This window comes from Haliotis rufescens, unplaced genomic scaffold (genome assembly GCF_023055435.1).
Source record: "Haliotis rufescens isolate VD_foot unplaced genomic scaffold, xgHalRufe1.0.p SCAF_39, whole genome shotgun sequence".
Lineage (NCBI taxonomy): Eukaryota > Metazoa > Mollusca > Gastropoda > Lepetellida > Haliotidae > Haliotis > Haliotis rufescens.
In genome coordinates, this window is record NW_025964101.1 from 2,144,264 (window position 1) to 2,274,948 (window position 130,685).

General features: G+C 41.2%; 5 protein-coding genes and 1 long non-coding RNA gene across 8 annotated transcripts; 2 read left to right on the top strand and 4 right to left on the bottom strand.

Annotated features, from left to right (window-relative positions):
- Window positions 1-350: 350 nt before the first annotated feature.
- Window positions 351-3,211, bottom strand: LOC124147215. Of its 2 annotated transcripts, none has more exons than XR_007218035.1 (3): window positions 2,857-3,211; window positions 1,901-1,976; window positions 351-688 (listed from the first exon to the last, which is right to left on the bottom strand). It is a non-coding gene; the product is annotated as an uncharacterized LOC124147215 (long non-coding RNA). The 2 variants fall into 2 exon arrangements; XR_007218034.1 differs by having other exon boundaries at window positions 2,678-3,211.
- Window positions 3,212-5,906: 2,695 nt separating this feature from the next.
- LOC124147213 (docking protein 2-like) lies at window positions 5,907-9,006 on the bottom strand. The gene is made up of 2 exons (XM_046517850.2): window positions 8,546-9,006; window positions 5,907-6,965 (listed from the first exon to the last, which is right to left on the bottom strand). Exons 1-2 carry the CDS (start codon window positions 8,859-8,861, stop codon window positions 6,838-6,840), a joined length of 444 nt encoding a protein of 147 aa, XP_046373806.2. The 5' UTR covers window positions 8,862-9,006; the 3' UTR covers window positions 5,907-6,837.
- A 218-nt stretch (window positions 9,007-9,224) lies between these two features.
- LOC125372238 lies at window positions 9,225-14,801 on the bottom strand. The gene is made up of 2 exons (XM_048381518.1): window positions 14,170-14,801; window positions 9,225-10,779 (listed from the first exon to the last, which is right to left on the bottom strand). Exons 1-2 carry the CDS (start codon window positions 14,498-14,500, stop codon window positions 10,478-10,480), a joined length of 633 nt encoding a protein of 210 aa, XP_048237475.1. The 5' UTR covers window positions 14,501-14,801; the 3' UTR covers window positions 9,225-10,477.
- Window positions 14,802-26,077: 11,276 nt separating this feature from the next.
- LOC124147212 (peroxidase-like) lies at window positions 26,078-48,729 on the top strand. Its single transcript, XM_048381510.1, has 15 exons — window positions 26,078-26,093; window positions 26,906-26,958; window positions 27,773-27,914; window positions 28,973-29,102; window positions 29,960-30,162; window positions 31,608-31,790; window positions 32,762-32,834; window positions 35,539-35,645; window positions 37,025-37,126; window positions 39,075-39,188; window positions 42,218-42,378; window positions 43,329-43,873; window positions 45,256-45,425; window positions 47,139-47,232; window positions 48,081-48,729. Exons 2-15 carry the CDS (start codon window positions 26,920-26,922, stop codon window positions 48,394-48,396), a joined length of 2,379 nt encoding a protein of 792 aa, XP_048237467.1. The 5' UTR covers window positions 26,078-26,093; window positions 26,906-26,919; the 3' UTR covers window positions 48,397-48,729.
- A 1,517-nt stretch (window positions 48,730-50,246) lies between these two features.
- On the bottom strand, window positions 50,247-66,122 carry LOC124147211 (stAR-related lipid transfer protein 7, mitochondrial-like). Its single transcript, XM_046517848.2, has 8 exons — window positions 65,588-66,122; window positions 61,726-61,883; window positions 60,828-60,877; window positions 59,426-59,536; window positions 57,653-57,697; window positions 55,300-55,437; window positions 54,693-54,777; window positions 50,247-52,684 (listed from the first exon to the last, which is right to left on the bottom strand). The coding sequence occupies exons 1-8, from the start codon at window positions 66,010-66,012 to the stop codon at window positions 52,539-52,541; spliced, it is 1,158 nt and encodes a 385-aa protein (XP_046373804.1). The 5' UTR covers window positions 66,013-66,122; the 3' UTR covers window positions 50,247-52,538.
- A 212-nt stretch (window positions 66,123-66,334) lies between these two features.
- Window positions 66,335-117,924, top strand: LOC124147210 (cilia- and flagella-associated protein 43-like). 2 transcript variants are annotated; one of them, XM_048381465.1, is made up of 40 exons: window positions 66,335-66,470; window positions 68,883-69,133; window positions 69,557-69,650; window positions 71,878-72,045; window positions 74,398-74,653; window positions 76,188-76,311; window positions 77,858-77,940; window positions 78,997-79,128; window positions 79,549-79,665; window positions 80,855-80,935; window positions 81,400-81,548; window positions 84,104-84,207; window positions 86,028-86,171; window positions 87,829-88,013; window positions 89,169-89,318; window positions 90,135-90,262; window positions 90,926-91,100; window positions 93,071-93,181; window positions 93,865-93,942; window positions 94,377-94,502; window positions 96,755-96,859; window positions 97,535-97,651; window positions 98,393-98,437; window positions 99,092-99,133; window positions 102,328-102,400; window positions 103,368-103,459; window positions 103,925-104,131; window positions 104,843-105,013; window positions 105,329-105,457; window positions 106,514-106,633; window positions 108,196-108,303; window positions 109,761-109,936; window positions 110,381-110,606; window positions 110,924-111,036; window positions 112,002-112,161; window positions 112,561-112,634; window positions 113,013-113,103; window positions 115,727-115,807; window positions 116,098-116,251; window positions 116,923-117,924. In XM_048381465.1, exons 1-40 carry the CDS (start codon window positions 66,442-66,444, stop codon window positions 117,090-117,092), a joined length of 5,139 nt encoding a protein of 1,712 aa, XP_048237422.1. In that variant the 5' UTR covers window positions 66,335-66,441; the 3' UTR covers window positions 117,093-117,924. The 2 variants fall into 2 exon arrangements, with proteins under 2 accessions (XP_048237422.1, XP_048237423.1); XM_048381466.1 differs by lacking the exon at window positions 99,092-99,133.
- Window positions 117,925-130,685: the final 12,761 nt, after the last annotated feature.

Genomic DNA, 130,685 nt, shown 5'->3' on the forward strand with positions numbered 1-130,685 from the left:
ATCACCATTGCAGTAATTAAAGAAGTCCATAAATCCATAAATTGTGTCTACTTTATCATCCGTCAGCTTCTAAATAATGCCTAGCTAGGTATACAGTAACATGTAATACTTATTGATTTTGGCCAGTCAAAACTACCACAACCTTTCCCAAAATTGTGATGTGGCAAAGATGTTAAGTCAGATTTGTTTGATACGATTTCGATTTAACAGGCACGATAATCATAGGAGGCGAAAAGATGCTTGGAGATGTGAGCTCGATGATACGAAGTTCATCCTTACAATGCGCAGGATACGCCCCAAGTGTATTATAGTGATCAATAAACCAAATGGATATCTGAGTATGCTAACGTACCTTTTTTCCGTGGACTGTCTTGTATTCTAGCGCGCCGTTCTTCAAGTATTTTCTTTCGTTTGTTAATCTTGTCCATAATTGATCGGGCTTCACAAGTTTCCATCTGAAACTCTCCTTCTCCAAGCATGCACATCCGACCAGCTTCTATTGAGAATGTGTTGGGTGTTACAATGTATTTCCTTATGTGCTTGTAGGGCAACTCCAGTATGACATCACCGGATACCAGGTGCCGGAGCTGGAGGGTCTCCTCGTGGATGACCAGATGGTAGGACTCCTCATGCTTGGGGGAACCTTGGTCCATTGGCCTTTCACTGAAGAACACTTTGTATGCTGGATCTAAATGGGGGGAAACATATGGTTGTTTTTTTGTTAAACTTTGCAGAATTATGAGAAATAAAGGGTGTCTTTTCAAATGATTTGGGATACATTTAGTTAGCATTTTATTTCATATTTAAAATGTATAACCATTTATACTCCGGTTTTACAAAAAAGGAAACCCTGGACATACTGTAGGTCTAAAACGTTATCTGTTTTTTGTCTGCTTATGTCAGAGACATTTGCTGTATGTTTTCAAGTACTGACCATTGTGCCCCCCCCCCCCCCCCCCCCCCCCCCACCCACCCACCCAGCATACCCCATACCCTTCGTCCAAGATATTGCATATATTTTAATTTTGTTTCAATTTTGACGAGTTTACGCATTTGAATAAAAAGATGTCATGAAATGTTTACTTTCAGAAAATATCTAACACGAGAAACATTTGCGTATGTGTTCCTAGTTTTCATTGGTTGTACAGCTCACACGTTCTGTCTTTGAAGCCCTATGGAGAACTTACGATACGGTCACTTTTATGTGTAAAGATATATCGCCTCCCGCCCCACTGTCGCAGTTGCAGAAGCATATCTATGTTATTATGCAAAACAATATGTAAAGCGCACCGAAAGGCTTGCCCTGGGCCAGTCTGCCAGCCTTCAGAATAAGCGCATTTGATCACGGACAAGAGAAAGGCACGGTCACGTGATATGCAAATTAGCTTGTGACAGTGGTGTCATGCTGAGTCATCCCTGCGCGGGGGTGCGGTAGGTATACTGCTGACAAAACGAATGTTTGGGATTCTGGGATTCAAACAAACAGTCATAGGATCATGTCACGCCCAAGGGAGACAACGCTTCACAAAAACATATCGGCGACTTATGCGAATAAGGCCACCCCTGGAAAAAAAAGCGATGTCACGTGTTCAGATGAGTAAATAAAAAGATAGAAAGAGACTTCCTGTTTGCAAACAACTATAGAAGAATGAACAACAGTGTTCGAGGATCAGTACAAAATGCATATCTGTGTAAACAGTGTTTGTGGTCATGTTCTATTAACAGGAAATTGAATTAACGTTGATATTCATGACAATGCTATCAAATTCTATAGGGACCATGTTATGAAATGGACCAACAATACAAGTGATAGCAGTTCACAGTGCATGGAAATAAGTGTGCATGATTGTGACGAGTGTGTAACGTTTGGTGAACACATAGCTGTGTCACAATGACCCACATGTTTCCCTCTCCATCTTCCGTTTGACTGGTTACAGAGGCTTCCCTTTGGCTCTCCTGCTGTATCACACAGAGGCCTGAAATAAGAGTAATTTATATTATATAATTAGTATAAATCCTTATAACATAATATTATTGTCATATCTTAAATTGGTTAGTCCACATGACGTGGCGAAACCATATATTTCCATGCTGTACTAAAGATGGTGAGTGAGTGAGGGAGTGAGTTGGGTTTACCGCCGCTTTGAACAGTATTCCAGTTATATCAGGGCGTAGAGCTTAATGTGGGAGGAAATCCCGAAGTGATGCAGGTCTTGGATGTTACCACTTTGTTGAATGAAAACCCAAGCACGGGTATGGTGCTTACAAACCTAGAAACCTATTCTGGGCACACCGAGATTCGAACCCACGGCCATAGGTTTCTGGCGTGACCAAGGGACTGAGCTCTGCACAGAGAATTGCGGCGCCTTACTCGACTGGGCCACCCGTGCACTGGTATGATGCGACCGGAGATCGAACCACCGACCTTCCGCTCTCCGGGCAGACTGGTCCTCTGGTTACATTGTATATATCTGCAGAGATACGCTACATCAAAGATGGCATGCCTTCTGTCAACGCGATGTCCTCTAGTTACCTTGAACCATCGCCACTGATAGGCTACATTCAAGATGCATTCCTTCTTTACACATGATGTCCTCTGGTTACATTGTTTATATCTGCAGAGATACGCTACATCAAAGATGGCATGCCTTCTGTCAACACGATATCCTCTAGTTACCTTGAATCAAGGCTACATTCCAGATGCATTCCTTCTTTACAAATGATGTCCTCTGGTTACATTGTATATATCTGCAGAGATACGCTACATCAAAGATGGGCATTCCTTCTGTACACTTGACATCTTTGAACACATCAACATTGATTACACCTTTACACAACTTTAACACAACTACCTACCTTCGTTTAGGTCACCCGTACATTGACAGAGAAGGGACAGGCATTGAGGCATTAAACCAGGATGGCAAAACGTGTTTGTGCACAGATTGGATCAATATGCGGTGATACAAACAACAATGATATATTCGTATGCTATTATTCAGATAAATGATCGCTTTTCACTAGTTTTATTATCATGGTAACGTTATATGGTATTATCATGAAAATGAATCGCAGAATTATCCTTGACTACCACAACATGTTACACACGCGTTGTCAACGGCAACACAACATGTTACGCACACGTTGTCAACGGCAACACAACATGTTACGCACGCGTTGTCAACGGCAACACAACATGGAAACGTCACCATAAACGGCGCTGCTTGCTCTTGCATCTGAGTCAATCGTAAATTATTCATTACGCAGAACAAATGTATGTTGAATACTATCATTGAGTAAAGAGATATTTTGTCATATAAATTCATGATAACCATGAAACAACGTTGCCAGTTGTTTCTTGCTTTTGAACTGTATACACCTTCGAAAAGATTATGTCCCACAGATGTAATGCAAATACTACTAACTTCAGTAATATGATTTCACATGTAAAGCTTTTCAAGAATCAGTGAGTGAGTGAACTTGGTGACTGAATTGTAGGATCCTAGCAAGACCAAGGCACACAGCTCTGTATATAGTAGATATTGTATTCGGTGGTTCATATATTACAGAAACTTTACTTTATTTCAACTTATGAAGGACAGATAGATTTAACAAAATGCAATACAACAACTGAACACATTTATGCCTTGACGTTGTATAAATGCCTGTGCAGGTCACGTGATGTTTTGAAGATATATGTACTGGGTCAGAATTCAGAATGTCTTCAATGGTGGCAGTGATGAGGCGAAGATGAAATGGGGTGCAACGTAGCGTTCAAGATAATTGCAGTAAAATAACGACGCGCATGCACGTGTGTGCGAGTGTGTGTGCGAGAGATAGAGAGAGAGAGAGAGAGAGACGAAGAAGAGAGAGCGAGAGGGAGAGGAGGGGGGGAGGGGGGGGAGAGTGTGTTTTTGTGGACGCTGATGCTAGTCCACTGACATGCCATGCGGCAGTTTCACATGGATACCGCACGCACTCAAACATACTATACTGACCCCGCGCCGACCGGTCCTCGATTTATCTCTTCAATCCCGACGCCAGGCAGGTTAACAACAAGTACCAGCTTTTAACGTCCCACAAGATTTCAAATTTCAAAACCCACCAGCAGTTTCATTCTCCTACACGAACACCATCTCATCCAAGTTGTTCAGCAATATGAACGTGTTGTAGAAAGTTGACATGGCAGCTCATGTTGTAGATTTCACTACTAATGGCTACCAAGACTCCTCATACTGTCACTAACCTGTTGGTCGGACCGGCGGGTAGCCTAGTGGTTAAAGAGTTCGCTCGTCACGCCGAAGACCCGGGTTCGATTCCCGACATGGGTACATTGTGTGAAGCCCATTTCTGTGATATTGCTGCAATATTGCTAAAAGCGGCGTAAATCAATCCTCACTCAATTACACACTAACCTGTTGGTCATATAATCACAGATGACTTCTCAATTGTTGACAATGACAACCTTCGTCAGTTATTCAAAAATGGCCCAAAATATCGCGAACAGTCTGCTTCCAATTGGAATCACAAATTCAAAATAATTATGGATGCTGTCGAAATGAATAGAAAAAAAGAAGCTGACCCTATAACATGTCCTTCGAGGGGGTTAAGCTAATGCGTGATGTCATTTGCTGAATGCACAAGCAGAAAAAGAGTTGGAATAATCTCATTCTGTCACATCCATCTGTTACATAACCATTATATGTAGGAGTAACTACATTCATTATTTGATAGGGGCGGTAGGGTAGCCTAGTGGTTCAAGCGTTCGCTCGTCACGCCGAAGACCCGGGTTCGATTCCCGACATGGGTACAATGTGTGAAGCCCATTTCTGGTGTCCCCCGCCGTGATATTGCTGGAATATTGTTAAAAGCGGCGTAAAAAAATACTCACTCAATCACTCGTTATTTGATAAATGAATTCGGTGTAAGTGATACGTCATGACATACAGGAGGTTAACTGAGGGGTATGTTCAATGAGGAAGAACTCTACCAAATCAGGACTAACAACCATGGCTTGACTCCATACGCTGAAGACATGTCCTGCAACGGTACTACCATGTCCAAGCCTTTAAGATAACCATAATCCAAAATTCAATCCCGGTAAGACTTTCTTTAAAAACATATTTCACATATGGAATGAATACGATGTGGATTCTCAAAAGCACAGTTTGCTTCATTTTTTGCAAACTCTGAAAAGGACCAAGTTCATTTCTGTCAAAGCCACCGTATTGATGCTCTGGTATCATTGCATGATGGTGAGTGAGCCGATTCTATCTCCTTTGTTTCATATTTATGAATAGTTTCAAGGTGACTTGTTCCCTCTTGTTTTGTCTTGTGGGTAGTTTTTCGTCATTCTGAATCTGTATGCATAGATCTCAATATGAAACCGATGACACTTACGACATAGTCGGAATCGTACAATGGTCTCTGCTTTTAGCAAGGATTTGTTATGATCATGAAATAAAATTTCGCGTTTATATAAGAAATATCCCCCGAACTAGATTTATGTATGCGATTGAGTATTGTCAATACAGGTGACATTCGTGTGTCCACTGGGGCACGGGTGGCTCAGTCGTCTAAGGCGCCGCGATTCGCTGTGCAGAGTTGCGTCTCTTGGGCACGCCACGAACTTATGATTGTGGGTTCGAATACCGGTTCGCCACGATTATGTTTCTAGGTTTGTCAGCACCATACCCGTGCTCGTGGGTTTCACCGAAATGGTAAACGTCTAAGACCAGCATCACTTCGGGCTTTCCTCCCACATTAAGCTGACACGCCGTCATATAACTGGAATAATTTTAAAAGCGGCGTTAAACCCGACTCACTCGCTCACTCGTGTGTCCACTGACAAAAATCATCCAATAAATAGACACAAACATATATTTTGATTCTAATGGCTATGATTCCTTGCGGCTTCCAAAGCGTCTGTGTGTGTTTACAAACACAAAATTTGGATTGAAATAAAAAATGGAAGGTCTATAACGGTACGCCTACATTTCCTTAGGAAGCGACCGCCTCCGTTTTCTTGGGATAGAGCGTGCGCCCGAGGAGCGGAAGGTTTGGGGTTTGATCCCCGACCGCGTCATACCAACAGACGATAAAAGATGCTGTTTGTTATCCTGTCTGACGCTCGACATGAACGGGATAAAACTAGCACTGGTCGGCTCGGAGTCCGTATGCTGTGTCTGAGTGTGATATTCATGTTAAACTGCGGCATGATATCTCACTGGGATAACATTATAAAATCGGCATTAGTCGGGACTGGTACAAGCAACCGCATACGCACGCACGCGCGTGTCTCTAAACCCCATCTCATCTCTTAAACACGTTCCTGGAATATTCTTCAGACATCCCAAGGTTTTCTGGCGCAGTGGACCTGTAGTGAACACAAGTAAGCATTTCATTTATTTTATTGATTTTTTTTTGTAATGCAAGCCACAAGTAACCATTTCATTTATTTTATTGATTTATTTTTGTAATGTGAACCATATTGGGCGTAGAAGTAAGGATTATTCTGTAACTGTGCTACGTGTTTCCTTATCATCTGTCCATCAACATGAAAACACGCCAAGGAAGCAGCATCTGTACCCGTGTCCGACACAAGTTCCATTGTCCATCACCCATCTACATGAGTGTAACAGTCACGCCAATGGACCTCAATGGCCGCCCCTTCTCTGACAATGTACGGGTGGCCTGAACGAAGGAATGTCGTTGTGTTAAAAGACGGGTGTAGATGCATCCAATGTTGATGTGTTCCAGCACACGCTCCACCGCCCACCGCCCACCGTCCACCGTCCACCCAGCCTCTTCCTTCATCTGCTCCTCCAAGCGGACAGAAGGTTAATCCACAATGTCGTACAATACCTCGTTCTCGTATCTGGTAGTGTCTGTGTTGACATACAAGTGATCGAGAGCTTTCTCTTGCACGCGCCCCTTGTCTCCTCCATCTCCAGGTTTTTGTTTACATCCTGTTGAACAATAAATAACGAGTTGGAATGCATTATGTTGATATAACAATGAACTAGATTATACTTGTGATCTTTGTATGGCATTCAGAAGATATAATTTTGAAGTAAATGTTTAATAACGGTGTTAGAATATACAGTAGAAAATCACTACTACTGAAATAAAGTTGCCCAACCTTATTAGTTTGTCATTAATGTACTCTCTGTGTGATCTCGATTCATGTTATGATGCAATGCTAACTTGTTTACACATATAATCTACCGCTTTACGTGCATTATAATTGACGCGTGATAAATTAGATCGGTTCTGATATTTTTATCAATGTCAGTAAATGTAACAAATGCTATATTTGGGATAACACTTTCTTAGTAAAGTATAGATTATCGTACTTTTGGGGTTCAGTCCAGTCCGGGATTCGAACCCCCATCGTCAGAGTGGGGCACACAAAGTCAGCATCTAACCCACTCAGCCACCGAGGTACGAAAAGTCCGACAACTGGTCGTCTAGATCACTACTTTGTGTACCCCTCTGACAAGTGTAAATTGGCACGGCTCATTGGCCGAAAGCTATGAACACACAGTGCCATTTAAAAAATTGTCAAATGTAACAAATGTTATATTTGTTATATTTGCAAAATATCAGTTAACACTAACAAACATGGCATATCATCCAAATCACTCGCCTACACTCAGACACACACGAACATGTGAATGTTGGGTATTCGCAGACACGGCCGACTCGTGGGCACAGTGTACAGTGATTTCGTATTAAAATCGGGAGTGAGTTTGTTGACATTTTTTTATATATATTGAGATTGAATGATAATAATTAACATTATCAATATTATTGATACTTAGCGGAATTGTGATGTGTCCTATTTACCTCAACAACAGTTCATTTTGTACAAGAAGGCACATTATTGGTTGGGTCGCTTCCTAAATGAAAGACACATTTTCATTGGTTGCAAGTTTCCTTTATGTTTCTGAGTGTTTTCTTGTGTAGGTTGTTTTGTAAATAAATCTCACGTCAGATCACGTCAGGTAATAATGCAACACACACACATATATTATTACCTACAAATTAAGATTTAAAATACATTTGCCACATACAAATTCGCAAATTATATTTGTTCTGTCTCCTAGTGTACCGTGAATTGTGTCTACGAGTTTGACGCGTCCACGAACTCCCTATGTTGGTTTCGAGTTCACCTGCAGGCGTATTATCTATATGTGAATCACAAGTTAACTAGGGGCGGTCGGGTAGCCTAGCGGTTAAAGCGTTCGCTCGTCACGCCGAAGACCCGGGTTCGATTCCCGACATGGGTACATTGTGTGAAGCCCCTTTCTGGTGTCCCCCGCCGTGATATTGCTGGAATATTGCTAAAAGCGGCGTAAAACAATACTCACTCACTCACAAGTTAACTAAGCAAGGATAAGATATATGGATGAACAACTTCTCATTACAATTGTAATAACGAAGTTGTTCATCCATATATCCTAACCTTACTTAGTACTCCAACTTCTAAATGCCTCTCAAAGACTTTACTCAAGTTAACTAGTTTCAAACAAATCAACCCTCTTACCTTTTGCAGCTTTTATCTTTTCAATTTTCTCCACCATGCTCTTTACGATTGAAGAACCGTCGGCCGTCTCCATGTTAAAAACTCCTTCACCTGATAACGATGTCCGTCCAGCTTCAAAGTAGAAATTGTTGTGAGTCTTTCCATAGTTCCGGATGTGTATGTACGGCCATTCATAGATGACCCGGTTGGATTTGACATCACACAGACACAAGCTTGTGTCCTTCACAGCAATGTTATACACCCCTTTGAGATGACAGCGCTTGTGCGTCTTCTCGTTCCCTTTGATGTTGATTCTGAACAACGACTGATTCTCCATAGTCTGTGTATATACAATAGACACGAGTCTGTCAATGAGCAGATTCAAATTATCATTCAGACGATGTTGACAGGTTGACCCAGATCGGGTAGGTACATGTAACGTGAAAAATCTAACAACTTTTGCAATTTTGCAATGTAATGATCCGATAATAACCTTGTGGCAAGTATGACTTTCCTGTTAGAGCTTACGTGATAATACGGGTATGTTGCTCGACTGGTTTTTTAACCTTCGATTTACTCATTCAAACATGGTGAGGGTATTCAATACCCCTTCTTCCGCAACGTGATGTTATGAATAGATATCTGGATACACCCATCTCTTACATGACGGGTTAGGGTGAACGGGTATGTAAATATGTAAGTGTGTGCTATACAAACGCTCATGTGGACAATACATGTGAACCTGTCAACAACAGTATCGATGTAAAAAATGTAGTCCACCACTGGATCACACATTTCTTTTGAGTGTACATGTATGTTGAAGGAGTGAGTGAGTTGGGTTTAACGCCACATTGAATATATCCAGTTATTTCACGGTGTATCAGCGTAATGCCCCCGGCATTGGTAGGATGATTGACGATGCAACAAGATCCCGAATCCACTGTAAATGATAGGCGCGGTAACAATCATTCGTCACCACTCGCCCCTGTTTGTAACCTGCGAAAATGGCCACGAGAGGGGCACGAGTCGCTATTCGGCTTGTCCCGGAATAACACGAGCTGGTCACGAATGGGTAAAAATATCCCCACTCCACCGATCACGGCTTGTGATGTACATACAACGCTAGCAAGCCAGCGATAGTTACACCAGGAAGTATGACACAAATAGGGCTAACACAGACATTTCGCTATTCGGTAACCTATTTCCCTAAAACGTAATTGTAAATTCGACAGTCAGTAAGTCTCCAGACCAATTTTTAGTCAATTTCCCTTCTACTTGCTCGCTGATTTCTACTCTTAGATAACGTATAAATATGTTTGCACATATACAGCACAGCCTGTTATAATACCAGTTTTGTACATTGGAAAAATTTGCATTATAAACAGATTGGCATTATAAAAAGGTCGGTATTATAAACCGGTTGGCATAATAAACAGGCTGGCATTATAAACCGGTTGGCATTATAAACCGGTTGGCGTTATAAACATGTGGGCATTATAAACAGGTTGGCATTATAAACAGGTTGGCATTATAAACAGGCTGGTATTATAAACATGTTGGTATTATAAACAGGTTGGCATTATAAACAGGTTGGCATTATAATCCGGTTGGCATTATAAACAGGTTGGCATTATAAACAGGTGGGCATTATAAACAGGTGTGCATTATAAACAGGTGGGCATTGTTAACAGGTTGGCATTATAAACAGGCTGGCATTATAAACAGGTGGGCATTATAAACAGGTGGGCATTATAAACAGGTGGGCATTATAAACAGGTGTGCATTATAAACAGGTGGGCATTGTTAACAGGTTGGCATTATAAACAGGCTGGCATTATAAACAGGTGGGCATTATAAACAGGTGGGCATTATAAACAGGTGGGCATTATAAACAGGTGGGCATTGTTAACAGGCTGGCATTATAAACAGGTGGGCATTATAAACAGGTGGGCATTATAAACAGGTCGGTGACTGGGAAGCAGGTTTTCCAGCACGAGTGTCATCTGGCTTGGCTCTGCTGTGTTGCTGTTTCTCTGGAACTGCCGTGATGTATGTCCCTGTGTCTGTACTAAATTCATACGGTTCGCTGTAAACACCGACAGTACCCCCAGGGCAGACAATCTTGTTCTCGTGGAGACCTCCTTGTCTTGTACTGTTGGTGTTCACGTACGTGTGATGACTTCTGGCAGCTCCAACAACTCTCTGTTCCTCATCTCTGATGCCCGCCTTGCCAGCAGATGGACGAATGTTACATCCTGTTAAATACAACCGTGGTTGGTTAACTGGTTTACATTATTGTGCAGAAGCTACTTGAGTAAATAGAATACCTTTTTTACCCATACCACTCCATCATGCTTTTAAACAAACAGTGTAAATGTTACACTGCGAAAGGTATATGTGTCGGATCCATATGTCTTATATTATATACTCCAGTGTGAAAGAGTTTTGAAAAAAAGTTGAGAAAATTGATATGCTCATTGCATCGAACATAACAGTTGATATTTGACTGCAGTGAACATAACACTTGATACTTCCCTGCTGTGAACACTTTGATGGAACTATTGCCATACAAGAGTCACCTCCCCTCAAATTGTCTCCCTTTATCATAAGTGTCTGGCCCGTTCACAAACTGTTGACTTCTATTTTACGTTAGTTCCATGTTGACAAGGCAAAATAATGACAGATAATAATTTATGTAGTTAATATTACTTTATGGCGTTTGTTATTCTCTTGAAAATGTTCCCGTAAACTGTAAATTTCTCACTTAACTCGTCAATCGAGACCGTTCGTTTCACAAAGCGCCATTTGTTTTACTTAACCAGCGTGTATTGGTTCGCTTCCAACAGCGGTTTCGAAGTTTTCAAGACACGAAACTACTTTTTAAGTCGCATATACAAAGAGTGGTGACCCGTCCCTGTGTGTTAGGTAGGGGGAGTTTACGTTTCAAGTTTTTACATTTGTAATAAAAGATTTTAATTTTCCGAAAACTACACAAAAAGTATATAATAAAAAGGATATTCCACGTGTCTCGTGAAATATCATGTTTCTCTCATCTCGTGACGGGGGAAAAGGAGATATGAGAGAAACGTGATATTTCACTCGACACATGAAATATCCTCTATTTATTCATTTTAGTAGATGGTGTTATAAACTTTCACATAACGGAACAGGTATTATTACAGGTAATAATACTCTGGTAGCAAACCCGGGTATTTAAATAAATAAATGCAGCAAAGAGTGTTTGGGTAATCCTGGCACAGTCAGGCTGGTTGGGCTCATCATCAGCTCAGCGAATGGGAACCAGGAAGCGCTGCCAAGTCAAACCCACTCAGAGCTTTTCGGAGAATGTGAAGACTCCCCAACACTGCAGCCTTCTGCATTACCCAGATTGTCAGAAGGGCTGTATTCCTGGTAGCAAACCCGGGTACTCTCCCAATGTCATTCAACAGATTGGGAGGTGCCAAACCTAAGGCACCGAGAACAATTAGGAGTCGGACAACTTGGTATTTGGGATGCAAGCGTGACATTTCGAAAGCGAGGTCCGCATATTTGCCATGTTTTTCCTCAATCTTGTCAATCACATTACTGTCAGAAGGGACAGAAAATTGATTTCATTGGATTTATAAAAAAAAACAAGATCAGGTTTGTTGGCCTGGATACGTCTGAGGCTGTAAATGGGCCTATTCTAAAGAATTTTGTATTTATCATTTTCCATGACGCCCTCTACATATTCCGGGTCGTACCATGGATGGACTTCTGTGTCAAAACCACAAGCAAGGCGAAGACGGTAATAAAATGATCGAGCTACACCATCATGTCATTTGAGATATCCACTGACAATGAGTTGGACAGTCTCATTAAATTCATTACATAATCTACCACATGCATGTACATCAATTAGATAACTATAGGAAGAAGGCCAGGATGCGTGCCACTCTGTGCACAGCGTGAACTGATGCAGAGATGTATTGCGGATGTGGAACATTTGAAAAGCACGTGGTATGAACGTGAAACATAGATACACAATGACACAATATTAATGACTGAAACTTAATATATATCTTTGCAAGATGTTTATCTTCATAATAATTTAAACTTAAGGTGGCCATTTACCATGTGTTTTGAAGTCTCGTTGACGAGGAAAGCCTCAAAAATGCATTTTTTGTGTGTGATAAAGGTATCCAAAAGATAAACTCATCAAACATTCAAATAAGTTTCATGTAATGCTCAAGTCATGTTTAACAGTTTGTCCTTTCATGCTGATGTAGGGTCTTCTCGTAGGGTGCAGGTTGTAGTACCCAGCTCAACAAGTAGTGATATCAGCAGGTCATGTTTGGGATGCTTACTGGGGTCTTTATTCAACAAAATGTCAAGATATCGTCTTACAACACGGAAGTGGGAGCTGTTCATGTTGAAAATAGAAAGAATTAACTAGACAGTTCATTAACCAAATGTTCCCATTTTCTGTCAAAGTGTTTATTGTTTTGTTTTCTGTGTGTAATTGATTTCTTTATCCGAAATATATGTCAGATTTACATAAAGTTTTCAATTGAAAATTGTTTTTTTTGTTAATACTTAATACATGTATGTATTGTTTAGATGCCAATATGACGTGATTCTTCACAAGACTGAGAGGTAAAAAACACTCCAGTCAACTTTCCCTTAATGTCGAGTAATATTCCAGCAGCTCCAGCCTTTGGTACGAACAGTTCCCAATTTGTGGGGTAAAATCAAGAAGATTTCAAAGAGCGTCACACGACTCTTGCTAAAAAGTCGCTTGGTCAAGGTAACAACATTCAAGGCCTCAGTATAGCTTTCAAAAACACGTATACTAGACATTTGGAGGACATTTCCAAATGTGCAAGTATTTGTGATGGGCACCACCAGTGGGGCAGGATACGCTCATCTTCCGCGAACACCTGGTGTCATCACTGTTTGATAGTGATACATAAACACATGCTCAGGATATAGCCGAAATCGTACAATCGACTCTGTCTTTGGCAGTGATTTTACTTATGAATATGGAAAGGGTTTGTCGCTTCTATCTAATAAAAAATTGGTATATATGAATAGTGGAACTAAACATGTAGGCTCATAGATATGTTTTATTGTTAATTTTGCATTTTGGCCCCGTATTTTACATGAATATTACTCTAATATACACTAATAGAATAGATCATTTGTAAATGTACACACCCAAACGGCAAAATAGTGATAAAATATTTCAGGGATCACTGAAAATAAGGGATAAAAGGTGTTCGCAAATAGGATAAACATGCCCTACTCTTCCGATAACTACTACTACTCATAAATGTCTGAAATACTGGAATATTGTATCGAGACTAGATTTTATTCAGCTACAGCTACAAAACAATTTCTTTTTTTATGTTGTGGACTCGAATGTCAAATACATAAAAACAAATAATGGCATATATAAAATGTTTGAATTCTTGAGTTACTGCCCATTTGATATTCTGGGGTTGGGGTAGGGGGATGTGCTGGGATTTAAGTAAAAAGAGTTTTATCATTGTTTTAGATACAAAGAATTCTGGTTTTGTGCTGTAGCTGAACAAAATGTCAAGTCTCAATGCAAAACCCCTGCCCCCCCAGAATATCAAATGATCGGCCCCTTACGAGCTACTCACCAGCCGAACACGATATTGTTTCTGAGAGTGTCGAACTTCCTTTTGGCGTTTTGCATATTCCTTCAACAGCTTTGTAAATTTCAAAATTTTGGTTTGTATCCATAGCAAAAACACCTTTACCAGTTGAAGACCTTCGCCCTGCTTCAAATTCGAATGAATGGCTAGTTGTCCGATATCTTCGGATAGTATTGTACGGCCATTCATAAAGGACGTGGGAAGATGTGAGATCGCACAGGCACAAGCTCGAGTCCTTCACCATGAGGTTATATGCTCCTTTGAGATGGCATCTCTTGGACGTCTCCTCTCCTCCCCTGATGTAGACTCTGAACATTGTATCTAGATCAACCACAAACAAAGTTCTCGAGAATATCACAGATAAAGAGTACCCCTTTCCCTTGTCTCAGTTGTCACGTAGAAAAAATGCCTCGTTTAAAAACACTCGGTTTTAGGACATGCACGCTATGGTAATGCGTCCTCTGTGGACCGAAATGTAACAGATAAATCCGAAAACCTTGCTGTCCACCCAAAACGATCACAATGAAGCATCAAGGCAAGGCCACATCCTTTTAACTGATCTACTTGTGTGACCTGGACATATCACGCTTAAGAGGAAAAATGATCTCACTGTATGTTCACGAATTTGATGCATGACCGGTAATGATGTCTAATATCAGTAGTTCCGGGCATTATATTAAATTCGGTTTATATTCGACCTGATGTTGATGTTTCCAGCTAAGGTGTACTGTACAGTCTGTTACAGTCAAACACCGCTGTGTCGAACTTTGATGTGTCGAACTTGTCTCGATGTAAAAGTTGGGTTCTTTATTCATCATTTTCGGTTGTGTCGAACATCGTATAACTCGAAGTATTTACGTAAATCCCTTCAACTTCGACACAACGGTATTTGACTGTATGTGTAAACTCCCTCGGGATTCTGAGGCATCCCAGGCATCTCTTAAGAGCCGGCTAAAATGGTAGGTGTTCCTCTCATTCACCGGTTGGTCAACTCCAGACTAGGGGGCGGTCGGGTAGTCTAGTGGTTAAAGCGTTCGCTCGTCACGCCGAAGACCCGGGTTCGATTTCCGACATGGGTACAATGTGTGAAGCCCATTTCTGGTGTCCCCCGCCGTGATATTGCTGGAATATTGCTAAAAGCGGTGTAAAACCATACTCACTCACTCCAGACTATGTGTTTCGCGGGCCACCATGATATAACAGGGACAGTATTGACTCGTATATGTGTAGAGAACCCGGGAACGTGTTTATGTCGGCAGGATGCACGTGTGTTAGACATTGGAATCAGACACACAGACACTGTACACGTGTCAGTCAGTAGATGTGTTTGAATAGAAGCGGAACAAACCACCTTCATTATCATATCGACTAACAGCAGAGTCCACTGTGCGACTCAGTCTATATCACAAGCACGTGTTTATGACTCACTATCAAATAGTGATGACACCAGGTGTTCGCCAAAGGTTTGCATATCATGCCCAACCGGTGACACCCGCCACAAACACATCCATACATGGTTTCCCGAACAGAATACGGGAACATATAGTCGGACATTGATTTTGTCAATACTGCGTCAAATTTGGAAATAGTCTCGTCGTGTCTACTACGTGAATATTTTAACCTTGATGGAACAACCTTTTAGCAAGAGTGTTTGACGCTCTTTGAAATCTTCGTAGAAAGCATACTTGATTACCCCAAACGTAGACACCAAAGGCTGGAGCTCCTGGAATATTGCTTGACATAAAGGGAAAGTTGACGATTTGAAAATTGAAATCATCCCTCTTGTCTTGTGGATAGATCTTTATCTGAAGACGCTCCAAAGCCAGCAATTTACACAAACAGTTTTCCTTCAAATTCGTTCATAACATAGGTATTTCAAAACAAGATCCCTCAAGCGATATCGCCTGTGGTTACCTCGCTGTGTATGTGAATCTGTGCTTCTTTAAACATTTCATATTTCATAATTAATGTGTGTAACAGTCGACTTGAATCTTCCTTATATTTTTAGAGTCTTAATGCCGAAGTTCATCTTTTATAAGTGGGCGAGTTGGGTTTAATTTCGCTTTGAATGGCATTCCAGTTTTATAGCGGTGTGTCAGCCTAGTGTAGGAGGAAAGCCCGAAGTAATGCAGGTCGCCAACGTTTACCACTTTGGTGGAATCCACGAGCGCGAGTTTGGTGCTGACAAACCAAGAAGCATAATCGGAGCGAACTGGAATTTGAACCCATGATAATAGGATTCTGGCGTGCGCAAGGGACGCAACTCGGCACATTGAATTGTGGAACTTCATATAAGACGACTGGGCCACCGTCTGTCCCCTCTTTGATCAGATGTGTAAACAAGTATTGTGAAGCGGATATCAGCTAGCTTCAATGCATGTTGAGTCACATCCTGACAGCTATTCTGGTGATAGAGTTGTCGCGCGGAAGGGAATGTGTCGGTGTACGAGTAACCCTTCTCATCTCAACGGCTATATAAAGGAAGTAAGTTGCAACCGTGGCTTTAGAGACTATTGAATTACAGTGCAATCATCCCGTGACGTTCTCCTTAACCTTACCCGCTTTGCACTGTAAATGTATGCCAACGAGATGTTCCTTTGGGAGCTTTGTGAGCGTAAACAACCACTTGAATAAACAAAGTAGATGTTTTTCACTGTGTGTCTCGGTGATGTGTTGTCCTCACACATGTGAATCGCAATATGGCTGCAATATTGCCGATGCGATGTAAAATTTTAACTCACTCACTCAATCACTCACTCCTCTCACATGTAATGAAGTTCTTATTCGCTCGTTACAACGAAGAGATCGGCTTCGAGATTCCCAACAGGGTTAATGTTGAATGAGAATGCTTGGAGTTCCCCGTCGTGGCATCTACTCTGTATTGAATATATTCTGTATTGAATGTATGGTTAATCTGTCTTACAACAGTATATATGAAACAATATGATATAATGATTGTTAATCTGTCTTACAACAGTATATATGAAACAATAAGATATAATGATTGTTAATCTGCTTTACAACAGTATATATGAAACAATAAGATATAATGATTGTTAATCTGTCTTACAACAGTATATATGAAACAATAAGATATAATGATTGTTAATCTGTCTTACAACAGTATATATGAAACAATAAGATATAATGATTGTTAATCTGTCTTACAACAGTATATATGAAACAATATGATATAATGATTGTTAATCTGTCTTACAACAGTATATATGAAACAATAAGATATAATGATTGTTAATCTGCTTTACAACAGTATATATGAAACAATAAGATATAATGATTGTTAATCTGTCTTACAACAGTATATATGAAACAATAAGATATAATGATTGTTAATCTGTCTTACAACAGTATATATGAAACAATAAGATATAATGATTGTTAATCTGTCTTACAACAGTATATATGAAACAATATGATATAATGATTGTTAATCTGTCTTACAACAGTATATATGAAACAATAAGATATAATGATTGTTAATCTGCTTTACAACAGTATATATGAAACAATAAGATATAATGATTGTTAATCTGTCTTACAACAGTATATATGAAACAATAAGATATAATGATTGTTAATCTGTCTTACAACAGTATATATGAAACAATATTATATAATGATTGTTAATCTGTCTTACAACAGTATATATGAAACAATAAGATATAATGATTGTTAATCTGCCTTACAACAGTATATATGAAACAATAAGATATAATGATTGTTAATCTGTCTTACAACAGTATATATGAAACAATAAGATATAATGATTGTTAATCTGTCTTACAACAGTATATATGAAACAATAAGATATAATGATTGTTAATCTGTCTTACAACAGTATTTATGAAGAAATAAGATATAATGATTGTTAATCTGTCTTACAACAGTATATATGAAACAATAAGATATAATGATTGTTAATCTGTCTTACAACAGTATATATGAAACAATAAGATATAATGATTGTTAATCTGTCTTACAACAGTATATATGAAACAATAAGATATAATGATTGTTAATCTGTCTTACAACAGTATATATGAAACAATAAGATATAAATTTGTTTGTGTATGTATAACCTTCACTTTGTGTGAGCTCAGTTGGTAATGACCTTCACAGAGTGAAGGCCACTGTATTGCAGTGGCGGCGACGTTCATACCATGATGGGCTAAACCGTCAGTGTTTACGTCATTTCAAGAATTTCTCGTGTAAAACATATGAATGTACAAAATGTGTCGTTCATACGCTCATGAATCTCAGTTTCGTGGTCATGTGTCCGTATCTCGTGTAAACTTCACATAAAGGAATAATAAACATATCCAATTATCCAGCACAAGCACTTGGATCCAGGGCACGATTCTCCCCTTTACATAATTTTGGAGCTATGGTTCATAAGATAATATAGATCCGAGGTGCATCACAATGTACGGTGGCCCATACCCGCCACTGGTGAGATCATTTTCCCCTGTAAGCCTCTATATTTTATCTCACCAGTGGAAAAAAATATAGAGGCATACATTGAAAAATGATCTCACCAGTGGAAGTTTCTGGCGGCCGCCAGATAAAATATAGAGGCATTCAGTGAAAAATGTTCTCACCAGTGGCGGGTAACAATGAGGCATCTTGTGTTTTATTCGAATACCTTTGGGATTATAGATATTAATATTTCCAAAGAATGTATTTCCTTGACAAACCGTCAGTTGTCAAATATGTCCTTGTCATGTTCACTTTCCCTGTGGTTGTAGATAAAGCCGTGTCAATTTTATGTAATCGATCCTCGTGTTGTTTCCACACTGTTCGTTGAGTCCTTGTTTGTTTATGTATTGATATCTGTTATTTGAGTGTCTTCACATACAGCTAGGGCGGTGTGTTTGTGCAAGGTGTACATTGTACATATGTTCATTGCTCGTTGCGATGCTGGGTGCACGTTGGGCCCAGTCGTCTGAGGCACCGCAATTCGCTGGGCAGAGTTGCATCCCTTGGGCACGCCAGAAACCATGATCCGGGGTTCGAATTATGTTTCTAGGTTTGTCAGCACCATACCCGTGCTCGCGAGTTTCGCCAAGTGGTAAATGTCTGAGACCTGCATCACTTCGGGCTTTCCTCACACATCAAGCTGACACTCCGTGATATATTTGGAATGATGTTCAAAGCGGCGTTAACCCAATCTCACTCACTCATGGCGATGCTATGAACAAAACCCACTATATAATTAGTATGTGTTTATGAATTACTATCAAATAGGTATGATATTAGTATGAGGCTCTTTGAAATCTTCTAGTTCAGCCATGGGCACAATGTGTGAAGCTCATTTCTGGTGTCCCCCGCCGTGATATTGCTGGAATATTGCTAAAGCGGCGTAAAACCATACTCACTCACTCACTCTAATTCAGCTGAGTAAATAAGTGGAAGGGACTTAGCTATTGAACGATATAAGATCATCGCAATACCGAAAGCTTGAGTTAAACGTCTTGACAAGATTCCTTGTTTTGGTTTTGCTTATCCGAGCATTAATTCCGATTCCTATGCAACAAGAAACAGATCATCAGGAAGAAGAGCACAGTGTGTGCCCGTGGGGATTCCTATTCCCTGCCTAATGGTCCAGTAGAGACTGTCGATTACCCGGACATACAGTCGGGTTTTCCTAAAGCTTCATTGCTAGTCCTATTGTTTAGCAAATTGGTTGTTGTACTTCATGTCCGGGTTTAATTGTAATCATGTCAATTTCTACTGTTTTATAAATGTCCTACCCCGACACATTACAGGGATGTTATCATTGAGGAAGTTCAGAATTTTATCATAATTTTTTCTCCGGAAAATTCAGATGACATTTGCTTTTGTTTTTGACAAATTGTCCTGAGCCTCTGAAGATTTTACGACATTTTGTAACAAAGGCCCCATTCATCCTTTAGTTTGTCATGTGGAATTGTGGTGTACAACCTTTAAAACGAAAATATTTTGACAGAATTGAACTTGGTTCTTTGCTGAGATTGCAAAAAGTTAAGCAAATGTAAGATTTGTCGGTACATTTGGTGGACCAAGCAATATACACTCTTCAAATATAAGAAACGCACTGGTAGATTTTTAGTAAATTTATTGTACCTAATAAAGTCGATATATTTAATTTAATATCAAAGATACAAATATGACATTTTGGAGCTCGGTAGTCACATGTTGTCGTTGTACAAAGGGATTGAACACTGTTCATTGTCATGTCACCTAAGGCCACAAGATTGCGCTGAACTCAGTATCTCGTGTGACCGCCCCGGGTAGCAATCACGGTTCTGCATCTCCTCGGCACTGACTGGATAAGTGTTCGAATTCTGTCCTGCGGAATTCTACGCCTTTCTGCCTGTAGCGCGTTGGCCAGTTGTGGGAGTGTCTGTGGCGTGTTCCGACGTTGACGTACACGTCGATCGAATTCATCCCAGAGGTGTTCGATTGGGTTGAGATCTGGATATCTCTACGGCCAGGGCAAGTAGTTGATGTGGCATTATGGAGGTTGTTTACCGTGACACGAGCTGTCTGCGATGGAGCGTTGTCCTGTGAGATCTCGTGGTGTAGGATATCGCCCCCACACCATGACGCTAACGCCACCGAAATTGTCGAATTCAAGTACACAATGTGGAGCAAAACACTCATTTCGACGACGATAAAAACGTTTTCTTCCATCTCGCCGATCAAGAAGAAATCGCGATTCATCGCTAAACCACACTTATCTCCAGTTTCTCGAATTCCCAGGCTGTAAGGTATGACACAAACGCCAGCGTTGCTGTCGATCAAATCACTTATGCGTCCTACAGTCTCCGTAGCGGTGGCATTGCGATGGACAATCGAATGTAGCTGTGCTGTGCAGGGGTGGTAACTCTTGGTCGGCCGGTTCTCGAACGGTCTGCAGTGGAATTTACTGTGTGTATCGATCCCAAAGGCGTCAAATGTTGCTGTGGTGGACGTTGAAGTGGTGTGCAACAGAAGACTGGGATTCCCCTCTTTGGATACGTCCTATGGCGATGTTCCGATCGGCAGCGCTGAGTCTCGGCATTTTCGAACTTGAAAAATGTTAACAATTGAATGACAAATTATTGGCTTATGCTTGCCTTATTATAGCCACTAGCACAAGTTACGAATGACATAACTTTCACGTGCATTTTGCTTTACTGTTTTCCTCCATGACATTTTTGAATAAGTGTGAAAACAATGCCGTTTAAGATATGATAATTGCAAATCGACAACGGCTGCGTTATGACGCACCGTTTGTCGAATATTAGGCCACCAACACTTTTCCAATAACATATATCCGACTTATCTACCGTTTTTTTTTGTGTAGTCGGGTTCAAAGAACAACATACTACCTGTGCGTTTCTTTTTTTGAAGAGTGTATGTATGGAATGTGATGGCGCTTTGGAATCCAGTACAAATGAGGAATGAGCATGTTTTCTGGAGTCTAGTCAAAATTCGATAGTACTGATGCCTGGTTTGTAATCGTCAGTTAACATACTTGCCAAAGAAAGGACACAATAAATCCAACCTTCGTTTCAGATACAGTAAACTACGTTTATAACGAACACGCTTATAACAAACTGACGGATATAACGATTTTTTTGTCCCGACCATTTGCTGTACATATGTTGTATATGCTTAAAACGAACTACGGTTATAACGAACTAAAATTAATGGTCCCTTTGAGTGATATAGATCTCCTCATTTATCAATGCCTTGAAACAATTGAGAAACCATATTCAGTGTCGTATATGGATCTATGTGTAGATATTTAAAATTATGGCAAACCTCTGTACCTAGCTGTATGACAAGAGGAATGGTTCGGCAGATAATCAAGACTGATTATTCTCAGGCTTTGATGTATTGAACTGACATGTGTTCGACAACAACCTGCTCGTTTGAGCAATTATTTCACAACAGGCACTTTCAACTAACTCGTCAACACCGTGACAGTAGCTCAATAACAAAAACACTCGTCAGTTACTGACAATGTTTTTGTTCCTGCTACTCCCCCAAGAAGGGCTTTTCCGTTCATTCGTCAATGCTGTATTTTCGCCAGACTCTCGCCAACAGTAAGATTTTATCAATAACATAATAAGGACATATTTAACAGTTAACTTTTGGTTAAGGAAATATAATCTTGGGAGCGATTAATATGACTAAAGGTAGAAACATCCAATAATCAACCTTAAAATCATATAGAAAAATTGGTTGAACCAAGAATGCATACTGTGTTTTTATGTTTATGAATAATAATGGCGCTCAACTCGAATCCCTGTCTGTGTGGCCTTATGAATAAATTGATATGTTTCTTGTTCATGGAGAGACGTAAAACATGGTGTGCACACTTTGCATAAATCCGCTTGACTACAGTGAACACTCGCTTGTCAGGACCCCGTTTATCCGAGAACCCCGCCTTCCGAAACCTACTCCGGGGAAAGTTTACTTGTGTACCAAGGGACATGACTCGCTTGCCGCGATTGTTAATCCGGATTTCGAATGTCCTCTGAAGTGTACTGAAAATAAAATATGTGAATTGCTGGATTTCCTCGTTGGTAACATCTATGGGACATTTGGGGATAAGGTATGTAGGCAAGAAGTAGACACACCTTGTTGATGATCTGTTTCTTTATATAGTCAAACACCGATGTGTCGAAGTTGAAGGTAACTGCGTAAAAAATCGAGTTATCTAAGGTTCGACATAACCACAAATGGTGATAAAGAAGGATTACGCAGAAGCTTTTACTTCGAGACAACCGTAAGATCGACACATCAAAGTTCGACACAGCCGTGTTTGACCGTACATTTGAATCGGAATCCCTGCTCAGATTGGCAAATTCAAAACAAGGAAATTTGGCCAAGTAGTTTACTTATTAATCAGCTTCGGGTATTTCGATAATCGGATATCGTTCAATGTCCATCAAGTAGCCAATTCCCTTCCACTGATTTACCCTTCTGAACTAGAAATAAAGGAGACTAGTGAGACCGCCTCGTCTGTTTCATATTAGATCTGTGTATAAAGATTCAGAGTGACAAAACACTCTCCGCAAAACTGTATGACAAGAGGGATGACTTCACGTTTCCAAATGTCAACATTCTCTTGATGTCGAGCAAGTTTCCAGCAGCTCCAGCCTTTGGTTGTCTACATTTCACAACTTTTGAAGTACAATTGCATGTGTTTTCATGGCAGGACTCGGCCGCGAGAACGATATGACGTATGTCCGTAGATCCCCAGTATCTGGCCGCTTACCAGTAGTCTATTTCAAGGTGCGGTGAGGTGAGGTGAGTTTAACGTCGCGTCCAAGATTATTGCACTTATTTAGCGACGTGCATGAACGTTTGTGTGTTTGTGTGGCTGCTTGTACTAGTCCGGACTGATGCCGATTTATAGTGCTAGCTCACTGAGATACCATGCCGCAGTTTAACATGAATACCCCGCTCAGACACAGTACACTGACTCAGAGTTGACCAGTCCTTGTTTCAGCCCCTTAATGCCGAGCGCCAGACATGGTAACAACAAGTACCATCTTTTAACGTCTTTTGGTATAACACGGTCGGGGTTCGAACCCCGGACCTTCCGCTGTCCGAGCGGACGCTCTACCACTAGACCACGGAGGCGGTCTCTATTTGAAAATAGCGTCGTCGTGTAATATTTAAATCTGACCACAGTTCGTCTAATCATGGAGTCTGCAAGTGATCTGTTATCACTAGATATGAAGTAGCACTTGCAGAGTCCACCACAATATAGCATGCTATTTTGATACATTTATCTGTCTACAGTACTTACAATTTAAACCAAATGTTCACGATATCCGTTACTTTCTTAACATGACATATTACGCATCTGATGTCGCAAAAGTGACGAAAATACGTATTTGTAAAACAAACCTCATGGTACTAGATATGTCATTATTTATTGTAGATGTACGTTTTTGTAGAATGTATATGTAGCTCTGAAAGTTATGAATGAGAGTAACGGGATATTGTTGTTGAGATGTCATCATTTGGTTTTGTCAGTCAATAGGATGTCAAGTGTATTAGTCCAAGTATTTAAACATGGGTTTATCTTTAAATTACATCTAAAAACAGGGTTGACTTATGGATTTCAACTTCTTTATTGCTTTAATGCAAAAGAAAATGAAGTTGAAACACGTAATTTAAGCCTATTAAATGAAATCAAAATCGCATCAACAAGAAATAATAACGAGTTCGTTGTACATTACAGTCGAGTAAAGTATATTTCCGTGTATATTTTCAAATCTTAACGTATATAATAAGCAACATATACACAATATCTGTGATAATTCCCGTATACGTGGCACAGTACATAAGAGGTCTTGTTCAAAGGACACAAGCGAAGCAAATGTTAAATATGATTATTCTTGGGTTTTATTGAACATAAATTATGTATAAAACGATATAGTCACTGCATCGTTAGAGGGGTGCGTTCATGTATATATTAAACACTGCGGGGAGCACAGCTTCAACAATCCCGTTACCAGTACTCTTATAACCCTTTCTTGAATGAGCGTACACACATCCGGGATGTTTATGGTCAATTTACACAGGAAATCAAGGAACTCTTTGCTGAATTCATCAAAAACCAGTCCGTGTAGTATTTGTGTTGAAGCTACGGAGTGTACTGTGCTGGAAATAAAAACTGAAAAATTGTAAATACTTTCATTGTGAAAATGTTGCACAAAACACCCGAAAAAGCATCTACAGTTTAAAAATGTACAATGGTATATTGTGTGCATGTCCCTTAAAACCCATGCCAGGGAGGGTGACGAATATCCCCCCATGATGTTTTACCGTGTTCTAGGCCCATGAAGATCCGGGGTAGAATAGGTATCCATCAACCCATGCTTGCCGTAAAAGGCGACTATGCTTGTCGTAAGAGGGCGACTAACGTGGTCGGGTGGTCAGGTTCGCTGACTTGGTTGAAACATGTCATCGTATCCCAATTGGGTGGATCGATGCTCATGACATCAATCACTTTATTGTCTGGTCCAGACTCGATTATTTACAGACCGCCGTCATGTAGCTGGAATATTGCTGAGTGCGGCGGTAAACTAACAAACAAACAAACCTTGTTCTAATGAACATGTCAACAGCAACTGACACTACTATATGATGGTTTCAGAGTTGCTCCTCTTACATATTTATACAGTTGTGTTCTTTAGGCATTCTAGAATCCGATGATCGTCAGTTCGAAATTCAGATTCCCCCTGCTTCTCCTTGGTTTGTCAGCTCCATATCTGTGCTCGTTGATCCGTAATGAAGAAATCGTGAGAATTTGTTGATTCTACCGGACTCAATATATTTGATGGATTTCTCTGACTTAAACCATGTCATGGTTGATATATATTTTCTGTATCATTTTGCATAATGACCTATAGTTGCGTCAGTTTTAAGTTAGCGTCTACACCTTGTATAATCAGAGAGTCATTGTTGTGACATGCTAAAACCCTCGAAATGAGTGAGTGAGGTTTTACGCCGTTTTAGCAATATTCCAGCAATATCACGACTGGGAACACAAGAAAATTGACTTCACACATTGTACCCATGTGGGTAAACGAACCCGGGTCTTCGGCGTGACGACCAAACGATTTAACCACAAGGCTACCCCACCAACCCCTTAATAAGAAGACACTATTGATGCAAAAAACTACCAACAAACATTTGAGCCAATTATATAAATATTACAAGGGCGTATACGTACAAGACAAATTAAATTGACTGCGATGTTAGGGCGTAGCCATGAACTAGAAATGAATTGATATGAATGATGTCGTTTCTGATTGGGCATGTTTTAACAGAAAATGAACTATTGTATAAAAAGGCTTGAACACAATCGTTAAACAGTCTGGTTTGGGAAACACCGTCAGGTAAGTCTAAGAAGTGCTGGCTATACCTGTATGATGTCCTATATTTCTTTACATAATGAGACAAGTTGATAATGTTGATATACTGACGGGCAAAAGAAAATATACACCTAACTTTGATGACAGCTAAAAATTAAACAAACAAGAAATGGTTATTCGATAATAATGTATTTGATACGGGTATCACAGTTGTGTTATAAACTGTTTTCAGCCCAGTAACGTTTTGATAAGCATTTCGCCTTGTGTGTTTATGGGACATATCTGGCAAACATTTATATGTTGATCGTAAATATTTTTATATTCCAAAAGGGAATAAACCTCTCGGGTACATTTTCGAAGATATTCAGCTGATACGCGAAAATCACAAAGAGATACCTTTCTTACGAACGTTCTGTATTCCACTGATGTCTTTGGCTTGCTTCAGAATGACTGGGGATTATAACATTTTATTATGCAATACAGTTCATTTAGTTGAACTCCGTAGTCTCGAATGTATTGAAATCTCGAAGTTAAGCATCCGCTACAAATGAACTTCATAATGAGCTTCGACAGTTGATGCCGACCGTTCTATCTGCAGTAGACGTACTCGAGCGCCATGCTTGCTCTGATTGTGAGTGTGGCGACAGTAACCCTGTTCCTAGGAGGGGAGCCATGTAATGCTTCATGACAGCTAATTCCGACTGTTCTATCTGCTGTAGACCTAAGGGACGCCATGCTAGCTCTGATTGTAATCCTGGCGACAGTAGACCTGGTTCTGGGTGTGGAGCCATGTAATGCGACATGACAGCTAATTCCGACTGTTCTATCTGCTGTAGACCTAAGGGACGCCATGCTAGCTCTGGTTGTGAGTGTGGCGACAGTAGCCCTGGTTCTGGGTGTGGAGCCACGTAATGCTTCATGGCAGCTAATTCCGACTGTTCTATCTGCTGGAGACCTACAGGACGCCATGCTAGCTCTTGTTGTAATCCTGCCGACAGTAGCCCTGTTTCTGGGAGGGGAGCCACGTAATGCTACATGACAGTTAATTCCGACTGTTCTATATGCAGTAGACCTACAGGACGTCATGCTAGCTCTTGTTGTAATCCTGGCCGTAGCCCTGTTTCTGGGAGGGGAGCCACGTAATGCGACATGACAGCTAATTCCGACTGTTCTATCTGCTGGAGACCTACAGGACGCCATGCTAGCTCTTGTTGTAATCCTGCCGACAGTAGCCCTGTTTCTGGGAGGGGAGCCACGTAATGCTACATGACAGTTAATTCCGACCGTTCTATCTGCAGTAGACGTACTCGAGCGCCATGCTAGCTCTGGTTGTGAGTGTGGCGACACTAGCCCTGGTTCTGGGTGTGGAGCCATGTAATGCGACATGACAGCTAATTCCGACTGTTCTATCTGCAGTAGACCTACAGGAAGTCATGCTAGCTCTGGTTGTAATCCTGGCCGTAGCCCTGTTTCTGGGAGGGGAGCCACGTAATGCGACATGACAGCTAATTCCGACTGTTCTATCTGCTGTAGACCTACGGGACGCAATGCTAGCTCTGGTTGTGAGTGTGGCGACAGTAGCCCTGGTTCTGGGTGTGGAGCCATGTCATGCTACATGACAGCTAATTCCGACTGTTCTATCTGCTGTAGACCTACGGGACGCCATGCTAGCTCTGGTTGTTACCCTGGCGACAGTAGACCTGGTTCTGGGAGGGGAGCCACGTAATGCAGCTGAACTAAGAGCCAAGTACTACATGACAGACAAAGACTGGCTCGTATGTGAGAGTCGGGCGTATGAACGCATGCTCATTGAAGAATCGGAAGCGCGTGATTATTACAAATCTGGTAAGTATTTTGCCTAATCATTTACATTTACATGTATACATTTACATTTTATACCAACATTCAACTCTAAACCCAGTTCAACCAAGTTTTACAGTGTACATGATGGGAAAAATCATGACGTAAACCATTTTACGATTGAAACATAATTTCTCTTAGACTTTCATTTTACATGTCATGGTTGATATATATTTTCTTTATCATTCTGTATAATGACCTATAGTTGCGTCAGCTTTACTTGTTTAAGAAGCACGTTCAGTGTGACGTGTGAATCATGGATCAGCGTCAACTGCAAGAACAGTAGCATCATTATGGTTTCACTTGAAATGTAATATGTTTTTTAATGTTAATTAGTTCCACAGCTAAACATGTCCTTAGTTGAAATCGCCCAGTGTTATCACGTCCAGATAACGGTGGAGGAACGTTTAACCCAAGTGAACAAGCAGAACATTATTAGAAGTTTGCAGGAAATTTTAAAATTACAAAATAATGTACAGTGAAAACTCGTTAAATATGAAACTTATATATGCATTATGCACCCTACTTGTTTCGAACTACACGTAATTCGATAAGTGTACTTCGAGTCAACAATGTATTCCTGTACTGAGGGACATGGTTAGAGTTGAATACAGTGAGTGAGTATGGTTTTACGCCGCTTTTAGCAATATTACAGCAATATCACGACGGGGTACACCAGAAATGGCCTTCACACATTGTACCCATGTGGGGAATCGAAACCCGGTACTTCGAGCCAACGCTTTATCCACAAGACTACCTCATCGACCCGAAAATTTAATATATTCTGACATCTTAGTTCGTTTCGTGTTAGTGACAGGATAGTTTTAAGATGTCAGCACCTGGCGCTTGCTAGCCTGGCGCTTTTGACTGCTTGCCCACTCCGCCCTAATCTGGAGTGCCCCAAAATCAACGCCCCTTTTAAAAAAACATGCGTAGTATCCACATCGTGTCTAAATCGAGATCGTTCTTTCATGTTTTTAATCTATTTTTTCGGATAGTCTAAATCAGACAATGAAGCAGCAATGTTCCTGTGTTTGCTGTAGGTGTGGATGATTTGGTAGCGGGGTCGACCACCGCACAGCACCGACAGGTCACAGCTACTCTGGGGAACAGCATCAAGATGGCGGAGCATCATCGCATTTTCACTCTCTCTGTCGATGAAGCCGTGAAACTGTAAGCCAATAAGATATTTATAACAGCAATATTTCAGTTATGTTATTATCCATTTCTATTTACAATATAGGCGGATCAAAAGACAACGCAGGGTGCCCCTACCCTCCCACCCTTTTCCTTCAGCAACCCATGCTTGTCTTAAGAGACGACTAACGGGATCGGTGCTTGTCATCGTATCCAAACTGCGAGGATCGATGCTCATGATGTCAATCACTGGAAATTCTGGTCCGGATTCGAATATTTACAGACCGCCGTCATATAGCTGGAATATTGCTGAGAGCGGTGTTTAGCAGCAAACAAACAAACCAAGTTTGAAACAATCTAAACATTTCCTTGGAAGCGTTATATGCAATACGGTAAAGGATGATGGCTCTCCGGATTGTGATCACATGATATTGCCCTTCTTTTCCAAGAAGCTATATACGCGTTCGCTAAATAAAATATGTTAATTCTAAAAACATTACCCTTAATCCTTTGGAACATATTTAAAATATAACGCGTTGTGTTCAGTAAACATACCAACTGTGCATTCAATATAGAGTTGTCGGGGCGGTCGTGTAGCCTAGTGGTTAAAGCGTTCGCTCGTCACGCTGAAGACCCGGGTTCGATTCCCGACATGGGTACAATGTGTGAAGCCCATTTCTGGTGTCCCCCGCCGTGATATTGCTGGAATATTGCTAAAAGCGGCGTAAAACCATACTCACTCACTGTAGAGTTGTCATCTGTCGATTTGATAGCATTTCGAAATTCATGGTAGAACTTATTTTATTTCCCAATGTAGTTTATTTGTTTTATTCCGCTGTCTGGGTCTATTCCAAAATTGTCACGTTTCATTTCTGTCACGTTATTTGCTTCAGTCGTTCTGTTCCCGACAAGGATGTACGTGATCTGTTGCTTAGCGGGTTCGGACCCCATCTGGACTGTGGGAACAATTCAGTGTGTTGTGAGAACACATACCCATTCAGAACGGCTAATGGACGATGTAACAACCTCCTCAACCCAAACTGGGGCGAGTCCTTCATCCCCTTCCGGAGATTCATGGAGCCGCGGTACGGCGATGGTAAGCGCACCTTCTGAATTGAAGGTTGGTTTGTTTGTTGTTTAACGCCGCACTCAGCAATATTCCAGCTATATGACGGCGGTCTGTAAATAATCGAGCCTGGACCAGACAATCCAGGATTGACATAATGAAAATCGATCCACGCAATTGGGATCGATAACATGCATCAACCAAATCAGCGAGCCTGACCACCCGATCCCGTTAGTCGTCTTTTACGAAATGAAGGTAAGGGGCCATTACATCATTAGCAGGACAAACTTAATATTATCAGGCGATTGACAGCTGTGTGCTGTTTGTTTGTTTTCACACAGCAATATTCCAGCTATATGACAGCGGTCTGTAGATATTCGAGTCTCGGCCAGACAATCCAGTGATAGATATCATGTGCATCAATCCACGCAATTGGGATGCGATGACATGCATCAACAAACTCAGCGAGCCTGAGCACCCGATCCTGTTAGTCGCCTCTCACGACAAGCAGGGGTTGCTGAAGACTTGTTCTAACCCGGATCTTCACGGGTGGTCTGACAGCTGTGCATTTGTTGTATAGGTTTATGAAAGAGACCATTCGAATTTCTGTCCGTTTCGTGAATCAGTATCGCCAAACCCCGCATTGTTCTTACTGACGAGCCAACTGTTACGGGTATGGCCTCTAACTTAAAATACATCCCTTTTTCAAACTTAAAATACATCCCTACTTTTAGTCTGTGACAAAACTTTCTTTTGTGTAAAGTATCTGAAAAAATATTAGAACTCTATTAGTAGTGTGTATTTATACTGTGTGAGTGTTTATACTTTTGGTGATGCAAGTGGAATGTTCTCTGCAACTTGTTTACATGCACCAAGCTCCGTCGTTTATTGTTCTCCACAATGAATGGTACAAGGGTCTTTGCAACTTCGTGGGGTACTGAATGGATATTTGATCAATTGCTTGCACGTTTTGAAAACATCCTGACGAGGATTGGTAGACATCTAGAGCCCAGAGCAAGAAACGTATGTTAATCCCTTTCTTTGTTTTTCTCAAAAAACGTTTATCTACTTTACATTTGCGTGAGTAAGTTGGGTTTAACGCCGCTTTTAACAGTATTCCACTTATATCGCGGCGTGTCAGCTTAATGTGGGAGGAAAGCCCGAAGTGATGCAGGTCTCAAACGTTTACCACTTCCGTGAAAGCCACGAGCACGGTATGGTGCTGACAAACCTAGAAACATAATCGGGGCGACCCGGGATTCGAACCCACAATTAAAGGTTTCTGGCGTGCCCAAGGGACGCATCTCTGCACAGCGAATCGCGGCGCCTTTGACGACTGGGCCACCCGTGCCCCCCTATCATTTGAGAAAGCAGCGGATAGACCAATGGGTTTTTAAACGGATGGTATGAGAATCACACACACACACTCTCTCTGACCTCAGTTAGAGTTTGTATGACATCCTGTCTTTTTCCAGGCATTGCGTCCCCGCGAACCATGTCCACGGACGGTGTTAGTGAACTGCCCAGTGCCCGTCTGGTCAGTACCACGATACACGAGGCCTCGACCCCGGCCACACTCAGTGACAACTTCACGCTCATGCTAATGACCTGGGGTCAGTTCCTTGACCACGACGTCACCCTCACGCCCGTGCAGCTGGGTAAGTCGGGGGAAACTGCTAAGTACTAACACCCGCTTGTCATACAGTCGTTAATCATACAATGGAGCAGAGATTTCTTATGACTATTGAATTGATTTTTGTCACTTTTATTGTCTAGTCTCCCTAGGCAAGAAAGATGGCGTCGTCGTCATGTGAATGCGGGCTGATCAACTCTGACCTTTGTTTACGATTTAGTAAAAGCCATCAATATTTGATACCTTTCAAAATCATTAACCAAGCGATTTTCCTGGATAAAGTGCTTGATCTGTCTAGTAGGGGGGCTATTGACATATTGAAATCATTATCATGATTATCGACCTGGTATCTGTATCAAGCCAATGGTAGACATATTTACATGTTTACATGTTTACCTTTCCCCTACCTAATGCTGACCACTCGAAGTTGATCTACCTACAAGGAACTAAACTGTCAGGCAAAAGAAAGTATACACTTGACAAAAGGATTTCACCAAAAAATAACAAATGTTGTCAAAACGTTACTCGGATGAAAAAAGTCTAAAACACAACTATGATACCCGTATCAAATACATCACCATCGAATAAACTTTTTGTTTGTCTCATATTTAGCCTCCAGCAGGCATGGGTGTATATTTTCTTTTGCCCGGCAGGTTATCTAATGTTAAAATATGGTTCAATATGATTCAGGGGCGGTGGGGTAGCCGATGACCCGGGTACAATGTGTGAAGCCCATTTCTGGTGTCCCCAGCTGTGATATCGCTGGTATATTGCTAAAAGCGGCGTAAAACAATTCTCACTCACTCAATATGATTCATATTTTAATTATTAAACCTTATATTTATGACCGAATGTCAAGTCTTGATATATACCGTGTTGTGGTGTATGTTCATCGGGAAATGGATAAGTGAAATGTATCGCAACATCGACCACTCGGTCAGCCGTAGTGTCCCCACACTGTAGCCACCCATGTAACAACCATCCGCTGTCTTACAGGAGCCTACGGTAGCGGCGTCAGTTGCTGTGCATCACCCAGGGTGGCGTTCAAACAAGCAAGATTGAGTGCAAGGTAAGGCGTCAGTTGTTGTGCATCACCCAGGGTGGCGTTCAAACAAGCAAGACTGAGTGCAAGGTAAGGCGTCAGTTGTTGTGCATCACCCAGTGTGGCGTTCAAACAAGCAAGACTGAGTGCAAGGTAAGGCGTCAGTTGTTGTGCATCACCCAGGGCGGCGTTCAAACAAGCAAGACTGAGTGCAAGGTAAGGCGTCAGTTGTTGGGCATCACCCAGGGTGGCGTTCAAACAAGCAAGACTGAGTGCAAGGTAAGGCGTCAGTTGCTGTGCATCACCCAGGGTGGCGTTCAAACAAGCAAGACTGAGTGCAAGGTAAGGCGTCAGTTGTTGTGCATCACCCAGGGCGGCGTTCAAACAAGCAAGACTGAGTGCAAGGTAAGGCGTCAGTTGTTGTGCATCACCCAGGGTGGCGTTCAAACAAGCAAGACTGAGTGCAAGGTAAGGCGTCAGTTGTTGTGCATCACCCAGGGCGGCGTTCAACAAGCAAGACTGAGTGCAAGGTAAGGCGTCAGTTGTTGTGCATCACCCAGGGCGACGTTTAAACAAGCAAGACTGAGTGCAAGGTAAGGCGTCAGTTGTTGTGCATCACCCAGGGTGGCGTTCAAACAAGCAAGACTGAGTGCAAGATAAGGCGTCAGTTGCTGTGCATCACCCAGGGTGGCGTTCAAACAAGCAAGACTGAGTGCAAGGTAAGGCGTCAGTTGCTGTGCATCACCCAGGGCGGCGTTCAAACAAGCAAGACTGAGTGCAAGGTAAGGCGTCAGTTGTTGTGCATCACCCAGGGTGGCGTTCAAACAAGCAAGACTGAGTGCAAGGTAAGGCGTCAGTTGTTGTGCATCACCCAGGGCGGCGTTCAAACAAGCAAGACTGAGTGCAAGGTAAGGCGTCAGTTGTTGTGCATCACCCAGGGCGGCGTTCAAACAAGCAAGACTGAGTGCAAGGTAAGGCGTCAGTTGCTGTGCATCACCCAGGGTGGCGTTCAAACAAGCAAGACTGAGTGCAAGGTAAGGCGTCAGTTGTTGTGTATCACCCAGGGTGGCGTTCAAACAAGCAAGACTGAGTGCAAGGTAAGGCGTCAGTTGTTGGGCATCACCCAGGGTGGCGTTCAAACAAGCAAGACTGAGTGCAAGGTAAGGCGTCAGTTGTTGTGCATCACCCAGGGTGGCGTTCAAACAAGCAAGACTGAGTGCAAGGTAAGGCGTCAGTTGCTGTGCATCACCCAGGGTGACGTTCAAACAAGCAAGACTGAGTGCAAGGTAAGGCGTCAGTTGTTGTGCATCACCCAGGGCGGCGTTCAAACAAGCAAGACTGAGTGCAAGGTAAGGCGTCAGTTGCTGTGCATCACCCAGGGTGGCGTTCAAACAAGCAAGACTGAGTGCAAGGTAAGGCGTCAGTTGCTGTGCATCACCCAGGGTGGCGTTCAAACAAGCAAGACTGAGTGCAAGGTAAGGGCTGAGTTTTGTTTACGCCGCTCTGAACAGTATTCAAGTTATATCGCGGCGTGTCACCTTAATGTGGGAGGAAAGCCCGAAGTGATGCAGGCCTTGGGTGTTTACCACTTTTGTGAAACCCATGGTAAGGCTATGGTGAGGAGGAAACAAAATAATCAGGCCTGACCGAATTTCGAACTTGCAGAAATCGGTTTCTGGCATGCCTAAGATCGCAACTCTGCACTGTGAACGAGGACGACGCTAATAAACAAACTGAGAAAACAAGATGAAACTTATCCCGATTTGGAAAGTAAATATCTTTGACGTTTGTTTTTTGTTGACATATATTACTAAACGTAATAAAATGTAATATACAACTGTGATGTTTGTATTAAATAATAGATGATGTTCGGGATTGTCAATTATAATTAGTTACGAATTGTGTGATCAGGTTTTCAATTCATTGAAGTAAATTTTTAAAGTCAAAGCAGAATAATTAAAGTTAGGAAGGACCCCTTTGCTTTCTTTGGGAACTATTTGGTAATACAGTACAAAAAGGAAGCGAATAGGGGGTGAGAGATGGGGGAAGATGTTTTCATCCCTAAATTTAACATCGACAAGCATCAACAAAATCTCATCAGAATTGGCGCAATATCCAGTTAGTTCGTAAAAAAACCCCGCATTTTTGCCTGAAAGGATGACCCAAAGGATTTCCCTAGTGTTTTCAAGAATTAATTATGCTTGTGGCTATGGACTGTAGTAATCCTTTGCATTATAACGGTATTATAACGGTAACAGCATACGGTATTATAACGGTAACAGCATTATAACGGTATTATTAAGCTAACAGCATACGGTATTATAACGGTAACAGCATTATAACGTTATTGTAACAGTTACGGTAAAAGCACTTATACGGTATTATAACGGAAACTGCATCATAACGGTATTATAAAGGTAACAGCATCATAACGGTATAATAATGGTAACTGTATCATAACTGTATTATAACGGTAACAGCATGTTAACGGTATTATAACGGCAACAACATTAATAGGGTATTATAACGGAAACTGCATTAAAACGGTTTTATAACGATAACAGCATTAATACGGTATTATAACGGAAACTGCTTTATAACGGTGACAGCATCATAACGGTATCATAACTGTAACAACATTATTACGGTATTATGACGGTAACAACATTATTACGGCATTGTGACGGTTACAACATTACAACAGTATATTGTCCCCCTCTCTACCCGCCAGACCCCAGTGTTTTCCGATCATGATCCCCCATGGCGACCCGTCATTCAACAACAGCTGCATGGACTTCGTCAGATCCGTACAGGTGGAAAATGCCAACTGTCAAGCAGGTACATGAGGGCTGAGGTGGTACAGGGGATTGAGCGTGTCACGTACAGGTGGAAAATGCCAACTGTCAAGCAGGTACATCAGGGCTGAGGTGGTACAGGGGATTGAGCGTGTCACGTACAGGTGGAAAATGCCAACTGTCAAGCAGGTACATGAGGGCTGAGGTGGTACAGGGGATTGAGCGTGTCACGTACAGGTGGAAAATGCCAACTGTCAAGCAGGTACATCAGGGCTGAGGTGGTACAGGGGATTGAGCGTGTCACGTACAGGTGGAAAATGCCAACTGTCAAGCAGGTACATGAGGGCTGAGGTGGTACAGGGGATTGAGCGTGTCACGTACAGGTGGAAAATGCCAACTGTCAAGCAGGTACATGAGGGCTGAGGTGGTACAGGGGATTGAGCGTGTCACGTACAGGTGGAAAATGCCAACTGTCAAGCAGGTACATGAGGGCTGAGGTGGTACAGGGGATTGAGCGTGTCACGTACAGGTGGAAAATGCCAACTGTCAAGCAGGTACATGAGGGCTGAGGTGGTACAGGGGATTGAGCGTGTCACGTACAGGTGGAAAATGCCAACTGTCAAGCAGGTACATGAGGGCTGAGGTGGTACAGGGGATTGAGCGTGTCACGTACAGGTGGAAAATGCCAACTGTCAAGCAGGTACATGAGGGCTGAGGTGGTACAGGGGATTGAGCGTGTCGCGTACAGGTGGAAAATGCCAACTGTCAAGCAGGTACATGAGGGCTGAGGTGGTACAGGGGATTGAGCGTTCGCTCGTCACAGTGACGATGTGTCACGTACAGGGAAAGAGGTTCCTGGTGTTCACACCTGGTTATATGTTATCCTCGCTGACATTCTCACTTACGTAACTCCTTCGTGTGTTGTCATAGATATCTGTATAACAGTTAAGATCTTGTTGCTCTCGCTGTTTCGTCAACAGATTCGTAACGGTACTTTCAAATCATCACATAACCTCTGATAACAAATTCATCAGTTTGTCCACCGTATCCATTGTCGTAAGTGTGCATCCCGTTAAGATCTAGGCATGACGATCCATGTTGTAAGTAGTGACTAACGGGATCGGGTGGTCAGGCTCCCTGACTTGGTTGATGTATATCATCGCATTCCATTTGCGTAGATCGATGCGCATCATGTCTGTCACTGGATTGTCTGGTCCGAGTTGATTATTTAAAGACTTTATTTACAGTTTTTCTTGATATCCTAAAATATTGTCAATTTTGAACATGCTAGTTCTGTTCAAGTATTGTCTTTGATCCATTTTGCGAGGTTGTTGCAGACATGTTTTACAATTTCACACTCAAAGAGAATGTACATTAAGGTTGGTTTTTCTCGTTTACAAACATTGCTATCTCTCGTCTCAGCACCGGTTGAGCAGCTAAACCAGCTGACGGCGTACCTCGACGCCTCACAAGTGTACGGCTCCACCCAACAGCAACAGAACAGTCTCAGGACGTTTCAGAAAGGTAGGGACATCACTGTCACCGTGACATCATGATCATGAACCATGCTGCACTGTGTTAAGGATTGGAGAAAACACGCTCACGAGGTTCTGGTAGACAGAGCATCCCCAGGGCATGCTCTGTCTACCAAAACCGAGGGAAAGTGTTTTTCCATACTTATAAACCGTTTAAATTGATTAAATGTTATAACGAGCATCTATAAATGAGGCGCTTCATTATAGCGCTTCCTTGAAGACGTGATATCATAGCTTGCACGTGAAATTCGCTGACTTGCCAGGCGGTCAAGAGCACTTGGATGTGTCAACAACAAAACACAACTAAAATACTTACTTTTAAATGAAAGTGAAATCTTCGGTCTCTAAATGTTTGTGTTGCAATATTCCACTTCTTTTAAACTTTTCAAAACGAAAATTCGCAAATTTAAAAGGTGTCTTTTGCTTTACAAGATTTACGACTTGAAACAATCCAACTGTTACATAGAGGTAGTTGTGACCTAACGGCTAGCAGTTACTTCACGTGCAAATTGTGCAGCATTGATAAGCACTTGTTTAAAAGCACGTGTTTTGAAACCTCGCTGTCCTTTCACCAGAGACTCTGAAGTGGAAAGATGAGCGACGACGACTTTCATTTTGTTACCCAGTCTTCATTCACTGTACACATGACTTTCAATTTTAATTGAATTAAAATTTTGAATTGCTACTTGTAGTCATTTTTTAAGTTACTTGGTTAAATCTGGGATTTGAGGTTTTACATTCAAAGTAAAACCTCCAGAACGAAAATAAAACCTCATAATAGGTGGATCGAATGTTTTCTCGGGTTTCCTCGAGTTCGAGACAACTGAGATTCACTGTGTACGTATGTAAATTCAAATGTCAACGCCAGAGAGAATTCAGTCTCGATTATCCGTCGAAACAGATTCCAGCTGTCGTAAAAGGCAAAAGAGTAGTGTAAAATATTTCATTGGATCACTGGAAATCAGTGATGACACCAGGTGTTCGCTAAGTTCACCCGGATACATAGCCTGCTTCAGATCAAGACACTTTCGTGTCTCCGGTCGTATATATGTTTGTTTGTTTGTTTGTTGGTTTAATGCCGCACTCAGAAATGCTCCAGCTATATGACGGAGGTCTATAAATAATCGACTCTGGACCAGACAATCCAATGATTGACTTCATGAGCATCCATCCACGCAATTGGGATACGATGACATGCATCAACCAAGTCAGCGAGCCTGACCACCCGATCCCGTTAGTCGCCTCTTACTACAAACATAGTCGCCTTTTACGGCAAGCATGGGTTGCCGAAGACCTATTCTACCCCGGATCTTCACGGGTCCGGTCGTATACGTGCACATTATGGTATACTGGCCCCTTGGAGATACCTGGTACGAACTGGTCCCAACCGATCTATGCTGGTTGAAAAATTCGACTTGAACTCTGTGACTAGGTTGATTGCGTCGTCCCCGTGGAACATTGTTCATAATATCAATCACTGATTTTCCGGTCTCGACTCGATTATTTACAGGCCGCCGTCATATAACAGGAATATTGATGAGTGCTGAGTCACACAACACACACACACACACACACACACACACACACACACACACACACACACACACACACACACACACACACACACACACACACTCACACACACACACACTCACACACACAAATAGATATAATACGTCATCGCCAGTCCACTGAGCTAAAATACAACAGACTGGGAAAAATGCATTGATCACTTCAAATTAGTGATGACGGGTTCGCTAAAAGGCAAGCACCGGTAGCACCCGCCACTCACACAATTTGCATAACAAAAATAAGTGTTTGTTTGTTTGTTTGTTTGTTTCGCTTGTAAATAGATACCCCTGTTGTTTCGCGTTGCTGTGACCTACAGAGTTGTGTATACGTTCAGTTCACTGGAAACTGTCATGTCTGTTCTCTAGGACTGCTGCGAACGTACACCTCCACCACAGGTAGAACCCTCCTGCCCAAACAATCGGCCACAGATGCTCCTAACTGTGTGACCAACTCTGGGAATGCGTTTTGTTTCCAGGCAGGTGAGGAATACATTGTGACATTCAGTTCCATAATCCATGTTCTCAGTTTTGTATTGTTGCGTTAGGGCCCCAATACGGTATATTAGCCGACTGAATTAAGCACAGGGGGATTTCAGTGTGTGAGATGAGTTGGCATGGGGCTCAACGGCGCGCGCACGTGTCTGTCTGTATGTCTGTGTCTGTCTGTCTGTCTGCTTGTACTAGTCCGGACTAATGCTGGTTTCATAGTGCTAGCCCATGTCGCAGTTTAACATGAATACCCTACTCAGACACAGCATACTGACACCGAGCCGACCAATTTTACCACCCTAATCGAAGCGCCGGGCAGGGAAACAAGAAGTACCATCTTTCAACGTTTATATGGTATGATGTGGTCTGGGATCGAACACCGACCTTCCGCTCTCAGGTTAGACGCTCTATCCACTAGACCACGTAGGCTGGGACTCCAGTGTGTGATCAGCTGGCCAAATGTGTGGCTCCAAGTCCCGATGGCGTGGGGTTAACCACTGGAATGTCTATCTTTATTTTCAGATTGCCATGATATAGCTGGGCTGACTGTATGAGATTTGTTTTAGCGACCAACACTTCCACAAATTTAACTGTTTTCAAATTACAATGATTTTACACAATCAAACATCACCTGAATTTTTTTCATTGCATTTCAAATTTTGAGCCCGCGAATCCAGTAACTAAGCAAAAGCCATCTGGAGTTATTAGGGTTCCACTTAGGTTATGTAAATGCTTATTGACAGTGGAGTTCAGATAGATTAAATATACAGTATATAAACAGTGTTCAGTATACATAATTGCATGTTTGCCGCCGGAGCAGCACAAGGACCGGCTGTCGGGACTGCCCTCTGTGGTCGCTTTTGTTATCACTGCCAACCCAAAATACTTCGTACTAAATTATGGAAGAAACAATGTATCTCAAGAATCTCGCAAAGTAGAGGGACGACGTTGCCATAATAGAAATTCGCTTCTGCAAGTATCAGTAAGGGGGAGTAACTCTAGCCACATCCGGTTACCCTGCTTTGTCATGTCAGAATATATTTGTTTTTAATTTTCCCTACAGAACTGAATTGTTTGGGCGAAAATTCGTAAACAACTAACAAATTCCTAACTATATGTCACGGACGTATTTTGTTATTATGTGTTGATGTTCCCGTGAAGATCCGGATAGGTCTCCAGCAACCCATGCTTGTCGTAAGAGGCGACTAACGGATCGGGTGGTCAGGCTCACTGACTTGGTCATTGTATCCCGATTGTGTGGATCGATGCTCATGATGTGAATCACTGGATTGTCTGGTCCAGACTCGATTATTTACAGACCGCCGTCATAAAGCTGGAATATTGCTGAGTGCGGCGTTAAACAACAAACAAACAAACAAACCTCACAACACAAAGACCAGCACTGATTGATATATACACAGTAAAAAAAGTGTTGCACCCCCACATTAATACGTTTGATACATCACAACATTTAAAACGCCCGACTCTGGTTTTAATGGTAGGTATTCCTTGGGGATCTGATGTTAAATGTGTAATGTTTTCGGAGGGAAGATGATCACCAAAACGTAGCAATCAGCACGTGAATTGCATGGTGCATGACATTTGCAGATTGCAGTATCTTCTTAAGCTCAACATCGCCTATAAAAGATGTTCTCTGACAGCCCAGTTTATTGTAACCCACAATGCCGGGTAGACGATTGTCAGAAGCAGTCAAGTGGCAGATTATTGGCCTTCATGGAGCAGGTCTTTCGTTCAAGGAGATTGGCAGAAGAACCGGACATCACTACTCAACAATAAGCCGTTTGGTCAGAAAACACGCACAAACTAATGATGTAAGGAATCGCAGACCCTCTGGCAGACCACGTAAGACCACAGTTAGAGATGACAGAGCGTTGTTGAGGGTGGTAAGGCGTCATCCATTTGCTACAAGCACAACCTTGAAACGTCTTTGGCTTCCTCGTCAACAGTTCAGTACCCAGACCGTGAGAAATCGTCTTAAAGCTGCAGGGTTGAAGTCCAGAAGGGTTATCAAGCGACCTAAACTCACAGACAACCACAAACGACTACGTCTAGCCTGGTGTAGACTGAGACAGAACTGGAACTTGAGGTCCTGGAGAAGAGTCCACTGGTCGGACGAAAGCAGGTTCCTTCTGCATGTTGTGGATGGCAGAGTGAGAGTATGGAGGCGTCCTGGAACAGCTTATACTGCAAGAAACATCATGCCAACTGTACCATATGGAGGTGGATCTGTTATGGTCTGGGGATGCTTCTCATTTGATTGTAAGCTTGATTTAGTGACCATACGAGGCAACTTGACAGGGGAGCGCTACATCCAAGAGGTGCTGAATCCAGTTGTGGTGCCCCATTTTGACAATCATCCACTGGCCACTAGACCGATATTCATGGATGACAATGCCAGACCACATCGTTCACGAGCTGTGACCCAGGTTATCCACAACAATGCTCTGACGCAGATTCCATGGCCAGCAATGAGTCCAGATATGAGTCCTCTGGAACATGTATGGGACATTTTGGGACGCCTGATTTATCGTCGGGACCCTCCTCCACAGAACTTGCGTGAATTGGAAGCAGCATTACACGAGGAGTGGCAGCAGCGATTCCAACGTCTGGTGAGGAGTATGAGACGAAGACTTCAAGCTGTGATCCAAGTGATTGGTGGAAGTTCTCGATATTGACTTACTGTGTTCGTCAAATCTCCATATGACATTCTTACCCTATTGGATGAATTTGGTCACTAAAAATTATTGAGATGTCACCATACTTAATGCGTCTTCGTTGTTCGTTCATTTTTCGTAAAAGTTCAGCATGAGATTATTACATGCCATAAGGTCATGGCATACCCCATTTAAGTTCATTGTATAGACAATACACTGGTTTGTTGGTATACACGAAATCCTGGTTATAATATTAATTCGGTTATCTTTACACCCTTTCAAAACACCCCTCCATGAAAAAGTATAGAGGGTGCAACACTTTTTTTACTGTGTATATGTGTGCAGGTGACGAACGAGTGAACGAGAACCCAGCCCTCACGAGCATGCAGACGGTGTTCTTGCGGTTTCACAACCTCGTGGCTACGGATCTGAAAAGGTTGAACTGCCACTGGGGAGATGAGAAACTGTTCCAAGAGACGAGGAGGATTATCGGGGCTAGCATCCAGGTTTGTGCTTTTCTGCATTGGAGTGTGACAGGTAGTGATGAGGCGTGCTATCAGTTACAGGCCCTTTTAAATTTCTTTGTTCGTTGTTAAACGCCGCACTCAGCAGTATTCCGGCTACATGACGGCGGTCTGTAAATAAGTAATCGAGTCTGGACCAAACAATCCAGAATTAACATCATAAGCATCGATCAACGCAATTGGGATACGATGACATGCATCAACCAATTCAGTAAGTCTGACCACCCGATCCGGTTAGTCGCCTCTTACAACAAGCATAGTCGCCTTTTACGGCAAGCATGGGTTGCTGAAGACCTATTCTAACCCGGCTTTTCACGGGTCTTCTATTACATAATAGGTGCAGTCACGAATGTCCAGAATTTGTAGCTGTTGAATGTCTTGTATGGGGGAGTTGTCCGTTCTTGAATCCAGAAAGCAGCAGTCTTGGAAGCAGGCAGAAATGTCGGCGCTTTCAGAGAGTTATCGCGTCCGCACTGGACAAGTAGATAAGATCGTAGAAGGCCTCGAATCGTCCTCGTCTCTCTCTTATATAAATACAGCTAGTATTCTAGGAACTTCTTGAACAAAGTCTATCCCAGTGTCGATACGCAAAGGTGCAGAACTCATAAGTACGCTGGTTGTCGTAAACCGTCAGTAAAAAATATATCTGGATACAACGGTAATTGACATTTTACGTGCGCTTCAATCTGCTGCCTCTAACAATCATAAAACTATAACCTTGCCACATATACTGCTACCAACAGCCGCGTAAAACCCAACCCTAATGATCTTGCTTTTGTTAAAAGTATTCAGTTTGTCTTCATTTATTGTTTTGTAAAATGCCTTCATGAAAATAACTTGTCCTGGAGAGGTATTAACAAAAGCCTTCTTTGCTTTTTTAACGATCCAGATTCATTTGAATAAAAATATGTTTGAATGTAATGACATTTCAGGTCATCACATATACCGAATACCTTCCTATTCTGCTGGGCCCTACAATAATGACTCAGTACGGTCTAACGTCCACGACGTCGGGTTACGCCAACGTGTACAATCCTGCCGTTGACGCCAGCATTCGCAACGCCTTCTCCACTGCCGCCTTCAGGGTCGGTCACACAATGGTCAACGACTTCCTTGGCAATGCCGATGCGAGTGGCGTGGATGCTGGAAACACCGTCCTCAGTACCAGCTTCGGGAACACTGACATCCTCCTGAACCAGCCTGGCCGGACCGTGGGCAGCTTCTGTCGGGGTCTTGCACGTGACAGCACCCAGCTGGTTGACCGCTTCATGACCTCCCAGTTGACCAACAACCTGTTCCCTGACGACGCGGGGAACAAACTGGACCTGGCGTCCCTGAACGTCCAAAGAGGTCGGGACCACGGCCTGGCGGGATACGGGTACTGGAGGAGGTTCTGTGGGCTGTCGCAAGTAACCAACATCATGGCAATCACAGAGATACCATACGACGTGCGCCTCAAACTGGCCTCTATCTACTCGTGAGTAAAAACCTGTGTGACCCACCAGGAGAACAGGAACCTCATGGGTGGTACGTTACAATTGTGCTGTGACGTCATAAAGACGTTTGACGTCATCTTATTTCAGTAAAACTCGCCATGTTTGCGAACTGTACAAAAAATATCTTATTTCTCGCTCGTTAGTTCGTAGTGTAATATGAAAAATACTTCAAAACCTTTAAGCATAAATGTCTACTTTCAATTAATCAGATGTATCTAAAGACTGCTATTATTACATAAACAGTTACAATGAGTCCAAATGTTTGATGCCATGAATCGACCTAAGATACTGCAGTTTTAAAATATAATGAGAAGTAAAAATGTGATTTTCACTCATAAGGTCCCTTATCTCATGGGGGGTCACATTCAGTCCTCGCCGCGTGAACTAGAATCACGAAATATCGCGATGATTACTTATAATATGAAAACAAGCCATTCCGCCGATAAGCAATATTGCTTACAGTAATGGCAAAACTTGCAGGGTGCGCTTTTCAAGAAACATCCATTTTGCTAGCGATAAACATCACCGAGTTTTCATCACGTGGTTACAATCCGGGTAGGACGCGTCAGTCAGGTGACTGAGAGGGGTTACGTTGAGCAGGGAACTTGGTCAATAGCGCATTAAATACTACATCTGCACGGGTTTTTTTCTTTCATTTCCTGCTGGTAATGTACGTACGCTCCACACACGGCTAAATATAGCCTAAATATAGTCAGGGACCTGAAAGGACCCGTGAAGATCCGGGGTAGAATAGGTCTCCAGCATCCCATGCTTGCCGTAAAAGGCGAATATGCTTGTCGTAAGAGGCGACTATCGGGATCGGGTTGTCAGGCTCGCTGACCTGGTTGATGCATGTCATCATATCCCAACTGCGTGGATCCAATCACTGGATTGTCTGGTCCACATTCGATTACTTACAGACCGCCGCCATATAGCTGGAATGTTGCTGAGTGCAGCGTTAAACCACCAACCAATATTTATGGAGGTACAATATGCATACACGTAAAACCCGCGTGCAATTACGCGCACTGTATGTGCACACCGGTTTTACGTGTACACCTCCATGATCGCAAAAACATTTTGAAGTCAATCATTAATATTATAAATAAAAACGCCAAAATTAAATTCACAGACTGCCTATTTATTCATTAACTGTTCGAAATCAATGACATTGTTCAGGGCAATAATAAAAAAAAGCCCCCCATTCTATTTCCAGCCAATCAGGAAACAGAAGTCCTTTAGTGGGCCTAGTTCATTTCGATATGAACATGAACGCAAATATCTCTTGATTAGCCAATCAAATGAAATGGAATCACTTGTAATGTATCCATATCAAGATATATCTGACGGTGATGTTTTACAGGTCTCCCAATGACATCGACCTGTTCACGGCAGCCATGTCGGAGACCCCTGTTTCTGGCGGGCTGGTGGGCCCCACACTTGCATGTTTACTAGGACGACAGTTCCAAGCTCTCAAAACTGGAGACAGGTTTTGGTTTGAGGAGGACAACGACTACGTCAGGTTCACCCCAGGTACTGCATTTCTGCTTGTTTGTTTGCTTGTTTGTTTGCTTGTTTGTTGTTTAACGACCCACTCAGCAACATTCCAGCTGTATGACGTCGGTCTTTAAATAATCGAATCTGGACCAGACATGATGAGCCTCGATCCACGCAATTGGGATACGATAACATGCATCAACCATGTCAGCGAGCCTGACCACCCGATCCCGTTAGTCGCCTCTTACGACAAGCATGGTCACCTTTTATGGCAAGAATGGGTTGCTGAAGACCTATTCTACCCTGGATCTTTACGGGTCGCATTTCTATACGAGTTCGAGGTCTATGTAGTACCAAGCGGAAAACGCTAAGCAATGATTATTCAGTCCTTTGCTCGGCACGCCGCAATCTTAGCCCTTGTAGGTCATCTCGGGAAACGTTTGAAAGAATCCATGTTGGAATTATTTGCACGTCACTGTCGAACGACGCATGAGGCAAGTAAAGGGCAGGGTGGTCAGTCTCGGTGACTTGGTTGATTGTGTACCCCGACGTCGTGGAACAGCGCTCATAGTGTCAATCACTGGATATTCTGGTCCAGATTCGATTAGTTACAGGCCGCCGTCATACAGTTGAAATGGTGTGCGGCGTTAATAAGAAAACAACACACGAGAGCTACACAACACATGAAACGTTTACAATTGTTTCACGTGAAAGTATACTGAAGTAACAATACCTGCTTACGTTCAGCTTAACCTGTTTTCAAAAACGGCCCCATCATGTTGTAGGAACTATATGAGGAGGGATTTGGCGGTATGCGGCTTGCAGTTACGACATGTAATATCAATAACCCTGGGGGGGGGGGGGGGGGGGGGCACGGGTGGCCCAGTCGTCTAAGGCGCCGCGATTCGCTGTGCAGAGTTGCGTCCCTTGGGCCAGCAACCTATGATTGTGGGTTCGAATCCCGGTTTGCCCCAATTATGTTTCTAGGTTTACCAGCACCATACCTGTGCTCGTGGGTTTCACCGAAGTGGTAAACGTCTGAGACCTGCATCACTTCGGGCTTTCCTCCCACATTTAGCTGACACGCCGTGATATAACTGGAATACTGTTAAAAGCGGCGTAAAACCCAACTCACTCACTCACTCACTCAATAACCCCGGTTTCATGTTGTTAGCGGATGAATCAGCCGAATGGAAACGAGACACGTACAAATAGAAGCGACGAAACCCTTTCAATAATCATGGGTTTAACGTCGCGTCCAAGATTATTGCACTTATATAACGACGTGCATGCACGTGTGTGTGGCTGCTTGTACTAGTCCGGACTGATGCCGATAAATAGTGCTAGCACACTGATATACCATGCCGCAGTTTGACTTGAATACCCCATTCAGACACAGTATACTGACTCCGAGCCGACCAGTCCTTGTTTTAGCCTCCTAATGCCGAGTGTTAGACAGGGTAACAACAAGTACCTCAATTAACTTATTTTGGTATGACGCGGCAGGTGATCGAACCCCGGACCTTCTGCTCTCCGGGCGGACGCTCTACCACTAGACCACGGAGGCGGGCGATTACAGCAGAGTCTGTTGTACAATTACGACTATGTCATGAGCATGTGTTTATAAAATGTGAGTGCAATTGTACATTTAGTTAGCAGGATGAATGAGTCTTCACTTGATGTATGGTGAGTTGTCTTATGTCATACATATATTTTCCTATTGTCTTCCATGGTGGCTAACCTCTCCAGCCCAACTGGGGGAGATACGGAAGGTCTCTTTGTCACTTGTCATTTGCCATGGCACCAACACAGAGCAACTTCAGGCCCAGGCTTTCATAAAGAGGTACTTGCTCATCCGTTATCCTTTCGAGGTAGAGATTTGTCAACATTGAGTGAACGTGAAGTATTTTCCTTAATGAACTTTGACAGACATTATGTTCGTGCCAGAGGCACGTGGTAACATGCAACTTTGTTGAACCAAACCTTTTGTGAGGTGAGGTGAGGTGAGGTGAGGTGAGGTAGGGTTCATCATACCTCCATGTCAGAATGATGAGATCTGATTGGTCCATATGATCTTGATACAATACTGTGAATCCCGCCTCGTAGGGGAATACATTTCTCAGTGGGGGAATATATCTCTTATAAATAAAACCCCATGTACCCCGAGTGATCCTGCTACAACTGATATAAACGTCGCGTACAAGATTATTGCACTTATATAGCGACGCGCATGCATGCACGTTTGTATGTGGCTGCTTGTACTAGTCCATCTTCCCGAGGCAAGAGAGTTAACTAACTATAAAAGTCCAGTTTCCACCCTTGCCCAAATAGGCTGGTATTACGGAGTTACATTTTGGCTGGACTAACGAGTCTGTGCATAGTCCAATCAAAATCGCGCAACGAAATCGAAATCCGGTTCGCAAACTGTCGTGCTGATTTCGGTCGAATGCTGGATTTGCAAAGCATGTGCATCACCAACTCGTTGTCAACAGATATTTTCCCAATCTTTTCATGACTTTAATCAAGGTGCTCCCGTGATTTGTTGCACTTTGCAATGTAAGACCCGTTTTATCACACTATAGATCTTGATTATGGTGCAAACTAAATATTCATATCAAATCCTGTATATTGCATTTTGAACTGAACCATGCGTCTGAACATTAATTCACCTCTTAATAATTTTCCTTCCAGTTCAACATTGGTGGACTGCGATAGTATTCCCACACTCAGCCTGGAGCACTGGCGGGAGGCTGACGGCAGCTGGTCAAGCTGGACACAGTGGTCACCCTGTCTGAACAATATCCGCACCAAGACCAGAACCTGCTCGCCCTGCTTTGCAGGATGTGACGGACTGAATGCCCACAGCGAGGCTTGTGGGGATTCCTGCAACTGGAATACATGGGGTACGTGGGGTACCTGTATCAACGGTTCTGAAGAACGAAGCAGAACGTGCAAATGCTCGGGCAATTTTACGCAATGGAAAACTTGTCCAAAGTCGACATTTTAAATTGGTAACCATTCTGTTTTGGCGTGTATCTTGGTGCTATACCATTTACCAAATAACGAAATAATATACGCCAAAGATAACCACTCTTGGGCTTCAATTATAGTAAGGTTCAAATGAAAGCATATTAAAAAATAATTGATCTAAATTCAATATACAATCATATAGAATAAACTGTGTGCATTAAGGGTAAAATACAAATTGTTTGTAGAGATTCACTTGAAAACGAGTGATCTCCAGGACATTTCTAGATGGTATTTCATAATTGTGTGGTTGATATCGTATAAAACAGAACTTATTTCGAAAGTTTCTTCAGAATAAACTTAGTACTGTGAAGTAAATGTGTTTTGCCTTTGTTTAGATTTGGTATACGATGGGTGTATAACGACTTGTCGTCGATGTATTTATCCACGAGGCGAAGTTAGATTTGTTTGTAAGTTGTTTAACGCCGCACTCCTCACAGTATTCTAGTACATGACGGCGGTCTGTATTTTATCAAATCAGGACCAGACAATCCTGTGACTGACTTCATGTGCAATTGCAAATGGGATATGATGACATGCATCAAACCAAGTCAGCGAGCCTGACCGCCCGATCCCGGTCCCGTTAGTCGTTTCATGACTTAGAAAATCAGTTGTTTTAATCAATGCCGCACTGCACTACTAATACACCTTATATCATAAGTGAGTTGGGTTTTATGCGGCTTTAAGCACTATTCCAGCAATATCACGGGAAGGGAATACCAGAAATGGGCTTCACACATTGTACCCATGTGGGGAATCGAAACTGGGTCTTTGTTCTGACGAACGCTTTAAACCCTCGGCTATCACTAGGCATAATAAAAAACTACTGCTTATCATTTACTTCCGTATTCGTTCACGAATTATCCATCAATAATCAGTTACCCCCTTTATAACAAGACATTCTAAAAGTTTATCCGGTGAAAGACTGAAACATAGGAAACGCCATGTGCGTAAAATATAGTAAATCAAAAGGTTCTTAGTGCTAACAATGCTATTGTCCTAGCAGTACTGAATGGTACCACAGTCTTTTCTTTGTTTTTTTTCACCCCACTCGGCAATATTCCAACTATTTGACCCTCATAAATAATCAGGTCTGGACCAGACAATCCAGTGATTTACAGGATGAGCATCGATCCATACAATTAGGATATAAGGTGCATTGACCAAGTCAGTGAGCCTGACCACCTGACCCCAAAGTCTTACCACCCATTCTGCCCGGGGTCTTCATGGGGCCAGTAGTCTTTCCTGCACTGCAACTGCAAGTTTCCCAGCAACACATGGCCTGATCCAGTCTTGGCCATGCAAACCAGTGACTGAAAGCAAGACCAACGTTCCACACCATCAGGACAGCATAACACGCAATCGGGGAACAACTTGGCCACACAATCCCCATTTAGTTGGTTATTACAAGCATTAGGTTGTGTGAACCTGTTCTGACCTGTGACTCTTCTACAAAGTGATCTTAACCCTAAGATGATCATGGCTCTAATGATAATCGATATTTGTATATGAACCCGTGAAGATCTGTGTTAAAATTGGTCTTCAGCAACCTATGCTTGTCGTAGGAGGTGACTAACAGGATTGGGTGGTCAGGCTGGCTGACTTGGTTGATGCATGTCATCGTATCCCAAGTGCTTAGATCAATGCTCATAATGTGAATCACTGGATTGTCTGGTCCTGACTCGATTATTTACAGACCGTCATCATAAAGCTGGAATATTGCTGAGTGCGACGTTAAAAAACAAACAAACGATATTCGTATAGCTACAGTCAATCATAAAGCTACTTTTTACGTCTCAGCTCTTTTCTCCAAGGAACACAAACACAACATTTAATCAATACCAATATATTTTATCAAAACATGATGCCAACAATCACCAGTGGTACCAGAAGTGGCCAGCTACCATTGCATCCATAACAACATCAGCGGTACCAGAAGTGGCCAGCTACCATTGCATCCATAACAACATCAGCCAAAACATGCTTCCTAACAACTTACAACATACCAAAATCGGCAGACATCAATGCATGTGGACTGAAATTCTGGTTCATCTTACACACAGATCACCTAAAACTCCACTCTTGAGAGAGACATTCTGAGTGTATAGACAGGATAAATCTGACTGCATGTTTGGTGGTGTTGGCCAAGGAATGGGATGCGATCTGGGCATGTAACTGACTTCACACTTCATCCAGTCAGATTTAGCCCCCTCTGGCCCCACTTGCACAAAGCGATCTGAGCGCTGAGATAATCAAAACTCCCATACATTAACATAGGCTTACGATAATCTTAGCGCAAAGATGATCAAAACTCCCATACATTAACATAGGCTTACGATAATCTTAGCGCTAAGATGATCAAGACTCCCATACATTAACATAGGCTTACGGTAATCTTAGCGCTAAGATCGCTTTGTGCAAGTGGGCCCTGGACAATCAGAACTTCCCCATCAAACGTTGTGAAGAGAATGTAGACAACAACTATTACAAAAAGTCTTGGGTTTCCAATAGCAACCCAACCATCATTTCAGTTGCATCCAGACATCTTAATAACATCCATAATCATAAGGTGCAAAAAAAAACATTACCAATTTTACGTAAAAAAAAAGATTTTAGTACCTAAATGCTCACATCAAAATGTTACCAGAAACATAGCTGAAGCATCAACATTTCTTGCCATGCAAAATGCTCTCCTACAAATATTGTAGCATGAACAATGTATTGCATGAATGTGACCAAAGCAGTTTCCACTGTATTGTCATATCAAATCAAACACCACTCTCCACCTAACACAGCTAACCTTAAGCACACCAGCATCTATATACATACATCAGTATATTCCAGTCATACAGTAATTGCAACTAGCAACAATTTCTGTACACAGTGAATAGGACTCTGTTAATACACTACACCAATCCTTATCCCCATACAGACTAGTAATTATTTAAGTCAATTACCCTGTCTGTCTAGCTACATATTGAAAACTTCATTTCACATAATTGATGAAAAAATTAATGAAATTAAAGGATATCAAATATTTTCACAGTAGCTCGCTGTACACTGGAGCGTTTCAGAGTCTGGATGAATCACATCTTAAAATTGCTATTTTCACACTAAGACCGTAACTGCTGAGCATAGTGAATCTTCTTTTACTATTCATGTGGTTGAAAACATCTCTGCTGTGAGTTGTATAAAAAGATTGTCTAGTGGTCCATCTGTCCAGATGCCATCCTCGATTATTACCGGTATGATAAATACTCCATGTACAGGCAGAATAGGACAGAAATACACAGGATGTCTAGATGTATATTTGTCTTGTTATAAAACTATTCAAATCACTGACTTTAGAAATGCTCATTCTTAAATTAGTTAACATGTTAATATCAAATCTAGATTAGTTCAGTTTCACACAAGGAAATAGAAACTGACATGGTAACTTCCTTTTGTAAAGTAACAAGCAAATATTGTGATAGTAAAACCCTTTGGGTTTGTGTGCACTGATCTGTTGAGGAAATACATAATTTATACATAATCATTTCAGGACAAATCCTAATAAAGTCATTAATTCATTAATTATCCGAGATCGCGTTGTACAATTTGGACATCAATCTTCATTAAGTTGTCCGAACAAGGTGAAACCAGACCTTGTCATACGCTCACCGATCTCGGAGTAGGCAAAGCAAATGAAAACAATGTTCAATCATTTCAAAGAATTAATTCATATATACACTTTCACACGAAACATCCAAAACGTAACGTATCATGGAAATAAATGCTGATAGGTATACTCGCTTCCACAAAAACTTGCAAGCATCGCATTTTACGCGAGCATTGCCCTTTACACACACTAGGAATCAATGCATTGCATAGAAAGGACTTACATCAGATTTGACATAGAATATAGAATAATGCAGAAATTAGATAATAGTTTCCAAGATATAAACTCAAAAGGGGACTACCTTCGGTGTAAATAATACTCTGATGACAGAGATGTGAAAATGACAATGCACAAACATAATGTAATGTTTATATTTTCACAATGTGACTTTACCAAGAAAATAAAGCTGAAGGGAGAAGATCGAGAGCAATGCAATTTGAAAATAGTGTCTAGCTAAGCTGGCATCATGCATACTGTGTCTGGTTCAGTGTGAAGCTACTGTGGCAGTTCTGGTTTTGGTTTTGGTAGTATTCTGGCCGGTAGCCCTTCTGGGTGCGTTCGTGCATCATCTTGGAGGCCTTGTGTAGTTTGTCTACGAACTCGGGCACACCTGAAATGTGGGGTGGTTGTATAGTTGGGCAGGGGATTTAACAAGTCAGTATTTTTCATAATGTTCACAAAAAAGGTAATTTTCATATTAACTTATATCATATATATGACAAAAGTACCTTGAGAATATACATTGTTGCTCTTATGAAGGTAATGGTAAAAAATCGTTAAATATCAAATTATCAGTCAATTGTCTTTAAAATAAACATGAATGATTGCCATCTTACCTGTTGTAGCCTAACAGATGATTGGCATCTTACCTGTTGTAGCCTAACAGATGATTGCCATCTTACTTGTTGTAGCCTAACAGATGATTGGCATCTTACCTGTTGTAGCCTAACAGATGATTGCCATCTTACTTGTTGTAGCCTAACAGATGATTGGCATCTTACCTGTTGTAGCCTAACAGATGATTGCCATCTTACTTGTTGTAGCCTAACAGATGATTGCCATCTTACTTGTTGTAGCCTAACAGATGATTGCCATCTTACTTGTTGTAGCCTAACAGATGATTGGCATCTTACCTGTTGTAGCCTAACAGATGATTGCCATCTTACTTGTTGTAGCCTAACAGATGATTGTCAACTTACCTGTTGTAGCCTAACAGATGATTGTCATGTTATTTGCCTAACAGATGATTGCCATGTTACTTGCCTAACAGATGATTGTCATGTTATTTGCCTAACAGATGATTGTCATGTTATTTGCCTAACAGAAGATTGTCATGTTACTTGCCTAACAGATAATTGTCAACTTACCTGTTGTAGCCTAACAGATGATTGTCATGTTATTTGCCTAACAGATGATTGTCATGTTATTTGCCTAACAGATGATTGTCATGTTACTTGCCTAACAGATAATTGTCATCTTACTTCTTGTAGCCTAACAGATGACTGTCATGTTATTTGCCTAACAGATGATTGTCATCTTACTTCTTGTAGCCTAACATATGGTTATCATCTTACCTGTTGTAGCCTAACAGATGATTGTCACTTACCTGTTGTAGTCATCCAGCTGTAAACTGAGAGGTATGTCACCTACCTGTTGTAGCCATCCAGCTGTAAACTGAGAGGTATGTCACCTACCTGTTGTAGCCATCCAGCTGTGAACTGAGAGGTATGTCACCTACCTCTTGTAGCCATCCAGCTGTGAACTGAGAGGTATGTCACCTACCTCTTGTAGCCATCCAGCTGTAAACTGAGAGATATGTCACCTACCTGTTGTAGTCATCCAGCTGTAAACTGAGAGGTATGTCACCTACCTCTTGTAGTCATCCAGCTGTAAACTGAGAAGTATGTCACCTACCTGTTGTAGCCATCCAGCTGTAAACTGAGAGATATGTCACCTACCTGTTGTAGCCATCCAGCTGTAAACTGAGAGGTATGTCACCTACCTGTTGTAGTCATCCAGCTGTAAACCCAGAGGGATGTCACCTACCTGTTGTAGCCATCCAGCTGTGAACTGAGAGGTATGTCACCTACCTGTTGTAGCCATCCAGCTGTGAACTGAGAGGTATGTCACCTACCTGTTGTAGCCATCCAGCTGTAAACTGAGAGGTATGTCACCTACCTGTTGTAGCCATCCAGCTGTAAACTGAGAGGTATGTCACCTACCTGTTGTAGCCATCCAGCTGTGAACTGAGAGGTATGTCAACTACCTGTTGTAGCCATCCAGCTGTAAACTGAGAGGTATGTCACCTACCTGTTGTAGCCATCCAGCTGTAAACTGAGAGGTATGTCACCTACCTGTTGTAGCCATCCAGCTGTAAACTGAGAGGTATGTCACCTACCTCTTGTAGCCATCCAGCTGTGAACTGAGAGGTATGTCACCTACCTCTTGTAGCCATCCAGCTGTAAACTGAGAGATATGTCACCTACCTGTTGTAGTCATCCAGCTGTAAACTGAGAGGTATGTCACCTACCTCTTGTAGTCATCCAGCTGTAAACTGAGAAGTATGTCACCTACCTGTTGTAGCCATCCAGCTGTAAACTGAGAGGTATGTCACCTACCTGTTGTAGCCATCCAATTGTAGCACACCGTAGGGAAGGTTGTCTGAGGATCATCATAGTAAGTCAGGACATACTCTAATCCATTCTGTAACCAGACAAAACCTAAATGTACATGCTGTAATTGTACAGATCGTGCACGTTTAAAGAACGAAGTAGCAGTGAATGCAGTCACCACTATCCACACTCTATTATGCTGGTCAGTGAATAACACAGCCCGGACCAGACACACCAGAGGTCACATATGATTAGTCCAATCAGATTTTTACAAGATCAACATCCAGGTTCTGAAAACATGGACCTGCCATGACCTGTTAACTTTGCGCTGAAATTATTATTCAAGATGTGCAGTGTTACTTGATACTGTGAAGCCTATATTACTGAAAGAGTGAAATGCAGCAGTAATAAGTATCTTTAATGTGGGATTCTGTCATTTTGTTTGTCAGGGATGAAAATTCAGTTTTGAACAGCCATCTTGTCCACTCAATGCCCTCCTACACAAGAATGACACAGTGGACCCATTTTGTCCTGGTTCTCCATGATGTACAAGAAACAAGTGAAAATACAAGAAATTCAACTCTCCGATACCTCAAATGGTAAGTTGTCTCACCTCATCAAAGTCGGTGTATGGTTTGATGACTAGAGCTGACTGGTAATCTGTCACTCGGACAATGTTGTCCTGGACTGGGCATATTGGATGGCTGACCGTTCGACTGTATAGTGCCATGATCTTGTTGGTGGGGTCAACCTGGAGGTGCAGACACAATGAGCCATTAAAATGGGACACACACACACACACACACACACACACACACACACACACACACACACACACACACTAGGACTGAGTATCACCTGGCATCTTGCGATGCGATTCGTATAAGAACACGAACTGACGATACTACTAATATCACAAAACACATCAAATAGTAAAAAAATAATTAAATCACTGAAATACAGCTCTAATTTTCTGAAACCTTTTTTCGTACATTTATGTATCGATATCTCAAAAACTTTAACAAAGAAAACCACAAGAACAAAACAGGTGTAGATGAAGGGATGGTTATTAAATGAAACAGTTAGTCAGCGTGTCCTCAGCTACCACGTCCTTGTGTTCTGCCATGCTTATAGGTGGCGCTATGCTACTTCTGCCATTATGGGAGATAACTCTATTATTTCCTGTTCTATTTATAGCGAATCACTATCTCTCAAACTGATGATTCAAGTATTGTGTGTACCTAAGTATCAATGATACCGTAGGTATCGGTGAATCATTACAGCCCCAATATATACATTATTGTTGCTTAAAGTTTCCCTCATCAGTATTCCAGCTATATGATGGCAGACTGTAAATAATCAAGTCTGGATCAGACCTAGTGATTGATATTGTGAACAACAATCCATGCCATCAGGGGACGATGACACGCCATCAACCAAGACACAGAGTCTCACCACCATTAATTAGTCCTTATGACGATGACTGAATGAGTATGGTTTTATGCCGCTTTTAGCAATATTCCAGCAATATCACGACGGAGAACACCAGAAATGGGCTTCACACATTGTACCCATGTCGGGAATTGAACCCGGGTCTTCAGCGAGACGAGCGAACGCTTTAACCACTAGGCTACTTGACCTGGGGACATATTCTAACCCGGAATCCCCACTATATATTCAGTTGGTAAGAACACAGCTAATGTTTCACCGATGTATCACAAATTTATGGCCATTAAGATACAGCTACAAATGTATCGACTGAAAGTTTCATTCTGTATTGATTTGCAAAAAGTAATAATTACAAAATTTTGCAATGACCCTTGCCTGGTAACTACACAGGCTACCTAGCCATATGAACCAAAATAGTAAATCTAATTCCATGTTCTTGTTAAAACTGCCCTAATCACCAGTCCCTGAGACAATGAATGAGTTGGTTGCCAGACAGCATCAGATGTATAACCACATGCCTGCACAGCGTTGACGTACCATAACACCACGGCAACAGGCTAATTTGCATGTCACGTGACCAGACTTTTCTCTCGTTTGTAAACAAACACGATTATTCTGAAATCAGTACTGACTGGCCCAATGCAAGTCTTCGTTGCGTATTGCAAATTGTTGTGTATTATATCATGACTATAGATATGCTACTACGTATATCAACGACTCACAAGGTCATTCAGTTATCTTTGTCATAACAACATCTGTAAACTATTTCAAGCTGTTACCATCAAAAAGAAAATTTTAAGATATTGTTATGAGAATCCATTATACATGTATATTTACTATACGTATATGTAGAATATATTAAATGTACTTTGTTATCATGAAATGTATATTCCTACCTTTTCATATATTATGTTGCTTGTGTACAGATTACCAGTGATCAACACTGACCAATTACACACTTCACTTCACATTGTCTATATGTAAGCCCTGGTAAGCTCACAGCCAAGTTAAGGCTGATGTTATGCAATTGCGGCTTGGCTATTGCTCAACGGGTAGACAAAGTGGTCAGTTCCCAGGTCGGGTTTAGGTGTTAACTGACATGCCATGTCGGCAAGATTTTAAACTTTAATTGTGTATGCCATGTCGGCAATTTGTGAACTATGGTGTATCATGGATTAAACGAAACATTCACTGGATCTTGTTTGGAAATGATGTGATTTTTCATCATAAAGTAAGACTGTTTTTATTGTGATTGATACTTGCTTTTGCTGTTTGTAAATAATATGAATCTTGATTAGACTGCCAGTATTAAATTATTTTTAAATTGTTGTGTGATCTCTCCTTGTTATGTATGGAAACGGTTTAGTGGATCCACACGTAACAATATCTTAATCTAACTCAGAAAATAATTGAATGTACTGAGTATTCGAGCAACATGATCAAGTGCATACAAGTAAAATACAGGCAAGTTAGGTGTGGGACATACAACATTTGTCCAACAGTTTGTACACACATACCGTATATCTTCTCACATACAGGTAGTCGCGGCTGTACATCGGATACTGAAAACAAAAGCGATAAAACAACAAATCATAGAAAACAAGTATTTGTCACAGAGTGACGAAATATCCCCGGCCTGTACACCATAGTACCAAATATGAAGACAATCCAGCGATTAGTTCTTGAGATATTGTGGCAACACCGTTTTCCAACTCTAAAAGCAGATTTGTCTGCTGTGACCTTGAAAATGGGATCAAGGTCACCAAAACCGACTGGTGTCTGCGGAGTCTGTATATACACCATAGTTCCAAATATGAAGACAATCCAGTGTTTAGTTCTTGAGATATCGCGGCAACAAACAGGTGGGACGTACGGACGGACGTACGGACGGACGGTCGTGAATACTATATCCCCCGCTTCGCGCTTTCGCGCGGCGGGGGATAACTATTGCTGTACTCATATGTTCATCAGTCATGTTACAGTGAACAGGCTTTGATATGTAACCATGTGATATGGACCATCGGGACATGAACAGGTCCAGAGCTCCAGATAAGCTTTTGTTGTTGTGGGTATTTTACCCATGCATTTTAAAATCATTGGTATCAGTAATTCTATCTGGGTATTCAAATTTCTGTTACCCACTAGTTTTTACACATGTGGGTATTTAAGTTAAATATTTAAAAACACTATTCATCTAGTCCCTGCAAACTGGTGTCGTGTGGGTTCGAGAGCTTTATAGGACTCAAAAATACCACGATACTTCCACAAGAAAGTGTGATGGCAAATGATCATGATGTAACTGTCATCGTGGAGTTTGGCAAGGTTGACGGAATGCCCGTTTATAATTTCAAAATAAGTTGCTGATTTGCTTATCGAATACGCAGGGTTACTTAACACTATTTTGATGATACGCACAAGTTTTATTTTTGTAGCGTATCTGTAATGTTTGTTGCGTATTTGATACGCTTGGATTTTATTTTACTGCGTATTTCTGCATTTTTTATGCGTATTTCACGCAGATACGCAGCTTATCTGGAGCTCTGCTCTTATCTGGAGCTCACGTGCATAAAGCTAAAAGGGCAAAATTATCCTCACACGTTTGTGTGAGTAGTGTTTGAAGCCACTTTGAACAGCATTCCAGATGTACCACAGCGTGTCAGATAAATGTGGGGGGAAAGCCAAAGTGATGCATGACAAAGACGTTTATCATTTTGGTGAAAATACAAGCATGGGTATGGTGCTGTAAATATTTGAAAAAAAATCATGATACTTGGGGCATATTGGGAATTCAAATCTACGATCATTGGATTCTGGCATGCCTAAGGGATGCAACTCTGCACAGTACATTACGACACCTCAAACATGTTAGACTGGGTGACCCATGCTCCAATACAATAAAACAGAAAAAAAAAAATTCCAAGGAATTTGTCATGGAAATGATCCAATCATGTATACAGTTAACATGACAAAAGTCTGGAATTATTGACAATCACACCATGAAAATGTTTAAAATATTTACACAAAATGTTGCCATACTCATACATGAATGATGAAGGTGGCCTGAATATACCAGAGTCTAGACAAGATAATCCAGTGATTGATATCATGAGCAACAATCCACATCTACAAAGTATGATAACAAGCCATAACCGAACAGGTTCATATAATTCTGTGACCATTTTAACTCAACAGCTTAGACAGGTAAAAGGAAGCCTTCATCAATCATGTGTCAATCAGCAAGAAAAGTGAAAGAACTGTATTCATCAGTTCATGGTAATCGTTGTAATTACCGGAAATTTCAGTGTCCAGTGGACTACCTCGGATCCACTATTCTCGTGTTTGTCGATGATCCTGATGTCGAGAGACAACTTGTCCCACTGCTTCCAGAATTCCACATCCACCTGCAACACATGTATCATCCTGTCGTGCTTCACAAACTGTCATAATATTATCATTCTTTTTGTCTTTGTTTTGTTTGTTTGTTGTTAAACGTTTGTGGTCTGTAAATAGTCGAGTCATGACCAGACCATCCAGTGATTGATATCATGAGCATCAATCTAGATACAATGCGATTCAGATATGATGACATGCATCAACCAAGTCAGCAAGCCTGGCCACCTGATCCAGTTAGTCGCCTCTTATGACAAGCAAGGGTTGCTGAAGACCTATTGTAACCCAGATCTTCACGGGTCTCATTCTAAAGAAGACACATACAGATCAGCAATCCTTGATTATTCAGTGCATAATATCTCTATTCTATTCTGATACATATCCTGGACAATTTCACCACCATGCTTTTTTACAGAAGGGAAGCCACTCGTCTCAATCTCTCATATTCCTAAATTAGCACAGAACTTCTTCTGCTTGTGAGTGCCACTTGTCTGGACGGCTATTTACAGTATCTGGGAAAGCTCAAAACAAACCTTTTTTTTATGAATGGGTTGGTTGGTTTGTGCGTTGTTCAACGCCGCACTCAGTAATATTCCAGCTGTAAATAATCGAGTCTGGACCAGACAACCCAGAGATTGATATCATGAGCATCAATCCACGCAATTGGGATTGATGACATGCATAAACCAAGTCAGCGAGCCTGACCACCCGATCCCGTTAGTCGCCTCTTACGACAACCATAGTCACCTTTTACGACAAGCATGGGTTGCTGAAGACCTATTCTACCCCGGATCTTCACGGGTCTGTAGTGAATGGGTCCAGGGTAGTTATCGTAATAGCCTGGACACATAATGTGCCATCTGGATACGTTGACATGCAATCAACCAAGTCACAGAGCTTGAACATTCGATCATTTAAGTCACCTCATAGTCCTAATAGCATAAGCTGCTGGGGACAAATTTTGACCCAGAACCCCTTAGGAGTACCATTATCATAAAGTATTGTTTGTTTGATGTTTAACGCCGCACTCAGCAATATTCCAGGTATTACGGCAGTCTGTAAATAATTGAGACTGGACCAGACAATCCAGTGACTGACATCATGAGCATTGATCTACGTAATTGGGATACAATGACATGCATCAACCAAGTCAGCGAGCCTGACCACCGGATCCTGTTAGTTGTCTCTTACGACAAGCATAGTCGCCTCTCATGACAAGCATAGTCTTAGGGTTTATCATACAGTGTCCTACAACATGTACAAGCGAAGTTCCATTCAATCCCAGTCTGGGAAATAGCTAACCTGAGTGTTGAAGAAGGCTCTTGCAGGAACGTCATCAAATTTCCCGTAAACTGAAACATAAAATGCACATTTTCCTTAGTTTCAGTATTACTATCAAAAATAAACACCACATCCTGCTTGTTTTTGAGAGAAACAATGATTTCAGAGGTTGGGTCAAATGGAGGTTAATGTTGCATTCAAGATAATTGCAACGTGTGTGGTTGCTTTACTAGACTCATGGCCGGTTTTAGATTTAGGGGGAGATTAGGGATGGGGGGGATATTGGCGGATAGAAATATCACCTAACGTGACCTATGGACATGATCAATGGAGAGGTTGTCAAATCTTCATACTGAGAGGTACCGTATCAGAGTAAAAGATCTGATTATAATGATATTGTATCTACCAGAGTACAAAAAAAACTATACAAATAATTACTCTTGATGAGAGCTCCAGATAAGCTTTTGGTGTTGTGGGTATTGATGAGGTCAATATTCAAAAACAGGGACCGGAGGACCTGGCCCATGCCATGATGAGGAGGTCTGGTCTGACCGCTGAAGGGGTCAGGTCCATGGGTCATTGTTTTTGCATATTGATCTTGCATGAGTAATTAGTTGTTTTGCAATACCGAAATTCACTTTAAAATTTACGAAGCGTTTAAACCGTCCCCTTTCATTACAGTAACCTAGCTGAGAACAGTGAAATGTTAGTACCCGACGGCATCACATTTTCTAGCCAACAAGGCAATATTCATCATGGGACTGGTCAATACTTATCATGTGACGAGTTAATATTCGAGGTCAGAGTCAGTCACATGATTTGGGGGTCTGCGTTGAAAGTTATTGTTTCGTCACATGGTATGGAATAACCAATGGAATTGCAAGATCCCCAATAGAGGAATAACAATGCCGTGCATTACCTTTATACTGGAACAAGCTGGTGTTGAACTCTAGAGGCCTCCTCCACACGATGAGGTGGGGTCTGTCAATGATTTTTTCCCACTCACATGACTGGTCGACAACCTGACTCCGAGTTTTTTGGACCAGTTCCTGGATGTGGACCATGTCATACACACACCTGAAATATGTACAAACTGATTAGGAAAAACACTTTAGTTTCCTGCAACCATGGTAACATGTGCAACCATGGTAACAGTACTTACCATGCTAACACACCTCAAACATGCCCAAACTTATCAGGGAAAAACATGCTTGTCTTTTCTGTAGGTGTCACCCTGGTAACTTAACTATTGCAGAACAGACTGATGATTTCACTTGTGATCCTGAAAGTTTCATTACATCTGTAACCATGGTAACCAGTACACATTGCAAAAATCAACATATATGTTGTTCTTCAAATTTCTGGGCTGTACCTTAGCTGCACCGGTGGCTATTATGAGTTATGTCCCTTCCATGTCACTCCTTTTGACCAATCAGATTCCATCTCTCATATCACTTGCATTTGCTTAAAACAAAATGGCGGCACCCAGTCAAGGCCATCTGATCGATAATCAAGATCTATATTGTGATAAAACAGGTCTTACATTGCAAAGAGCATCAAATTACTCGAGCACCTTGATTAAAAACATTGAAAGATTTGGAAAATTTCCGTTGAAGCCAGGTTGGCAGTACAAATGCTTTGTAAAACCTGCAATCGCCCGAAATCGGCATGACAGTTTACGAACCAGATGTCGTTTTCATTGGACTGTGCATAGACTTGTCAGTCCAGCCAAAATATAACTCCATAATACCAGCCTAGTTCGGCAAGGGTGGAAACCGGACGTTTAAAGTCGGTTAACTCCCTTGCCTCAGGAAGATGTCATTAAACGTGTAAAAGTCCATCAATGCAGTGGATAATACAGATAGCAGATCTGATCTATAAAAACATTACAAATTATTTTCAACACCTAGAAAAAACAATGGTAAATAAACTTCAGTCAAAAAAATTCTAAAAAAGCAGAAACACAAAAATGTGTGACACAAAAGGCCATAAAACTCAGGAATCCAACACTTTTAGCATGTTTAGAATTAATTGTTTTGGAGGGTGGGGTATGTCTCAATCAAACTTTTGAACTGGTCCCTAAGCATGGTAAGCCTATGAAATAAAATGCTTTGATGCTCGACAATCATGACATTATATATAATGTCCTTTGACATGTTTATAGGTGGGAGTCAACAATAGATGTAAAACCTGACTTAACATGTTAAAAAAGGTCCCATTATGATTTTCTTCCTTGTTAACATGATTACCATGGCTACAGGTGTAACCATGGTAAAATACTGTAACTTCTGACAAAACATCGCTTAACAAACATTGACTTTCCTGCACGTATCTTGACATATCTACTCTTTGAAGTGGAATTCACATTTAACAATGTTTAACAAAAACAGGAGGAAGTTAATACATGAATTATATAAAAAATGATAAAATATTGTGCAGTTATCATGGTTATAACACTGTAACAGTAAGTGTGTGAGTGAGTATGGTTTTACGCCGCTTTTAGCTTCATTCCAGCAATATCACGATGGGGGACACCAGAATTGAGCTTCACACATTGTTCCTCTGTGGGGAATCGAACCTAGGTCTTTGTTATAATGAGCAAACACTTTAACCACTAGGTCACCCAACTGCCCTCAAGTATGTCTATTAGGCCACAATAAATTAATTATTGGTTTTTCATCCAAATATTTTGAAATGATGGGTGGATGCATTTACATCAATAAGTAGTCGGTCAGAGTATTCTTCTCATGAATCCTGGTTGTTTTGGATATGGTGGATCTAATCACTGTTTATCAAGTGAGTGAGTTGGGTTTAACGCCGCTTTTAACAGTATTCCAGTTATATCGCAGCGTGTCAGCTTAACATGCTTAATGTGGGATGAAAGCCTAAAGTGATGCAGGTCTCAGATGTTTACCACTTCAGTGAAACCCACGAGCACGGGTATGGTGCTGACAAACCTAGAAACATAATTGGGGCGAACCCGGATTCAAACCCACAATCATAAGTTTCTGGTGTGCCCAAGGGACGCAACTCTGCACAGCGAATAACGGCGCCTTAGAAAACTGGGCCACCCATGCCCATTCATCAAGTGAAAACAAGGTGAAGAAAGAAGGAAACCCCCACACAATGACTTAAGCCATGAGTAGCTACGGAGGCAGGTGTCTGGTGGTGGTGAAAATCTAATAATTGATATATCATGACCTTAATTATAACTATCCATCATGCTGTTTCATTTAATATACATTGTTTTTAAAATACAATGGAAGTGTCCAACATCTGGCAGTGTTCTTGCCTTTATTACCATGTTAACATGCCTATGCACATCGATGAGTTCATTCAGCATAGCTTGGTATACAAATGGAAATATTATGTAGCTCACTGGCCTATATTACAAAAAAGTTCAAGATAGTGTGTGACACTACGACATCTGTTTTTATACATGCAGCCACTAAGAACATGTAAGAAAGGAGTTCAATTCTAGAATCCACTTGCTCAAGGAGAAGTGAAAAAGATATAACCACTTTCCCTGATAAAATTTCTTGTTAAGTCGAGCCTCTCCATTGAATGAAATGAAACTCACTGATGACTTAAGTGCCCTTGATACGGGAGACCCGTTTGTTCAGGGTTGTTTAAGGGTTGAATATTGTTGATCAAGTTGATATTAGCCAGGCTGAGTACAGTATGATGGGATGTCTTCACAATGTTAATATTGGAAAACAATCTCATACAAGAGAAACACTGAATGAAATATGAATTTGGAAATACAAAATTACTAGAGATGATTATTAACAATTTTAACAGGTACTACCTGTTATCATGGTTATGCTATACATATCATGTTTACATGTGATTAAGTTTATCACCATGATCATGTGTCATTGTCCCATAAAATACACCAGACTCAACATTCTGAAACAGTTGTTCACGTATCCATGATCTACCTGTGATTAAGTTACAAAAGTACACATAAATAACTCAAAAGAAGTTTCATGCAGTTTAAAAGAAATGAAATCTGAAGCTGTTTTGTACCAGGAAGAATATATTCTAAAATCTTCTTATTTTAGATGCTGCTTTTACTGTATTAAAATAAAAATCATCACACATGTAGCACTAGAGTATATTTCCAGTTAGTTTTTACATATTTTGTATATGATCATAATCATGATGATGGCATATCTGCATATGGAACTGTTTGATGAGTCACCATTTGAGATCCTGCAATCAGTGATAGCGACATTAAGGCATCCGACCATGAAGATAAGGAGTAGAATAGCTCTTCAGCAAACCATGCTTGCCGTAAAAGGCGACTGCGCTTGTCACAAGAGGTGACTAACGGGATCGGGTGGACAGGCTCGCTGACTTGGTTGAAGCATCGATCACAATAGCGTGGATCGATGCTCATGATATCAATCACTGGATTGTCTGGTCCAGACTCGATTATTGACAGACCACCATCATATAGCTGGAATATTGCTGAGAGGGCCGTTAAACAACAAACAAACAAAACATATGGTGTCATGAACTGTTATACAATGTATACAATACAATTAATGTGACACAATACTTGAGAGTTTGTCTCCTTTACTTTCTGTGTGTCTGTTTTGACTATGGGTTGCGGCCGTAGTAACCCCTGCCTAGATATTTTTAAAAATCAATTTAACCAGTGGCTAGAATTATTTAAACATCATACATGTAAATATAAAGTATGATGTGAAACAAGCAAATGTATTCCCGTGTTGTTACGGACAAGTATCCGGGATACTGCAGTCAAGACTACAAACCTGTTGATGACATCGTCTCCTATTTTGTTCTCTTCCCACGAGAAGAGTGTTGCTGCCAGAACGCAAAACAAGGATTTCTTGTGAAAACGACGCAAAAGTGAGCTGCCGACTTGATCGATCAGCTTTTCTCCATAGAGTCTATTGTAAAAAGCCATAATTTGAGTTGCTCTTTTCAGTCTTTGAGCAACTAAGAAACTACATTGTTTCTCAAAACATTCTGCGATCACTGTGAATTTGTGATTACAATTAGCCGACAGTTCTTTAAGAACCGTCGACCAGTTTTGTCCGAATAACGCCCTTGCACATTCACATCCTAAACGGCCGGCAGTTTTCTGAATACAGATTTCCTTTCTTTTGGTGTTACTTGTGCGCAAAATGTGTCTCATGATAACCCGCAGGTTCTGCAGTGTTAATTCCCTTGCCATTATGACATTAAATCGCTGTGATCACTCAAACACCATTTGACATCATGTCCTCCAAACTGTTGCAGTCGCATGGACGAGGTTCAGTTTCCATAATGCGAACATCGATAAAATGTTATCGCTATATTGATATATCATAACAAACAATATACATTTCTTTCATGAAGGCCGTATTAAATGTACAATAATGTAATAACAGAGCAAATTATTTGCAGTTTAGTTGCCACTGTTCATGTTCATATAAGAAAGATAATCTTATTACGTTTTATCGACTAGCGGTTTCTCACATGACCTTTGCGACTTCCTTTCTCGCAGCCGAGATCTCGCGAGAGGTCACAGCCTTGGCAACCACACACTCACAACATGGAGGCTTGAGCATCATTTGATGTCGTATGCATCTAAAATCTTAAACGGAGTCTGACATCTTGCATAATGGATCAGTTTGGAACTTTAGAACTCGCGTAAGTAATTATCCGAAACGAATAGGCAATCACACAAACAAGACATCTTGTTTGAAAAATGCCAGAAATTCGTTATTCAACGGAAAAATACAAAATGTAAACATTGGATTTGTGACGCTAGTTCTCCACACTGGGCCTGTCACAAAATAATACGGTTCATTTATTGGTTCTAAGTCGTACTTCGGTCTGATAGTATGGATATGTTTATTGTATAATTCCAAAGTCAAAAAGTATTAATGACTTTGTGAACCATGCAATAGTTAAGTTCATAAAATGAATTGGCGACAAGCACCTGTGAGCAAGCATCACTTTCTATGACAACGTTAGAAATTGGCACTATTCCTATAGTCCTTGTCAATGTGTCCAATAATTAAGTTATCATAAGGACAAGTAGAAATTGGCCAATGTTAAGGGTTTTTCTATATGTTATCATTATAAGGACTACAACTGTTAGTTTCTACCCCTGTATGATGTGTATCCGTAAACATAACCGCTTTGCTTTCCATCCAAACCTTGTTTTCAGCCTTTTTAAATTGTTTTGAATCTTCAGTCAATGCAAAGGAATGTAACAGAAGAAAATATTTCCTTCAAGCTATGGCAAGACAAACATAATGGAAATGTGACAGGTGGTTGTAGTACTTATCCTGCTAACTCTCCAACACCCTGACTATTCAAATGACAACGCTGCTTTTGTTTAAAAAGGCCTGTTGTTCAACGCCACTATTCACACAGTCAGAAAATTGAGTGGAATATGTGGAGAAGTTTGGATTTTAAAGAATTATGCGAATTTGAAACCAGTCTGTGTGTTGGTTGGCAAGTAACATGACAACTTTGGGAGCACCTTTAGAATACAGTACCACAACTTCTCGTGAGGACGATCTCTGCCGTAGGTCACATGTCTCAAAGACAAGCAACCAGTTTTTGTGAGAATCCGTCGGACGCGAACTCGCGACCTTCAGATTGTTAGCTCGACAGCTAACCGACTGAGCTATGTCCACACTGTGAAACTTAGTGCAAATTTACCTAGTCATGCCAACGAAGTTACGGAACAGAACGAGAAGGGTTGAATAGGTGACGGACACTTACGAAGGTTACGGGTAGGCATTGTGTCTCGTGACTTTAGTCTAAGGACATTTACGAATGATCCCAAGTCCATTTGGCACACTCGTCCCATTCCATAATCTACAAGATACCGAGTGGTGAGGAATGAGCCGATATGGTGGGAACTGAAAACGGCTCCAGGCGTAAGACGTCGACCTCGCGAGTACGCATGAATGACGTGTTTTTTAATAATTTGTCGGGTGGATTTTGTAACAGAAAAGTTTGGTAGGGAACACTGTAACGATGATGTGGATAATAGTAAGGAACGCGGGAGGCATGTGCATGGCTAGTGACGACACAACGGTGAATTCGCTTTTGAATCAGTGCTGAAAAAATGTAGCCGGTGAAAGTGGCTTGTATGAATGATGCAGGACAGTTTCCAGTAGCCAAAGTATTCAACACAAAACCATTTCATTCTTTTTACTCAACGTTTTTGTGTGAAGAATATTAGGAGCCGCTATAGAATCTATAATAGCCACCAAACGGGTACCTAACCCTTATGATCGTAAAGGGATGATTGATCGTAAAGGGGATCCAAGGGCTAAGGATAGAGTTTGGGTAATCCATTGGCCACTAAACCTGTACCTAACCCTAATGATTGTAAAGGGATGGTTGATCGTAAAGGGGATCCAAGGGCTAAGGATAGAGTTTGGTGTAGCCTACCCTAACACTGGCGACATTTCGATGTGTTCAGCCCCAGTATAATATCCCCAATAAACTGCATTCTTGTGCATAATAATGAAAATTAATGAACCGAAAAAATAATATATGTATATATTTGTTCCCATTTATAACCATTTTAGCCACTTGAATTACGAGAAAAACGAAATAAAAAATAAAAGTGCCTTCGTAAACTAGTGCTTGCTATAAAATGCGCCACCGCAGGCTATATTTAATAAACAAATATTCAAAACTCTCAACACCGCTGGACGTCTTCATTAACATTGCGTGTAGAGATGATAAATCACTGGGAGGAGCTTATGCACACTCGATGACCCCTGACATCACAGGGCATTGTTTCGCTGGTGTCACTGGCAACAAAATACCACAAATTACGTCATAGGGTATTGTCACATGTTTGAAAAGTTTGTGGTACTGTATTCTAAAGGTAGGCCCAACTTTGGATTACAGTTACTTCCCTTTGGTTTGAGTAACACCAGGGAGGAAGATGGCCAACTTTAACATTGTCAACAACACTTTATATATTTCTATTACATATCAAGCCTTAAACATGTTAAAGGTTTTCAGTAAGTACTATCACAATACTAGTGCAAAAGTCACCCCTAATAATGAATGTGTTCTTCCTTCCAGCTGGAGTCAAGGATATGGAGGGTCTGAGGCTCATTATATCGACAAGGATGTCATCTGCTTCCAGTGTGGCAAAAGCATCAAATTTGTGTCTGAAAGTGGCATTGAAACTGTGTTTGCCTTCAAGGGCAATGGTCAGGGTCCCTTTACAGCTCACAAAATCAACAAGTATTTTGCAATGGCAGAACAGTGTCTCAATCCCAAGATATATGTGTTTGTGTTTCCAACATTCAGAGAACTTAGTGTCCTGGAAGGTGAGTGAAGTTTACATCAGTGCAAAAATCAACGATTGCTTCAAAGATTAAAGATATATCATATGTGTTGTATAATAACTGCTTTGCCTTCTCAGGGTTTGAAATTAGCATAAATCCGCTAGTCTGGAAGGACTAGTGACATTTCATTGTGAGATACTACTTTTACTATTAGTCAGATGGCAACTCTGTAGCAGATCCTTTTTGTGGACTAGTGCAAATAAAACTTAATTCCTAACCCGGCTTCTATGAAACATTGATGTTTTCATATTTCCTCTTTTTTTTCCATAGCATTATTTATTAACTCATCATCCGTATCCATTATGTCTGTTCTGCTAATTAACAAGGTCAACGTGAGAATTTCCAAGAGCTATAATATTACACGATTGTAATTCAGATATGTGCATCATAGTCTTTTTATTTTAGGTGGAGCACAATTGGAATTTCAGCAGCTTGTGTTCTCAGCCAGTGAATTCCTTCTCAGCCTCTCAGGGTTGCCGGATTATGAAATGACTCTCTGGTACGTTTTCTTATGTAGTCGTTCCTCATTACGATCCATTATATCTTTTCTTACAAAGGCACAGACAATTTTTTCGTTTTACACTTTTTGCAATGTGGACATTGTGTCCTATTTCTTTCTTTTCCCATGAGGAGAGGGTTGCTGCCGACATTCCAAACAAGGATTTGTTGTGAAAATTAGTAGATTGGCCTTTAACGCCAGGAATAAAATGCGATCACAAAAAAGTATGCATCACAATCATCTACTGTGTCGTGTTTCAGTGTAAACAATCAGCGCAATTTGGAATAATATGATCCATATATGAGTTTGTCTCTGCAACTGCTACTTTAAACCCACTCAATACCCCCTTTGTGTCTTAATTGCACAGTCTTTTTAGGGTTACACATAATTTTTGTCAAGTTGAAAAATCCATGACGTGGTGACAGCCTCCGTGGTCTAGTGGTCGAGCGTCCGCCCGGAGAGTGGGACCGCCTCCATGGTCTAGTGGTCGAGCGTCCGCCCGGAGAGTGGGACCGCCTCTGTGGTCTAGTGGTCGAGCGTCCGCCCGGAGAGCGGAAGGTCCGGGGTTCAATCCCCGGTCGCGTCATACCAAAAGACATTAAAAGATGGTACTTGTTGTTACCCTATCTGGCGCTCGGCATTAAGGGGTTAAAACAAGGACTGGTCGGCTCGGAGTCAGTATACTGTGTGTGAGTGGGATATTCATGTTAAAACTGCGGCATGGTATCTCAGTGAGCTAGCACTATAAATCGGCATCAGTCCGGACTAATACAAGCAGCCACACAAAAACACACACGTACATGCACGTCGCTATATAAGTGCAATAATCTTGGACGCAACGTTGAACCCCATTTCACCTCACCTCACCATGACGTGGTGAAGTCTCAACATTATCAACACACAATAATCTGAATCATTTGATGATGAAAAAATGGACAGTCCAACACCATCAACAATCTTTCTGAGTGAATTTGGAATGGTTTGAATTAAACTTATATTTCCTGTGTGAGAATTCCGAAGAATGAAAAATGGTTAATGCTAACAATGGACACATATCTTTCTCTTTATATGCTCCCGACAATAAATAAGGGAACTAATGATTTGAATGTGGCTGTCGTTGAGGTGTACATTTACAATACCATGGCGTTGCATCTGAATGCAACATCTAATCACAAGCAGATGTCACGTCATGTGTGAGCATGAGATGCACGTGCATTCAGTAGATAAAGTGTGTTCCTTTAGGGGAACTCACAATCACTACTGCAATTGAGTCGAGCACATGCTTAAAACTGCCCCAGTGACAGTATCTTAATGAACAGACAAAATGGCGAATTGTGGGTTCGTCATCACTATCGCAAGTTGCCTGAATGATTGGCAAATCAAAAGAGTAATTTCTCAACTGTGGGACAAATACCGTCAAACGGTTGCAATGAGACTGGGGCGTGCCAGACAAAGTCGTCTCATTACATTAAGTGCACTATGAAATAGATTCAAATCTGCTCCTTTTATCAATAGAGAATTTCGTAAAATAACAGGAAGGTGAATTTCAACATCTACCAAAGAGTGTGACCCTTACAGCTTTTCATAGGCAGCAAAGATTGGGTTTGGCTAGGCAACACAAGGACAAGTTGTGGGCCAATGGCGTTACACAATATTTACAGATGAATCAAGGTTTTGCCTCCGATTCAAAGATAGCAGAAAACATTGTTGGCGACATAGCGGCAAGCGGTATGCCAGGGCAACAATGCCTGACAAGGGTCGGTATGGGGGCGATAGTGTCATGGTACGTGTGGGGCGGTATCACACATGATAGGCGAACTGATTTGGTTATTGTGAATGGACATACGACTGGCCAGTGATATGATGACGAAATTTTGTGTCCTGTCATTTTTCCATTCGCTAGAATTAATGACAGAAATTTTGAACTGCAAGATGACAATGCCAGGCAACATGATGCCCAGGTCAGCACAGATTATCCCCGACGAGAAAGCATATGTACATTAGACTGGCTGCAAAGTCCCAGAAAAGTTGCCAATAGAGCATCTGTGGGATGTTCTTTGGTGGGGAGTGTACGCCAGAACTCTGCCAAAAGATAGTATCCCTTTTTTCACTGATCACTCTAGATTGCAACAAATTCAGTTATTCTAAAGAATTGCTGTTGTAGTTTGAGGAATTCTTTTCAGAGCCATAAAGTGTATTATATATATATTATTCCTGTTTCTCTCAGGAAATATGAGAAGGGTATCAAGTTGGCTTCAGTTAAGATCGGGGCCACACCCCCAACAAGTATTTGCTTCAACCCTGGCAACTGGAGACAGGTCTGTGTGACCAATGACAAGGAGATCACTGTCTGGCAGACGGAGCAGGCAGATGACAAATACATCTTGTTGCCGCAGTAAGTATAGTTGTTTTTGAAATTTTATCAGAAACAATGCTATTTCCTTTATTAGAGTTATAACGTCTTTGTGATTCTTTTTCTTGATACGAGGGGCGTTCAATACGTTTTGCAACTTGGGCACTTGTGTTTACACACACAATATCAACTTGTGGCAGGTGTGACACAAGTCATAACATCAGGTTGACACGTGTCATAACAAGTTCCAGACACAACAATAAGTTAGATGTGATGGCTTCATTCACCTAAAGGTGGTCACAATCATGGATTCTCTCAAACATGAACAACGCGCTGTAATCAAGTACCGTACATGCTCCGGTTCACAAGTCGAGAATTGCACAGGCCGCCATTCGTGAATGTGGATTTGAACAGTTAAATAACCCACCCTACAGCCCAGACTTAGCCCCCAGTGACTATTTCCTGTTCTGGCAAATAAAATCTGCCCTACGTGGAAGACGCTTCCAGGATGACGAGGACATAAAGGCTGCCACAGAGGCGTGGTTAGAGGGCCTATCTGCGGATTTCTATAAAAGGGGTATTAAAAGCTTGAAGGACAAATGGAATAAGTGTATTGAGGTGAATGGAGATTATATTGAAACATAAAAGTGCAAAAGATATTCTGCGACTTGGTCTTATATTGAAGTTGCAAAACTTATTGAACGCCCCTCGTAGCCACTCCACTGTACCTCTTTCATCGATACATGTACAGGGATAGACTTTGCCATTAGTTTGAGACTTGTGAACGTCATGAGGGATTTTGTTTCTCCAAATCTAGTTATTTCACATTAACCACTGAGCTGTGGACTTGTTGGATATGACTAATGGTGTCTACCCATGCGGGTATCCTTTTGCATGTTTTTTTATCAACAGCCACTTCTTGAAAGATGTTAGCACTCTAACTCCAAGGAGTCCAGCAAATGCCCAGTAATTAATTTTGAGGGTTCTGTAAAGTAATGAAATAGTGTACTGTACTTTAAGATTTGATAAATTAATTACAGAACCTGTATATTTCTTGTTGAGAATTTGGTACAATGAATATTATTGTGCATTCTTTGGAATGCAGGATATTTTGGGGGGGTCTACTTTATTTTAGTGCTTACGGGACGCATATTTCTGTGTCGTGTAATACCATGAAGTCCATTATTGATTTTTGTCAACTTGACTAGTGATGTTGCTACAGAAAAATGGCACAAGGAAACATGATCTTATCACCTTTTCAAAATGTTGTTCTTATATGTCATTAAAATTGAAAAACAGTCTTTAGGACATTTTGGATGACAATTACCGTATTTGACGTAATAAGCGCCAAGGGCGCTCTCAAAATTAGAAATAGGGGGCTCTTATTAGAATATTATTTTGGTGAAAAAACAGAGTTGAAAGATAAATTTTGTGGTTTATGCTGACGGCCTGACTGTTTATATACAACAGATATATTTTTCCAGAATTTAATTGCCCATAATTAAGGGTGTATATAACACACGAGTGTGTATTATACACGAATAAATAAGTCTTGTGTACATTGATCAATCGGAAGGGGTGCTAATTGGGATTGTTCGTTCACTTGCCAATACATTAGCAAATATCGCCGTGGGCGCTTATTAGAGTGGGGCGCTTATTACGTCGAATGCGGTAGTCAATGCCTTAGAAAATCCACCGATCTGACACACTGATTTGAATAGGGCAAGCCTATTCCAGAATGTACAATACTGATCAAAATCAAACCAACTATTTCTAATCATTTCATCATTATGACAACACTATCTCATATTAAAAACCTACTGCATATTTAACAATGTTCAAGTTATTGTAATGTTCCATTTGTTCATTAATTTTTGTGACCAGAGTACAGATATATGACATGACTGTATAGCCGCTGGATCCCCAGTAATTTATAACAAGGGTCGTTACAGGAAATATGGGGGACCTGTAAAGTAATGGAATGGGGAAGTGTAGTGTACTGTAGAATTTGAGACTTACTTTAATTACAGGACCTTTATATTTCTTGTCAAGAATTTTGTTGTGCTTCGTCATATAATGTATTTTGTCTGTGTTAATTCTATACAATTGTGGGGGCAGTCAGGTTGCCTAGTGGTCACGCCAAAGGCTGGAATTCAATTCCCCACATGGGTACAATGTGTGAAGTCCAATTCTGGTGTTCCCCGCCGTATTATTGCTGGGGTATTTCTAAAAGTAGCGTAAAACCTAACTCAATCGATCAATCACTTTACAATTGTGCGAACATTTCTGGGTCCAAAAGTAACCAACCTGTTTTCAAAAAAGAATTGCCGAATACTTAGTCTTTACCACGTTTCAGACAGCAAAAGTTGACATGAATGAAATGTTTTCTTTCAGGCATGTCAAACTACCCCCCGAGGACCCCAACATGGCGGAAGATGAGAAGGAGAGAGATGTGTTGACCAGGGCGTCGACCAGAATGACCCAGTACACAGTGGACGTGCCCAAGGCGGCCATTGCTGGCCTGGTAGGGGAGATGGCCGACAGGTTGTCGGAGGTTCAGGATAAGACCGTCAGGGTGGCGCCAGTGTCCCAGACTTGGACCCCCACAGGGGACATCTATGTGGGGTGTAAGGGTGGACAGCTCTTAAAGGTAGGTTATACAAATAGAAATAAGTTGCTAGTGATTCCGTGCAATTTGATGCCATACAATATTTTTAAACCGACAAAAAATTACGCCATGCCCACTAACAGTCTACTGCTTCCTGATTGGCCGATAATAGAATGGGCGGGCTTGTGTTGCATTACTGTGCTGAATGATGTCACTGATTTCGTACTGTTGTCAACAGTTCTTTTTGTTTATGATGAAATAAGCAGTCTGTTAAGTTATTATTATCAACATATTTACTTATAAAAATTGACTTGAATATGTTTTTGCAAACAGTGAGTTATAAACGTAAAATGCAGTGTTCCCACCAGTTCATACATTTATACTTTCAGAAATGCAAAAGAATATGAAAGTAAACTCTTAATTAAATGTGTATAATTGTGTTCAGCAATGTTTTGCTTTTGTATTGAGGAACCGTTGCCATTATTTTGTCAGGACAAAGAACTAAATACAATTGGTTCACATGATATGACGCTTTGAATATTATGTACAGGTGGATGATTGTTTGTTTAGTTTATCAATGTGTAGTTTCCTATTGTGGGTGGAAGTGTTTTGTGTCTTATTTTGTTCAAAGCTGAAATAACATGAAGGGATATAATACAGAGGAGCTCAAGAACCAAGAATTTATATTTTGTTAAAACACCTTATAAAGTGTTTTGTTAAACATATGTATTTGACAGTGAAATAGCCAAGTATAACCTTGGTATGAATTCTGTCAATTATATAAGATATCGTTCCTCAGAAATAGACATTGCAGTGACAGTGAACAACAAATGCTGCTGATTAACATGTTCACATTCAATTTCATCTAAGAAAGTATAAATTGTCATCTCCCCGAGGCAAGGGCGTTAAGTGACTATAAAAGTCCAGTTTCCAACCTTGCCGAACTAGGCTGAAATTTACATGCTCAATCATAGCGCCACCAGGGGCTATTACAAGTTATGTCCCTTCTATGTCCTTCCAACTAACCAATCAGATTCCACCTCTTGTAACACTTGCATTTGCTTCAAACAGAAATGGTGGCGCCCCGTCAAGACGATCTGATCGATAATCAAGATGTATATTGTAATAAAACGGGTCCTACCTCGCATTTTGTATTATATCACTTGAGCACCTTGATTAAAAACATGAAAAGATGGCGGTACACATGCATTGCAAATCCTACAGTCGACCAAAATATGCACATTGAAATCCATGTTGTTTGCGAACCGGATGTCTAGTTCGTCACACGATTTTTATTGGACTATGCATAGACTCGTCAGTCCAGCCAAAATGTAACTCCGTGATTTCAGCCAAGTTAGCAAGGATGGAAACTGAACTTTTATAGTCAGTTAACTTGCTTGCCTCGGGAAGATGATTAATTGTGGGTACTCAATGTGTTCTGGTGACATGATGGTAGACATGTAAATCACGGATCACACATTGTCTGATGGTTGTATCACACGTTCAGCACTCTGCTCCTCTTCCTCAGAGTATTTGTGACAATTAACGAGATAATGTGACATTTCTTGGTGTCCAGATTGACGGTGAGCTGATGAAGGCAAGGGTGCTGTACTATCCCCCCCCTGCGGCAGAGACCCCCCGGTCCCGCGCTACCAGTGCAGGACACACCAAGACCAGCATTGGGGACAGTCAGCCAATAGGTGAGGGGGCAATGTACATCCTCTGTAGTCAGTGTTAAAAGCTAGGGACTGTATCCATGGTCTAGTGAATAGAGCATCGGTCCAGAGGCCGGAGGGGGGTGCAGGGCTTGATTTAGCCATATAAGATGCACCATTGCAGCCTATTAGAAAAAATGCAACCTAATTTTTATATCTACATGCAATGCATGTAAAAGAAATTCCTGTTGGAGTCTGCATAAATCGATCTTTGAACACACTCAATACATCTAAAGTTTATTTACCTTACTATATCACTAATCCCTGTGTTATGTGTAATTTCTCATGCTTTCTTATGATAAGCACATTGTCCTATTACATTTTACAGCAGTGTGTCATTAATTTATATGACACTGGCAGCAGAACGGTCTATGTTTCAACTTTGATAAATTACTGGGACCAGGGTGCAACCTGGTTTTGTTTGGTGCAACTTGGTTTTCATGTCAGCAGGTAGCTGGTGCAAGTTAAATCAAGTTCCTTAAATCGAGCCCTGTAGTTTGATCACCGCCTTCATCATACCAAAAGAGGCTAACAGATGGTACTTGTTGTTACCCTGACTGGCGACAACATTAAGGGGATACAACAAGGACTGGCTTGGAGTCAGTTTAATGTATATGAGTCGGTGTTCATGTTATGCTGCGGCATAGTATCTTAGTGGGCTAGCACTATAAAACCAGCATTAGTCCAGACTAGTACAAACAGCCATGTCGCTATGTAGGCGACTGGAGTTCATACCGGTAAACCCCACTTCACCTTACAGCTAAGGCAGGATTTGTGTGTTCCCCTAGATATTTAGTTTTTAACATCAGTGTTATTGCAAGTACCCCTTGACTCATGCTCGATTATCCATTTTGTTATAGCAAATACCCTTGACACATTCACCACCCTAGCTTCATTTTGAGGACGATGCTAAAAATAGCCATCCAATCCAATTACTCCACGTGTCACTGAAATTCCACGCTGACTTAGAAATAGGAAAGACTGTGGTTGAGACTTCAGATACGTATCATGATACCTTGTTCACGATCCGATACGTATCATGATAGATGCAGGTGCTCCTATCTGTGATGCGTAAGCCATCTTTTTCATAAACAGGATGGCCAAATACCTGGCACACTGACGATTTACAGTTGGCAGTGTCAAGTATGGCACATTGGAAGAGAATATTTATGTTTTCACTTCTAATTTTCACTACTACTATTAGTTGTAGGTGTAACAGTTATAACTGAAAACATTTAAAGTATGAATCAATATTTTGTACTTAGTGTGCGACTGTGATCAATACTTGTATCGAGAAGTAAAAAATCGCAATCCATCAATACATCGGTGTATTGTCCCACCACCAGAATTTATCAAATAAAAATGGAGACATAATACACTAAATAATCAAGAATGTCCTTGACTGGGAATCTGGGATTCCAACCAAAGTTCATAGGTGCCTGACATGTCCAAGGGACACAACTCTGCACAGTGATTTGCAGCGCCTGAGATGACTGGCTCACCCATGACTGTTATGGTTTCCTTGTTCCAGCTGATGAGCTCAGTGCCATGGTCCTGGAAGGATCACTCAACTGTATTGCGTTACACAGGAAGGGACTCTATGCAGTAGGAACGGTAAGCATTAGTTTGTGACCGTTTAAAAATATGTAGTTCAAACATTATTTTGTTTTATTTCTTAAAGTGGATTGACCAAAGTATCTTAGTCACCATTGCTCAACTGTCAGAATTCTTTTTATTAAAATCATAAAATAAGATGAACAAATATACCTGTAAGCTATGGCTGGGACGAGTCCAAATTTACTACCCAGGTACCCACCCCCCTATTACACTACCCTACCCAGATACCCACTGTAGGCCCAAGAGTTGGGTACAAAATGTCCGATGAGGAATACCGTAATGTGACAGGAAGAAATGTGAACATTAGTGACTTCTAGTGTAACCATATAGTTCTAGATCATTTTTGTCATTAAACAATATATCACATGACTAACCGCCGGCACCGGTAATCCTGTGGGTACCCAGGTCCTGCTCAGTAACCACCCGACCCATGTACCGGTACCCGGGTTACCCGTCCCAACCCTACTGTTAGCAGGTCCTGCCTGAAAATAAGATTTTATCTTGTCTGTTTAACTCGATTAAAGAATATTTTAACAATGTAAACAGTTGCATTATCTTTAGATAAAAAGACCCTTGTCTCTTGCATTGATATTCAACTAACTGTGACAAATGGTCTGATACCACTGATTCACACAGATGTTTGGAAGATGCACTTAGATGAAAGTGTGAAAATGGTGGCCAATCATTCCCGGGACTATCCAAATATTTTTAGTAGGTAGTTTGCAAGCAAGGATGTGTGCAATATATGATACTTTTACAAGAGGCAGTGCCACCCTAACCCCTGCCAATATTTGGATTATGCCACTCATTTAGTTAGGTCACAATGGAGGCAGTCTGCAACTAAATCCAGTAGTCTAAAGCCTGAGTCTAGAAAAATTCTGTAAGGTCCAAATTATATCACTAAGATATAATGAAAATAATGCACAAGAGTCAATTAAGTTCTGGCTATACACTTCAAGTTTTCAGACTGCAGGTTTCATCACTCTTGTATGTGTGTTAATAATATCTGTTAAATGAATGGCTTGATGTCTAACATCTTCTGGTTGTGTACAGGATGGTGTTTTGAGGAGAATTGAGACAGGCGGTGATGAGTTCAAGGTGGCAGAGCAGTGCAGTGTGGGCGCACCCATCTCATCTCTGGCCTTCTCTCACAACTTCAGCAGAATGGCCCTGTGCTCTCCATTGGTAAGGTCACCTACAGAAGTTGCTATGCCCAGATCGTCTGTGGAGACAATGTTTAGGACCATTATCCCAAGCAGGCAATATCTGATGTCAGACTGTAAAATTAAGAGAACAAAGAAAAAATCATTATGTTTAATCATAAGTTGCAGCAAGTGATAAACATTACGAAATTAATATAAACTACTCAAAGAAGTTTAAGAATTCCCGATTCTTTCATACATATGTATTACTGGAGTTAATCTGTCATTGTGAAGGATCAACAAGGGTAATATGAAAGAAGTTGGTGTTCTTTACCTTCTTTGAGTAGTATATTATTATGAATGTTTATTTATCATATATATTTAATATTAATTATATGTTATTTCTACTAGTGTGTCCAGGTTTGATCCACAAGGACATGTCTAAGTCTTTATTACCTTCCAGGGAAGCATTCATCTGTATGATTCCGGCCTGCCGCAGAGCTTGTTTCTACTTCGAGATTTCCACCATGGGCAGTTTATTGCTGTTTCTGCCATGGCAACAGGATCGGAAACATTTGTTGTAAGCATTGCTCTGTTGTTTTGAATCTTATAATTTCTGAAGCTCCGTCAGCGTCATTAGCATCCGCTCGAATTTCCGTCACTGGCAAAAGCCGCAGCTGTATGCTCCATCAGCGTCATTAGCGGCAGCTCTAAGCTCCGTCAGCGTCATTAGCGGCAGCTCTAAGCTCCATCAGCGGCAAAAGCGGCAGCTCTAAGCTCCATCAGCGGCATTAGTGGCAGCTCTAAGCTCCATCAGCGGCATTAGCGGCAGCTCTAAGCTCCATCAGCGGCATTAGTGGCAGCTCTAAGCTCCATCAGCGGCATTAGTGGCAGCTCTAAGCTCCATCAGCGGCAAAAGCGGCAGCTCTAAGCTCCATCAGCGGCATTAGTGGCAGCTCTAAGCTCCATCAGCGGCATTAGCGGCAGCTCTAAGCTCCATCAGCGGCATTAGCGGCAGCTCTAAGCTCCATCAGCGGCATTAGCGGCAGCTCTAAGCTCCATCAGCGGCATTAGCGGCAGCTCTAAGCTCCATCAGCGGCATTAGTGGCAGCTCTAAGCTCCATCAGCGGCATTAGCGGCAGCTCTAAGCTCCATCAGCGGCATTAGCGGCAGCTCTAAGCTCCATCAGCGGCATTAGTGGCAGCTCTTAGCTCTGTCAGCTTGATTAGAGGTCCCTCAAAGGCCGCTCAAAGTTCTGTCAGTGGCAATGTCGGCTGCTCAAAGCGCATATACAGAGATTCGTATATTATTTGAAGAGTCATCTATACCGATTGTATATAAAGTTATTAGTCTCTACAAGAAATCATAATCATGGACTCTATGAGGATTCAGGGTTAGAATAGTTTCTGAACAACCTCTACTTGTTGTAAGAGACGATCAAATGAATCGGGTGGTCAGATTTGTTGATTTGGTTTATAGCATGCCATCGTATACTGATCGCGTAAATCGTTATTCACATCATTGATCATTGGATTGTTGATTATTTACAGGCTGCCGTCATATTGCTAGGATATTGTGGAGTGTGGCATCAACCAACAAACAAACATGATCATGAAAAAATGGTCTACTCTTTTGTTGGAACATTTCGTCTTTTCGCAATAATATGCATTGTATTTGGTAACAATTTCTGTTTCTTATTCTGAAACTGTTTGTATTAAGTTGAGGAAGTTTGATACAACATCTGATGACTGGCATTATCTGTGTTTAAGAGCGTCCGAGAAGATGGGGAAGTTCAAGTATGGAAAGTTGACAATGGCAAGCTCCTGTCTTCTGTCAACTTAGGAGCTCAGGTAACAGAACCATCACTGTAATCATGTGTGGTTGTTAACAGGAAGTCCCACATGTCTGGAATTCATTTCAAGCTCGTGACAGCGACGTATTTGAAAATAAGAGGAAGCACTATCGCGTAGCATACTCTGCAGTAGAGTATATAACGGTTCTAAATATACACTTGACTCGTAAAGTAAATTAGCTCATAATTGTGTTTCATGAATTAGCTCTGTTGTATGCATGCTGAAAAGCTTCATTGGGTATTTACACGTGCTGTTTTTATACATTTGAGTATAGATCTAGTGGTGAAGTGGTGCCTTTTGATAGTTTGGGATTTTTAAAAAGTTCATTTTCGAGTTTCCATGGCAAAGACTTTGACTTAGACTGAAAATGGCAGTAGTGCTCCTTTCCTTCATGTTGGTGGGGGATATGAGTATTTTTTACAGTGCTTCATATTGTGTGTGTAAAATATCTGTTGGTTCAGGCGACAGCCCTGGCCTGCAGTCCCCTAGCTCACATTGCCCTGGTGGGCACCATGACGGGGCACATCTTCTGTGTGGACCTGGCGGACATTGAGAAACTGAGAGTGGTGCACAGGTTCCGGATGTATGGCGGCCCAGTCTCTCATCTACAGTGAGTTCATCTGCTTACATTCTCCTGGAAACAATAGAAGTAGAAGAAACTGCACCTCCTGGTGCAGAGTTGTGGCCCTTAGTTGATGCACAGATCGCCGTTGCATAAAGGGATCTTAGCGCTAAGGTGATCGTATCTCCCATACCTTGACATGGACGTACACCAGTGGTATCGCTAAGGTGATCGTATCTCCCATACCTTAACATGGACGTACAACAGTGGTAGCGCTAAGGTGATCGTATCTCCCATACCTTGACATGGACGTACACCAGTGGTATCGCTAAGGTGATCGTATCTCCCATACCTTAACATGGACGTACAACAGTGGTAGCGCTAAGGTGATCGTATCTCCCATACCTTAACATGGACGTACAACAGTGGTAGCGCTAAGGTGATCGTATCTCCCATACCTTAACATGGACGTACAACATTGGTATCGCTAAGGTGATTGTATCTCCCATACCTTAACATGGACGTACAACAGTGGTAGCGCTAAGGTGATCGTATCTCCCATACCTTAACATGGACGTACAACAGTGGTAGCGCTAAGGTGATCGTATCTCCCATACCTTAACATGGACGTACAACAGTGGTATCGCTAAGGTGATCGTATCTCCCATACCTTAACATGGACGTACAACAGTGGTATCGCTAAGGTGATCGTATCTCCCATACCTTAACATGGACGTACAACAGTGGTACCGCTAAGGTGATCGTATCTCCCATACCTTAACATGGACGTACAACAGTGGTAGCGCTAAGGTGATCGTATCTTCCATACCTTAACATGGACGTACAACAGTGGTTGCGCTAAGGTGATCGTATCTTCCATACCTTGACATGGACGTACAACAGTGGTATCGCTAAGGTGATCGTATCTCCCATACCTTGACATGGACGTACAACAGTGGTATCGCTAAGGTGATCGTATCTCCCATACCTTGACATGGACGTACACCAGTGGTAGCGCTAAGGTGATCGTATCTCCCATACCTTAACATAGACGTACAACAGTGGTATCGCTAAGGTGATTGTATCTCCCATACCTTGACATGGACGTACAACAGTGGTATCGCTAAGGTGATCGTATCTCCCATACCTTAACATGGACGTACAACAGTGGTAGCGCTAAGGTGATCGTATCTCCCATACCTTAACATGGACGTACACCAGTGGTATCGCTAAGGTGATCGTATCTCCCATACCTTGACATGGACGTACAACAGTGGTATCGCTAAGGTGATTGTATCTCCCATACCTTAACATGGACGTACAACAGTGGTAGCGCTAAGGTGATCGTATCTCCATTACCTTAACATGGACGTACAACATTGGTATCGCTAAGGTGATCATATCTCCCATACCTTAACATGGACGTACAACAGTGGTATCTCTAAGGTGATCGTATCTCCCATACCTTAACATGGACGTACAACAGTGGTACCGCTAAGGTGATCGTATCTCCCATACCTTAACATGGACGTACAACAGTGGTATCTCTAAGGTGATCGTATCTCCCATACCTTAACATGGACGTACAACAGTGGTAGCGCTAAGGTGATCATATCTCCCATACCTTAACATGGACGTACAACAGTGGTAGCGCTAAGGTGATCGTATCTCCCATACCTTAACATGGACGTACAACAGTGGTATCTCTAAGGTGATCGTATCTCCCATACCTTGACATGGACGTACAACAGTGGTAGCGCTAAGGTGATCATATCTCCCATACCTTGACATGGACGTACAACAGTGGTAGTGCTAAGGTTGTTTTGTACAACGGCACCCTGGTTGTTTGTTTCTGTTGTGAATACGTCATCATGTATTTTGCCTCTCTCCTACTCTGAGTTCCTTGACTTCAACCTAGTCTCTCTGCCACAGGCCAGCACGATGTGATGATTTGTCAAATCTTACCCAGTTTATTCAACAAGTAACATACGTTTTTCATCATTTTTTTCTTTATTAAAATCTATAAATTTAGATAAATGTATGTCATATAATGGTTCACATTCATTGAAATATTATTGTTAAACTTGAAAAACTAGCAATACATTCACTTTGATGTGTAAAGCTATGTTGTCATAAGAGGCGACTAACGGGATCAGGTTGATGCAAGTCATCGTATCCCAATTGCATGGATCGTTGCTCATGATGTCAGTCACTTGATTGTCTGGTCCAGACTCGGTTATTTACAGACCGCTGTCATATGGCTGGATTATTGCTGAGTGTGGCATTGAACAACAAACAAACAAAGCAAACACCATCACAGCTGGTGTATTTTCATTATTATGCAAGACAATCTATAAAGCACACTGAAACGCTTCCATTGGACCGGACTGTTGAGTCTGGTCACGTGATATGCAAATTAACATGTGGCAGTGGCGTAATGCTAAGTCATCACTGTCGGGACTGTGGTACTTTGCTTTTGACATCTGCATATTGTGTTCTTATCTAGTCTGAATTATGCCTGACAGATTGTTGTTTGGCATTTTGAAGTGATAATAACAAGGTGCAGAAATATTGATCCTGATGATGCATGTTGTGGTCTTCAGGTTTGATGAAAATGGGAGATATATCCTGAGTGCCCCCGAGGGAGACGAGGTGTTTGTAGCAGATGGAAGACCATCCCAGAAGTTCTCAGTGCTGGGCTATGCAGGTAATGCATGGACGTTTGTCACATCAGGGGGCACAGGTATACAGGTAATGCATGGACGTTTGTCACATCAGGGGGCACGGGTATACAGGTAATGCATGAACGTTTGTCACATCAGGGAGCACGGGTATACAGGTAATGCATGGACGTTGGTCACATAAGGGGGCACGGGTATACAAGTAGTACATGGACGTTTGTCACAACAGGGAGCACGGGTATACAGGTAGTGCATGGACGTTGGTCACATCAGGGGGCACGGGTATACAGGTAGTGCATGGACGTTGGTCACATAAGGGGGCACGGGTATACAGGTAGTGCATGGACGTTGGTCACATAAGGGGGCACGGGTATACAGGTAGTGCATGGACGTTAGTCACATAAGGGGGCACGGGTATACAGGTAGTGCATGGACGTTGGTCACATGAGGGGGCACGGGTATACAGGTAGTGCATGGACGTTTGTCACATCAGGGGGCACGGGTATACAGGTAATGCATGGACGTTTGTCACAACAGGGGGCACGGGTATACAGGTAATGCATGGACGTTTGTCACAACAGGGAGCACGGGTATACAGGTAGTGCATGGACGTTGGTCACATAAGGGGGCACGGGTCACAGAATTCCCTGTTGCTTCCCGTAGATATGCCAGAAATCTAGGATCATGGGTTCAAATAGTGCGGGATGTTCAGCAGGGCTGGGACGATACACCGATACGTACGATACATATCACGATCCTTTGCTCACAATCCGATACATATCACAATACTTGCACATGCTCTTATTGATTGTTATCTCTGTGGGGTTTCTCAGGTAGAATTTGTCCCCAGCAACCGGAGTCACCTAACAAGGATTTGGTGGTCAGGCTCTTTGACTGTGTGTGGATTGTTGCTCATGATTTCAGTCACTGGATTGCCTGGTCCAGATTTGATTATAGCTGTATTGGAGATGACTGGAAAATAGCTGACTGTGGGATTAAACAACATTCACTAAATCAGTTGAATGTAAACTCAGAAGTGTAGTATCAACTCCTGTTATTGCAAAAACGATGACACTGCAGTGATAATTAATATCGTTGTGCATATTAATTTGATGAATTTCTGAAACTGTCTCTTCTTGTTAAGTGGAAATCAAATAACTAGAACAAAATGAATAATCGCTCTCTGTGGTTGAATGTCATCATACCTTGCTCATGATATCAATCTCTGGATTATCTGGTCCAGATTCGACTATTTACAGGCCGACAAATAGCTAAAAAAAATTGAGTACTGTGTTAAATAAATATGGCATTTTGCGTTTTTTCAAAATCTACATACCTTTTAAAATTATGTGATTAATGACTAAAAAGAACAAACACTCATCACATTGGTTCCCTCTAGATGCTTGTTGACAGCCAGTGAGCACTGTACCAGATCTGCACATCCGCACTCCGTTTGTTGCGTTCGGCGTGATTTTGGTTGGGTTCCATTGAAAATATGGCGGGTTTTAATCATTATGATGCAGATTTTATGGGGATTGTGTCTCTGTAATTTGTGTGGGGCGGTCGGGTAGCCTAGTGGTTAAAGCGTTCGCTCGTCACGCCGAAGACCCGGGTTCGATTCCCGACATGGGTACATTGTGTGAAGCCCATTTCTGGTGTCCCCCGCCGTGATATTGCTGGAATATTGCTAAAAGCGGCGTAAAACAATACTCACTCACTCACTCACTCACTGTAATTTGTGTGGCTATTTCTATTTAAAGTGTGTACATAGTCCCTAGTTTGGTAGCTCTCTGATGGGTTTGTTTGGTAGGGTTGTGTTTATCAATGTCTGTTGTTTCCTCTTCAGTTGTGGACGGCAGCATCAACACCATCACCAACTTCACCAGCGGCCAGAACGTGCAGGTTGTGGTCACAACCAATGACAAACATGACAAGGATCAAGGGGCAAACAAGCTCACTGTCTTCAGTCTCACAGACACGCTGATCAAAGGTAAACAGAAACTGTTACCTTCCTGTGTTTCTGTATGTGTTGGTTGGTTGGTTGGTTGGTTGGTTGGTTGGTTGGTTGGTTGGTTGGTTGGTTGGTTGGTTGGTTGGTTGGTTGGTTGTTTTACGCCGCACTCAGCAATATTCCAGCTATATGACGGCGGTCTGTAAATAATCGAGTCTGGACCAGACAATCCAGTGTTTAATATCATGAGCATCGATCAACTCAATTGGGACCAATGACATGCATCAACCAAGTCAGCGAGCCTGACCACCCGATCCCGTTAGTCGCCTTTTACGACAAGCATAGTCGGCTTTCATGGCAAGCATGGGTTGCTGAAGACCTATTCTACCCCGGATCTTCACGGGTCCTCTGTATGTAAATTTCATCAAAATTGTAATATGCGAACCATGGCATAATGCATATTTATTACTTCCATATGATACTGACAATATGAAAACACATCAGGGTAATAATCTCTTCACCATGTAACAGACCTGTGAAGATCTGTCTGAGAACTGGTCATCAGCAACCTATGCATGTCATAAGAGGCAACTTGCAGGATTGGGTGGTCAGGCTCGCTGATTTGGTTGATGCATGTCATTGTATCCCTATTGAGTGGATCGATCCTCCTGATATCAATCACTGGATTGTCTTGCCAGACTTGATTATTTACAGACCACTGTCATGTATCTGGAATATTGCTGATTGTGGTTAAACAACAAACAAACAAGTCATCATAGGATGTGTATATATATATATATATATCCTATGATGACTATATATATATACTCAAAAGACATTAAGAACCACAAATCATTCAAATTACTACATTTGATCTGTCACTCCTCCCACTGAAGTTACTATATATGCTGTGGTGTCCACTACATGGATAGAGTTAAGTAATCTACCCTACTTCTCATATGATTGTGGATTTGCTGACAGAAACGCAGACAATGGGGAGACTTCTATCTACTTAAACTTACCTGAGCGTTAGATGTTAAAGGAACATATCCCTTCTGAAACTTGTTTCAATTCACTAAGTTTGAGGACATTTAAAGGGTCACTATTTTGTCACTTGCCTTTGCTGCATCATAAGGTCAAGGTTCAAACAGCATTCCTCAGAGTTTAAATTTTTACCAAGTAGCCATATGGATACAAGTATTTTTTTCTGAATTTTAGACAGTAGACAAATTGAAATTTAGGTCGCATTGGCGATCATTTTAGTCGCAACTTTGAGGCCTGAACAGGCTGGAAATGCTTGAATTTCATGGTCTGGCCTTAACCTGAAATTTTAAATTTGAATCTCAGAGAAGGACTCAGAATTTTGATGGAATTGCCCAACGGCTTTACATTAAGCAACTATTGTTAATTCACTTTGCAGAGTTACGCCCCTTAGGCCTGCAAAAAACCTATTATCGGGCTGTAGGTTTGAGGGGGCTGGGGGGTTGGAAAACCAAATTTGCCCTGATTATGTTTTTGGGTTTCTTAGCCCCATGTCCATGGATATCATTTCATGAAAGTGGTAAACATCTAACACCTGCATCATTTCATTTTTTCTCCCACATTAACTGACGTACATGCTGTGATATAACTTACATACTGACCCATCGGCAATAAACCTAACACTCTCACTGTGATTATGATCATCATTGATTAGATCTGAAGATCAGCTACAACAGCCTGAAGTGTGACTTCCGAGATGAGGCAATCAACAAGATGCAGTTCCACCTGACTGTGCCGACTGAGGGGGCAGCGTTCGGTGAGAACAACACTCTGTACGCCATCAACAAACACACCAAGAAGATCTACAGTGTTGCTGTGCCTGAAACTAAACCCAGGAAGGTCGGTAGCTCTTGCATAGGTTAAAACAAATGATGGTCTTGGTTCTCAGGCACTGCCCACACCATTAGTTTGTATGCTTGTTTATGTAGGGAGGCCCTTTCCCAGGTTGAAGGTACACAACTGTTTATTTGGTTACATACTGGTTTGACAAGCAACAAAAAACGAAACAAAAAATACTGCCCGCCCGCATTTTATCTTTTTAAGCCTTATTTGTGTGTCTTGCAGTTCCTTAGAATGTAATTGTTGGAAACGACTTTGATTGGCGTATTAGGAGTTGTATCATATGTGAATAGCTGGAATTTTACAAGTTGAATGGACTAGACACCGGAATGTTTTTTTGTTTTTTTTTGTCTTAATGCCGCACTCAGCAATATTCCAGCTATATGACGGCGGCCTGTAAATAATTGTGTCTGGGACAGACAATCCAGTGATTGATATCGTGAAAAACTATCCACTGTGCGGGTGAACATGGACACGCAGTCAACCAAGTAACCAAGCCTGATCATTGCTCACAATATCACTCACTGGATTGTCTGGTCCAGACTCAATTATTTACATCTTCTACTTAGTTTCTACCGGTTTCAGTTTGCAAAACATATTCCTTTCTAGTTAAACAACCAATGCCAAAATACAATTACTCGGGACTAAGGTAGAATTCTACTTGCATGTTCTTTGTACTTAAAGGACTCAGGTTATCTTGCTGTAAATGATGATGAATAAATATAGAGAAGGATGCAACAAAAGTATCTGCGTATCCATTCTTTCTAGTTGCCCTGTTTGTACTTAACGAGATTCAACTGTAGACTGTTTCATTGTGATTTGTCAAACACCTGGATATCATAGAGTAAAAATCAGATTACTAATGGATTTCAAACAATGACATGATGGAGGGTGTTGCCATGGTTTCAGACGTCTAGTTATTGGTCAAAAAGCATATCTGCAAAAGGGATGTATACTGATGTGGGCAATACCACAACACTTTCCCCAGAGAGGGAATTTAACCTGAAACAGAATAGTGGTAATGTAGAAAGGATGCCCCCAAAAGCCTGAAATTTTACAAGTCCTTGGGAAGCTGTTAACATTAGAAAAACTTACTCCTTCATCAGTTCATTATGTACCATACATGATGTTTTCATGGTGTAACCTATATTTCAGATGACCAGCCCTGAGGCGTACTTGTCAGCTGAGACGGAGTTCACAGGTCATCAGCTGGCTGGAGCAAAGATCATGCTGTCCCCTCACAACAGGTGGCTGGCGTCCTACGGCACTGATGGCTGCATCATGCTCAGAGCCAAAGGCAGCATGGTCAGTTGTGCATACACTATATAGGGGTCAAGTGCATGGTCAGTTTCGCATGTACTGTAGAGGTCAAGTTCATGGTCAATTTCACATACGCTGTAAAGGTTAAGGTCATGGTCAGTTTCACATACACTGTAGAAGTCAAGTTCATGGTCAGTTTCACATACACTGTAGAGGTCAAGTTCATGGCAAGTTTCACATACGCTGTAAAGGTCAAGGTTATGGTCAGTTTCTCATACACTGTAGAGGTCAAGTTCATGGTCAGTTTCACATATGCTGTAAAGGTCAAGGTCATAGTCAGTTTCACATACACTGTAGAGGTCAAGTGCATTGTAAGTTTCACATACACTGTAAAGGTCAAGTGCATGGTCAGTTCCACATACACTGTAATGGTCAAGTGCATGTCCAGTTTCACATATACTGTAGTGGTCAAGTTCATGGTCATTTTCGGATACACTCTATAGGTCAAGTTCATGGCCAGTTTCACATACATTGTAGAGGTCAAGTTCATGGCTAGTTTTACTTGTAACGGAAAGCCTGTGAACCAAGAACACATTTTTAGAATGACAGTTATATTTGAATAATGAGTGGTGACAGTCAGCATAGTTATAGTTGCATGTTGGGAGATGGGAGTTATAATACTCTTTGTCAAGCAGAAATGAAATGGTTCTTTGCTTGTACACGTGTATGCAATCCTGAGACCCAAGATTATATAAGCTACTCAAAAGTAGTTAGCGAACACCCAGTTCTTTCATATGACTATAGTTAATATGTCATGGCATGTATGATAATTAGTCACCCCAGGACCATGTGTCTCTTCAGGACCGCCATGTCTCCATCATGCCCCATGAGTATAATCTAGACGGGGTCCACACCGCCACATTCTCCGAGGACTGTCACTACCTCCTGTCCTCGGGCTACGATGGAGTCCTCATCTGCTTCGCGTGGAAGTGAGTACTAGTCGTTTTTGGCATTACACCTGTAAGTATGATTAGGGCACTTTTTGTTCTGTCCCATAGGATTTGAAGGACCAAAATTATAAATGGACTTATTATTGTACATGTTATAAAAAACAGAAACTGAGCATCTTCTTCTCTTTACAGCTTCACATCGACCAGAATAAGTAAATCCAAATCAGCTATAGACATAGCTCGGGCAAAGAAACTCACCATCTTCTTCTCTTTACAGCTTCACATCGACGGGAATAAGTAAAGCCAAGTCGGCTATAGACATAGCTCGGGCAAAGAAACTCACCATCTTCTTCTCTTTACAGCTTCACATCGACGGGAATAAGTAAAGCCAAGTCGGCTATAGACATAGCTCGGGCAAAGAAACTCACCATCTTCTTCTCTTTACAGCTTCACATCGACGGGAATAAGTAAAGCCAAATCGGCTATAGACATAGCTCGGGCAAAGAAACTCACCATCTTCTTCTCTTTACAGCTTCACATCGATTGGAATAAGTAAAGCCAAGTCGGCTATAGACATAGCTCGGGCAAAGAAACTCACCATCTTCTTCTCTTTACAGCTTCACATCGACGGGAATAAGTAAAGCCAAGTCGGCTATAGACATAGCTCGGGCAAAGAAACTCACCATCTTCTTCTCTTTACAGCTTCACATCGATTGGAATAAGTAAAGCCAAATCGGCTATAGACATAGCTCGGTCAAGGAAGGCACGGCTGATTACCTTACAGCAACAAGAAGATGACTTTGTTCAGAGTCTAACTGAATGGAACGTACCAGAGCCTGTGTCTCGTTCTACATCTGATCTGCAACAGGAAGAGAGGGTAAGTAAAACCAAGGCACATATGACCATTCAGAACAGTCAGTGACAGACTCAGACACAGACAGACTCGGACATAGACAAACTCAGACATAGACAGACTCGGACATAGACAGACTCAGACATTCCTAGTAGCTGAAAGCATGGATGGAAACTGATCAGACAAGAGTCTTTAATTTTGTGATCATATTCATGTTGTGTTGTATCCATCCTTAAAGCATGCTCATGGCTCATCCACATGACCAGCTCATCCTACCTGGTACCCATTTACTGCTGGTCAAAGAGGGGCTTGTTTCGAGACTCCACATGTTTCTTGATCCTTGATTCAGTGTTAGGTAGAATTCAGTGTTTCCCAAGAAACTGTCAAGCATCCATCCTGCCAAACCCATCCTACTCCTTGCTGATGGCATTGCTTAGCGTCACCTGATGAACTGTAAAATACCCCTATGAAGACCCGGGTTAGAAATGGTCTTCGTATCTCGTAGCTTATAATGCCAAGCAATTGGATGGCTATCGTTTACTAAATCTGGATAGGACACTTCCAAAAGAGTCTGTGTTTAAATTGGTCTTCAGCAACCCATGCTTGTTGTAAGAGGTGAGGTGAAATTAGGTTTAACGTCGCGTCCAAGATTATTGCACTTATATAGCGACGTGCATGCATGTGTGTGTGTGGCTGCTTGTACTAGTCCGGACTGATGCCGATTTATAGTGCTAGCCCACTGAGATACCATGCTGCAGTTTAACATGAATACCCCACTCGGACACAGTATGCTGACTCCGAGCCGACAAGTCCTTGTTTTAGCCCCTTAATGCCGAGCGCCAGACAGGGAAACAACAAGTACCACCTTTTAACGTCGTTTGGTATGACGCGGCCGGGGATCGAACCCCAGACCTTCCGCTCTCTGGGCAGACGCTCTACCACTAGACCACGGAGGCGGTCTGCTTGTTGTAAGAGGCAACTAATGGGATCAGGTTATCAGACTCGTTGACTTGGTTGATGCGTGTCATCATATCCCAATGGTGTGGACCAATGCTCATGATGTCAATCATCTGGTCCAGACTCCATTTTCTACAGCCCACCGTCATACAGCCGACATATTACAGAGTGTGGCGTGCAAAAACAAACTAAAAAAACAGACATGTGAAATAAACACAGACCTTGTACCAGCAGTTGCTGGTAGTTCTGTGGTTGCCGTGGTGACCAGATCCAGTGTTTAGCCCTTATGATATATCTGAGAGTCACCAGAGCCAAATGCCACAAGGGTACTGGTATGACACCCTGGGGAAGAACTTGCTGAGAAGTTAAGATACAAAGATCTCCATGTTTGATAAGTCTGCAGTCATAGCATGCATGGCCTCATCCCATCATGAGTTGTCTACCCTTGGTTAAAACTGTTTTAAAAATGCAGTGCAGTAGTTTGGACATGGAACTATTATGTTCTGCCGGTATTGAAACTGGGGGCATGTGATTCATTAAATCTCTATTTTCAGATTCAGTGTTTATGATTTGTTCTTAATTTGAACATATATGACTTTAAAGAGTAAATAATATGCACTTAGAAAAAACATTATGTAGATGTTATATGTTGTCAAAGGAGCATTTACGAAGCAGTGAACTGAATATTGATAACAGTGAGTGAGTCAAAATCTCTTTTACTGAATGGGATAGAATTATGATGGTGACCGATTCTTCATTTAACATTTTAGGCTCAAAAATGCTCCTTTGAACAAATTCATATTTTTTATAGAAGGCATGTGTTTTAAATAATCTTATAAGTTTTACTTATATTCATAGTCATTTAATTTATATAATTTGAAAATATACTTTTTAATCTATTTCAGAACTTAATTTGCATAATCGTAGTTGCATGAACATGCACATGTCATTATTATTTATAGAGGAAATGAATTTTATCAAATCATTGTAGGAAGGTCACTGTTAATGCATGAGTTTGATCACAATTTTGCACACAGGAGAGGACAGAGAGAAAAAAGCAGGAGGCAATTGACCAAGATATTATCTACAAAACGCCTACTCCTACGCCTAAGGCGGATGCGACTTGGTTAGAGGAGCGCGAACTCGAGGTTTGAAAACTAGTTGTCACTGACAACGCTATGCTGCTTAATCTTGCCTTCGCTTGACTGGGAATACATTTCTGCATATTGAATGTATCCTGTCAATTTCGTTGTCAAATTGTAATTCTCATGATTTATAATCTGCATTGTAATGTCTGCACTTATTCCGTCTGTTAATGAAAAATTTCTTTTCAGTACTAAATATTTGATTATATTTAGACATGACTGCGCTACCTGATTCCAAGTGCATTGTAATTGTCACTTCACTGCGAATAACTTCTGACAAGCTAAAGCGCCTAAATCATATCACGCTCTGTTTATATCACTGTTGAATATATTATACTTTATATTGTTTCCATATTGTGTTAATCATGATTGTTAATATCAAAATCATTTTGACAGATATTTTCATTCTTTTTAATATTAAATGTTTAATAATTTGTTTATCCCATTTTCAGCTTTCACTGAAAACTTAACATTGGCGGATCCAGAGGTGGGGCAGGGGTCTGTAGCCCCCTCCCTCTGGATCTACATATGGTCCATACCTCCCCTTTGGGAGTATGTTGTAGGCAGTAAATATATCTGAGAAAGGATTTTGATATTTTCACCCCTCCATTTTAAAAATGCTGGATCCTACAAGGACCTACAAGGATTGCATGTAGCATAATCCTTGTATTCCTCCCCCTTTGCAGGCTCTAATAGATGAAGATCAGCATTATGCGGATACCAAGACAGGGCTTCGGACCCAGATCAGAGACATCCGGAGAACTGTGAGTTTCAGGAACCATAGTACACACTCAGCAACCTCTAAAAATTTTAACTTAAGTCAATAGTTTTCTTTAAATTAATATTTGTTGGGTTGATGATATGCAATCAGCCTAAAAACTAAATCCATCTATGCTACAATAAGTATACACTGACAGGGAAAAATTACAACCTAGAATTCCAAAGGTTTTAGAAAAATTTAGGAACAGTATTTGTTATCAATGCAAAAGACTTATCATTATGAAAAGTAATGTGATTGGTGGTATAAGTTTATGAATGACTTTTTTTGTATTCCCTTTAAACTTTTCCTTGTCTGTTGTTAAAGCACAAACATTTACTCTTTAACTGTGAATATGTAGACCTATGTTTGATCTTATGTTGTTGTGGTGTCCTTGTCTAGGATCACTGTGTTGACATAGATTTGTGTGTGTTGCAACAGATTCAGGACATGATGAAGGATAATGAGATTCTGCCTGACATTGAGAAGCTCGGCCGACATGAGTTTGATCTGGATGTAGACGAGCAAACCAAACTACAGAGTCTTGGAGACACCGAGATATCCAGGGTAGGCATCAGCAGGGTGTAACTACATCAGCAGGGTGTTACTACATCAGCAGGGTGTTACTACATCAGCAGGGTGTTACTACATCAGCAGGGTGTTACTACATCAGCAGGGTGTAACTACATCAGCAGGGTGTTACTACATCAGCAGGGTGTTACTACATCAGCAGGGTGTAACTACATCAGCAGGGTGTTACTACATCAGCAGGGTGTTACTACATCAGCAGGGTGTTACTACATCAGCAGGGTGTAACTACATCAGCAGTGTGTTACTACATCAGCAGGGTGTTACTACATCAGCAGGGTGTTACTACATCAGCAGGGTGTAACTACATCAGCAGGGTGTTACTACATCAGCAGGGTGTTACTACATCAGCAGGGTGTTACTACATCAGCAGGGTGTAACTACATCAGCAGGGTGTTACTACATCAGCAGGGTGTAACTACATCAGCAGGGTGTAACTACATCAGCAGGGTGTTACTACATCAGCAGGGTGTAACTACATCAGCAGGGTGTAACTACATCAGCAGGGTGTTACTACATCAGCAGGGTGTAACTACATCAGCAGGGTGTAACTACATCAGCAGGGTGTAACTACATCAGAAGGGTGTAACTACATCAGCAGGGTGTAACTACATCAGCAGGGTGTTACTACATCAGCAGGGTGTAACTACATCAGCAGGGTGTTACTACATCAGCAGGGTGTTACTACATCAGCAGGGTGTTACTACATCAGCAGGGTGTTACTAGATGAGCAGGGATGTTACTAGATGAGCAGGATGTTACTAGATCAGCAGGGATGTTACTAGATCAACAGGGATGTTACTAGATGAGCAGGGATGTTACTAGATGAGCAGGATGTTACTAGATCAGCAGGGATGTTACTAGATCGACAGGGTTGTTACTAGAACAGCAGCGATGTTACTAGATCAGCAGGATGTTAATGGATCAGCAGGATGTTGCTAGATCAGCAGGGATGTGACTAGATCGGCAGGGTTGTTACTAGAACAGCAGGATGTTACTAGATCAGCAGGGATGTTACTAGATTGGCGGGATATTACTAGATCAGCAGGATGTTACTAGATCAGCAGAGATGTTACTACATCAGCAGGGTTGTTACTACATCAGCAGGGATGTTACTACATCAGCAGGGTTGTTACTACATCAGCAGGGATGTTCCTACATCAGCAGGGTGTAACTACATCAGCAGGGTTGTTACTACATCAGCAGGGATGTTACTACATCAGCAGGGTTGTTACTACATCAGCAGGGATGTTCCTACATCAGCAGGGTGTAACTACATCAGCAGGGATGTTACTACATCAGCAGGGATGTTCCTACATCAGCAGGGTGTTACTACATCAGCAGGGTTGTTACTACATCAGCAGGGATGTTCCTACATCAGCAGGGATGTTACTACATCAGCAGGGTTGTTACTACATCAGCAGGGATGTTCCTACATCAGCAGGGTGTAACTACATCAGCAGGGATGTTCCTACATCAGCAGGATGTTCCTACATCAGCAGGGATGTTACTAGATGAGCAGGGATATTACTACATCAGTAGGGATGTTACTAGATCGACTGGGTTGTTACTAGAACAGCAGCAATGTTACTAGATCATCAGGATGTTACTAGATCAGCAGGATGTTGCTACATCAGCAGTGATGTTACTACATCAGCATGGATGTTACTAGATCAGCAGGGATGTTACTAGATCAGCAGGGATGTTACCAGATCAGCAGAGATGTTACCACATCAGCAGGGATGTTACTAGATCAGCAGGGATGTTACCAGATCAGGAGAGATGTTACTACATCAGCAGGGATGTTACTAGATCAGCAGGATGTTACTAGATCAGCAGGGATGTTACTAGATCAGCAGGGATGTTACTACATCAGCAGGGATGTTACTAGATCAGCAGGGATGTTACTAGATCAGCAGGATGTTACTAGATCAGCAGGGATGTTACTACATCAGCAGGGATGTTACTAGATCAGCAGGATGTTACTAGATCAGCAGGGATGTTACTACATCAGCAGGGATGTTACTCAGGGATGTTACTAGATCAGCAGGGTGTTACTACATCAGCAAGGATGTTACTACATCAGCAGGGTTGTTGCTAGACTAACGATGTTGTTACCAGCCTGGCACATCAGTGATGTGAATGTAATATTGTATTTGTAAACCTTGTTTTAAAAATTCATTTGAGTAACAATGAGTGACTTTACTCATTGAATCTTTCTTGTTTTCCAGGTGAGAGAAGAGATCGAGTTCGACAATCTGGCCAAGATGTACCTACGAGACATGATCAAGAAGGAGTGCTGGGACGAAATGAAGGTCAAGGGGAGAGCACTCCAAGTAAGAAACTCTCGCCAACAGGAAAGTTTAAATGGGTCCCATAACAATGCATTGTCCAGAAGCAAGGGAGTTAACTGACTAGGAAAGTCCAGTTTCCACCCTTGCCAAACTAGGCTGGTATTATGGAGTTTGGCTGGACTAACGAGTCTATGCATAGCTAATCAAATTTGCGTAACGAAATCGATATCCAGTTTGTAAACTGCCATCCAGATTTTGGTCGATTGCAGGATTTGCATAGCATGTGTACCACCAACTCGGCATCAACAGATATTTTCCAAATCTTGTGATGTTATTAATCAAGGTGCTCACATGATTTGATGCACTTCGCGAAGTAAGACCCATTTTAGAACAGTGTAGATTTTGTTTGTCGATCAGATTGTCTAGACTGGCGCCATCATTTTATTTGAAGCAATTGCAAGTGATAAGAGAAGTGGAATCTGATTGGTCAATAGATGGGACTTTAAAGGGACAAAACTTGTAATAGCCGTTGGTGGCTCGAGTCTGGAAATTCCAGCCTAGTTCGACAAGGGTGGAAACAGGACTTTTATAGTCAGTTAACTCCCTTGCCTCGGGAAGATGATAGCAATGTTTTTGACAATGGCAAACATGATAATCTGTAAAATGAATTTGTTGAATGTTTTCGAAGTGAAACTGTACACATGGAATCTATTGCAGGCTTTCAACTCAAACCTCGAGGTGTCCAACTTCCCCATGAAGGAAAGGTCAGAGCCTGTAGTCCAAGCTCTAGAGACTGTTACTAAGAGAAGGCAGATTGAGATTGCTGAGCTAGCTGTAAGTATAATACAGATGAGATGTTGGAGAGATGCTCAGAGGTGTCAGGCACTTTATCAGTTTGTTGTTTTAGCTCAGGAAATATTTTTATTTAGCTTGCTTTATGGATTTTTTTAAGGAAAATACCTGATGGTAGGTGAAAAACAAGCAATTCTTATTGTGTAAAATTAAATTCTTTTTTATTTAGCTTGCTTTATGGATTTTTTTAAGGAAAATACCTGATGGTAGGCAAAAAACAAGCACTTCTTATTGTTTAAAATAAACATTCTTTTCGCAAAACATATTACTTCGACATGGAAAAACATGTCTGATGAGTGGTAACCACTGCGGATTGGCAAAGGGAATTATAGTAGCCTCCCTTCCCATATAATAATGTTTACGATACTTCTTCATTTTAACAGTAGATGTCAGGGAGCGGAGAATCGGAGTAATGTTTCTATCAGATTGCTAGTTAATAATTCTTGCAAACACTTAGAGCTTGTTTATGTTTGTTTTGTAACCATTGATGCAAAATTGTTTATAGTGGGTCCTTGTCTTTTTGTGTGCAATAAGCTCTCTTATCAGTGGGATGAAAAAGTGAAGCCACTAATATATCACAATACAGATTCCTGTTTCCGCAATATATGTATACAATATTATTCACTTAACTCTCATACTGTGTGTCATTGAGATATCGTACAATATAAATTACTGTTACTCTTGACTTTTATAACCAACTTTATTTTTGTTTCAAAATTTCAGGCACGGAAACAAGAAATAGAACAAGGCCAAAAACCTTCATCTCACGTAAGTAGAGTTTTATGTGCTGAATTCATTTATATTTCCCAGTGTATCATTAATTGAGCAATTCCATGAGGTGTGGTTGGGTAGCCTAGTGGGTGAAGCGTTTGTTCATCACACCTGAGACCCGGGTTAGACACCCACATGGCTACAAAGTGCGGAGCACATTTCTGGTGTCCCCTGCCATTAGAATGCTGGAATATTGCTAAAAATATGGCGTAAAACCATACTCACTCACCCATGAGATTATGTGGAATCTGTCACATAGCGGATGAAGAACTATGTGTTGAATGAGGAAAGCACAAGTACCACTCTTGTCCTTTCTTGTGTATTACAACCTATTTCAAGCTGTCACCAATTAAATGCACTTTTCTAACCCAACTGACTTTTCAATCTGGTGAAAAATACTTTTTCAGATGTTTGATGACATCAATATGCAGTTGACAGATTATTTATATTTTTAATTCGTCATGTTCACATCTTCAATATGAACATGACTAATCCATAATCATTAATATTTCTTTATAAATGAAACAAAATGATTTTATAATCTAATTTTTGATTAAGCTAGAACCAGAATCAGTTGAAGATACTAGAAACGTATTACGTTTTTTTCATCTCTCATCACTTGTCAATCATCTGTCAATTTTTATCATGAAGCCGAAATACAGTCAAAGGCCTTATTCCGGAGCATCAGAGTTTGTGAGTCAATGTTCAGACAACTTTGGTTGTGAGATTTATGTTATTTTATTTACATCTTTTTAGATTTTTTTCACAAGCATGTATCATTTCACTGACTTCAATTTCATTCCTACTAATTCTACACAGTATTTTCCAGATCTTTATTTTTCTGTATAGCAATGGTGGTTTTTACAGGTTTATTAAACAATTATTTCTTTCTTCATATTGCATATTATATTTTGTTATTGTAAGATTTGGGAAAATGAAATATATGAGCACAGGAGGTAATGTTACATGAACTGTCTAATCAGCTAATCAGCCTTGAAGCTTCCAACATTTTGGTAGGAGTGAGCAAAGCAGTCAGACAATCATGTCTGAATTCTGTGTCTTGAAAACGAATATAATTGGGGAGTTCCGGATGCAAAAATATAAAGCTGAATTATTTTGTTGTTGTGGATATTTTATACATCCTGTCGATTCTAAGGACCCTGGCATCTACACCCAAAAGGGTGTACTATCAAGGGTGTACTCTCGAGGGTGTACTATTGAGGATGTACTATCAAGGGTGTACCTTTTAGGGTGTACTATTGAGGATGTACTATCAAGGGTGTACTATTGAGGATGTACTATCAAGGGTGTACCTTTTAGGGTGTACTATTGAGGATGTACTATCAAGGGTGTACTATTGAGGATGTACTATCAAGGGTGTACCTTTTAGGGTGTACTATTGAGGATGTACTATCAAGGGTGTACTATTGAGGATGTACTATCAAGAGTGTACTATTGAGGATGTACTATCAAGGGTGTACTATTGAGGTTGTACTATTGAGGATGTACTATCAATGGTGTGCTATTGAGGTTGTACTATTGAGGATTTACTATCAAGGGTGTACTATTGAGGTTGTACTATTGAGGATTTACTATCAAGGGTGTATTATTGAGGTTGTACTATTGAGGATGTACTATTGAGAATGTACTATCAAGGGTGTGCTATTGAGGTTGTACTATTGAGGATTTACTATCAAGGGTGTACTATTGAGGTTGTACTATTGAGGATTTACTATCAAGGGTGTATTATTGAGGATGTACTATTGAGGATGTACTATTGAGAATGTACTATCAAGGGTGTGCTATTGAGGTTGTACTATTGAGGATGTACTATCAAGGGTGTGCTATTAAGGTTGTACTATCAAGGGTGTATTATTGAGGATGTACTATTGAGGTTGTACTATTGAGGATGTACTATCAAGGGTGTGCTATTGAGGATGTACTATCAAGGGTGTGCTATTAAGGTTGTACTATTGAGAATGTACTATCAAGGGTGTACTATTGAGAATGTACTATCGAGGGGGAACTATTGAGGGTATACTATCGAAGGTGTACTATTGAGGATGTACTATTGAGGATGTACTATCAAGGGTGTACTATTGAGGTTGTACTATTGAGAATGTACTATCCAGGGGGAACTATTGAGGGTATACTATCGAAGATGTACTATTGAGGATGTACTATCAAGGGTGTATTATTGAGGATGTACTATTGAGGGTATACTATCTAGAGTGTACTATTAAGGGTGTTCATCTGGGTACACCTGACTAGACCTTCTATGGGTGTCCTCTGATCTTCATGCAGAGAAATTGTATTGATGCTTTACATTATTGCTTGAACAAAATTTTTGAATACCTCTGGATTTAAGAAAATAAGAACTTTTTCCCGATTTTGAACAAAATAAGTTATGTTTGGCCTTTTGTCTGCCAAGGAAGGGGTGGGGGGGGGCTTAGTTTGGAACCCTAGATAAATGCCTGAACCATGTATAACTCAACACCTAGGAGATCAGCATGGCTCTGTTGTTATGTTTACATTGTGTTTGCATGTTTTATTTCATAGTTATGTTATCTTTTGATCAGTAGTTTACTATTTCAAAATGTTTGTAATAATCCAGATATTGAAAATGATTATATTTTAGCATTCACTATATTGTCACAGCCAGAACAATGCGATTATTTGTTTGTCAAAATGGCTGCCTGTTTTTTCATGTGATGCTTTAATGGAGAGGTTCTGTGACTATACTGACCATGATAATGTATAACAATGATAATGAATATACCGTATTCGACGCAATAAGCGCCCCTCTCTAATAAGCGCCCACGGCGCTAATTGTTTACATATTGACTAGTGAACAATCCCAATTAGCACCCCTTCCGATTGATCAATGTACACAAGACTTATTTATTCGCGTATAATACGCACTCCTGTGTTATATGCACCCTTAATTATGGGCAATGAAATTCTGGAAAATATATCTGTTCTACATAAACATTTCAGGCTGTCAGCATAAACCACGAAATTTATCTTTCATCTCTGTTTTTTCCACCAAAATAATATTCTAATTAGAGCCCCCTATTTCTAATTTGAGAGCGCCCTGGGCGCTTATTACATCGAATACGGTAATACAGATATAAACACGATTATCCTGCATGGGAAAGAAATTTCCTACAATGTGGTGAAAGCGAAAAAAGTGCAGACTCTTTGAACCCTACTTTTTGAATATCTGTTCAAGGAGCAATAAGTATGAGATACAAGGTAGACAGAATTGACTTGCTTCTATGTTTGCGAGGAATTTGTCACTTTATGTTGTTCTCAGTTCCACACTTTTGACCTAAGAGTCTGACAAACAAATAATCACTTTATTGTTATTATGATAATGTCATCCTCTGATTACCTTGCAATGTTCAAACAGATCTTCAACCTGAGTAGTTACACCTTTAACATGAAATTCCCAACATAACGTCGGTTAAGGAAGTTGTGTTTAGCATCGCTAATTGGTACGGTGAACGGGAACCTAGTTTTCAAGAAGCATTGTTCAGTTTAAAGTGGAAATGTGAAACATATTGTCCTCCAGATAGTAAACTGTCAGATCCTTCTTGTTGAGGGTTAATGGTACTTGTCCAGATTTTCACGAACACTTATTTTGTGGATTTTCAGTGTGGCAAAGCTATGAGTATACATTTTCCTTTCCGATCACAAATTGGTCCACTTTGGAACACATGATGGACCTTTGATATAATACATCTTCTGTGATTCACACTGAAGTTGATGATGAAGAAGTTATTCATCATCCTGTAGTTGGAACATTAGAAACACTGCCTTGTTAAGATCCGATCAAGTGCATGGTGTTAAAGGTTGAGAAGCTGATTGTGAATTGTATATCACAGGATGACGATCTGGGAGAGGGAGAAGAAGGAGAAGAGGACTCTAAGGAGCTTCCTTCCACAACGGGCAGTCTAGGTTAGTACTGCAGACACTGTTTAAGACTGTCTGAGTGAGTGAGTGAGTGAGTGAGTTGGGTTTAACGCCACTTTTAACAGTACTCCAATTATATCACGGCGTGTCAGCTTAATGTGGGAGGAAAGCCCGAAGTGATGCAGGTCTCAGACATTTACCACTTTGGTAAAACCCACGAGCACGGGTATGGTGCTGACAAACATAGAAACCTAATCGGGGCGAACCGGGATTTTTACCGACAATCATAGGTTTCTGGCATGCCCAAGGGATGCAACTCTGCACAGCGAATCACGGCGCCCTAGACAACTGGGCCACCCGTGTGGTGATAACTGCTTGTCAATTATAAAATTAAGAAAAAAGGAAAAACATAAAACTTATGGATAAAACTTCTGATTATTGCATATGGCGATGTTTTGATGTAGACTCTACAGTTTGATAACGATGTAAGAATCTACATCGTAACAATAATCCAGAAGTTGTTATCCACAAAGTTGTATGTTTCTCTTATTGTGCTCACCAACTTCTAGAATGCCAATCAAACAGTTCAATATTTCACTGACAACAGCCATATTTATTAGTTATATTTTCTGTTGAAATTTTGGTGTGTCCTTTTTCAGGGATATCAAATGTAACCTTCCCTTTTGTGTGAAAATTGTGAAGATGCCTATCTTTAGGTGTGTGACTGTGTTCCTGCTTTGATAAGAGTACTCCAAGAGGAATCCAGGTTAGAACAAATCCCCAGCAACTTATGCTGGTTGTAGGAGGCTTTTGAAAGGATCTGTGGTCACGCTCAGTGACTTGGTTGAGGGCTTCCTATTGTTATCTGCTGGCGTGAGTCATTGCTTATAGTATCAAGCCGGGAGTGTCTGTCCAGACTCAATTATTTACGTCTTATACTAGTAGCTGATATATTGTTGAGTGTGGATTTAAACATCACACAAACAATCAACAATGTGTTCTTTCTGTGAAGGTGCACAGTTCGGTGGAGGAAGTGATCTGTTCTACAGCCAGTTTGAACTCCACACTCGGGAACAGAAGACAACTCAGATTATTCTACTGGAGGCAAGTAATTGGGCAGTGTGAAGCTGGGTATCACTGGTGTTGTAAAGGGAACGGCCGCGTCATACCAAAAGACGTTAAAAGATGGTACTTGTTGTTACCCTGTCTGGCGCTCGGCATTAAGGGGCTAAAACAAGGACTGGTCGGCTCAGAGTCAGTATACAGTGTCTGAGTTGGGTATTCATGTTAAACTGCGGCATGGTATCTCAGTGAGCTAGAACTATAAATCGGCATCAGTCCTGACTAGTACAAGCAGCCACACACACACACACACACATGCATGCACGTCGCTATATAAGTGCAATAATCTTGGACGTGACGTTAAATCCAATTTCACCTCACCTCACCTCAAAATCCTGGATCCATCTCTGTATGCTGTCATTGTCCTAGAACAAAAGGTGTATTTCTTATAGCAGTTGGTAAAAGTGTGAATGTTAATCTATAATTCCATTTTTCTATTCCTTTCAGGATGCCATCCACCGTATCAAGAATACGTTCAACAAGGAATTTGATGAAGTTTTTGGCAAGAAAGAACAAGAAATCAGTAAGATCAAGGAAAAGAACAAGCGTATCGTAAAGATCATGGAAGACTTGGACATAAAGGAAGAGGTCGTGGACTATGAGCTCGGTGCCCTCGAGAAGCCAGAAATGCTTCTAACAGTGGATGACAGTGAGGTAAGGCATCACCTTGAAGTAGCTACTACTTGCCACATTTCCTATAAACAATACAATGAAGGCATAACAGTACCTCGACCGTGAAGATCCGGGGTAGAATAGATCTTCAGCAACCCATGCTTGTCGTAAAAGGCAACTATGCTTGTCGTAAGAGGCGACCAACGGGATCGGTGGTCAGGCTCGCTGACTTGGTTGATGCATGTCATCATATGCGGCGTTAAACAACAAACAAACAAACATAAAAGTACCTATGGATTAGATACGAGAAATGCCTACATATTTATAAATAAGGATGCAAATGTTATCCAATGGATCAGTGTGCACATAAATGTCATTCTCAACTTCCTGGGGATCATACATTTTGCCTTGAACCATTCATACTGATGTAAATGAAATACTGTTTCTATCGGCTTTGTAGGGAAGTGGTTAAAACCTTCGGTCGTCACGCCACAGACCCTGGTTTGATAACCGACATGGGTACAATGTGTGAAGCCCATTTCTGGTGTTCCCCGCCGTGATATTGTTGGAATATTGCTTAAAAGTTGCGTAAAACCATGCTCACACTCACTCACTCACTCACTCACTCACTCACTCACTCACCCACCCACCCACCCACCCACCCACCCACACACTCACACTCACACTCACCCACCCACCCACCCACCGACCCACCCACTCACTCACTCACTCACTCACTTACTCTGCCTGCAGGTGAAGGTGGAGAAGTTCCTGACAGCCGCACAGCGCAAGAAGCTGGAACAGCAGGAGAAGGCTGAGGAAGCGCAGAGGCTCCTTGAGAAGGGGGACAATGCTCGGGACCGAGCCCTGGACATGATGATGGGAGGTGTCCTCGAGATCAAGAAAGAAGATGAACTCAAGAAGGTTGGTCCAGACCGATGACAAAATAATGACTAATCATCTTGTTGGTGGATCTTTCTTTGTCAGTCACATTGCTGTTCACAGCTAGCTGTTGATGTGTTGTCCTCTTGATGTAAGATACTCTACCAGTCACTTCATCAATAGCTAAGCTTTGGGATCACTACATCAATATCGGGTCTATTTGATCCCTGCATCTTAAATATTGCGTAGTGTAGCATTAAATAAACGAACGAACGAACGAACGAACGAACGAACGAACAAACGAACAAACGAACTATAGTGATAGTTTCTAACTTGGTCTGTGTTGCTTCCATACAGGATGTTCCCAAGCCACACTTCATGATTAGCAAGGCAGAGGAAGAGTGGTCCGAGGATGAGAAGAAATTGGTTGGTGATTATGAGAAGAAAGTCAAGGATCTCACCGAGGAGAGGGAAAAGTACAGGAAGGTGGGCAAACAGCTAGTACAGACTTAATTATTTACAGCCCGCCATCATGTAGCTGGAATATTGCTGAGTTCAGCGTTAAACAACAAACATACACATATATCTTTTGTAACTGACAGAGTTAACTAACGGTGATTTTTCAAACCTCTGATAGCATTAATTAATAAATGTCTTCCATATCATCATCATCATCATCATCATCATCATCATCGCCATCATCATTGTTATCACTGACCAACCAAATTCCATAAATTGTTATACTCTTTTATTAAACAGTACTTTATCTTTTAGTTTTACAACAAAACATAGAATTGGTTATATAAGTTCTATGTTTTATTGTTTAATAAATAGCAAGGAAACATCATATTATAACCCTTTCTTGCTGAAACTGGACAGGTGACAGTTGTTGTTGATTGGTTGTTCGTGGTATCAACTCCGATGAGATCCCCCTATCGCCCATGTTAACCCCATGTAGTGCTGCTAGTGATAGAGTTACAGCCACACTCCCGCGCAGTGGTGACTCAGCATAACACTACTGCCACAGGCTAATTTGCATATCACGTGACCAGACTTTTCTCTTGTTTGTAAACAAACACGCTTTTTCAGAAATATAGAATGGACTAATGCAAGTATTTGGGGGCATATTACATATTGTTTTGCATAATTATATAAATATGCTACTACAACTGCGACAGTGGGTTGCATGACAATACATATTTACACATCAAAGTGACCGTAGGGCTTCAATGACAGCACGTGGAGCCGTACAAACAATGTAAACATAGGATAACTACGCAAATAGAAATAGTTTTTCACGATTTAGAATATTTTCTCAATGAAAGTTAACCATTCTGTGATACGTATATATAGATCTGTAGACTTGTCAAAAATGAAACGGATGAAAAACATATGCAATATCTTGAATGGACTGTGTATGATGTGACGAATCGTCACATGGCGCTGGCCTGTGGCAGAGGTACTATGCTGGTTGCATGGAACTCTGGGTAGGAGAGTGAGTGACAGCTGGATGGTGTACATGCACATCTCCATGTGTTCCAGCAACTAGAGACGGAGCTGCGGAAGCTGCAGGGCATCATCCAGGACGGGATGGCAGGCTTCGACGAGACACTCAACGCTCTGTTCCTCAAGAAGATCAAGGTCATGATGGTCATCTATCAGGTCAGTGGACGACATACTGGACGACATACTGGACATGTCTTTAGGGACTGACCACCCGAAGATGTTGAGTCTGGGATGAGTCCACATTTCCTACTCTAGTACCTGTCCCTCTATTTCCCAGCCCTACCCATGTACCTGATGTTTGTCTCAGGAGTTGGGAACAAAATGTCCAATTGGGAAATGTTTATACCGGAGACCTGGCAAAAACTATTTAGATACACGTAAAAAACGATCTGATCATGCATACACTGAATTCGATTGAAGCTTCATCTTAACTCAAACATAAAAATTTGAAGGAATGCGCGCATTGTCCGAAAGAAGTGCGAACATTAGCGACCTGAAGTGAAACCATAGAGTTTTGTTGTTGTTGTTGTAATTAAACAATATGTCACATGACTAGCCATGGGTGCTGGTAGTCCTGTGGGTACTCAGTATCCCCCTGACCCGAGTACCCGAGTACCTGACTTACCCGACTTACCCGACTTACCCATCCCAGCCCTGAAGGAAGTACATTGACAATACATGTGGAGACAGGGGAGTTGCTTGGGGTTACATGTTCACACTTATAAGGGACCAACAACTAAATATATGTTGGGGAGGGCTGTTTTTCTTGTTTGGAACAGAATATATTTTCAGTCAAGGCTTTAAGACGTACAATTTTTTTCACCTACAAAACTATGTCTATTCTTAAAGTGCCATTCCATTCCTCCAAATGAAATACTCATGGTACCACATTGATATTTATTATCAATGGATCAGTGTGCACTCAAATTTCATTCTCAGCTCCATGGGGAGTATACAACCCAAGTTACCTCAATGTTTACAGTGACATTTGTTGAAATGTTGTGTACAAAGAATACACAGATATGTTCATATGAATGAGAGCTAACTTTTTTCATTTCAACAATTGTATGTTTGTGAAATATGAAAACATTCAATGCATAAGTAAGGATAAAATTTGTCAAAAAGGATGTTTTTTTAGATTTTCATGTAGTACATTCCATGAAGTGCTTTTGTAGTATTTCAACATGAGCAAGTCTTTGACCTGATGTGATTTTTATAGATGTTCACAAAAACATTATAAACGTGGTAAAAATTCATTTTGGATCACAGACTTGCTCATACTTAGATCTTCATTGAAGTTCCCCAAATCTGCCTTCTTTAACTCATATTGGCAATCTGATAAACAATTTATGTACTAAACCATCTCAGAAGTCCAAAACTTTGCAAATGTAAGAAAAACAAGTAGCTAGTTGTCAGCCATTGGAACACTGATAATTGTCATTCCAGTCTTTAAAAGTCGCAACTTTAAAATGTGACATTTCCAGTGGGTCAATAAGGACCCTGAGCCTTGAAAAGGTAGTGATCGAAATTAACACTAGCCCGCTAGCCTGGAGCTAGGACAAATTTTCAAATTTCCCCATTGTTTTAACATTACATGGGTATTTTATTTTTACCGGGCTAGTAAAGCTTTTCAGTTTAGTCCTAACCCTGAAAAGTTGTTTGTTTTGAGGTTTGGCTAAGTTCCTAACAAAGCCCTGCGGTGATGTTGTGTTGTGCAGGAGGAGCTGAAGATCCAGCGTCTGCGGTTCGTGCTGCTGAAGGAGGAGGAGCTGGAGGTGAGGGAGAGGGAGCTGGTCCGGCTGCAGCAGCACAAGAAGACGCTGAAGGTGAGGAGGCAGCTAGCTCGTTACACTCAGACTTTTCACTCCGATACGATACCTCTCTGCATGATGATCTGGCCACATCCCCATACGATACCTCTCTGCATGATGATCTGGCCACATCCCCATAGTTGGGGCATCAGGTAGACTGTCTAGTCAGTCAGTCAGTATCAAGGCTACAGTACGAATATCTGATTTCTCAAATTTGAACTTCAACGGTCAGTTCCAAATGTAAATAGTTATGGCCAATCTATTATCCCAGTGTTATGGGTTTTCGGATGCTTAAGAAACATTTGTAGTTTTCTCTCTAGTCACATGAACAACTGAAAAACAAAACTCTCACTTATAAAAGACAATTCATCCGAAACTCAAGCCATCCTCTGTGTATTTATGATGTCAGTGAGACGCTACACCCCTCGTTAATGTGAGAGTAATCGCGATAAACATGGCCGTCTGAAATCATATAATGTCTGAAACATATGATCCAATGATAGGCCTATATGTCTTTGTGGATATCATATATACCTTGTTGTTTCTGCACCCACATGGGAGTATCATCAAATGAATGTTTGAGTTCTGTGTTGTATTTCTTTGTTAAAATGGAAATTTCCAAATAGAAACAGTAAGGAAATGAAGAATTTTCTTAGAAAGTTGACATTTGATTGGCTCAAGAACCAGGATACCCTAATGTAAACTAGATCAAAGGTCACTAAGAGTTCACCTGACATGAGCGACCTTCTATGGAGATCTTATTAGATCTGCACGCAGAGAGGTATCGTATTGGAGTATGATGCTAATCAGAATGGATGAGGCATCATCACACTAACCTACCTGTCCGAACATGGAGCAGCACCTGACTGTCTGACAGATCATCAGTGAACACTCCAGCAAGAAGCTTGGAGAATCAACAACTACCAGCCACAACAGAAACTCACATCTTCTGGTTTCAGATCATTCACTCCTACAGCACATGTACTGTAGAGTTGGCTCCCTTCGTCCATCAAACACCCTTTTAACTCTGCTCTGGAAACCAATCTTTTCAAGCTTCATCATAGCTGATGACCATCTTTTAACTCTCTCTCTCTAACGTGCATGAGTAGGTGGATTGCAAATGTCTGTCATTATTGTCAAGGTGGTAGAGATAGGTAGGTAACTTTGTGGTTTGGAATAGGACATTTAGCTGAGCAGAATTTCTGCATGACCGTTTCTGGTGGAATTCTTTGGGCATTGCTGTTTTAAGGTACATCAGACCTAAATTTACATTTGTCCGATATACTTCTTTTTAATAAATACTGAAAACAGTAACAAAATGTTGACAGAAAGAAATTGTTTTTGATTACCACGACAATGAGACAGTATTGAAATGTACTGAAAAATAATTCCAAAGTTGACAGATTAATATTTTAACATGAATAATTCAGTTGAACTTTGAACTGATACGATACTTGATATAATGCTTGCAGCAACTGTCAAGTGAGGCAGCCTCCGAATCATCAAAGAACCTGGCCAGGTTTAAGGATGAGTACGACATACTGCTAGCAGAGGACAAGGTCATGGACCGATCCTTCAAGCGAGAGTTTGCTGACGTGTCGGCAATCATGCAGGATCAGCTGTATCGTCTCTTCAGGAAGAGACCAAGGTAAAGGTCACAACTCTGTCATCCCATGGGGATTCCGGGTTAGAATAGGTCCCCGGCAACCTGTGCTGGTCATAAGAGACGACCAAATGGATCCGGTGGTCAGGCTCACAGATTTGGTTAATTGCGTGTCGTCGTACCTCACAATATTGATCACCGGATTGTCTGCTCCAGACTCGATGTATATACAGGTCACCATCATATTGCTGGAGTTTTCTGAGTGTGAAGTTAAACAACAAACAAACAAATACAATTCTATCCATTTAATGACTCCCCAATGTTAAATTAGCATGTTTACAACTTTGTCTTCTCCTTGTGTATTTTGTCTTAAACTGTGTACATATGGAGATGAATTAAACATGTTTTGACAAACTTGTGTCAAGCCTTAAGGAATTTACTGATGATGATTTGATGTTAACCATTGCCCAAAATTTTCCTTCTTTACAGAGGACAAAAGTTCAAAGGAGCTGACACCCCTGTACTTGATGTGAACTCCTCCAACCCATTCGCAGAGAGGCCGTCGACCGCAAGACAGAACGCAGCGGCCCAGGCCTCCATCGATGCGGCGGTGGAGGAGATGGACCGGGAGGGGAACATGCCGGAGGGGCTGGAGCTTCATGTTTGGAAGAGGATGTGCACCTACAGGAAGGACAAGATGGACAGTGAACAGTTGGTAGGTTATAGCACCCACCGCAGCCCTGGGGGTACAGCAGTAGAGTTACCTCCCTTCCATTCCTTATTGTACATACATAATTACGGCTATGTTGAAAATGTATTTGATTGCTCCGGATACTAAGGACTGAGATGTTATGTAAATCTAAGACTGTTGTAAGTTTATCATCATGAATCATGCTAAGATTCTTTGGTATGGTAGTTATAATTTCAGATTCTATGAATGTTGGATTGATACCTGACTATCTGGTGAGGTCGTGCTGTATTTTCTGTCCCATGGTTTATCACAGATTATAAGACAGTTGTTCCTGGTTTCAGGTGAAAGTGAAGTCCCTGGTGTATGCCGAGATGACAGATTTTGAGCAGAGGAGGAAGAATGAGGATGTGGCACTGGAGGAAGAGATTCGTGACATAGAGAAACAGATAAAGAGGTGGGTGTTTCTTAGTTCTGAGGGGCATATCAGCCATGCTTTTGATCTTTCTCACTTATTATATGTTTTATTCTCTGGAATGGTTTCATCCCATTTCAAATCAAATTGCATAGAACTTGCTTTGATAAAAACAAATATTAATGCTGTTGTGGCTTCAAGCAATATGCTTGCAGAGTTGCGTCCCTTTGGCATGCCAGAAACCTATGATTGTGGGTTCGAATCCCGGTTCGAATCCCGGTTCGCCCCGATTATGTTTCTAGGTTTGTCAGCACCATACCCGTGCTCGTCGGTTTCACCGAAGTGGTAAACCTCTAAGACCTGCATCACTTCAGACTTTCCTCACACGTTAAGCTGACACTCCGTGATATAACTGGAATACTGTTAAAAGCGGTGTTAAACACAACTCACTCACTCACTCAAGCAATATGCCCTCACCCTCTATGGCATCACAACTTGCTGTGCAGAGTTGTGTCCCTTCATCCATGCCAGCTTCTGCTGATTGTTGATGCAAATCCTTGATTAAATACAATTATGAACCTTGGTTTATTAGCATCACTGCACTGCACTTTTTAGACTTGTAGCTCGAACATTGTCCCAGCGCCATTTTCGGTAGAATTTACTGTTATCATATTGACTAATATGAGGTGAGCTTACTTGATTGAACAGAATTTTACTTGACTCAGGCTTTGGACTAGTTGCTAAAGTTGTAGACTGTCATTGTATGTGTTGGTTTCTCCAAAGAGATATCCATCTATCCAATTAAGTTAAGTTTGAGTTTAGCTGGCACACCATGACATTACCGATATACTGTGCAATGCAACATTAATCCCCTACTCACTCCTTCCTGACAAAAATAGAACTCTTTGTTTTCTGTCTTCATTCACCTAGACAGTAGGAACCAACATTTAAATCCAGGTGAACATGTTCCTGTTTGAAGTTATCACCACCATCTCTGTTGTGTTCAGTTTGAAGGAGGACCGTCAGCGCTTCACTCTCAACCTGGAGGTACAGCTGTTGCTGAAGCAGGGACAGGTAGAGGTGGATGCTGGGTCCTTCGTCCACAACTACACCAACAGCGTCCTGACTCACAGAACTGTGGTAGAGGAGCTCAACAGCACCATCAAGGTAAACTCAACAGCTCTGGACAGCCTCCATGGTCTAGTGGTAGAGCATCCGCCCAGAGAGCGGCAGGTCCGGGGTTCAATGAGATGGTACTTGTTGTTACCCTGTTGGGTGTCAGCATTAAGTGATTAAAACAAGGACTGGTCGGCAGGGAGTCAGTATACTGTTTCTGTGTGGGGTATTCATGTTGAACTACACCATGGTATCTCAGTGTGCTAGCACTAAAATCGGCATCAGTCCGGACTAGCACAAGCAGCCATACTTGATATAACTGAAGATTGTCTGGTCCAGACTATGTACAGGCCGCCATCATACAGCTGGAATATCGCTGAGTGCAGTGTTAAACAACAAACGATGTAAATGAAATACTGTCCACTCACAGTCACTCTCTCACTGTTCCAGCAACTGGGTGAGAGCAAGATCACCAGCATGGTGGAGAGTAAGGACTTCCGGAAGGGCATCATCCAGCTGGAGTGGTGAGTGGGTTCTAAGTGCACCCTACTTGCCTTTCAGAACTCGGCACATTTTCAGAAACACTGTATCCACTCTTCAATATGACGTAGTTTGTTTCCATATTCAGGATTCATTTCAAAATTGGGAGAAAAGAGTAACACTTTTTAACACTTGAAAAACATGCAACTCAGCTGCACAAAATATTCAAAAGCCGTTTCCTCAGAACTAAATGTTTTGTGGTTTTTTAAAAAATCTTTCCACTTGATTAGAAGGTTAGGACTTTTCTAATGGTCCTAGTTCATTGTTGTCTAGTCCTGTGGAGGAGGTGACGGCAGGTTGTGAGTGAAGTCTTGGACATGTTAGATAATATCTCGCCTCATCAAGAATGTTGTCATGTACAGGGAACACAAGAGGATGCTGATGCAGATGACTGACCTTCAAAACAAGATGAAGGACATTCAGTTCATCAAGGTCACCAGGGAAATACAGGCTGTGAGTATCATAGATAGAGGTGGCATCTGTCTCCAGTGTTCCAGATCGCTCCCTCTATAGACCACAGTCTATACAACATACAGATTTCAGGCTATACAACATACAGGTTACACTCTCTACAGATCTCAGGCTATACAACATACAGATTTCAGGCTATACAACATACAGATTACACTCTCTACAGATCTCAGGCTATACAACATACAGATTACACTCTCTACAGATCTCAGGCTATACAACATACAGATTACACTCTCTACAGATCTCAGGCTATACAACATACAGATTACACTCTAAACAAATCACAGTCTATACAACATACAAATCAAACTATATTAGACAGAAGTTAGATCACACTCTATACATTATACAAATCACACTATATGAGATACGAGTTAAATCAGACTCTATACACGTCAGATCACACTCTATACAATATACAAATCACACTATGTTAGATACAAGTCAAATCACATTCTATACAAGTCAAATCACACTCTATACAAGTCAGATCACACTCTATACAAGTCAGATCACACTCTATACAAGTCAGATCACACTCTATACAAGTCAAATCACACTCTATACAAGTCAAATCACACTCTATACAAGTCAAGTCGCATTCTATACAAGTCAGATCACACTCCATACAAGTCAGATCATACTGTATACAAGTCAGATCACACTCTATACAAGTTGAATCACACTTTATACAAGTCAGGTCACACTCTATACAAGTCAAATCACACTCTATACAAGTTGAATCACGCTCTATACAAGTCAGATCACACTCTATACAAGTCAGATCACACTCTATACAAGTCGAATCACACTCTATACAAGTCGAATCACACTATATACAAGTCAGATCACACTCTATACAAGTCGGATCACACTCTATACAAGTCAGATCAAACTCTATACAAGTCGAATCACACTTTATACAAGTCAGATCACACTCTATACAAGTCAGATCACACTCTATACAAGTCAGATCACACTCTATACAAGTCAGATCACACTCTATACAAGTCGAATCACACTTTATACAAGTCGGATCACACTCTATACAAGTCAGATCACACTCTATACAAGTCGAATCACACTTTATACAAGACATGTCACACTCTATTCAAGTCAGATCACACTCTATACAAGTCAGATCACACTCTATACAAGTCAGATCATACTCTATACAAGTCAGGTCACACTCTATACAAGACGAATCACAATTTATACAAGTCAGGTCACGCTCTATACAAGTCGGGTCACACTCTATACAAGTCAGATCACACTTTATACAAGTCGAATCACACTTTATACAAGACAGGTCACGCTCTATTCAAGTCAGATCACACTCTATACAAGTCAGGTCACGCTCTATACAAGTCAGATCACACTTTATACAAGTCAGGTCACACTCTATACAAGTCAGATCACACTCTATACAAGTCAGGTCACACTCTATACAAGTCGAATCACACTTTATACAAGTCAGGTAACACTCTATACAAGTCGGGTCACACTCTATACAAGTCAGATCACACTCTATACAAGTCAGATCACACTCTATACAAGTCAGATCATACTCTATACAAGTCAGGTCACACTCTATACAAGTCGAATCACAATTTATACAAGTCAGGTCACGCTCTATACAAGTCGGGTCACACTCTATACAAGTCAGATCACACTTTATACAAGTCGAATCACACTTTATACAAGACAGGTCACGCTCTATTCAAGTCAGATCACACTCTATACAAGTCAGGTCACGCTCTATACAAGTCAGATCACACTTTATACAAGTCAGGTCACACTCTATACAAGTCAGATCACACTCTATACAAGTCAGGTCACACTCTATACAAGTCGAATCACACTTTATACAAGTCAGGTCACACACTATACAAGTCGGGTCAAACTCTATACAAGTCAGATCACACTTTATACAAGTCGAATCACACTTTATACAAGACAGATCACACTCTATTCAAGTCAGATCACACTCTATACAAGTCAGGTCACACTCTATACAAGTCAGATCACACTCTATACAAGTCAGATCACACTCTATACAAGTCAGATCACACTCTATACAAGTCAGATCACACTCTATACAAGTCGAATCACACTTTATACAAGTCGGATCACACTCTATACAAGTCAGATCACACTCTATACAAGTCGAATCACACTTTATACAAGACAGGTCACACTCTATTCAAGTCAGATCACACTCTATACAAGTCAGATCACACTCTATACAAGTCAGATCATACTCTATACAAGTCAGGTCACACTCTATACAAGTCGAATCACACTTTATACAAGTCAGGTCACACTCTATACAAGTCGGGTCACACTCTATACAAGTCAGATCACACTTTATACAAGTCGAATCACACTTTATACAAGACAGATCACACTCTATTCAAGTCAGATCACACTCTATACAAGTCAGGTCACACTCTATACAAGTCAGATCACACTTTATACAAGTCAGGTCACACTCTATTCAACTCAGATGCAGGTTGATGTCAAAAAGATTTGCTACAAATGCTAGGATAGTTCTGACAGTACATGTACCATGTTTGACATCACTCTCTTGTTTGTGTTCCAGTTCCTGAATGAAGCTGATTATGATGCCAAAAAGCAGCAAGAAATAGCCATACTTGAGCAGACCATATTGTTACAGAAGAAAGTAGGTTTTCCTGTCACTATTTCAATACTACACACTGTGTACAACTGAAGAAACAAACATGAACTTCAATCTGTCTTCCAGAGAAATGAAAATGTGGATGATATAACTGTAGATTTATGAAAAGTTAGGGCCATTTATAATGTTGCAATTTTTCAAAGAATACTGGTTTTTTTTAAATAATGACATAGTTTAAGATGATGTGTATGGTGCCCTGAGTCAGGCTCCCTGGATACATGTCAGTGATCAGGATCAGGAGGTGATGGTTATCGGAATATATTCTTCTTATTCAGCACCATGACAAGAACATGAGAGAGAAGAAGCGAACGTTTAACGATTTACAGCACACAATACAGTCTAAGGACAGGGAGAACTCGGGACTTGACCTCGACCTCAACGAGATCAACGTGTGCGTCAATGAGAGGAATCACATCGATCAAGTCAATGGTGAGTTGTGTGTATCAGTTGTGTGTCAATGAGACAGTTCATATTATCAAGTACTTGCATGTGTGTGTGTGTGTGTGTGTGTGTGTGTGTGTGTGTGTGTGTGTGTGTGTGTGTGTGTGTGTGTGTGTGTGTGTGTGTGTGTGTGTGTTGTGTGTCAATGAGACAGTTCATATTATCAAGTCAATGGTGTGTTTTGTGTGTGTGTCAGTTGTGTGTCAATGAGACAGTTTATATTATCAAGACAATGGTGAGTTGTGTGTGTGTGTAACAGTTGTGTGTCAATGAGACAGTTTATATTATCAAGTCAATGGTGAGTTGTGTGTGTGTGTAACAGTTGTGTGTCAATGAGACAGTTTATATTATCAAGTCAATGGTGAGTTGTGTGTGTGTGTCAGTTGTGTGTCAATGAGACACTTTATATTATCAAGTCAATGGTGAGATGTGTGTATCAGTTGTGTTTCAATGAGAGTTCACATTATCAAGTCATTGGTGAGTGTGTGTGTGTGTGTGTCAGTTGTGTGTCAATGAGAAAGTTCACATTATCAAGTCAATGGTGAGTTACATGTGTGGATGTCAATGTGTGGATGACACATATATATCATGTCAAGACAACAAACAAACAATCCAACTGCCTAAACACCATCACTAACTCGGGTACTTGCATGTTTCAGCTGACCGGCGGATGGACACAGGGGCAGAACGACGATACCAGGAGATCGTACAGAGGCGGAAGCTTGTTGACCTTGCCAAGGCACAGGCCCAGGAGGTCGCAGTGTTGCGGGCCGAGGTGGAGAGGCTGAGGATGAGGACGTTCCCTGCTCTTGTGCAAGTGGAACACTGATTCATGAACAAATGTACAGGACAGACAGACAGACAGACATTTTGATGACCAAACTAAAGTGACTGCTTGGAACACAACAGATAAAAGAATTGTTTCTGGGTTGACAAGTGCTCAGGTGGTGAAATATTTGGACAGGTTCTTGAAAGGTTACAGGTGTTTAGCAACAGACTGATGCTACAACTTGTCATTCAGTCTAGCATTTCTCCAGTTGGGAGGCCCCTCCTTTGATAGGCCATTTTTATTACCAATTGTAATAAGACCTGAAAGTCAAGAAATTGAGTTTATTATCATAATTCAATCTAATGATTCAAATGCATTCTTTAAAACGAGGAAAAGTGAACTACATATCATCAATCAGTTCTAAAGTTAACATTGAAGCAAGTTGAATCTATGGATCATTCCTATTACCAATCAGTTCTAAAGTTAACATTGAAGCAAATTGAACATATCCACACAAACTAGAAAAAAAGTCTTATTTGTACCCATGATTGTTATATATGACTGTTCACTTACAGTATTACGTCTTGCTATGTTAGTACTGCATGCCCTTGTTTGCATGTGTGTCTGTTTGTTCTACCTGAGATGCAGGACACATAGATAGATGTCTGGTGTGTCACACTGACCTTCCGTCCGTCCACATTGGATATAGCATTACTGTGCTTTTGCACCAGGTTGTGATGTTTACATATGCAATGTTCTATGACCAAAACTGTGATGTCTATTGCCATTCCATACCAATGTTATTTAATGCTGTTATTATACTGCTTGGTTTGTTCATATTTAAACTGAAATTACAATGAAGATCAATAAACTGTTTTATACATGTATCAGATATATTTTTGATTTTCTCATTCATCTACAATGTGTGGGTGGTGTAGACGTCTAGGGTGGCACAGCTGTGTCCCTTTGGCCTGTTACACACCTGTGATCATGGGTTCAAATCCCAGATTTCCCCTGAGTATATTTCTTGGTTTGTCAGCACCATATACCCATGCTCCTAGGTTTTGTCTCAGACCTGCATCACTCTGGGCTTCCTCCTACATCAGGGTAGTGGGGTAGCTTAGTGGTTAAAGCGTTCGCTCATCAAACCGAAGACCCTGGTTCGAATCCCCACATGGGTACAATGTGTGAATCCCATTTCTGTGTCCCGTACCATATTGCCGGAATATTGCCAAAGTCGGCATGAAACCATACTCACTCACACACTTCTCCTACATCAAGCTGACACTGGGTGATAAACTGAAATACTGCTCAAAGCCATATAAAGCACTTACACACACCACTAATAACACTTTGTTGTTCGTGGTGTGTGTAGTGTGTGTTGTGTGTGTTGTGTGTGTAGTGTGCATGTGTGACCCTACATAGAACATTTCTTACAATCTTTTCAGTCTACAAAATGGGTTCTGACTGTTCTAAACAGCACAGCCAGACCCCAACCAATGGGCAAATAATTTAATTTAATCACTAAAATGTTTGTCATCAATTTAACCGTCAATGATTATGCAAATTACGCAGAGACAGTGACACAGTATCAATCACTTGTCTAGACTCAATTATTCACAGGTCGCCCTGATATCGCCTGAATATTTCTCACATACTTCAATACAACAGCATGAAAGTTGTTTTACGCCGAAATCAGCAATATTTTAGCTATATATCGGCAGACTCCTTTAATAATTGTGCGTGGGCAGGTAACCTCTGAGTTGACACTATTCACATTTGGGGGCATTTTGACATGCAATCAACTGATCCTCATAGTTGCAACAGACGGCGGCGGGTTAGCCTGTGGTTAAAGCGTTCGCTCATCATGCCGAAGTCCCGGGTTCGATTCCCCCCTTTCTGGTGTCCCCCGCCGTGATATTGATGGAATGTTGCTAAAGGCGGCGTAAAACCATAGCCATCACTGTTAGTTGCAACAACTTTTTGATACTGGAACCTCGTTACAAATATACTGCCGGGCAAAAGAAAGTATACATTTGAAAAAAGTCGCCGAATTTTCGTCCCCATGTTCCTTGAGACGTCACGTGCACGTCACCTGTTGTGAGATACTCTTTGATATAATGCATTTAATATCGCCTAGGATAGCCGTACCAAATACATCAGTAGTATATATTATGGAAGTATCCCAGTGCCTCATTAATATGCAGAATAACTCATTAATATGCAAATGTATGCATGACGTCACAGGTCAGTTAGGTTAATAAAGGGTCAGCTGACCGGTTGCAATCATACAATTAATTACTTGACCATTGGTTAAACGTAGAACAACACGTGTCTAAAAACAAGATGGCGGACGTTGCCATGAACGCTCAAGGGCGTCACGTGACCTCGGTTTGAATCTCGCGCCTGACCTACAAGTCAGTTCTATGGGACCCGTTCCACAAAGCGATCTTAGCCTAGGTTGATCGCAAGCGATTTTCTCACTGGCCACTGATCTCTATTGTTTAACAATGCTGTCTATTGTCCATGAACAATGCTGACTATTATCTATGAACAATGCTGTCTATAGTTCTATTGTATCCATAAACAATGCTGTCAATACGGTCTATTGATCCAATGACTTCTGAATAAGGAAGTGTAGCAATCAATCATTCAAACATGCATAAAGTGCATAGATAATGCATATGAAATCATTTAATCATGCATATAATGCACATCAACCATTTAATCATATTAAATAGAATCAAATAAACTATTAGTTACCTTTCAATTGGAGTTATAAGATGTTATAGATGAGAAAGGTTATAAAGCCTATAGTAATGTCTTTCTGTATAAGGAAGTACCACTATGTCTTCGTTCTATTGTCTCAACATCACGTTTCGGCCACCTGTCGGTGGTCACTGTACGCGGCGAGACTCAAATGATTTTCACAACTGTCTAGTTCCGACCTCGGTCCGTACTTATGAATGGAAGGTGGGAAAATAAAACAAAATGAAGATTATTTCATGACGTGCTTCTTGCTCTGTCGTATTGTGGTTCGGAACAAATGGCTCCTTTACCATGCATTGTTATGCCAGCCGTCGCGTTGTGGTTTGGAACAATGGCTCCTTTAACGCTCATTGATACAATACATGATCGCATTCGTGTACTCCGTAACATTCCACACCGCAGTCATTAATCACTCTAGAGAGATTGTGAACTTATCAACAATGTTATCATTTAATGTCAGTTTAGATTATCTTTTGTTAGGTATGTAATCCATAACAAAACAATATTTCTGTGTTGCAGAACAGTTTAATTTCATTAATCACATATGTATTATATCATAACGATATCTGTAGATTACTTTTAGTTATGAGACATGTGTAAGCATGCATGTATCAAAATTATTTTTTATATATATATATACATACAAACTTCTGACACCGCCTGTCGCGACTCTCACGTACGACCTTTATCACACCTGGAAGTGACTTCAGAATCAGCACGTTTCTTCATCCCCGACCAGATTACACCTTTCGTTGTCTTTACAAGATAAACAGTTGAGACGCTGTACTGTAAAAGGTCTAGTCAATACATATGTATGGAAAATCATACCTTGACGAAAAATCTGTCAGTTGGTGTTTTTTAGATAGAGTACATCACACTAGTTAGCTGACCCGATGCTGGTGTCACCGAGCCTAGGAATGTCAAACATGGAATGTTAAGTACTGCAGGCAAAGCCCGACATGGACATTTTATAAATGTGTTAGGGTTATGTACAATTCCTTTTTTAAAAAATATATTCTAATCACTGTAAATTATTTATTATACTAGCACATTTAAACTTAGTTTAGAATACTCATGTATTGAGCTTATATCTGCTTTATTTAGTATGTACTTAGAATGATAGTATGTAGTTAACATACTTAACACCCACCCAAGCACCCTCAAGCCCACGCCAAGCTCAGACTATTGTCTCACTGCTTTGATTTCTTTGTTTTTCATTTTACAATGACTACAATTAATCTTTTTGGTTTGTTTTAATTGAGTGACTACGTGGTTCAAATATAATATTTGATAGACTTCAAACATTTTTTATAGACGGAGGTACAAATGTCTAACAGAGACATTATTTTATGTATAAAGTAATGATCATAACTAGTTGCGTTGAAAATAATATAAGATATCAAATTTTCAACGAAACTATTTCAATGTACAATACTTTAGTAAAAAAGTATTGAAAGAACGTTATTTATCATTATTCTTTCTCTTGAAATGATCACTATAGAGATCCGCCACATAGTTCTGTGAATCAAAATGTTTGACACAATCATTTTTTTCAACGAAAACAATATGAACCTCAACTTATTTTTCAATGAAATCTTATTTATGATTTCCTTTTCAAGTCCCACCTTCCATTTACAAGTACGGACCGAGGTCAGAACGTGACAGTTGTGAAAACAATTTGAGTCTCGTCGCGTACAGTGACCAAAGACAGGTGGCCGAAACGTGATGTTGAGACAATAGAACGAAGACATAGTGGTACTTCCTTATACAGAAAGACATTACTATAGGCTTTATAACCTTTCTCATCTATAACATCTACTAAATATATTACTTTAGGTGTTATAACCTTTCTTATCTATAACATCATAATTATTCCTCGTTGTGTGTTGATAATTAAATTTGATTCTATTCATATTTATTTGATTGAAAGATATGCATGCATATGTGATTGTTTGACTGACAAAGCGATCAAAGAGATCAAAGGAATCAAAGACAATGGGAGGGTAGGAGGTTCCTTTGTGACGTCATTGTGACGTCATGGATGGCTCGATGGCTGGATAGTTATTAAAAGTTATCTACTTACATCACCGTCGAATAACTATTTCTTGTTTGTTGCATCAAACATAGGTGTATACTTTCTTTTGCTTAGATCGAAACATTTTGATGTAGATTTCCTTTGCGCCTTTGAAGGTCGATGCACCAAACTATAGGACCCTAACTTAGTGCCATTCGTGACAGGTCAAGGTCGGAATGTAAATAGAGAACAGACGTCGAAGGTGAAGGGCGCGCTGACGCAAACAGGGACTAAAGCTTCGGATCAAATTGCAACTCTAATCTACTTCTGTTACCACTCTCACGTGATCTGCCCAAGGTGCAACTTCTTTGATGTCCTGACAAGCAAAATGAAATCATCGCCACATTTTCGTGAGGTTTTCATCAAGTGATAAGATAGTGGGTTATTGACGTCATTCAATGAAAAAAATACTTGAAAGATTAAGTGCATCTGTATTTAATGACGTGTCAGCTTACTTTGGGCGGAAAGCCCGAAGTACTTCAGGTCCACTTCGATGAAAGCACAACGTAAAATACCAAGTAAAATACAACGTTAGCACAACGTAAGAACGTTATCACAAATTAATATACAACGTCTGCACAACGTATAATACAACGTTAGCATAACGTAAAGTACAGCTTTAGTACAACGTAAAATACGTTAGCACAAAGTAAAATACAACGTTAGCATAACGAAAAATACAACGTTAGCAAAACGTAAAATACGTTAGCACAACGTAAAATACAATGTTAGCATAACGTAAAATACAACGTTAGCATAACGTAAAATACGTTAGCACAACGTAAAATAAAATGTTAGCATAACGTAAAATACAAAGTAAAATACAACGTTAGCATAACGTAAAATACAACGTTAGCATATCGTAAAATACAACGTTAGCATAACGTAAAATACGTTAGCACAACGTAAAATACAACGTTAGCACAACGTAAAATACAACGTAAACTACAACGTTAGCATAATGTAAAACACAACATTCCCAAAACGTGACGACGTGAAAATGTCAACGTTGTGGCAACATAAATGGGAGCGCACAGAACCACGTTTTATGGACGTATATTAACATTGTGACAAGGTAAAAATAGCGTTACCACAACGCTGTGACAACGTGAGATTTTTGCTGGGCTCAGCCCATCGGCTCCTCACATCGCGTACAGCTCACTATTGACACATGTACTCATTGATGTTAGGCATGTAATATCGGTCAGGGGCGGCCGGGAAGCCTTGTGGTTAAAGCGTTCGCTCGTCACGCCGCAAAATCCGGGTTCGATTCCCGACATGGGTACAATGTGTGAAGGCCATTTGTGGTGTCCAACGCCGTCATATTGCTGTAATATTGCCATCAAACACGGGTGTACACTTTCTCTTGCCCGGCAGCTTAGATGGAAACATTTTGATGTAGATTTCCTTTGCGCTTTTGAAGGTCGATGCACCATACTATAGAACCCTGCCATTCGTGACAGGTCAAGGTCGGAATGTAAATAGAGAACAGACGTCGAAGGTGAAGGGCGCGCTCACGCAAACAGGGACTAAAGCTTCGGATCAAATTGCAACTCTAATCTACTTCTGTTACCACTCTCACGTGATCTGCCCAAGTTGCAACTTCTCAGATGTCCTGACAAGCAAAATGAAATCATCGCCACATTTTCGTGAGATTATCGTGTTCATCAAGTGATAAGACAACTGACGGACATAGACAGTATGCTAATGTAGGAGGAAAGTGAGTTGATTATAGTCGTTTAACCACTGACCAACAGCGGATCCTTGCATGCTTAAGGGACCAAACTCTGCGCGTACCTTGAATTTTGTCTGCTTTTTAGATATATTGTCTCTTAAAAGGAAACTATTGTTTATAAAAAAATATCATTACCATTTTTGTGTTTGTTGTTGATGTTCATACCGTGAGCTTCACAACTAGAAATGTAATTCGATGTAATTGTATTTGCACCGTGTGATTTGACGTTATGAATGAAAACAAAATTTGAACGAGTAAGTGCAATTGGATTTTAATAGCGCGTCAGCATAATGTGCGCGGTAAGCCCGAAGCACTGCAGGTCCACAGTGATGAACGCAACCAGCACGGGTGTGGTGCTGACAGATTCGAACATATCATCAGCGGCATCTTGTTACTCAGGGAAGAAACTTGTACAGAAATGGGCTCTTCACATTGTACTACCCATGTGCGGAATCGAACCCGGGCCGTCCTAGTGACGAGCGAACGCATTAACCATAGGCTACCCCACCGCCCACCGCAAGAAAGAGAAAGGAGTACCAACGTTTGAAGACCGAAACTCTCACGTGTCTATATCCAGGAGTCTGAGAACCCAAGGGCTCCGAAGGGGACGTACCCCTCATCCCATGCGAGTCGACTACGTTGATGCCTGGAAGGAAGGTGGTACCCCGCGTGGGAATTCCGAGGCAGAAGGAAGTATTTATTCCATCACAGAAAAGATTATCATTTCAAAAATCCGACATTTATGCCCCTAACAATTATCAAGCGATCCCATTTTTCATTACTAAACCGCCGAGCAAAGGAAAGGATAAACCATGTTTGATGATGGCAAAGAGTAAAACCAACAAGGAATTAGTGAGTGAGTATGGTTTTACGCCGCTTTTACCAATATTCCAGCAATATCACGACGGGGGAAACCATCAAGGAATGGTTATTCGATGATGCATTTCACACAGATATCATAGTTGTGTTTTAGACCTTTAGTTTGCAAGGTTTCGGCGACTGTTTTCATCCTAGTAACGTTATCATGACGGTTGTAATGTATACGTTCTTTTGCCTGGCAGTTTATTTAAATAATCTAGCCATTTGATGGTCAGCCAGTGTTTGATCTACTTGTCACGTCACAACTGGCCCTATTCGCAATCCGAGTTACCACACTAAGAATCCGATAAGGTCACAAGATAGATCTAATTGTCACACACCGAAATAAGTCTTTGTAAATTATAACCTCTATGTACTGTACGAGTTGAACGTCCATATAGACATGTTGTGATAGCATTGTTTCCACGCATTTTGTCCGCAGAATGGACGTAATAATATAACATTTAAACTACGTACAATACAGCGTTGGCACAACGTAAAATACAACGTTATCACAACGTTAACTACAACGTTGCCACAACGTATAATACAACGTTAGCATAACGTAAAACACAATGTTAAATACAACGTTGCCACAACGTATAAATACAACGTTAGCTTTACGTAAAACACAAGGTTAAATACAACGTTGCCACAACGTTAAATACAACGTTGCCACAACGTTAAATACAACGTTGCCACAACGTTAAATACAACATTGCCACAACGTATATTACAACGTTAGCATAACGTAAAACACAACGGTATCACAACCTATGATACAACGATATCACAATGTATAATACAACGTTAACATAACGTAAAATACAACGTTTTCAGAACGTATACTACAACGTTATCACAAAGCATACTACAACGTTACCACAATTAACATATAACGTTAGCACAACGTATAATACAACGTTATCACAACGTGAAATACAACGTTATCACAGCGTTATCACAACGCATAATACAACGTTATTACAGCGTTATCACAACGTGAAATAAAACGTTATCACAGCGCTATCACAACGTACGTATAACGTATAATACAACGTGATCAGAAAGCATAATACAACGTTATCACAACGTATAATACAACGTTATCACAGCGTATAATACAACGTGATCAGAAAGCATAGAACAACGTTATCACAACGTATAATACAACGTTAGCATAACGAAAAATACAACGTTGCCACAACGTATACATTACAACCGTCATGAGCATAACGTAAAATACAACGTTATCACAAAGCATAATACAACGTTATCACAACGTATACTACAACGTTATCACAACGTATAATACAATGTTATCACGATATATAATACAACGTAAGTATAACGTATAATACAACGTTACCACAAAGCATAATACAACGTTATCACAACGTATAATACAACGTTATCACAACGTATAATACAACATCACAACGTATAATACAACGTTATCATAGCGTTATCACAACGTATAATACAATGTTATCACAACGTATAATACAACGTTATCACAACGTATAATACAACGTTAGCATACCGTAAATTACAAAGTCAGCACAACGTAAATTACAACATTCCCTTAACGTTCTGACGACGTGAAATTATCAACGTTGTGACACCACAAATGGGCTTCCACAAAACAACGTTGTATGGACGTGTATTGACATTGTGACAACGTAAACATAGCGGTTCCAACCTTGATCTTCACGGGTGTTCACTTTAGACTCTTGTAATTATATACATGTGTGTTGGGGTGCAAAGGGAGCTCTTTTGCAATGTAAAGACGCTGGTATAGTGCTGCGCCAGCCTACATGTTCGTTTGTGAAAATTTTAGTTTAATCGCTCTAATACGTAAGCTTGGGGCGCTGGGGTAGCCTAGTGGTTAATACCCCCCATTCCACAGAGAATTTTGGCTCATCGGTCACTCATCGGAAGCAAAGTTTTTTACTTCCGGTAACCCACACTCCGATGAATCCGATTTGTGTTTGTCGACTATCAGGTCAGTGTCCGACGTGTCGGGCGTGATCCGATGAGGCGAAATCGCCATCGGACGCCGTTTCCGGTCGCAAATCGAGTCAGTGTCGGATGAATGTCGAGTCAGTGTCGGATGAATGTCGAGTCAGTCCGATGTGTGTCAGAATCGTGTTGTGCAACTATCGGGCGTGTCTAGCCGACGTCTGACGGCAATCTGATGAGTGTCCGATAATTAACAGTCACCTGACGCTCATCTGATTGCAGTCTGTGGTCTTGCCCGACGCGCCTGAGAGCCGCCCATCACCAATTCGATTCTCATCGGAGGTTAACATGATATTTAGCACCGTCCGATTGCTATCCGTTGTGACATCGGAGGGTAATCGCCCATTAACAACGCCATCCGACACATATCGCATAGCAAGCGGTGACATCTGACGGCCAACGGACTACGAAAGGAGGGTCAGCCGACACTCACTTCGCAGATTTTCATCGGACACTACAGCACCAAGATCCTGAAGATGGCTCCAAGAAAGAACAGAAATGTTGGAGGACAGAAGGCAAAGAAGAGACCTCCCAGCACTCCTCAACAATCTCAAGTGCCAGAAGACTCCACTGTGCCTCCTCCTGAAGATGCAGAAACGGAGGATAGGCCTAGTCAGGCCCCAATCACTGCTCAGCCACACGGCTCTCCTTGCATCTTGTTGCATAGTTTGTTGCTGGAGCATAAAAACACAGCCCAGGGCTGCAGCGTTGCGAAGAAGTTGATCCATGTCGAGTACTGTCAGGAGGTGCAGCCCGCTTTTATACTCGATGGTCAGTGGAATGGGGGTATTGAGCGTTCGCTCGTCACGCCGAAGATCCGGGTTCGATTCCCTACATTGGTACAATGTGTGAAGCCCATTTCTGGTGTCCCCCGACGTGATATTGCTGGAATATTGCTAAAAGCGGCGTAAAAACCCACCCACTCAACCACCCACCCATCAACTCACTCACTCACTCACTCAAAGTTAAGGAATCAATGCACGTCATCAACTTGCGACACGACTGGGCTCAGGTTAAGGTATCGCTCCAAAGGGCTTCTATGTCTGCACGTTGAACCGTACAACCATTGTAAATGGCGGGAAAATACGCAAAACGAAATAGTTGGTCATGTTTTAGGATATTTCCTCGGTGAATGTTCACCGTTTCAGTACATGGATATGTTTGTCTTTATGTGAAGATTTTTAAAACATGAAAGAGCTCAAACACATGCTGTTATTTAACGCCGCACTCAGCAATATTCCAGCTATATGACGGCGGTCTGTCATTAATCGAGTCTGGACCAGACAATCCAGTAATTGACATCATGAGCATCGGTCAACGTAATTGGGATACGATGACATGCATCAACCAAGTCAGCGAGCCTGACAACCCGATCCCGTTAGTCGCCTCTTACGACAAGCATAGTCGCCCTTTACGACAAGCATGGGTTGCTGAAGACCTATTTCACCCCGGATCTTCACGGGTCACACTTAATTTGTTGAAGGGACTGTGAAAGATGTGAAGAATCGTCACATCTCGCTAGCCTCTCTTAGTAGGAGAGTGATGTGGTATGGCACGAACTGAAAGGGATGGTGGACGAGTTTTGTTGTCTTTCTAATGTCTCAATGATGACCTTTACGCATTACAAATGGTTTAATATGTGAGTGAACGACATATACTCAATGGACATGTTACATTCTTTGAAATGCCTGACATGAATTGAGGTAGTGGGGTGCACATTTCAGAAAGTATTTGTCCGGCGGACTGTCTGGACTGTCTTGTCCGATGTATGGTTGAAGTGTCCGATAGATGGATCTGCTTCAGTCATGATGTCGCAGCGCCTTCAGCTATCCTGACCTTGACCTATAACCAGAGGCCTTGGGTATTCTTGGCGATTTCTGATATCACCCCTATCGAGAAATATGATATCAGTCCCTATGAAGAGAAAGGGAATTTCTCTCATTCATCTCAATACAAATTATGCAATCTGTCTGAACGACCGTCTGCATGGTGAGCTAAATCGTCTGAACTATCCGATAAATCGTTTGAACAGTGAGATACAACTCTTTCAATGAGATACACTGTCTGAAAATGTCAATTAAATTGTCCGAACTGTTATATTCACAGTCTAAACAGTGAGATTAACTGTCTGATAATTAAAAGTGAGATCATTTTCTTATGAACAGTGAGCCAAATTGTCTGAACAGTAAGTTAAACAGTGGTAACAGTGAAATAAATTGGCGAACAGGGAGATTAATAGCCTGAACACTTAGAGAAATTGTTTGGACAAACTACTTAATCTTCCTGGTCCCTGTTGGGACATATAACAAGCGTCCTCCATTCGGCCTGTCTTGTGCTGACCGTCATAGAGCTGGAGTATTGCTGGTGCGGCGTTTAACAACAAACAATGTCTTGTGCTGTAGCTTGCGTTGTGCCTCACCCCATGACTGGCCCAGTTTTACGCCAGGCGGCTGTTGGCCTTCCCCTCCCCTTCCCCGCTGTCGTCCATCTGAGGGCAACCTTTGGTACTGAGTCTTGGGACATTGTGAAGGCATGTCCCAGCCACCCTGTCCTGTCCTACGCATCTTGATCAGGGGCGATATGGCCATGCCGCCTTGTCTTCTTATAGAGGTTGATATCTGGGAATGTCTCAACTGTGAGATAAATCGTCAGAACAGTGAAATAAGTTGTCTGAAATGTCGGGCATATCACCGGCGTGAGTGAGGGAGTTGGGTTTAACGCCGCTTTCAACAGTATTGCCCCTATATCATCAGCTTAATGTTGGAGAAAAGTCCAAAGTTATGCAGGTCTCAGACGTTTACCACTTCGGTGAAACCCACGAGCATGGGTATAGGGCTGAAAAACCTAGAAACATAATCGGGGAGAACCAGGATTTGAACCCACAATCACAGGTTTCTGGCTTGCCCAAGGGACGCAACTCTGCACAGCGAATGGCGGCACCCTGGACGACTGTGCCACCCGTGTCCTCGCATACTACCTGAACCGTTTTAACTGACAGATTACTGTCTAGACTGGCCTCTGGAGTACATTGCTACTGATTGCATGGTAATATCTCACGGCTAACTACGGTACATGGAATCTCAGTAACATTTCATTGTACCTCGTAATCGCCTTGCATTCCCTTCCAATGCAACGACCGTGACGCACACAGCTGCGGTTAGACGTGCAAGGTATCTTGTTTAACGTTGCATGTGTGCATAATCAGAAGTTAAATGGAATGAAACGGGTAGATGTCTAATGATTAGTTTTGTACAAAGTGTTAGCATGTTATATAGCGAGACTAGACGCGTAGCGTGCTTGATTAATATCAGCTGCCTCTATACCGTGTGTATGTAGGCTTTTCTTGTTTATTGGTTAGCCTACAGATTTCATTTATTAACTTAAAACCTTTGGTCAGTGGTCGAAACAAATATAAAATTATTCTTCTGGCACTTTCATCAATAGTCCATCTACATGACAAGCTCATTACAATTACATAAACATTTGAACGGAAGTGACGTTGCATAGCCGATGACGAGTACTGAGATTCCATCGCGACCATATAGACATTCCAGAATGTTCGTTTATTCAGTTTTCTAATTTTTAACATTTTGTCAACATATATTTAAAGCGAAGACTGGAATGAAAGACAACAGTTTGAAACGAGTTCCGTAAAGATCGAGAAAGCTGCTTTCCGATTGGTTGATGTGTACTGCTTGTTATTCATTTCCTTGAACGATCAAAGTTCGCGGGACGTTCTGACGTGACCCCTAATGTCTACATGACGGCAGCCTGTAAATAATCATGTCTAGTCCCCAAGTCTGACCACTCGATCCATTTGGTCACCCCTGGGGACTTATTCTAACCCTGAATCACCTCGTTGTTGAGGCCCATGCAGATCCGGGGTAGAATAGATCTTCAGCAGCCCATGCTTGCCGTAAGTGGCGACTAACGGGATCGGGTGGTCAAGCTCCTGACTTGGTTGATGCATGTCATCTATCCCAATAGCGTGGATCGATGTTCATGATGTCAATCACTGGACTGTCTGATCCAGACTCGATTATTTACCGATCTAACACAGACCTTCGGCGTGACGCCATAACCACTAGACTACACAATGGACCGTAGGATAACAAAAACTGCATGGTTCTTGTTATGTAAATATGTCTGATTCAGACAACTGTACCCACAACGACAATGACAGGTAGAGCAGGAC

Excerpts from the sequence above, each read along its gene's own strand:
- LOC124147211 (XM_046517848.2), bottom strand. The coding sequence starts at position 66,012 with ATGGCAAGGGAATTAACACTGCAGAACCTGCGGGTTATCATGAGACAC. Across the intron at positions 60,878-61,725 it reads CAGCTTGTTCCAGTATAAAG|TTTACGGGAAATTTGATGAC; the intron begins GTAATGCACGGC and ends TTTATGTTTCAG. Across the intron at positions 54,778-55,299 it reads CATACACCGACTTTGATGAG|AATGGATTAGAGTATGTCCT; the intron begins GTGAGACAACTT and ends GTCTGGTTACAG.
- LOC124147212 (XM_048381510.1), top strand. The coding sequence starts at position 26,920 with ATGCTAGCTCTGGTTGTGAGTGTGGCGACAGTAGCCCTG. Across the intron at positions 42,379-43,328 it reads TTATCGGGGCTAGCATCCAG|GTCATCACATATACCGAATA; the intron begins GTTTGTGCTTTT and ends ATGACATTTCAG. Across the intron at positions 45,426-47,138 it reads CTACGTCAGGTTCACCCCAG|CCCAACTGGGGGAGATACGG; the intron begins GTACTGCATTTC and ends TAACCTCTCCAG.
- LOC125372238 (XM_048381518.1), bottom strand. The coding sequence starts at position 14,500 with ATGTTCAGAGTCTACATCAGGGGAGGAGAGGAGACGTCCAAGAGATGC. Across the intron at positions 10,780-14,169 it reads AACAATATCGTGTTCGGCTG|GATGTAACATTCGTCCATCT; the intron begins GTGAGTAGCTCG and ends TGTATTTAACAG.
- LOC124147210 (XM_048381465.1), top strand. The coding sequence starts at position 66,442 with ATGGATCAGTTTGGAACTTTAGAACTCGC. Across the intron at positions 97,652-98,392 it reads TTGAGATTGCTGAGCTAGCT|GCACGGAAACAAGAAATAGA; the intron begins GTAAGTATAATA and ends TCAAAATTTCAG. Across the intron at positions 111,037-112,001 it reads ATAGAGAAACAGATAAAGAG|TTTGAAGGAGGACCGTCAGC; the intron begins GTGGGTGTTTCT and ends TGTTGTGTTCAG.
- LOC124147213 (XM_046517850.2), bottom strand. The coding sequence starts at position 8,861 with ATGGAGAATCAGTCGTTGTTCAGAATCAACATCAAAGGGAACGAGAAG. Across the intron at positions 6,966-8,545 it reads AAAGATAAAAGCTGCAAAAG|GATGTAAACAAAAACCTGGA; the intron begins GTAAGAGGGTTG and ends ATTGTTCAACAG.